This window comes from Bos mutus, chromosome 15 (genome assembly GCF_027580195.1).
Source record: "Bos mutus isolate GX-2022 chromosome 15, NWIPB_WYAK_1.1, whole genome shotgun sequence".
Lineage (NCBI taxonomy): Eukaryota > Metazoa > Chordata > Mammalia > Artiodactyla > Bovidae > Bos > Bos mutus.
In genome coordinates this window covers 51124917-51257578 of record NC_091631.1, presented here as the reverse complement: position 1 = coordinate 51257578, position 132662 = coordinate 51124917, and the positions used below count along the sequence as shown (strand labels likewise).

Sequence of the window (132662 nt, the reverse complement as noted above, 5' to 3'; positions counted from 1 at the left end):
GTAATGGGCCGTCATATTTTTAAATTTTCTTAAGTATCAATATGCTGTTTTGATAATAAAGTTTAAAGTATTAAATATGTACATGCTTGTTAGAACCTTTATTCTTTACAACTCAGAGTATTTTAAAAGGATGACTTTATTTGGATGTAAATAACTCTTTTCCTAGCTTCGTTTTTTCAGCTGCTTCAGATGTGTTTTTATCACAGCAGATGAAAAGTGTGAAGTCGTTGAAGGTGAAGCCCTGCAGGTCCCCAGATTAATCATGCTGCGTTTCGCCAACTGCCACCAAAAGATAGACATTTATATCGTTTCCCCAGTGAAAGGGAAACATTGTGCATTTTGAACTTTTGGCTTTTCTAATATGAATTATTTTTAAAAAGATACAAAGTTATCCAGACTTTAAATCTAGACAATGTGAGAAACTTTAGATATTTTTTGGGGGTATAGTTAATTTACAATATTGTGTTAGCTTCTGGTATATAGAAAATGAGGAAGTTTTATATATATGTGTATATATATACTTTTCCGATTTTTTCCATTATAGTTTATTACAAGATATTAAAAACAGTTCTCTGTGCTACACAGTAAATTTTCACTGTGTATCTATTACACATAGTAGTTTGTATCTGCTAACCCCAAACTCCTAATTTAACTATCCCCTCCCTTCCTTCCCCCTTTTGTAAACATAAATTTGTTATCTCTGTTTTTGAGGAACTTTAGATATTCAAGCACGCAACTATGTTATTCCTTTTCTCCAATAGGTTATTCAGAGTTTGGAAAGAAAGCATGAGCCTTTCTGCTTTTTCGGCTTTCAAAAGATTTCTCAGTTTAGATCAAATTAATCTATAGGAATATGAGTTTTTTCCTTTATGGATATTACTATAGATATTATTCCTCATGGATATTAACACATTAAAAACCACATTTGCAAAGCCCTTTCTCTTTGTTTACCTCCTCTAGCCCTTAGGACAGCACTCCTACATGGACGGGAGAGGTAACAATCTCAGGAAAGCCCAGAGGGTCTCTAGGTCCCCAGGCTGGTGGCTTGGCTGAGCCCGGCTTCAGCCAAAGTGCCTGCAAGACTGTGCACTTCACACTCATGCCCCTAATAACTGTGATCAACATAAAAGTTCATGAAGGCAAAACTTCCCTTGAAACTGTCTGTATATCCAACCCAGAACACTGCTTAGGGACAATATGCCTTGACCCAGGTCCAGCCCTGGCTCAGTTCCTTCCCCAGAAGTGGAAATTTGGCCAGATCACTCCACTTGAGTTCTGTCAGCTGTGACCTAGCAAAGATAAGGTCTTCTCTGCCTTCCCCTTTGAGATCAAGTAATAGTGTGAGATGGCTCATGGGAAACACTGAAGTAAACTTTTAGGGCATAAGACGTTATTCCCATCAGCTTGAAACTATGTATAAACACATCTGCCTACAATTTGTCTTCACTCAATGCTTTTGACTGCTAAAATGTGCCCAGAATTCAGTTCAGCCTTCCAAGTTTTATAAGTTCATATTGGGGTTTTCTTTTTAGCTTTAAATTTCCCACAATGAGGGAAAACTAAAGGGGTTTAGGGGTTTCTGATGGAGACCCTTGAAGCACTGAATGGTGAGCATTACACAGAGCAAGACCAGATTTCCAGCTAGTTTCCAAAATTCTCCCCCAAAACATCCAGATTCCATGGACCTCGGGTGCTGTGACTACCCTCTGAACCACCCGCTAGTAAGCAGTATCCAAAACTATTTGTAGCACCTTTTGGTTCCCTTTCTTGAGTCAGAGCAGAAGGCTCAGGACCCACTGCATTGAAGGTAATTGTTGCTGTTGTTGCTGTTCAGTTGCTACGTTGTGTCCTACTCTTTGCCACCCCATGGCCTACAGTATACCAGGCTTCCCTATCCTTCACAATCTCTCGGAGTTTGCTCAAACTCATGTCCATTGAATAGATGATGCCATCCAACCGTCTCATCCTCTGTTGCCCTCTTCTCCTCCTGATGTCAACCTTTCCCAGCATCAGGGTCTTTTTCAATGAGTTGGCTCTTCACATCAGGTGGCCAAAGTATTGGAACTTCAGCTTCAGCGTCAGTCCTTCCAATGAATATTCAGGGTTGATTTCCTTTAGGATGGCCTGGTTTGATCCCAGTGCCTGGATCATTTTGCTGAAATATGTTCCCTTCCATTTACCACTCAGCCCCCGAAATCTTGCTTAACTATTATACATCTGTAAACAATAATTTGCTGCGCACCTATCATGTACCAAATACTGCTCTGGCCACTAAAACAGCAGGAGCAGCCCAGCATGGTGTCTGTCCTCATGACACTTGCCCTTTCATGGAAGCCTCATTCTCTTCCATCCTCACACTCCGCATCTCAGGACTTTGCTGCCAGAAGAGTAGCTAATGTGTATTGAATCCTCTTTATGGGCAGTGTCTCAGTCAATTGCCACATCAAACTTATGAATGGATACTTTTACCCCCATTTTACAGACAAAGATGCAATCAAGGCTCAAAAAGGATAAGTAATTTGCCCAAGAACACATAGCTAGTAAGTGCTGGAAATGTGTCTGAAAACAACTGTGACTTGACAATTCTTTGTATAGAGAAGTTTCCAATTTTCTCTATGGTTGGTTTTCTGAGTGAGGCTACTATTTTATCTATAATGGTTAAGGATGTAAACCAGACTATGGCTTAAAATATATATACCCTAAAGTGAAATTCAGGTTATATTACTTATAAGTTTACTATCTGGATCTGTTTATCTATCTGCAAAAGAGAATAATGATACCCCATTACTATCCCATGGAGTTTCAAAGATTAAATGAGACAACACTCAATACAATGGTATTATATTATATCATACAACATTCCTCTTAAGCACAACTTTTTCAATAACCTTGAATATTGGAACTTTTCACCATCTTTAGAAAATCTAAAACAAATATTGAAAACTAGCTTCTCTCTAGTTGGGTTAAGGTGTTTGTGATGGGAAAAACTCGGTGTTCATCTTGTGTTTCCCCATTCCTACCTTACTCACAACACTGACACCAGAAGGTGGGTTTTTCCCCACACCAAGCAATTTGTGACATGAGATGAATGTGCTATGATTTAACTCAGTTCTGACACATCCCATGGGTTAAGGGCTCTGTCCCATGAGACTGCTCCCAACTTCAGATACCATTGCAGGTAATAAGGTCTTCGCTTACCTACAACTTTTGTTCAACTTAAACTGCAAACTGGAGGATCTCATGACCTCCTCCCCCTTGGATTCAGTTACTGACTAAAACAAGTCACCAAACTCAGGGAAATGTTTACTCACACTTACCTTTTATTAAAGGGTATGATAAAGGACACAGATGAGCAGCCGGATGAAGAGATAACACAGGTGAGGTCTGGAAGGGCAGGAGTTTCTCCACATTCACCCTCCCAGCGCTCACTAACCTGGAAGCTCCCTGTGCCCCAGACTATTGGGATTTTATGGTGGCTGTCTTAGATAGGCATGATCAATTGTCAACCCTGTTTCCAGCCTCTCTGCCCTTTCTAGGGAATGAGGGGGTGGGGCCGAAATGTCTAAGCTTCTCATCATGGCTCGGTCTTTCTGGTGGCCAGCCCCCATCCAGGAAGGCTCAAGTGTCCACCCAGAGTTGCCTCATTAGAACAAAAGACACTCGGATCACCCAGGAGATTAAAAGAACTTTAGGAACTCTGGGTCAAGAACCAGGGTCAAAGACTAAAACACTAAAACAAAAGATTCTCCTAACATTCTATTTACAAGGGATGCAGGAGCCCTGTGACAGGAACTGGAGGGAGCAGAGACCAATACATATATTTCTTCTTATTTCACAATATATTTTCTTGAATTTGGACACTATTACTTTTACCTGAATTAATTGCCAACATTAATAAACCCGTAGAAGTTTAGTCTCTCTTCCAAGACTGGACAATACTTTCCAGAAGAATACACACAATTAGTACTCACTAATTGACATGTAATTCTTTTGCATCCCCTCGCAATGTCTAGGATAAATCTAAGCAACCAGTCAGTCAACAAGTCTTTATTTTTTAAAGAAAACTTTTTATTTTGTATTGAGTGAGAGTCACTCAGTCGTGTCCGACTCTTTGTGACCCCATGGACCGGAGCCCGCCTGGCTCCTCTGTCCATGGAATTCTTCAGGCAAGAATACTGGAGTGGGTTGCCATTTCCTTCTCCAGATTTTGTATTGGGATATAGCTAATTAACAAACAATGTTGTGATAGTTTCAGGTGGACAGCGAAGGGACTCAGCCACCCATATACACGTATCCGTTCTCCCCCAAACTCCCTTCCCATCCAGACTGCCATGTAACATTGAGCAGAATTCCCCGTGCTAAACAGTAGATCCTTGATGGTTATGCATTTTAAATACAGCAATGTGTACATATCCATCCCAACCCCCTAACTCCCTTCCCCCTGTCCTTTCCCCCAGCAACCATAAGTTTGTTCTGGAAGTCTCAACAAGTCCTTATTGACTCTCTACTATGTGTCTATCAGGAGTTGCTTAATAACTAAATTTCCTCCACTGATCTCCCTATCACAAAGAAAAATTACTGTGACTAGGCTACACCTCATAGGGTTATGTGAAGATGAATGAAGACAGGACATACACAGCCACGGCACAGGCTAAGTGCTCAGTGGGTGTTCACAATCAGGCTTTCAGAATGTCCGAACTGAAAGAACCTCAGGGATCCTCTCTTCTGAATCATTCTCTTAAACTACTGCAGGGTAACTCTCTGACATCTTATGGCAGAGCTTTGAGAGGCCAGGATTCTAAAGACCTACTTCCTGTCCTTGACCTTTCTTCCCAGGCCTCTGCCCACATCTTGGAGCCTGAAGGCTGCCCAAGGCTTCTGTGGTTCAACACCAAACCATAGACCTTCCTATACTAAGTTCAATGCTTCAAGGCCAAATACAAGGCCAACCACCCAGCCATCCTCAGCTCTGGCCTGAGCCACCATGGCTCCACCCACTCTGGGTTCCAGTTTTGGGGTGAGGAGTGAGGAAGACCAGAGAGCCCTCTGTGCCACCACTGTCCCCTCTCCCTCTAAGTGCTGAGTGCCCTGGCTTTCCACTCACCCCGAGCACCTGGGAGAGCCAGTTCTCCCAGTCTTCACTGGGCCAAGACTGGTGTGATGCAACGTGGGCCAAGTCATCAGCCCCAAGTTTAGCGTAATCGTCCACATGTGTGGATGACACACACACAGAGGTTGAGGGGCAATTAACCCCGGGCGGGGTGACGGAGCCCAGTGACTAAGAGAATGCTTTGCTCTAGCACAGAGACCTGGAGAGAAAATTCCAGCAGTCTCACCTGGGCCTGGATCCTGTGCGGCCCTCCAGGATACCCTTTCCGGGAGGTCTCCCATAGCATCCAGGGATGCTCCATGGGGATGGAATCCCAGAGGGGAACGGGACATGTGTGTGCACATTTCTTGCATCACTGTGCGTTTCTAGAATAGAGCAGGGTAGACCAGCTCATGGGCTTCCCAGGTGGTGTGGGTAAAGAACCCACCTGCCGATGCAGGAGATATAAGAGACACGGGTTTGATTCCTGGGTCAGGAAGTTCCTCTGGAGGATGGACCACAACCCACTCCAGTATTCTTGCCTGGAGAATCCCATGGACAAAGGAGCCTAGTAGGCTACAGTCAATATGATTGCAAAAAGTCGGACATGACTGAAGTGACTTAGCACACATAGACCAGCTCTTGGCACACAGACCAGCTCATGGGGGCATGTCTTACTTGTCTCCCCTAAGACCTAGGAAGTGATCAGAAGAAGCAGATTCATGAATTCATCCCCCTGCCCCGCACCCCCCCCGCCACACACACACAAAATTGCAGCTTTGAGATAGAATTCACATCCCTAATAATTTGCCTGCTTACAGTGTATAGAGTTATGCAACTATCACCACAATGAATTCTAACACTCATCGCCCCTCATTAGCAGTCACTCTCTATTTCTCCTCAGCTTACCTCTTGCAACCCCATAGGCAACCACTAATATCCTTTCTGTCTCAACAGATTTGTCTGTTCTGGACTTTTCATATAAATGGATTCACAGAGCATGTGATCTTCTGTGACTGGCTCCTTTCATTCATCATAATATTTTCAAGGTTCATTCATGCTGTAGCTTGTATCAGTACTTCATTCCTTTTTCTTGTGAAATGATATTCAGTTGCAGGGCTTCCCCAGTGGCTCAGAGGCTAAGAATTCACCTGCAATGCAGGACCACAGGAGATGCAGATTCGATCCCTGGGTTGGGAAGAGCCCCTGGAGGAGGCATGGCAACCCACTCCAGTATTCTTATCTGGAGAATCCCATGGACAGAGGAGCCCGGTGGGCTATAATCCATAGGATTGCAAAGGGTTGGACATGACTGAAGCGACTTAGCATGCACACGTGCAATATTCTGTTGCATGTTTATTTCACCTTTCAATGATCCATTCATCAGTTGATGGGCTTTTGGGTTATTTTTATTTTGTGGCTATTATGAATAATGCTACCACAAACATTTATGTACAAGGTTTTGTGCGGACACATGTTTACAGTTCTCTCAGGTATATACGCAAGATTGGAATTGGTGAGTCATATGATAACTCTGTGTTTAACCTTTAAAAAAAAAACTTTTTCACAAATAATTTTGAGAGCTTCCTGTGTGTTAGGCCTGGGCTGGGTACTGAGGATTCTGAACAAATCTGGTGAAAAAATCTGAACAAATTCTAGTGAAGAAAACAAACGAGGTTCTTGTCCTTATGGAGCTCGAGTTCTAAAAAGGAAGACAAACAGTAAGCAAGAAAAAGTAAACAAGCACAACCGTTTCACGTAGCAATGGAAAGAAAATTGGTAAAATGGAGCAGAATGAAGGGGTTGCTTTGGGCGATGGAGTCAGGGAAGGTCCTGGATAATGAGAAAGAATCGGAGGCGGTACTCTAGGTAGAAGGAAGAGCTTCGTGGAAAGAGCAGCATCGTGGAAGCAGAAAGAACAAGGGAAAGAGTGGTCCTGGAGTCCCATAGGCCACAGTTCAGTTCAGTTCAGTCGCTCAGTCGTGTCCGACTCTTTGCGACCCCATGAATTGCAGCACGCCAGGCCTCCCACCAACTCCACCAACTCCCGGAGTCTACCCAAACCCCTGTCCATTGAGTTGGTGATGCCATCCAACCATTTCATCCTCTGTCGTCCCCTTCTCCTCCTGCCCTCAATCTTTCCCAGTATCAGGGTCTTTTCAAATGAGTCAACTCTTTGCATCAGATGGCCAAAGTATTAGATTTTCAGCTTCAAAATCAGTCCTACCAATGAACACCCAGGACTGATCTCCTTTAGGATGGACTGATTGGATCTCCTTGAAGTCCAAGAGACTCTCAAGAGTCTTCTCCAACAACACAGTTCAAAAGCATCAATTCTTTGGCTCTCAGCTTTCTTCACAGTCCAACTCTCATATCCATACATGACCTCTGGAAAAACCATAGCCTTGACTAGATGGACCTTTGTTGGCAAAGTAATGTCTCTGCTTTTTAATATGCTGTCTAGGTTGGTCATAACTTTCTTTCCAAGGAGTAAGCATCTTTTAATTTCATGGCTGCAGTCACCATCTGCAGTGATTTTGGAGCCTGGAAAAATAAAGTCAGCTACTGTTTCCACTGTTTCCCCATCTATTTGCCATGAAGTGATGGGACTGGATGCCATGATCTTAGTTTTCTGAATGTTGAGCTTTAAGCCAACATTTTCACTCTCCTCTTTCACTTTCATCAAGAGGCTCTTTAGTTCTTCTTCACTTTCTGCCTTAAGAGTGGTGTCATCTGCATATCTGAGGTTATTGATGTTTCTTCCTGCAATCTTGATTCCAGCTTGTGCTTCTTCCAGCCCAGTATTTCTCATGATGTACTCTGCATATAAGTTAAATAAGCAGGGTGACAATATACAGCCTTGACAGACTCCTTTTCCTACTTGGAACCAGTCTGTTGTTCCATGTCCAGTTCTAACTGTTGCTTCCTGACCTGCATACAGGTTTCTCAAGAGGCAGGTCACGTGGTCTGGTATTCCCATCTCTTTCAGAATTTTCCAGTTTATTGTGATCCACACAGTCAAAGACTGTGACATAGTCACTAAAGCAGAAATAGATGTTTTCTGGAACTCTCCTGTTTTTTCGATGTTGGCAATTTGATCTCCGGTTCCTCTGCCTTTTCTAAAACCAGCTGGAACATCTGAAAGTTCACGGTTCACATATTGCTGAAGCCTGGCTTGGAGAATTTTGAGCATTACTTTACTAGTGTGTGAGATGAGTGCAGTTGTGCGGTAGTTTGAGCATTCTTTGGCATTGCCTTTCTTTGGGATTGGAATGAAAACTGACCTTTTCCAGTCCTGTGGCCACTGCTGAGTTTTCCAAATTTGCTGGCATATAGAGTGGAGCACTTTCACAGCATCATCTTCCAGGATTTGAAGTAGCTCAACTGGAATTCCATCACCTCCACTAGCTTTGTTTGTAGTGATGCTTTCTAAGGCCCACTTGACTTCACATTCCAGAACGTCTGGGTCTAGGTGAGTGATCACACCATCGTGATTATCTGGGTTGTGAAAATCTCTTTTGTACAGTTCTTCTGTGTATTCTCATCACCTCTTCTTAATATCTTCTGCTTCTGTTAGGTCCATACCATTTCTGTCCTTTATTGAGCCCATCTTTGCATGAAATGTTCCCTTGGTATCTCTAATTATCTTGAAGAGATCTCTAGTCTTTCCCATTCTATTGTTTTCCTCTATTTCTCTCCATTGATCACTGAGGGAGGCTTTCTTATCTCTCCTTGCTATTCTTTGGAACTCTGCATTCAAATAGGTTTATCTTTCCTTTTCTCCTTTGCTTTTCGTTTCTCTTCTTTTCACACCTATTTGTAAGGCCTCCTCAGACAGCTATTTTGCTTTTTTGAATTTCTTTTTCTTGGGGATGGTCTTGATTCCTGTCTCCTGTACAATGTCACGAACCTCCATCCACAGTCCATCAGGCACTCTGTCTGTCAGATCTAGTCCAGACAGGGGTCTAAATTTTATTTGAAGAAGAATGAAAAGCCATCGTGTTCTTTTAAGTAAGTGGAGTGGGTAGGGGGAGTGTAGTGGCATGATCTGAGTCGTTTTTTTAAAAACAGATATCATGAAGTGTAATTTATGTACCGTAAACTTCAACTTTCTAAAGTTTGAAATTTGATGAGTTTGAAAAATATTACAGTTGCATAGCTGCTACTGCATTCAAAATAAACAATTATTTCCATCTTCCCAAAAGTTTCTCTTACGCTTTTTCTCAATCAGTCCTCTGTCCACACTCCCAGGCCCTGACAACCACGGATTCACTTTTTTGTGCCTTTTTAGAATGTCATATAAATTGTAATCATAAGTATGCACTCTTTAAATGTGTAACTTCTTTCAGTCAACATCATGTTTTGGCATATAGCAGTAGTCTGTTTTTTTTTTTTTTTTTTTTTTACTGCTGGTGCTATTCCATTATATGGATATACTGCAATCCATATAATTGCAATCCATATAACTTGGCCCTTTACGAGTTGGTTGACATTTGGATTGCTTCCAATTTGGAAATTATAAATAAAGCTTCTATGAATATTCACGTATATCTTTGTATGGACATGTTTTCATTTCTCTTGAGTATAAAACATTTAGGAGTGGAATTTCTGGGTCATATGGTAAGTTTATGCTTAGCTTTGTAAGAAAAACTAAATTGCTTTCCAAAGTGGTTGTACCATTTTTTGCATCCCCACCAGCAACATATGACAGTTCTAGCTGCTCTGTGTCCTCACTCATGCTTGCTATTGTTGGTCTTTTGAATTTCAGCTATTCTAATGAGTATGTAATAGTATTTCAACGTGGTTTCAGTGTGCATTTCTCTGATATCTAATGACATTGAGCATTCTTTCTTGTGCTAATTAAGATAAGGTAAGTAAGTGAAGTTGCTCAGTCGTGTCCAACTCTTTGCGACCCCATGGACTGTAGTCTGCCAGGATCCTCTGTCCATGGGGTTCTCCAGGCAAGAATACTGGAGTGGGCTGCCACTTCCTTCTCCAGGGGAACTTCCCAACCACGGATTGAACCCGGGTCTCCCACTATGCAGACTCTTTACCATCTGAGCCACCAGGGAAGCCCTTGTGCTTACTGGTCATTTCCATATTTTCCTTGGGTTTGCCTAGTAGCTCAGCTGGTAAAGAATCCACCTGCAATGCAGGAGACCCTGGTTAGATTCCTGGGTTGGGAAGATCTGCTGGAGAAGGGATAGGCTACCCACTCCAGTATTCTTGGGCTGAAGCTGAAGCTCCAGTACTTTGGCCACCTGATATGAACAACTGACCCATTGGAAAAGACCCTGATGCTGGGCAAGATTGAAGGCAGGAGAAGAGGACGATGGAGGATGAGATGGTTGGATGGCATTACTGACTTGAGGGACATGAGTTTGAGCAAGCTCTGGGAGTTGGTGATGGACAGCGAAGCCTGGCGTGCTGCAGTCCATGGGGTCGCAAAGAGTAGGACACCACTGAGCAACTGAACTGAACTGAACTAATATCTCCTTTACTTAAGTGTTTATTCAGATTTTTGTCCCCTCCCCTCTTTATCTAGTTGTTTCTCTCTTTATTATTGAGCTCTAGGAGTTCTCCTTATATTCTAAATATGTTTTGCACTCTCTGTATATATGTTTTCATATATTTTCTCCATTCTGCAGCTTATCTTTTTATCTTCTTAACAGTGTCTTTTAAAGAGAAGTTTTTATTTTTGATGGAATTCAACATATCAATTTTTTCCTTCATAGTTTGTGTTTCTCATAACTTATCTAAAAGTCATTTCTTGAGGAATTCCCTGGCAGTCAAGTGGTTAGAACTTGGCACTTTCGTGACCAGGCCCTGATTCAATTCCTTGTTGTGAGCCAAGATCCCACAAGCCACAATGTGGCCAGAAAAATTTTTTTCTTAATAAAAAAGTAGATAGAAATTATTTCTGAACCCAAGGGATTTTTCTCCTATTTTTCTCTATAATTTTTATGGTTTCAGCTTTTACATTTGGATCTATAATCCTTTTAAAGTTAAAATTTTTGTGTGTTGCGAGGTAGAGGTCAAGATCCATTTTTTTTTTTCATTTTGAACATCCAGTTATCCCAGTACCCTTTATTGACAAATCTAACTTTTCCTTATTGAGTTATCTTGGTATCTTTGCCAAAAATTCAGCTGACTATATGTTTGTCTATTTCTGTACCCACAGAGCACATTGGTGTCTGAAGCAGGGAGCTACGTATCAGTCTCTGACCCCAGAGTAGGAATGAAATTAGGGTCACTGGGCAGCCACATGACCCCTGGGCCGAGGGATGCCCAGGACCCACCTGGGAGGAGGCACACACAGGGATTGTTCTCCACTGTGAAGACGAAAAGGGAAAGACTCCCAGGGCACGGTGCCTGGCTCTGGTCCCAACAGAGGGGTCATCTGAACTTAGAGATCTCTTCAGCTTCTCTAGTGAGGCGTGAGCGAGGCTAGGGAAGGGGAAGGCCAAGACAGAGGATGGACAGTAGGAGGGATGTTGTTGATTGGTCTAGGCCTAGTGGGCATAGCTGGGTAGAATTAGCATCCAAGAAAGACCACGAGAGCCACAAAGGGAGATGGAGAAGTTGGGGAGGGGGAAGGAACACCAGTGGCCACATGGGCCAGCACTTGAGCCTGGGGATGAATTTCTGCATCACTGACGCCTGGGCCTCACCCCAGTCAAAGCTGTGGAAGAGAAGCTGGCCACTTGTATTTTTGAGACGCTTCCCTAGTAATTATAATGAGCAGCCAGGGCTGAGAACCCCTGTTCTCATCCAGCTGCTTTATCTTACAGAAGAGGAAACCAAGAGGCAGAGTTGAGTGAAGGCTTGCACTAGAATAACTAACCATCTTGGTTTGCCCAGGACTCTGGGGTTCCCAGGATGTGGTGCTCTCAGCTCTAAAAGCAGGACAATCCCAGAACATGGGACTTTCAGTGCCCAAACTGGGTAAGCCCCCGGTTAACCAGGATGAGTTGATCATCTGAACTAAAAAGTGTACCTCCCTATTTTCAGTAGCTCTTTCCACTTAAAATGATAGATTAGATGATCAGTGAATCCTGACAACCTACTGGGTGTCTTGTTGTTTGATCAAACCCCTAATGTGGCAGAGTTTTAGTTTCTAGCTGCCCCTCAGAACATGACATCCCTGAAATTCAAATACAAAGCAGCCAATTCGCCTCTGAGAGGACAGAAGTCAGGTGATCTCAGTAGAAGCCACATCTAGCTTTGCTCAGACGTGTTACCATGCTGGTTTCCTGCCTGTGGGTGACAGAGGGGTTCCTTTCCTGGCTAAATTCTCCTAAAACAAGCTTTCATTTCACCATGAACCTCTCCTCTGTATCAGTGTGTGGGCGTGTGCTTATCACAGTAGTCATTCTGTATTTGTGTGATAATTGGATGGACCTCTGTCAAGATTTTAAGTTCATTGAGGACAGGGCCCATGTCTGTTTCAGCTCACTATTGCGTCTCAGCATCTAGTGCAGCATCTGGCACATAGTAGGTGCTCAAGAAATGAGTAAATGCAGGCACAGGTGAATGAATGAATCATGAATATCACTACCTATAATTGTGCCCAGGGAGTAACACTGCCCCACATCTTTCTATCACTGGGAGGTTTCAAACCAGTAGGAGCTAAGGGTTAAGTGCTTGCCTAGTGGGTCCTACGCTATTATGATAAATGTAATTCATCATCAGCTGAAATATTCTGGGTGATAATGAAGGGTGTGCTATCTTTGCTATCTGCTTCCTGAGATATGACTACTTCCGAAAGCAGAGGTGCTGGTTATCCTCAAATCCAAACCACGCACCACCCTGCCTCAGTAACCTTTGACATCTTTATTAGTATCTGTGACATTCAGGGCTTGCTTCAGCAGGGCCTCTGTAGCATTCCTAGTACGTTAATACAGATGGCCCATGGATTTATCATCAACATCATCACCATTATCATTATTATCATATCTTTATTGAACATCCATCCCTATGTTCTAGCCACTGTACTGAATACTGGCAAAGAGGTAGCTGGGGTGGGAGTTCCTAAGATAGTATTAATGAATGAGACATAATTCCTGACCTAGCATCTTTTTCCATTCAGCTGGTTGGAGAGATAAGATACGTACTTAGAAAAAACTTATCAGACTCTAGGGCAGTTTGCACTAAATGCCAGAGACGTAGTAGAGTCAAGAAGTGCGCAGTTTCAAAGGAGAGAGAGTGCAAGAAAGAACCACGGGTTGGGCTGGGCTGGGGTGCTCTCCACTTTGCCATCCACACCCCCCATTTTCCATGTTCAGACACCAGTCTTTGGCTTTCACTCCCCCATCCTCCACTCCACTTCCCAAACTCAAAAGAAAGCAGGACAGAGGTATCTTGTGGAAATGCTTGCCGTGTCCCTCTAGACCAGGCACTAATTAGAATGTTGATGAATGTTGAATGAATAAGTCAAGAAGGGAACCTCCAGCTGCACCCTCACCTCAGATATAACAAAGTGATGCAGTCCTCCTGGGTTTCACCCCACTGAACCTGGTAGATGAACAGCCCACTGATGAAGTCATCCTGGAGAGTCATTTCCCAGCAAAGGGCCTGAAGAACCACCTCCCACTTTGCTCGCGGAGCCTTACAGGACACACTTGGCTTAGGGCGCCGCCTGCTGACACTTCTAGGAAAGGCTCTCCAGTTCACCACCGCCTTACCCACCTGGGCCAGCCTCAGAGTCCTCCAGGCTGGGAACTCAGGACACCAAAAGAACAGTATCAACTTTTTCAAAACTCCTCCTATAATCCTCTTGTGTGGCCTTGGTTTTGATCATCTTCTTAAGGGAAAATGTCCCCAGTATATCGGTTTTTTATATGTCCCTAACACATTTCAGTTGTCTGAAGATTTTACCCTCTGTTCCCCAGCCCAAACTTGTGGGGAGCCAGGGTCACTCCCACACCTCCAAGGATGACGGAGTGGGACTCCTGTCTCCCAGAGTTCCCTTTATATCTGCATTCTTTCTTCTGCTGGTGCTGGAACTTTTGCTCACTGCTCTGGGTTTTACATCCTATTCACATGCTCCTCTTTTTCTGCACCAAATACCCTAACCCTAACCTTATTGCGGGAAGAGAGTCTCCAAGATAGCTCAGGTCAGTTCTGGACAGGAGTTCTGCGTGAGCAGATGATGGCCCTGCCCTCATGAAGCTTACACCTTGTGGAGAGAGATGGGCAAAAAGCAGCGGGACTAGTAAATGACTAGATGACTTCCATAGTAGTAAGTGTTACAAAGAAAACAAGGTGATAAGGAGTGATTGGTGGGAAAGAAGAGAGGGAGCTGCATAAAAATGATGTCAGGGATGACTTCTCTAAGAAGGTGAGAGGTGAGCTAAGATCTGAATGGTGAGGAGATGAAGCAAGGGGGAGGGGGGAGCAAACTGTGAGGAAGAGAGGGAGAAAGGAGTCAGAGTAATAGCCTTTCACCTTTGAGCTGAAGGGTCAGAAAGGGACCCCCAAAGCTAGGTAATCAATTTGAATTTAAAGGACAGGAATTTCAACACACAAATTCAAAATTCTGCATTCATTGACAGGTACAGTGTGGTCACCCATTTTCAGTAAACTGATGATACTCATGGATTTTTTTTTTTTTTTTTTTGCAAGGGAGTTTTTACTTTTGTTTCTGTTTTGGTTTTGATGGAAATCAAGGGAAGAAGTGCAATCGTCACCACGGAACAGAAGAGAAAACATGATGTGGAAACAGAAACACACAGAAAAGACAAGCGTGAGCTCACGGGTCACCCGGGAATTCCTCTTGTGCAGGCTTCAGAGCACAGCCAGTCTGGGACTTGGAGCTCAAACCCACCTTAGATCCCAAGGAGCAGGGAGAGAATTTGCAATGCTTATTGCATCGTTGCACTTTTCCCGACATCTCATTTTAGCCTTGCTCCTAGGTACGTCAAGGTAAGAGAGGTTAAGTAACTTGCTGAAGATGACATAACTCCTAAGTGGAGGATTAGAATTCAATTCTGACTCTAATCTTGTGCCCTGAGTCAGACTCTATAGATGGCATCGTCATTGCTTATTCACTAAGTCATGTCCCATTCTTTGCGACCCCATGGACATAGCGCACCAGACTCCTCTGTCCATGGAATTCTCCAGGCAAGAATACTGGAGTGGGTTGCCATTCCCTTCTCCAGGGATCTGCCTGACTCAGGGATCAAACCCAAGTCTCTTGCTTTGGCAGGCAGATTCTTTACCACTGGGGAAGCCCACGGATGGCAAACACAGATGGAATTTTTAATGAATATTTCTCCTTCCCTCTCACCCCAACACTCAAACAGCCACACACATGATCAATTCCTCACTCCTTTGACTCACCCTAAGTAGCTGGCCTGTTGAAATTTGAAAGAGGCCTAGACTGTGCAGAGCCGTGGTTCTCACCCAGGGACATTTGTCCTTGTCTGGAGACATTTTTGGTTGTTTTTGGTGGTGGCGTGCACCTAGTGGGTAGAGGCCATGATGCTGCTAAACGCCTTGCAAAGCATTGGACCCACAACAAAGCAGTATTCAGACCAAAATGTCACTCATACTGAGGTTGAGAGGCTCTGATGTGGAAGATGTCATCAAAGAAAGCCACTAGCCGGTCAACTCGACATTATCTTGATGACTTAATCTCAGTCAGGGGCTGTTTCTCAGCTAGCAGAACCCAGAACCTAGGCTTTCTGAATTCTCTGAGATGATAAAGTCCTCACGAAATGATTCATCTCAAGCCAAACGGACTTGTGGACACAGAGGGGGAAGGAAAGGGTGGGATGCACAGAGAAAGTAGCCTTGACATCTAGACACTGCTGCTGCTGCTGGTGGCTGGTGGTTCCGTCACTCAGTCGTGTGTGATTCTATTACCCATGGATGGTAGGCTGCCAGTCTCCTCTGCCCATGGGCTTCCCAGGCAAGAATACTGGAGTGGATTGGTGTTTCCTTCTCCAATATGTACACTACTGTGCGTAAGACAGATAGCTGGTGAGAAGCTGCTGTACAACACAGGGAGCCCAGCCTGGTGCTCTGTGATGACCTAGAGGGGTGGAGTCAAGAAAGCTCAAGATGGAAGTGATATACGTACAGTTATGGCTGATTTGCATTGTTGTTCAGCAGAAAGCAACATAACATTGTAAAGCAATTTTCCTCCAGTTAAAAAATAAATTAAAAACAATAAATTTTTGAAGGTGGACCCCCCAAACCAAACTAAAACAAGAACTCTCCCCCCTATTCATAGATGCTATTGCACTAAACCCTAGAAAAACCAAAAAAGTGAAAGAAAGCCTCAAGTTCATTAAAGTCCTGGGGTATCAGACCTCTTTCCCCAGCAGGTAGGGCAGGAAGAGCCCAGGGCACTTACCCACAGCTGGGTACCACTCATCCAGGGCTGCTCCACTGGCACTTGGGAACAGACGCCAGAAGCAGCCCTTCTAGAAAGATCCAGACTTGGAGATAGTCTGAGATCCACAGGTACAAAGCCAAAGGGAGGACTAACCCCACCCCAAGGAGACCAGCGCGTTCCCCAAAGCTGATCACAGAGAAACAAGGGTCTAAACAAGTCTAGAATTTTTTCATAGGCACAGAAATAAATTCTCCCCAGAAGCAAACCCTCAGAAAGCCAACTGCTCATTCAATTTGGAGAGAGTTCCCAGAGGAATGAACTTGATAGTCTCCTTTGAAAGTGCCTTCCTCACCCCAGGACTGATCAAGCCAGACCCTTCCAAAAAGATTCTAGTCCTGAGTACAGATGACCTTCAAGCTTCTCAGTCCTAGGGAGACCTGGGTTCCTCTGCCAACCTCCCTTCTCACGCACACATCTTTTCCTGCAGACATGTTGTCTAGGTCATAGTGAGTCTTTCTTAGCCAGTAGCGAACAGGTCTCTTGATTTGATGTGGGATGTGTTGATTTTCTAGCTCAGCACTCAAAAGGCTCTCTCGTGTCCCTCGTTCACCAGTGCCAACTCACAGGGGCCCCTGTGCCCTGCGCTGCTGCTCTATGCTGGCTGCCCTGTTACTTCCTGCACTGTAACAGTCCCCTGGGTATGTATATTACCTCCCAACCCCTAGTCTGCGGTTGGCAAGGCAAGTTCAACAGTGCAAACTCTCAATGTGGGCAAAGTCGAGACTGAGTCCCAGATGCAGCCCACTCTGACTGTGTGACCCTGGACGACGGTTTTAACTTTGCCAAATCTCAGTCCTCTCATCTGTAAATTGGGGTTACAAAGGGCAATCTCATGGGGAGGTGTGAGGACTAAATGAAGGGATAGGGATGAAGTGCCTGGCACAGTGCCTGGCAAAGGGACTCAAGGAACATCAGCAATCATCGTAGCTGCCACTTTGTACAGAATCCAGCGAGGGTAGTGGCACCATGCTTCTCACGCAACCTGTGCCCAGCATGTGTTTGTGACTCGGGGAATCTGGTGGGACTCCTTGTCCATTACTGATTTCAGGCATACATGATTGTCTGATCAGCATGGATTATAGACTCTGGGAAGACAGAGAGGAAAGCAGTGCCGTGCAGCAGGCAAGGTGGAGCCCAAGGCCTGGATGTCAATCCTGCCTCCTCCTGGATCATCCCGGTGGCTCCTTAACACCTCAGTTTCTTTGTCTGGAAAATGAGGCAATGGCAACACACAGCTCCCTTCAGACCAGCACTAGCCAAGCGAAATAAAAGATGAGCCCAAAATGCAACCACTCAGATGCAATTTTTAAAAAGTTAATACCTATAGATAAAGAGAATCTCCAATACTTTGACCACCTGATGTGAAGAGTTGCTGCTGCTGCTAAGTCACTTCAGTTGTGTCTGACTCTGTGCAACGAGATTGAGGGCAGGAGGAGAAGGGGACGACAGAGGACGAGATGGTTGGAGGGCATCACTGACTCAATAGACATGAATTTGAGCAAACTCTGGGAGATGGTGAAGGACAGGGAAGCCTGGTGTGCTGCAGTCCATGTGGTCACCAAGAGTCAGACACGACTTAGTGACTTAACAACAACCACCTATATGATATAGAGTAAAAGGAAACAGACAAAATTGATCTTCACATATTTTATTTAACCCAGTTAATTTTTTTAATGTTAAATCTTTGAAATCTAACATGTATTTTATATCCACAGCACATCTCAATTAAGACTAACCAGATTTCAGGTACCCAGTGGTCTCACATAAAGGGGTAGCTGCCACGGAGAAGGCAATGACACCCCACTCCAGTACTCTTGCCTGGAAAATCCCATGGACGGAGGAGCCTGGTAGGCTGCAGTCCATGGGGTCAAGAAAAGTCAGATACAACTGAACGACTTCACTTTCACTTTTCACTTTCCTACATTGGAGAAGGAAATGGCAACCCACTCCAGTGTTCTTGCCTGGAGAATCCCAGGGACGGCGGAGCCTGGTGGGCTGCTGTCTATGGGGTCTCACAGAGTCGGACACGACTGAAGCAACTTAGCAGCAGTAGCAGCAGCAGCCACACTGGGCAGTGCAGTTCTAGGAAGTTCTAAAAAATTGAACGAGTTGATGGAAATAAATTAGTCAGTCCCAAGTAAGTGCGGGGTAAATATTGGTGTTGTTACTTTACCGCTTGAAATGGACAGCACACAAGGAGCCTCTGAATACTTTTGTGTCAAGATCTTTTTTAATGCCCACCTTCTTATGTTATAAACACAGCGTGCAGGAGAGAATAGCAGCTAAACCCATAGTATCTGAAGTCAAATTGCCTTGGTTCGATCCTCCCCCTGCCGCTTACCAGCTGTGAAGCTCTGGGTAAGTTACTTAACATCTCTGGGCCTCAATTTACTCATCTGTAGGAGGGGAGTAAAAATAGGCCCTCCACCATGGGCTAGTTGTGAGGATGAAATGAGATAACCCCTGTAAGTGCTTAGAACAGAGTCTGGCACGTAGTTTCATAATAGTAGGTATTATTGTTCCATGTTTGTTAGAGAAAATCTAAAAATACAGAAAGATTGGAAGAAATTAACCCCAGAGTCTTTTCTACCCAGAACAACCACAGATGATATTTTTCTGCAGTGGTTTCTCAATAAAACTTGAGGCCCCACCTAGTTCCTCTCTTTATGTTCTAAAATGCCTCTCCCGGCTCCACACCCGCATTGGCCTTTGAAGTCTCTGGCCCCTGAAGAGAAGCAAAGGGTAGGTCAAAGAACATTCCTAAGAAAACGAAGAAAAAGCTAAAAAACAGACTTATGCTTCAAGGCAATAGTGCTCTGGTCCGCTATCCAGCGACAGTCTGGTCAGTAATCAACATGACATCTTACTTCCATCAAATGTCAGTTGAGATGGGACCGTTGATTTGGTCATATCACAGCTCCGTGTGTCAGAGACGTGACACCCCCACACGGGACAAGCCCGGGGCCTTCTCTCAGGCATGCTGGCAGTCGCAGTGTGCCTTGGCCACTCAAATTTGAACAAGAGAATGCTTGTCCCTTATGACGACCCCTCCTGCCAGGCCTGCAGCTCCAACTGTGGACACTTCTTTCTAAGGCTGCTGTTGCTGCTACTAAGTCGCTTCAGTCGTGTCCGACTCTGTGTGACCCCATAGATGGCAGCCCATCAGGCTTCCCTGTCCCTGGGATTCTCCAGGCAAGAACACTGGAGTGGGTTGCTATTTCCTTCTCCAATGCGTGAAAGTGAAAAGTGAAAGTGAAGTCACTCAGTCGAGTCCGACTCATAGTGACCTCATGGACTGCAGCCCACCAGGCTCCTCCATCCATGGGATATTCTAGGCAAGAGTACTGGAGTGGGGTGCCATTGCCTTCTCTGCTTTCTAAGGCAGTGGTTCTCAAACTTGAGGGTGTGCTTATGAGATTCACCCGCTGAAATGGTTACACTGCAGATTTGACTGGGTTTGACTCTGAACGTCTGATTGAATAGCTGTGAAGACACCCAGGAATCTGCGTGCCACAGGAGATTCTGATGCCCTATGGTCTGTAGCCCACTCTGAGAAATCCTATTAATGTGAGGGTGGCAATTCTCTTTGCAGTTCACTGATATCTACAGACGCAAAGCTAGAGACAGTGATGGTGAGAGTGAGGGAGCTAAGGGGAGACAGCCTTTCTGCTCTCTGAGTCTCTGACCCACGGTCCTCTCCTTGGAAGCTCAGTGTCAGCCTTCAACCTGAGCACAGACAACACCCTTCACAGTTACTTTAAAATGCTGTGAGACTTCCCTGGTGGTCCAGTGGTTGAGAATCCTCCTTCCAATGCAGGAGACACAGGTTTGATCTCTAGTGGGGGAACCAAGAGCCCACATACCATGGGGCAAGATCCCACAGACTGCAGAGCAACCAAGCCCACCCACTGCAACTAGAGAAGCCTGCCTGCCACAGTTAGAGAAGACCCCCTGTACCGCAACGAAGACCCAGTGTAGCCAGAATAAAAATAAATAACTTAAAAATGGTCCACATTGAAAATATCTTTTAAAAAATAAAAACAGTGTGACTCACATATTACATTCCAAAGACAGTGGAAAGAAATACCATGTCTGGAGTCAAATCTGTTAACTTTGAGACTTATTAGCTGTGTGATTTCAGGCAAGTTTTCTTCCTCTTTGAGCAATTTACTCATCTATAAATAGAGACAAAGAAGCCAATCTGTTGAGATCCATTAAATTGGATGCTGTTACAATGCTACTTTATCAATAGAAACATATATATTACCACATGTAAAATAGCTAGCTAGTGGGAAGTTGCTATATAACACAGGGAGCTCAGTCTGGTGCTCTGTGACAACCTAGAGGGGTGGGATGGGGTGGGAGGTGGGAGGGAGGTTCAGGAGGGAGGGGACATATGTATACTTATGGTTGATTCATGTTGTTACATGGCAGAAACCAACACAACATTGTAAAGAAATCATTTTCCAATTAAAAATAAGCTTTTAGAAGAAAACATAAATAAAATAAAAATTTTAAAAATAAATAAAAATAAAGCAAATTTTGATACTGTAAATGAACCAAACAGAGCAGAACCTCCTTCATAGTGGGACTAACTTTGTTTATTTAACCACTATTTATCAGAAACCAGTTTCAACCAGGTGGGCTTCCCTGGTGGTTCAGCTGATAAAGAATCTGCCTGCAATGTGGGAGACCTGGGTTTGATCCCTGGGTTGGAAAGATCCCCTGGAGAAGGGAGCAGCTACCTTCTCCAGGGAAGTACTCCAGTATTCTGGCCTAGAGAATTCCACGGACTATACAGTCCATGGGGTCACAAAGAGTCAGACATGACCGAGCAGCTTTCATTTTCAGTGTGAACCAGGCTCTGTGTTAGCTTTGGAGGCATGAAGATGAATTCAGGGAGCTGCCTTTCTACAAGACGTCCTCCAGTCGCGGGAGCAGGCAGGTAACAGCTCACTACAAGACAGAAGAAAAACCAGAGAGGCAAGGTGGCTTCCTAGAAATATGAGTACCTTCCCTTCCCCACATAATCTTTTCCTACACATTCAGAGGTTGGGGAGTGGCCCACTGAGACCCATTCATCCCATCACAGGGTTGGCCATGGAAAAGACATGGGCCAAGGAAAGCTAACCTCCAGCAAAACTCAAATTCACTAGGTGAGCTAGGGAGTGAAAGCTGATCAGGGTGCAAAACTCTTGCCTGAATGCACATCAAAGACCTTTGGTATATTTATGCCCTAATAATCCCAGTTCTTGACATTTCCTCTAAGGAAATGATTTTAAAATGAGAAAACCCTTACACGCAAAAATGATATATCAAAAGATGTTTTAAAAAAAAGTCCGTGCCCTTTAATCTAGTAATTTCACTTCCAGAAATCTATTCTAAGGAAATAATAATAGAGTCACACGAAGAGTGTGAGGTGTACAGTTTGTTCACTGCAGTGTGTTAAGGAAAATTTTTTAGTCTAATGTCACACAAGAGAGGAATTGGCTAGGTAGGAAATAATAGCCAAAACCTTAAACTACCAGTACAAATAAGGGTCCTGAAGGCCCCTAGTATGCCAGGCTTCTAGTTGCCAGACTGTGCAAAGACTGGGGAGGGGAATCCAGGGCAGCCTGGAAGGGAAGACAGGGCAGGGTACCATTGGCTAGCCTCTTACTTACCAAGCTAAAAATTCAAATTAGATTCAGGAGAGTTATGAAGTCATTAAAAATGATTGTGGGAACTTCCCTGGTGGTCCAGGGGCTGAGACTCCAAGTTCCCAAAGCAGGGGGCCCAGGTTCGATCCCTGGTTGGGGAACTAGATCCCACATGTCACAACTAACCGTTCTCATGCCATGACTAAAGGATCCTGCATGCTGCAACAGAGATCTAAGATCCCACGTGCTGCAACTAAGACGTGGCACAGCCAAGCAAATAAAGAGAATTTTTTAAAAGATTGTGATTACACGTATATACATTTGTCAAGACTCCCAAGTTTATACACTTAAGATCTGTGGATTTTACTGCATGTAATTATATCACACTTTTAAAAAAGTATTATGGGATAGGGTAGTGGTTAAAACTCTGTATTCTGGCCTCAAATGGATCTGGGTTGGAAATACCAATTTCACCAATTCCTTTCCTAAGTCTCAACTACCTATCTATAAAGTGAGGATACTGATAGTTTTTACCTCATAGTATTGTTGTGAGATTAAGCAAGACGATTAATGAAAAAACATCAACACAATGCTCAAAACTTTGTAACTGCTCAATAAATGTTAATATGAAAAATATGTATGATATATCATAACACATATGATATACATATGCATCATATACATAGACATAATCATGTACAAACATGTCATACATATATCATATATACACATGATACAACAAGAAATAGAAAAGCCAAATATAAAACTATATCTGCAATATGATTAAAACCATATATATTTTTAAATTTAATTAATATAATCAATATAATTTTATTATATGATTGTATATTATATATAAATTATTTTTATTTTATTTAATATAAATTATTATATTTATATATAAATTATATGTGATTTTATAATTAATAAAATTAATATAATTTTAATATATTTTAACCTTTGCATTATACAGAGAAAAGGATGGAGCGATGTCACCAAAATGATGACATAGGTCATTGACTTCACCCCACTTCACAAGAGCAATGAACAACTATTCGTGGACAAGACATCACCGTAAAAATCCAAAAGCATGGAGGTGAGGCTGAAACATCTCCTGTACCACAGAGACCCAGCAGACTGTATAAGGGGGTTATGAAGAACAGCTACACGCTGACCACATTGCCCCTCCCCTAGACTGGCACAGCCCCACACCGAGCAGTTGTCCCTGAGACGATGGTGCCTCCAGAGGGAAAAAGGAGCCCAATGTGGACGTCCAGCTCCCCCAGTATCTTGGGAGTCCTACTCCAGTCTTGCCTCAGGGGGATCACAGGGGAATCTGCAGAGCTTGACCACTGGGAATCAAACTGGATGGAGAAGAGAGGAGGGCTCATAGAAACCAGAGCTTGGATTTTGGCAGGCCAAGTTCCTATACCTGTACTTAAGTGGTAGCCTCAATCAGGAACTTTGCTCATCTGTAGAGCAAAGATGTTGGTGCAATCTGATCAGGGAACAAGGCAGGGTACAGGCCTACCCAATTTGGAAGCTTAAACAAAAGGCCTTGTCAGTCCTAGAGCCTGGTTTGGCCCTCACACGGACTGGGAAGCCAACTCACAACCCTAAATACTGCTAGCCAGGAAACCCAAAAGGAGCTCCTGGGAATCTCAGTAACCCATCCCACAGCCCTGATTACAGTGGCACTTGACTGGAGAACCCAGCCAGTGGCTCTGAATCTGCAGAGCCCACTCAGTGACCATGTCTGTCCAGGGAGCTTAGCATGCAGGTCTGTCTGATTTGATCACCCAAGAAAGAACCTTGCCAGCCCCGGTGCCCATTCTGCAGCCCCAACTGGCAGGGAAACTAATTTATACCACTGCCCAAAGCTGAACACAGACCCTGGGCTGACCTGAAGAAGAAACCTAATCAGAGCTATCTTGTAAATCTGGTTAGAGCAGCACTTGAATGAAGAACCTGGCCAGTAGCCCTACCCATCTGCAGAACTATGATGGTGGCCCATCAGGCTAGCGAAGTTTGATCCCTAAATAATAGCTTTGCAGGACCTACCCTAACAGGAAATCTAACTCAGAGCCCCACCCACTGCTGAATACAGTCTTCAGCCTGTCCAGCCAGGGAACCTAACCAAAGCAAACAGGAAGCTGTGTAGCCCATCCTATAACCCTCCTTCCAGTGGCATTCAGAGAGCATATCCTATAGCTTTTCCTGTCTGCAGTGCAAAACCAGTTCACCCATCTTCCAGGAAAGTCAGTGCACTTTCTTGTCTGATTTGGGTCCCCAAACAAGTCATGCAGGCCCTGCTAGTGCAAGGAAGCTAATTCATATCCCCATCTACTGCTGAGTATGGTACCCAGTACCAACAATCTAGGAAGCCTGATCATTGAACCCAGATAACCCAGAGAACCCATCCTATAGCCTTGCATGCGCAGGGAACCAAGCCAGCAGTCCTATCTAATTGTCCTCAGACACTGGAGTTCCTCAGTGTCAGAGCTTGGGCAGTGGACTCATCCAAAAATAGATCCCATAGTAAATTTCACCTGTCCAAGGATGTTACCAGCTGACACATCTAGATCTCCTACCTGAGAAGTCTAGTGAACCAGTGTCTTTGACAAAATGAACCTATAAAGCGTGGAAAAGAAGACTGCTTACTGAAATGTGTGAATACCAAAGTAAGGGAAGCAAAGATTGTGGAAATCAAGTACACATAATACTACCAAAGGAACGAATAAAGCTCCAATAACCGACCCTAGGGAAATGGAAATCTGAATAATCCTCTTAAAGAAGTTCAGAAGCTACAAGAACACACAAATAGAGAACAAAATGAAATTAGCAAAACAATATATGAACAAAATGAAAAGTTCCACAACAAATACATCACACACAAAAAGAAAAAAACAGAAATCCTAGAGCTGACAAACAAAACGACTAAACTGATTGAACTGAATAATTCAACAGTGAACCCCAACAGCAGATTCAACCATGTGGAAGAAAGAATCAGCGACCTTGAAGGCAGGACATTTGAAATTATCCAATCAGAGGAGCAAAAAGAGAAACCAATGAAAAAGAATTAATAAAACCTATAGGACTGAACTGAACTGAACTGAACTGATAGGACTTACGGGACACTATCAAAACAATATTTGCATTATGGGAATCCCAGTAGAAGAGAAAGAAAAAAGGCACAAAGTATATTTAAAGCAATAATGGCAGAAGACTTCCCAAAACTGGGAGAAATGAATATCAGATCCATGAGGCCTAAAGAACTCCCAGTAAGCTGAACCCAAGTAGGGTGACACCAAGACACATTATAATTAAATTGTCAAAAGTCAAAGACAAAGAAAGAATTTGGAAGGTAGCAAGAAAAAAAGACAGTAAGTCACATACAAAGGATCCCCCACAGGATAATTGGCAGATTTCTCAACAGAAACTTTTTAGGCCAGGAGAGCTGGGATGATATATTCAAAACATTGAAAGAAAAGAACTGTCAGCCACAAATACTATACTTGGCAAAGCTATCCTTCAGAAATAAAGGCAAGATAAAGATGTTCCCAAATAAATAAAAGCTGAGGGTGTTCATCACCACTAAACCTGCTTTACAAGAAATGGTAAAGGAAGTTCTTTGAATGGAAGTAAAAGGACGCTAATTAACATCATAAAAACATATGAAAGTCGTGTAAAAATCACTGGTAATGGTAAATACATAGTCAAAGTCAGTTTTCTATTGTGGTAATGGTGGTCTGTAATTTACTTATTAATATAACTCTAGTTTTAAAGTTTAAAAGTAAATGTATTGAAAAATAACTGTAACTACAATAATCTGTTACTGGATATACAATATTAGAAGTCTGTTAACACAGGGACAGAGCCTGGTGCTCTGTGATGACCCAGAGGAGTGGAATGGGGGAGTGGAGGGAGGGAGACTCAAGAGGGAAAGGATATAGGCATCGTTATGGCTGATTTGCTCTGTTGTACGGCAGAAACCAATACAACACTGTAAAGCAATTTTCCTCCAATTAAAAAATAAATTAAAAAATTTTGTAAACTGTACTATCAATAACATAAAATGCGACAAGGAAGAGAAATAAAAATGCAAAGTTTAGGAATGCTATTGAAGTTAAGATATCAGTTTAAAACAGGATGTTAAAATTTTAAGATATTTTATGTAAGCCTTGGGCTTCCCTGGTGGCTCAGACAGTAAAGAATCTGCCTACAATGCAGGGCACCTGGGTTCAATGCCTGGGTCAGGAAGATCCCCTGCAGAAGGAAATGGCTCCACTCCAGTATTCTTGCCTGGACGGAGGAGCCTGGTGGGCTACAGTCCATGGCATCACAAAGAGTTGGACTTGACTGAGCAACTGATCATGTACACACGTATATAAGCCTCATGGCAACCACAGGTTTCCCAGGCGGCACAGTGGTAAAGAATCTGCCTGCCAATGCAGGAGACGCAAGAAACATGGGTTTGATCTCTGGGTTGGGAAGATTCCCCAAGCAGAGTAGGAAATGGCAACCCAATCCAGCACTCTTGCCTGGAAAACACAGACAGAGGCGCCTGGCAGGCTATAGTCCATGAGGTCTCAGAGTCAGACACGAGTGAGCGACTGTGGATGCATACACGTGGTAACCACAGGGGAAAACATGTACCAGTTACACAAAAGAACATAATAAAGATGTCAGAGCACTCTGATACCACGAGACATCAAATCACAAAAGAAGGTAAGAGGATAAAAAACAAGGAACTGTGGATCTATAAAACAGTCAGAAAACAATAAACGAAATGGCATAGGTAGTTAACCTATCGATAATTACTTTAAATGTAAACAAATTAAATTCTCCAATCAAAAGACATAGAATGGCTGAATAGATTTAAAAAAGAGAGAGAAAACAAGATCCAACAATATGCTGTCTACAAAAGACTAGCTTTAATAAAGACACATGTAGACTGAGAATGAAGTGATGGAAAAAGATACTATAAGCAAACGGTAACAAAACCAAAAAAAAAAAAAAGGAGTAGTAGAAGGTAGCTATACTTAGATCAGAAAAAACAGACTTTAAAAATGGTAAAAGGAGACCAAAAAAAAGGTCATTATATAATGATAAAGGGGTCAATTCATCAAGAAGATATAATGAGTATAAATATTTATGCACCAAACATAAGAGCACCTAAATATACAAAGCAAATACTAACAGAACTAAAAGGAGAAATAAACAGCAATACAATAATAGTTGGAGACTTTAAATATCCCACTCTCAACAAATGGATAGATTATCCAGAGAATCAATAATGAAACAGCAGATTTGAGGAATGCTCTAGACCTAATGTACCTAATAGTCACATACAGTGCATTCTATCTAACAAGAGCAGAATATATATTCTTCTTAAGTACAGATGAAACATTTTCTAGGATATACCACATGTATGACCACAAAACAAGTCTTAGCAAATTCAAGATTGAAATCATACCAAATATCTTCTCTGACTATAGTGGTATGAAACTAGAAATCAATAACAGGAGAAAGACTGGAAAAATAAAAAATATATGGAAATTAAACAGCACTCTCCTGAACAACCAAAGGATGAAAGAAGAGACTAAAGTCGAAATAGAAAAATATCTTGGGACAAATGAAAACAGAAACACAACATGCCAAAACTTATGTGATACAACAAAAACAATTCTATGAAGGAAGTTTATAGTTATAAATGCATACATTAAGAAAATGGAAAGATCTCAGATAAACAACCCAATCATTTTACACCTTAGGAAACTAAAAAAGAACAAACTAATCCCAAAATTGGCAGAAAGAAGGAAATAATAAAGATTAGAGCAGAAATAAATGAAATAGAGAATAGGAAAACAGTAGAAAAAATTAACAATGTTGAGAGTTGGTTCTTTGAAAAGACAAACAAAACTGACAAAACTTTAGCTTAACTAACCAAGGAAAAAAAGAGGGAAGACTCAAATCAACAAAATTGTTAATGAAAGAGGAGACATTGTAACTGATACCCCAGAAACACAAAGGATTAAAGTAAGCTTCTATTAACAACTATATATTAACAAACTGGACAACCTAGAAGAAACAGATAAATATTTGGAAACATACAACCTACCAAGACTGAACCATGAAGAAATTGAAAGTCTGAACAGTTCAATTCCTATGAAGGAGATTGATTCAGTAATCAAATATCTCCCAACAAAGAAAAGCCCACATCCAGATGGCCTCACTGGTGAATTTTACCAAATATTTAAATAAGAATTAATGCTGACCCTTCTCAAATTCTTCCAAAAATCAAAGCGGAGGGAATACTCCCAAACTCATTTGATGAAGCCAGCCAAAAATCAAAGCCCGACATGGACACTGAAAGAAAAGAAAATACGAGCCAATATCCCTGATGAATGTAAGTGCAAAAATTCTCAGTAAAATAGTAGCAACTGAATTCAGCATCACACTAAAAAGATTATTTACCATGATCAAGTGGGATTTATCCCTGGGATGCAAGAATAGTTCAACATATGCAAATCAATAAATGCCATATATATAGCACTAATAGAATAAAATAAATCACATGATCATCTTGATAGCAGAAAAAGTATCAACAAAATTCAACATCTGTTCATTACAAAAACTGTCAACAAATTAGATATGGGAGGAACATACCTCGCCACAAATAAAGGCCATATACACTAAGCCCACAGCTAACATCATACTCAGTGTTAAAAGTCTGAAAGCTTTTCCTCTAAGATCAGAAACAAGGTTGCCCACACTCACCACCCCTGTTCAACATAGTACTGGAAGTCCTAGCCAGGGCAGTCAGGCAAGAAAAAGAAATAAACAACATTCAAATTGGAAAGGAAGAGGTAAAATTGTCTCTATTTGCAGGTGACATGATTTTCTATATAGAAAATCCTAAAGACTCCAGACACACACCCACAAACACACCACCAAATATTACATCTAATAGATGAATTCAGTAAGTTGTAGGACATAAAATTAATATACAAAAATCAGTAGTGTTTCTATACACTATCAATAAATTATCTGAAAAATGAAGACAACAATCTTACAACAACATCAAAAACAATAGAATATCTAGGAATAAATTTAACCAAGGAGATGAAAATTTCCTACACTGAAATCTGTAAGACACTGATGAAAGAAATCAAATAAGACACAAATAAATGGAAAGTTATCCTGTTTTCATGGACTGGAGGAATTAATGTTATTAAAATGAATGTACTACTCAAAGCCACATATAGATTCAATGTAATTCCTGTCAGGATTCCAATGGCATATTTTATAGAAGTAGAAAAGTCAATCCTAATATTTATATGACACCACAAAAGATCCTGACTAGCCAAAGCATTCTTTGCTGAGAAAGAACAAAGTGGAAGGGATCACATTTCCTGATATCATGCTACATTATAAAGCTTTAATAATCAAAACAGTATGGCTGTGTCATAAAAACAGACACAGTGACCAACAGAGCAGATCCAAGAGCCCAGAAATAAAGCCATGGCTATACAGTCAACTAACATTTGACAAGAAAGCCAAGAATACCCAATGAAGAAAAGACAGTCTCTTCAATAAAGGATCCTGGAAAAATTGGATGTTCACATGTAGAAAAATAAAACTAGATCTCTATCTCACACTACTCACAAAAATTGACTAAAATTGTATTGTAGATTTAAGACCTGAAATCATAAAACTCCTAAAAGAAATCAGAGGGAAAAAATGATTTGAAATGGGCCTTGACCACAATTTTTTGATATGACACCCAAAGCAAAGGCAACAAATTAAATATATAGGGCTATATATATTTAGCCCTATAAATAAATAGGGCTATATCCTACTAAAAAGCTTCTACACAGCCAAAGAAGCAATCAACAAAATGAAAAGGTAACCTACAGAATGGGAGAAAATATTTTCAAGTCACACATCTGATAAGGGATTAATATCCAAAGTATATAAATAATGTACTCATTAGCAGGAAAACAAATAATCCAATTTAAAAATGGGCAAAGGACTTGAATAGACATTTTCCCAAAGAAGACATTCAAATGGCCAACAGGTGCCTGAAAAGATGCTCAACATCACTGACTACTAGAGAAATGCAAATCAAAACCACAGTTTTGCAGAATGGCTATTATTTTTTAAAAAATAAGAGACAAATACTGGCAAGGGTATGGAGTAAAGGGACCCTTCCTTGTGCATTGCTGTGAGAATGTAAATTGGTATAGTCACTATGGAAAGCAGTTTGGTGGTCTCTAAAAAAATTCAAAACAGAACTACTATCTATCAATTCCACTTTGGGTATATATCCAAAGAAAACAAAATCACTATGTTGAAGAGATATCTGCACCCTCATAGTCACTGCACAATTATTTACAATATTCAAAAATGAAAATAATAACCTAAATGTCCAACAATGAATGAAGAAATTGTGCTATATATATATATACATAATATATGTATATTATATGCACCATTGCACCATGCACTGTACTAAACATTTTTTATGTATCTAATTCATTTAATCCTTGCAAAAGCCTAATGCAATAACTACTATTATCCCCATTTCATTGAGAAAGAAACTGAGACTCAGAGTTACTCTACTTGCAAACTCCATGTTTGCAAGGTGTGCATGGCTATGCTTTGCACACCACACCCTAAAAATTGGAGTGAATTTCCATAGATTCTTTGTCCACCCAGATTTTGTGCTGCTGGGTAGACTCTGCTCTGAGCTCTCTCCTTCACACATTTCTCAGCCTATCTTTGAGACTGCCTATCCTCCCGTCCTTGCTGGGCCTGGCTGTGTAGCAACTAGGCTGGCTCTGCAGCTTGCCCCAGAACCCACCCTAGAATCCAGTTCCAAGTTTCCCATGGGTTCCTGGACTCTCGGGTCAGACCCTGGCTACCACAGTAGCCCCAGGGTATGAGGGGTCACAGCCCCATGCCTCTGCTCACATGGAAAATGCCCTCCCCGCCAAAGGACAAAAACAACTCCTCACACCTCTGAAGACCTGAATGATCTAGAAGACTGTTTCACACTCTAAACAAAATCCCCCACCTAGACGTTAAATGGTGAGAGAGCAGGGAGGGAGAAGAAGACGCAAAAGCCACTATGGTTGGAAAAGAAACCCAACGAGAAAATTTCTAGGCAGTAAGCCACCTGCCCCCACAACAGCCCTTGGAGGAGTAATCATGAATATCAGTGAACAAAAAGGCTCAGCCAGGTTTAGAGAGTTCAACCACTTGCTGCTCAAGGTTTTGCTCTTCTTCACCCCACCCTAAACCTTATCTTGGGGACCACAATGGAGTGAAAACAAGACACAGGGGCAGGATATCACTTAATATTCACAGAATTGGAGGCTTAAAGACATAAAGCCATTGGCCAGACTCAGTTGTTGTTATTATTCTGTTGCTAAGTCATGTCTGACTCTTTTGTGACCCCATGGACTGTAGCCCGCCAGGCTCCTCTGTTCATGGGGTTCTCCAGGCAAGAATACTGGAGTGGGTTGCCATTTTTCTCTCCAGGTGTCTTCCCAGACCAGGGATCGAACCTGTGTCTGAAACATTGGCTTTACCACTGAGCCATCAGAGTAGCCAAACTCAGTAGAGTTGGCAGGTTGTCTGACCCCGTATCGGCCTTTCCACACAGATGGTTTGATGGAAAGGACTAGGGCCAGTGTCATTACCAAAAATTCAAGCAGAGGCATCTGGTCATCGTGGCCGAAAAACAAAGATGTAGATGAAAATCCTTGGCCAGAAGAGTACTCTGCAAAGTTGGGGGTCATTAGAATGACTAGTGTTCATCAAGGAGGGTTCTCTGTAGACAGTATCCAATATTCTGCAGAACGAGGGAAGGGGAGGCAGAAAGGTGGCTCCACACTCCTAGAACACTCACTCTCCTCGGCCCGGTCATCGTGGGCCATATCTCCTGGAGCACTATGCCTGGGAATAGTGTGGGCAAAGTAGCCACTATGCCAGTTGGTGAGATCTTCCCTGGAAACCTATTTGGATCAAGCACTGCAGGCAGCAGAACCAGAGCTGAAGTTCCAGAAAAGGAAGCAATCAGCCCCAGTGTTCTGCTCCCAGTCAGACAGGTCTCTGAAGGTTGACAGCCCTTGGCCTACCGCCTACAGCAGAGTGGGGCCACATTAATTGTTGGTTGGCTTAAGTGCTCCTTAAAGGGACTGAGGCACAGAGAGGTAAAGTCAGTATCCTAAGACCACACAGCAGTAAGTAGCAGGAATGAGATTCAATGCAGGACAACAGCCTGTTCAGCATTCAACCCTCTTGCTTTCCCCTCCACCCTACAGTCTCTTTCCTCGAGGGCCAGAAAAATGTCACTTTCTTGTCTTAATTTCTGTAACTCCTGACACAGTGTCTGCCATGCAGTAGGCACTTTTTAAATTTTTAAATTTTTGTTGATCAAACCTTAGAGGTCTGCCCTTAACACTGCACATGGGGGTTTCCTTGCTAAACCACATACACACTGGGCAGGAAGTGAAAGGATGAGGCCTAAGGGAGGAACAGGGAGGAAAGGTCCCAGGACATGAGGCAGCAGCCACTAGTTAGGATTAGGGGTAAAGGATGGGGAGGAGGCACAACAGACCGACCCCCACAGAGTCCCTGAAACCCACACCCCCTCCCTAGGGGTCCACAACAAGCCCTGCATATCCTGCTGGCGCTGGTCATGCCCTGGTTCTGCCCTCTGTTCCCTCTTCCTGCAACACTCTTCCCTCCCCTCTTAAGCTGGTGACCCCAACTTGTGCCCCAGATTACCAAAGCTGCACCTCCTCATGGAAGCTCTCTTGGGGCTTTCTCACCAGGTCAAGTCTCAATCACAGACTCTCAGAGCTCTTATCATGGCTGCAATTTTGCATATTATTTGGGTGATTATTTGATTAACGCCCATCTCTCCTTCTAAACAATAAGCTTGGGATTTCCTTGGTAGTCTGGTGATTAACAGTTTGCCTTCCAATACAAGGGGAGCAGGATCAATCCCTAGTTGGGGGGCTGAGATCCCACATGCCTCTCTGCCAAAAACCAGAATATAGCAATCCTGTAACAAATTCAATACTTTTAAACATGTGTTCATAAATAAATAAATAAATAAACTCTAAACTCCGACAGAGTTCTGATTTGCTTACCATGTCCTCCAGTGTCCTGCAGGGTCCAGTATTGAGTAAATGCTCAATATTATACATATACTAAGTTGCTTCAGTTGTGTCTGACTCTGCGACCTATGGACTGTACAGTCTCCTCTGTCTACAGGATTCTCCAGGCAAGAATGCTGGAGTGGATGCTGTGCCCTCCTCCAGGAGATCTTCCTGATCCAGGGATCGAACCCATGTCTCTTATGTCTCCTCCATTGGCTGGCAGTTTCTTCCCACTAGCACCACCTGGGAAGACCTATATATATGGTGAAAGTGAAAGTCGCTCAGTCACGTCGGACTATTTGTGACCCCAAGGACTATACAGTTCATGGAATTCTCCAGGCCAGAATACTGGAGTGGGTAGCCTTTCCCTTCTCCAGGGGATCTTCCCAACCCAGGGATCAAACCCAGGTCTCCCTCATTGCAGGCAGATTCTTTACCAGCTGAGCCACAAGGGAAGCCGCATATATAAGATGAAGGACACCGTATATATATAGTAAAGGATGGTGAAAGACAGGGAAGCCTGGCATGCTGCAGTCTATGAGGTCGCAAAGAGTTGGACATGACTGAACGACTGAAAAACAACAATATATATATTTATATATAATCCAGGTATGATTGAATGAATATGGAAATGAACGTTGAAACGCATCACTCTGGTATGATGAAAATGGCTCCCCAGAAGTTATCCATGTCCTGATCCCTGGAAGCTATGAATGGTCTCTCATATGGAAACAGAGTCTTTGCAGATGTAATTAAATTAAGGGTCATCAGAATGAGTCCTACATGCATTCATATTTAGGTTCCTGAGAAATGTTTGTAAATAGACAGGGAGCTTTGACATACACACCTCACCCTGACTGCCTTGGGTCCTGGGTCTCTCACAGTTGTACCCAAACGCCTACAGCAGACCTCAGCCTAGTTCTTTGTCTGGCAGCCTCCCAACTGGCCTACGGCTGGAATGTCCCATCTGCTGCCTTTTGTGTGTGGCTGGTGGGAATAGGCATGAAGAAGAGGAACACGGGGGTGTAGTCAGACAGACCTGGACTGAACCATTTTCTGAGCAACCTTGGGAAAGTCATATAACCTCTCAGCTTCCTTGTCTGTAAAATAAGGAAAGAATATCTCAAATAGGATAAGTTGAAGTAATAATAGCACATTTTTTGGTTGTTTAGTTGCTAAGTCACGTCTGACTCTTTGAGACCCCATGAACTGCATGAAGCATGCCAGCCTCTTCTGCCCATGGAATTTCCCAGGCAAGAATACTGCAATGGGTTGCCATTTCCTTCTCCACACGGTGTTACCTACCCAGGGATCAAATCCACGTCTCCTGAATTGGCAGGCGGATTTTTGACACGGTGTTACCTACCCAGGGATCAAATCCACGTCTCCTGAATTGGCAGGCGGATTTTTGACCACTGAGCCACCAGGGAAGCCCAATGATAGCACATTACCCAGCACAGTAATCAATGCTAGGTTTCCAAAAATTTCCCCTTGCTTTTAAACTAAACATCCTCCAAGGCAAACACAGTCTCCTTTTCATTAGTCTCCTGGTGCTAATCACAGTGGCTGATACGGGGCAATTCAGTTCAGTTCACTCGCTCAGTCATGTCCGACTCTTTGTGACCCCATGGACTGCAGCACGCCAGGCCTCTCTGTCCATCACCAACTCCTGAATTTTACTCAAACTCATGTCTATTGAGTAAGTGATGCCATCCAACCATCTCATCTTCCGTCGTCCCCTTCTCCTCCCGCCTTCAATCTTTCCCAACATTGGGGTCTTTTCAAATGAGTCAGCTCTTCACATCAAGTGGCCAAAGTATTGGAGTTTCAGCTTCAGCATCAGTCCTTCCAATGAATATTCAGGACTGATTTCCTTTAGGATGGACTGGTTGGATCTCTTTGCTGTCCAAATGACTCTCAAGAGTTTGGGAGTCAAAACTCTCAACTATAAAGAGTTTCTTTATAGTCCAACTCTCATATCCACACATGACCACTGGAAAAACCATAGCCTTGACTAGATGGACCTTTGTTGGCAAAGTAATGCCTCTGCTTTTTAATATGCTGTCTAGGTTGGTCATAACTTTTCTTCCAAGGAGCAAGTGTCTTTTAATTTCATGGCTGCAGTCACCATCTGCAGTGATTTTGGAGCCCAAAAAATTAAAGTATGTCACTGTTTCTACTGTTTCCCCATATATTTTCCATGAAGTGATGGGACTGGATGCCATGATCTTAGTTTTCTGAATGTTGGGTTTTAAGCCAACTTTTTCACTCTCCTCTTTCACTTTCATCAACAGGCTCTTTAGTTCTTCTTCAATTTCTGCCTTAAGGGTGGTGTCATCTGCATATCTGAGGTTATTGATATTTCTCCCGGCAACCTTGATTCCAGCTTGTGTTCATCCAGTCCAGCGTTTCTCATGATGTACTCTGCATATAAGTTAAACAAGTAGGGTGACAATATACAGCCTTGACATACTCCTTTCCTGATTTGGAACCAATCTGTTGTTCTATGCCCAGTTCTAACTGTTGCTTCTTGACCTGCATACAGATTTCTCAGGAGGCAGGTCAGGTGGTCTGGTATTTCCATCTCTTTCAGAATTTTCCACAGTTTGTTGTGATCCACAAAGTCAAAGGCTTTGGCATAGTCAATAAAGCAGAAGTAGATGTTTTTCTGGAACTCTCTTGCTTTTTCTATAGCCCAACAGATGTTGGCAATTTGATCTCTGGTTTCTCTTCCTTTTCTAAAACCAGCTTGAACATCTGGAAGTTCATGGTTCACATACTGTTGAAGCCTGGCCTGGAGAATTTTGAGCATTACTTTGCTAGTGTGTGAGATGAATGCAATTGCTCAATGAATATTAGCAGTTTTGAGTTGTTGACCTAAGAGGGAGAAGGGTCATGAGGAAGATGTGGCAATATGGACTTTGTCATCAAAGCAGATCCTCAGAGGAGCTGAGTTACTCACTTATGCTTTAGTATGTGATGACCAGAGTTGGTGTCATCACAACTCTGGTGGGGAGGAAAACTAAATGGAGAAGGGAAAAGAATTGAGTCCAGAACTCAAGAATATATGTGTAATAAATATATTCTCAAGAAAATATGTGTAATAAACAGAGGAGCCAGAAAAAAAAATTTCATATATGGTTGTACAGGGAGCATCTCCTGGGAGCAATGGATGGGCAAGCATCTCGTGGAAACTCTCTTGTTAATTTATAACTGTGGACACAAGTCATGACCACTTATGAGAATTTCATAAATATCAGAGAATCTATTAATATTTACTTCAGCTTTCTGAAATTAGGCTTAAAATTTCTACAGTTGGTCACAAGGGGCTCAGTGGTAAAGAATTCGCCTGCAATTCAGGAGACTAGGGTTGGATGATCCCTGGACTGGGAAGATCCCCTGGAGGAGGGCATGGCAACCCATTCCAGTAGTCTTGCCTAGAGAATCCCATGGACAGAGGAGCCTGGAGGGCTACAGTCCATTGGGTTGCAAAAAGACACAACAGAAGCGACTTAGTACACACACACACGACATTAAATATAAGTCACCTATTTGGGGCTTCATACCATGCATCAAGGGCTTCTCTGGTGGCTCAGAGGTAAAGAATCCACCTGCCAATGCAGGAGATCCCCTGGAGAAGGAAATGGCGACCCACTCAAATATTCTTGCCTGAAAAATCCCATGGACACAGGAGCCTGGTGGGCTATAGTCCACAGGGTCTCAAGAGAGTCAGACACAACTGGGAGACTAAATAATAACAACCGTGCATCAAAGTGTGGATAGAAAGTGACGTGAAAGTTGCTCAGTCGTGTCTGACTCTTTGTGACCCCATGGACTACACAGTCCATGGAATTCTCCAGGCCAGAATACTGGAGTGGGTAGCCTTTCCCTTCTCCAAGAGATCTTTCCAACCCAGGGATCAAACCCAGGTCTCCTACATTGCAGGCGGATTCTTTACCAGCTGAGCCACCAGGGAAGCCCAAAGAGTTGATAAATGGTATATATTTCTGAACACTTATTACTTAATCAAAGAATTTTTAGGTGTTAAAAAATGTATTTACCAAATTTGTGGGGGTTTTGTTTTGTTTTGTTTTTGGTGGTCCTGTGTGGCATTCAGGATCCCAGTTCCCTCACCAGAAACAAACTGCGCCCCCTGTAGGGGAAGCCCTGGACCACCAGGGAAGTCCCAAACCAAAGTTTTAAGAAGTGTAAAAAAAAAAAATCTCACCGTATGCAGTAACTCTAAAAAGCTTCAGGAAAAAATGCTCATTTTTCTCTCACACAGCCTGAGAATTTTACACTTGGATTATTTTGGTGTCCTGGGAAGAGGGGCTGGGGGAGGAGATAAGGGTAAGTTAGTACAGGCAGAAAGGAGGGGCTACCGGCCACCAGAGAAACCAGCAGGACTTCCCAGTATCAGTCACCCAGCCACTGGCTTGTGAAAAAGAGTTTGGAAGAAGGTGAGAAGGGCAACAACTCACTCGTTATTTTGTCCCCAAAGGTCAGATGGCCACAGAATGAATCTGGGGGTGAGGTGTGAACTTGCCTTTATCTAAGTCCTCTTCTCTGACTTTCATTTTCCTATAAATTATATTCAGCTGCACCCTTGAACTGTAGCGCTTCCCTCTTCTCTGTCCCCCTCCCACGCACCCATCCGCTGGGCACATGTGCGTGCTTTCTGTACACCATGCCCAGCTGGCGTCCAGTTATCATTTCCTGTACTTGCCATTAATTCTGTGAAAGAGGAAAGGCCTTATTTCCAATATGTCCTGGGGAAAGTGCTAGAAGAGAATCGGGCACAGATAAATCGAGCTTCACATAAGGACTCCAGGATTTCACGGGATGGCAAGATCTTCTGGAGCCAAAAGTGGTGGGGCATACAGGTTGGGGTTGTGACCTGGGCAAGATATGCTTGGCCTGGCATTGACCAGGAAGGAGACCCAACCCATAGGAAAATTACCAGCAGTACTAATACCCTTGTTGTTTAGTTGCAGTCATGTCTGACTGTTTGTTCCCCATGGATTGTAGCCCGCCAGGCTTCTCTGTCCATGAGATTTTCCAGGCAAGAATACTAGAGTGGGTTACCATTTCCTTCTCCAGCGGATCTTCCCAATCCAGGGATCAAACCCATGTCTCCTTCCTAACAGGCAGATTACCACTGAGCCACCAGGGAAGCCCTGCATATGTATTATATCTTAGGATTTACAAAACACTTTACACCTAAGCTGGTCCTTCTGATAAGTTGTTTATTAAAGTAAGCATGTACTGAAAGTACATGTTCCTGATCAGGCCAGTGTCTGACTAATTTTTGTATCCCACATTATCTAGTTAAGTGTACTTAACAATTGTTTGCTTACGATAAACCTCTTGACAACTCTAATAGGATGCAAGAAGAGGTATCGTCTTTATTTTATAGCTAAGAAACCTGAGACCTGGGGAATTTGTGATCTGTCCAAAGTCACAGATGGCAACTGACAACCGGGGGCTGGAACCCCAGTCTTAGGTCTTCCACCCGGCACTCCAGCTGCCACTGGAGGTACAGCAGAATGGAAACCTTTAAACTCTTGAAACTGAAAAATTATAATTCAAAGGGTTACAAGCAATTTCTACATCAGAGAGTAGTACTTAGGATTTGTCTTTAGGTGGGAACCTCCCTCTGTCTTGGGCGAACCTTCTTACTCATGTCAATAGAAAGTAAGCACATGCCCATTATTTTGGGCAAGGCCCTGGACCTCAGTGGTGGACCCCAGGTAGGTGCCTCAGACCAAGGTCTAGAGGTTTTGTTCCACAATGTCAACTGAGCATCTCCTTAGCAGATCTCCTGGAGAAGTAAGAGAAATGTTTCCCCCAGTCTGAATTTAGGCTGTCACATCCCACACCTGAAAATCACTGTTCTTTGTCCTGGTCTTTCTCATAGAAGACCAGGAACCCAGATACATGCAGGAGGAGCAGGCAGACCTGGTCTCTTCCCCTCCATGGAGGAATGGCTGTGCAAGCCCTGGATTGGGCTTGACATGCCAATGTCTGGGCCACACAGCAGCTGTTCCACCTGCCCTGTTATCTAACACCAAGGCAGACTTAAGGAAACTTGCCAGAAACTAGCCATTTTGTGGGCCAATGGAGCCAGGCTATACCTTGGAGGCAGGACTAGGAATTTCCCTTGAAGGATACTGAGGTGCTTCCTGTGAATCATCTTCAAGCAAAAAAGAAGAAGTGGGCTTTGAGCAGCAAAAAGGAGTCCTCTCCTCTCTCTGGGGGCAAGAAGGTTGTTCAGAAAGGCCTGGAAATTTCCATGGGAAAGCTAGGTGATGGGAAGCTAACTGATTTCTTCTGCCACAATGACTGCCGGAAGCCTAAGGAAAGTTGGTGGGAGCTCTGAGTGGCTAAGTCTAGAATTAGTTGAAAATTATTTCTTTGGTACTTCTGCTATTTGCAAGCCTCCAACAGAAAGTCAAAATGTAATAGACCCTGTGTCCACCCTTGAAGTGAGCAGCTAGCTGCAGCCCAGAGACCCTAGGAGGTGAGGTATGAGGCTGCCAGGACAGCCCTGGGCATGGGAGTCTTCTCGGAGCACCCCACAAGTCCTCTGGGGATGGAAACCCAAGAGCAGATGAATTTCCACCATTTATAGGATGGAAGTTCAGACTGCTGCTAAGTTTAGAATTAAAGGGAAATAAAATCCCTAAAAACTGGAGAAATCAAAGTCATCAAGACTCCAGAAGGAAAACACATCTGTTTCTTGAAATGAAGGCGATATTTTTGTCAATGTTCTCAACATCTCAAATCCAGGTTCATGAGAGTAATGCCAATAAACTAGGTCCTCACCCTTCCTGATAAGATGGTTGGAAGTGGGGAGGAGTCCAAGTATGGTCAAAGGCCCCACTCTTACTGGGGTGGGCGGGGCTCAGAATGAATACAGTCAGGAGAAAGGACAAGTGAATGAGGACAATGAGAAAGGGCACTGGCTCCCTCTAGCCAATATGAGGCCTTTCTGCTGAACATTTCTACTAGCCATTTATTTGGGAAGCCTTTCTCAGTTGTCAGAACACTTCTGCATCTGGCTTGACAAGAGCCCAGGAAGGTTACAGTTCTTCCAACCTTGTCATCAGCTAATAGAGGTAAAGAGACTGGTCCAAGGGCATACACCTGGCAGTGTCCACTTAAGTGAGAATAAGGTATCTGTTTCTGAGGCCCACAGGTTCCTCCCAGCAGCCTTGTGAGTCTTGACCACTGATCTAGAATGATATCCCCAGGGTAGACTGCAGACTTGACACAGCTCTTGGCCCCAGCTCTGCTGATTCAAGGGAATTAGCAGGGGAGGTCCCTAACCTGGGATACCAGTATTTCTTCCTCTTGTCTCTTTGTCAACAGGCACAAGACATGAGACTCACATGGTCTTCATAGTTCCACAAGCTTAGTTGGTGGGGCATGTCAGGCAAAGAGCTGAACTTCAATCAGGAGACCAGGGTTTTGACTCTGCCACTAACAAGCTGAGTCACCTTAGTTCGTTATCTCTGGGCTCTGGGTTTCCTCTTCTAATTAAAATGCAAATCTGGCATGTATCTCTCCTGCCCAAAACCCTTTCAGTTCAGTTGAGTCACTCAGTCAGGTCCTACTCTTTGCAACCCCATGAATCGCAGCATGCCAGGCCTCCCTGTCCATCACCAACTCCCGGAGTTCACTCAAACGCATGTCCATCGAGTTGGTGATGCCATCCAGCCATCTCATCCTCTGTCATCCCCTTTTCCTCCTGTGCCCAATCCCTCCCAACATCAGAGTCTTTTCCAATGAGTCAACTCTTCACATGAGGTGGCCAAAGTACTGGAGTTTCAGCTTTAGCATCATTCCTTCCAAAGAAATCCCAGGGCTGATCTTCTTTAGAATGGACTGGTTGGATCTCTTTTCAGTCCAAGGGACTCTCAAGAGTCTTCTCCAACACCACAGTTCAAAAGCATCAATTCTTCGGCGCTCAGCTTTCTTCACAGTCCAACTCTCACATCCATACATGACCACTGGAAAAACCATAGCCTTGACTAGATGGACCTTTGTTGGCAAAGTAATGTCTCTGCTTTTGAATATGCTATCTAGGTTGGTCATAACTTTCCTTCCAAGGAGTAAGTGTCTTTTAATTTCATGGCTGTAGTCACCATCTGCAGTGATTTTGGAGCCCCCAAAAATAAAGTCCGACACTGTTTCCACTGTTTCCCTATCTATTTCCCATGAAGTGATGGGACCAGATGCCATAATCTTTGTTTTCTGAATGTTGAGCTTTAAGCCAACCTTTTCACTCTCCTCTTTCACTTTCATCAACAGGCTTTTTAGTTCCTCTTCACTTTCTGCCATAAGGGTGGTGTCATCTGCATATCTGAGGTTAATGATATTTCTCCCGGCAATCTTGATTCCAGCTTGTGCTTCTTCCAGCCCAGTATTTCTCATGATGTACTCTGCATAGAAGTTAAATAAACAGGGTGACAGTATACAGCCTTGACAGACTCCTTTTCCTATTTGGAACCAGTCTGTTGTTCCATGTCCAGTTCTAACTGTTGCTTCCTGACCTGCATATAGCTTTCTCAAGAGGCAGGTCAGGTGGTCTGGTATTCCCATCTCTTTCAGAATTTTCCACAGTTTATTGTGATCCACACAGTCAAAGGCTTTGGCATAGTTGATAAAGCAGAAAGAGATGTTTTTCTGGAACTCTCTTGCTTTTTCGATGATCCAGCGGATGTTAGCAATTTTATCTCTGGTTCCTCTGCCTTTTCTAAAACCAGCTGGAACATCAGGAAGTTCACGGTTCACGTATTGCTGAAGCCTGGCTTGGAGAATTTTGAGCATGACTTTCCTAGCGTGTGAGATGAATGCAATTGTGCGGTAGTTTGAGCATTCCTTGGCATTGCCTTTCTTTAGGATTGGAATGAAAACTAACCTTTTCCAGTCCTGTGGCCACTGCTGAGTTTTCCAAATTTGCTGGCATATTGAGTGGAGCACTTTCACAGCATTGTCTTTCAGGATTTGAAATAGCTCAACTGGAATTCCATCACCTCCACTAGCTTTGTTTGTAGTGATGCTTTCTAAGGCCCACTTGACTTCACATTCCAGGATGTCTGGCTCTAGGTGAGTGATCATACCATCGTGATTATCTTGGTCATGAAGATCTTTTTTGTATAGTTCTTCTGTGTATTCTTGCCACCTCTTCTTAATATCTTCTGCTTCTGTTAGGTCCATACCATTTCTGTCCTTTATCGAGCCCATCTTTGCATGAAATATTCCCTTGGTATCTCTAATTTTCTCGAAGAGATCTCTGCCGCTGCTGCTGCCAAGTCGCTTCAGTCGTATCCGACTCTGTGCGACCCCATAGACAGCAGCCCAACAGGCTCCCCTGTCCCTGGGATTCTCCAGGCACGAACACTGGAGTGGGTTGCCATCTTTCCCATTTTGTTGTTTTCCTCTATTTCTTTGCATTGATCGTGAGGAAGGCTTTCTTATCTCTTCTTGCTATTCTTTGGAACTCTGCATTCAAATGCTTATATCTTTCCTTTTTTCTTTTGCTTTTCACTTCTCTTCTTTTCACAGCTATTTGTAAGGCCTCCCCAGACAGCCATTTTGCTTTTTGCATTTCTTTTCCATGGGGATGGTCTTGATCCCTGTCTCCTGTACAATGTCACGAACCTCTGTCCATAGTTCATCAGGGACTCTATCTATCAAATCTAGTCCCTTAAATCTATTTCTCACTTCCACTGTATAATTGTAAGGGATTTGATTTAGGTCATACCTGAATGGTCTAGTGGTTTTCCCTACTTTCTTCAATTTAAGTCTGAATCTGGCAATAAGGAACTCATGATCTGAGCCACAGTCAGCTTCCGGTCTTGTTTTTGCTGATTGTATAGAGCTTCTCCATCTTTGGCTGCAAAGAATATAATCAATCTGATTTTGGTATTGACCATCTGGTGATGTCCATGTGTAGAGTCTTCTCTTGTGTCGTTTAAGGAGGACTATCACCCATCCAACTAAAATTCAAGCAACTCCCCATTCAGGTCTGAGCCACCATCTGAACAGAAGAGAGAAGGACAATCAAAAGGGGGTTCTGTCCCTTCTTATCTGTTCTATTCTCAGCCAGAAGAGTTGAGCAGACGGTGAAGGAATATACCCGTTAATTAGGTTTTGTAACCAACAGCAAGAAGGCTTCTCCCGGGGCTGGGCTGGCCCTTGGTGGTCCCTTCCCCCTCACATCTGTCATTCTACTTGACCCAAGGACTACCAAGTATCCCCAGGCAGCTTCCTTTTCTTTGATTTATTCTCAGGGTTGGTTCTTTTGAGATCTCTCTCCCTGTTATGTGTAGCTCTGACACAGTGATCTTCCCTAATCACCAGCCCAGGGACAGAAAGTGGGAGTTGTGTCTGTTACCACACTCAAGCTGGACTTACTACTGCTCAGATGCCCACCCTGCTGAAACAGTTCACCTCTGGTTGGAACCTGCACCCTTGTTTTAGGACTCGAACCCACATGGCCAGGACACAACCCCGGCCAAAACCCCATGGTCTTCCAACTGAGGTCACACATCTGGTTTCAGGACTTAAAGAAGCTTAGGTTCTTGATGTCTTGTCTCAGAAAGAATTCATTGAGAGACAAAGTGACAGGATTTAGAGAGAAACACACTCCACAGACAAGTGTGGGCCCTCTCAGAAGGTGAGAGTGGCCTCAACACATGGTACGGTTAGCTTTTATAGGCTGGGTAATTTCATAGGCTAATGATGGGAAGATTACTCCAACTATTTTGGGGAAGGGGCGGAGATGTCCAGGAATTGGGCCACCGCCTACTTTTTGGTCTTTGATGGTCAGCCTTGGAACTGTCCTGGCACCTGTCCTGGCACCTGTGGGTATGTCATTTTGCTTGCTGTCGTGTTATTGTGCAGTCGCTCCATCATGCCCAACTCTCTGAGACCCCAGGAGCACGCCAGGCCTCACTATCCTTCACTATCTTCCAGAGCTTATACTCAAAGTTATTTCCATTCAGTCTGTGATGCCATTCAACCATCTCATCCTCTGTCATCCCCTTTTCCTCCTGCCCTCAATCTTTCCCAGAATAAGGGTCTTTTCTAATGAGTTGGCTCTTTCCATCAGGTGGCCAAAGTATTAGAGCTTCAGCTTCAGCATCAGTCCTCCCAATGAATACTCAGGACTGATTTCCTTTAGGATGGACTGGTTGGACCACCTTGCAGTCCAAGAGACTCTCAAGAGTCTTCTCCAACCCCACAGTTCAAAAGCATCAGTTCTTTGATGGTCGGCCTTCTTTATGGTCTGACTTTCATATCCATACATGACTACTGGAAAAACCATAGCTTTGACTAGGCGGACATTTGTTGGCAAAGTAATGTCTCTGCTTTTTAATATGCTGTCTAGGTTGGTCATAGTTTTTCTAACAAGGAGCTGCTGCTGCTGCTAAGTCACTTCAGTCATGTCCGACTCTGTGCAACCCCACAGACGGCAGCCCACCAGGCTCCCCCATCCCTGGGATTCTCCAGGCAAGAACACTGGAGTGGGTTGCCATTTCCTTCTCCAATGCATGAAAGTGAAAAGTGAGAGTGAAGTCGCTCAGTTGTGTCCGACTCTTAGCAACCCCATGGACTGCAGCCCACCAGGCTCCCCCGTCCATGGGATTTTCCAGGCAAGAGTACTGGAGTGGGGTGCCATTGCCTTCTCCATAACAAGGAGCAAACATCTTTTAATTTCATGGTTGCAGTCACCAACTGCAGTGATTTTGGAGCCCAAGAAAATAAAGTCTCTCACTGTTTTCAGTGTTTCCCCCCATCTATTTACCATGAAGTGATGGGACCTGATACCATGATCTTAGTTTTCTGAATGTTGAGTTTTAAGGCAACTTTTTCACTCTGCTCTTTCATTTTCATAAAAAGGCTCTTTAGTTCCTCTTTGCTTTCTGCCATAAGGGTGGTGTCATCTGCATATCTGAGGTTATTGCTATTTCTCTCAGCAATCTTGATTCCAGCTTGTGTTTCATCCAGCCTGGCATTTTGCGTGATGTACTCTGCATATAAGTTAAACAAGCAGGATGACAATACACAGCCTTGACATACTCCTTTCCCAGTTTGGAACCAGTCTGTTGTTCCATATCTGGTTCTAACTGTTGCTTCTTGACCTGCATACAGATTTCTCAGGAGGCAGGTCAGGTGGTCTGGTATTCCTATCTCTTTAAGAATTTTCCACAGTTTGTCGTGATCCACACAGTCAAAGGCTTTAGAATAGTCAACGAAGCAGAAGTAAATGTTTTTGTGGAATTCTCATGTTTTTTCTATGGTCCAACAGATGTTGGCAATTTGATCTCTGGCTCCTCTGCCTTTTCTAAACCCAGCTTGAACATCTGGAAGTTCTCAGTTCACATACTGTTGAAGCTTTGCTAGCATGTAAAACGGGTACAATTGTACAGCACCTTGAGCATTCTTTGGCATTGCCTTTCTTTGGGATTGGAATGAAAACTGACCTTTTCCAGTCCTGTAGCCACTGCTGAGTTTTCCAAATTTGCTGGCATATTGAGTGCACCACATTCACAGCATCATCTTTTAGGATTTGACATAACTCAACTGGAATTCCATCACCTCTGCTAGTTTTGTTCATAGTCATGCTTCCTAAGGCCCACTTGACTTCGCACTCCAAGATGTCTGGCTTGAGGTGAGTGATCACACCATCATGGTTATCTGGGTCATGAAGATCTTTTTCGTATAGTTCTTCTGTGTATTCTTGCCACCTCTTCTTAATATCTTCTGCTTCTGTTAGGTCTATACCATTTCTGTCCTTTATTGTGCCCATTTTGCATGAAAAGTTCCCTTGGTATCTCTAATTTTCTTGAAGAGATCTCTAGTCCCTCCCATTCCATTGTTTTCCTCTATTTCTTTGCATTGATCACTGAGGAAGGCTTTCTTATCTCTCCTTGCTATTCTTTGGAACTCTGCATTCAGACGGGTATATCTTTCCTTTCCTCCTTTGCCTTTTGCTTCTCTTCTTTCCACAGCAATTTGTAAGGCCTCCTCAGACAACCATTTCACCTTTTTGCATTTGTTTTTCTTGGAGATGGTTTTGATCACCGCCTCCTGTACAGTGTTACGAACCTCCGTCCATAGTACTTCAGGCAGTCTGTCTGTCAGATCTAATCCCTTGAATGTATTTGTCACTTCCACTGTATAATCATAAGGGATTTGATTTAGGTTGTACCTGAATGGTCTAGTGGTTTTACCTACTTTCTTCAATTTAAGTCTGAATTTGGCAATAAGGAGTTCATGATCTGAGACACAGTCAGCTCCCAGTCTTGTTTCTGCTGACTGTATAGAGCTTCTCCATCTTTGGCTGCAAAGAATATAATCAATCTGATTTCGGTGTTGACCATCTGGTGATGTCCATGTGTAGAGTCTTCTCTTGTGTTGTTGGCAGAGTTTTCTCTTGTTGGTTTGCTATGACCAGTGCATTCTCTTGGCAAAACTGCGTTAGCCTTTGCCCTGCTTCATTTTGTACTCCAAGCCAAATTTGCCTGTTATTCCAGGTATCTCTTGACTTCCTCCTTTTGCATTCCAGTCCCCTATAATTAAAAGGACATATTTTTGGGGGTGTTAGTTCTAGAAGGTCTTGTAGGTCTTCATAGAACCGTTCAACTTCAGCTTCTTCAGCATTAATGCTCAGGGCATAGACTTGGATTACTGTGATATTGAATAGTTTGCCTTGGAAATGAACAGAGACCATTCTGTTGTTTTTGAGATTGCACCCATGTACCGCATTTTGGACTCTTTTGTTGACTATGAGGGCTACTCCATTTCTTCTAAGGGATTCTTGCCCACAGTAGTAGATATAATGGTCATCTGAGTTAAATTCATCCATGCCAGTCCATTTTAGTTCACTGATTCCTAAAATGTTGATGGTCATTCTTGCCATCTCTTGTTTGACCACTTCCAATTTACCTTGACTTATGAACCTAACATGCCAGGTTCGTATGCAATACTGACTCTTAGAGGGCACAACAAAACCTTGTGCACACAAGGACCTAGGAGAAAGGAGCAGTGACCCCACAAAATCCTGACCCAGACTTTCCTGTGAGTGTGCTGGAGTCAGGCCAATCTACAGGGAGGGAACACAGCCCCACCCACCAGCAGAAAATTGGATTAAAGACTTATTGAGCATGGCCTTGCTTGCCAGAGCAAGACCCAGTTTCCCCCACAGCCAGTCCCTCCCACCAGGAAGCTTCCACAAGCCTCTTATCCTCATCCATCAGAGGGCAGACAGAATGAAACCACAATCACAGAAAACTAACCAAACTGATCACATGGATCGCAGCCTGGTCTAACTCAAGGAAACTATGAGCCATGCCATGTAGGGCCACCCAAGATGGATGGGTCATGATGCAGAGTTCTGACAAAACGTGGTCCGCCAGAGAAGGGAATGGCAAACGCCTTCAGTATTCTTACCTTGAGAACCCCATGAAAGTTATGCTGATGTGTTACAATGAGTATATAATGAAGCACAAGGTCTAGTGGAAGTCAGCTTGCCCGCCATCTTGTACTCTTTGGTTCTAGTCTGTTTATGTCGTGTCCTTGGGCTATGTCATTCTTCCAAAGGTTGTGCCCTACCCCCTTCCCTCCTGTTTCACTGCCCTGCAGCGGTGCCCATGAAGAAGCACCAACTGGAAGATCAAGATGAAGCAGAGTAAAAATGAGACAACAGAACCATCCAGAGACCAAAACTTGTCCTAAAATTTTCCCTGTGTGACTATGGGGGCAAGGTCTCTACCCAGCTCTGCCCACATGTTCTCTGGGGCTCCTCACATTCCCTCTCCCCATCACACTTGGCCCTGAGCTCTTCTTCCTCCCTCACACTCACCCTCTCTTCTCTCTCTCTCTCAACTCACTAGACACTTGTCTTTTCCAAGAACTCTTCCAAAATTAGGAAGGGCATTGTTTATATAGTGGTGAAAGCATAACCGCTGAAGTCAAACAGACCTGGGCTGTAATCTTAGCTCTGCCACTCGCTGGCTTAGTGATGCAGACAAGGGATGCATCCTTCCCCACCTGTAAAACATTAATAATTATGTCAACCTGGCAGGGTAGTAATCAGGATCAAATGAGACAATATTTGAGCCTCAATCAGGGTAGTTAACGTTAGCTGCTATAACAAAAATTCCAAAACCTGTGGCTAGATACAGTAAGAGGTCACTACTCACTCAAGTCACAGGCTGAGGTAGATTGGGTGTCTTTCCTGTATAGCTCCTCTCCAAGAGGTGAGGTGATTCAAGGACCCCAGTTCCTTCCATTCTCTTGAAGTCCTCCAATCAGCCCCCTCCACTGGCTGACAGAATAGCAAAGACAGAGTTAAGAGGCCAGGCCAGGAAATAGCTCCCATCAATTCGACTCTACATTGGTTAAAACCCAGTTACATGTTCCACCTAATTGCAAGGCAAGCTAGGAGATTTAGTTGTCATGTGTATCCAGGAAGAGGAAATGGGATTGCTAACCATCTAGCCAGTCTCTGATACAATATATTAAGTATTTAGCAGAAGGACTGATACACAGTAAGACCTCCGTACATAAAAGATACTATTATAATTACTTTCTATTGGTACTGATATGAATACCAGAAATCACTGAACCTTAGCTGGACTGTTCACAACATTGAGATTGAAAACTGAATACAAACCAGAATAAACACTGAATTTCTTAAAAGAAAACTATATTGCAATCATACATCTGGCACAATTCCTGTTCTAGGTGCTTTCTTTGAGGCACCAGGATACACTGGAATAGTCTAAACATTTAACTGCTGACTCTGCCCCAAACAAAACATTAAACTATGTCAGTCATGGTGGTTTCCTCTTTTTGAATTAGGAATGCTAATTTACTCACTTTACAGGATGCTTTTTTAAAATGCCACATTCCCTCTTATCTAAGCAAATACTTCCCTCTGTCTGATAACTCTCCCTGTCTCTTCTTCACCCAGCCACCTTCTACTGATTCCTCGGGTCTCAGCATAGATGTCACCTCCTCCAGGAAGCCTTCCTTATCCTCAACCACAGTCGTGGTAGAATGTCTGTTTCCTGTGTCCCCACGTGAGTCTGTACTTCCCTTCCCAGAACACTTACCACAGCATTTTAAAAATCTCTGTTTACTTTCTGTCTCTAGCTGAGTGTTCATTTCTTGGGGGAAGGGACCTTGTTTTCATCACCATTTTATCCTCAGCCTCAACAATGTGCAGGCACATAATATCCCCAAGCACATAATGATTTGAAGTAAATGTATTTCATAAGAATGTATTAAGAAAAAAAAGAATGAATTAAGAATCCTGATCCTTCTTAAAATGCTGAGGGGAGTATAGACTTGTAAACTTTTACAACCTAACACAAAACTAAAAGTAAAGACAAGTTTAGAAAGACACTGTGTGGCATATGCCTCCTTATAAAGGTCAAAGGGAACTAACAAGTCATTTCAGACAGTAGCCACACCCTTGGGTCATGCCTTGGTACTTGTGAGCAACCAGCCATCTTTCAATCTCTCAGTTGAGCAGCGGAGGGTGCAAAAAATATCCTCATGCGTTAAAAATCCTGGGACTCTTTTCCTCTGTGCTGATGTGAAAGTGTGACAAGAGCTGTCCACTTAAGGTGACCTTGACTGACCATATGTCCTGCTGGGCTTGCATATACCACTCTCCACTATCTATGTGGCTGGTGCATCCCTGACCTTCAATGACCACTATCAAAAAATGATGTCTTTCTAGTCCCAAGATAGACCCTTAGATGCAGGACTGGACTTCCATGCCCGCCCCACCTTCACCCGTCTCTCACACACACACACACACACACACACACACAGAGTCTGAACCAGAGAGGTGAAGCAGACATTTGTCCCCCATACTCTGCTATCTTCTATGCACCTAGAGCAAAGTCTCAGATGAGCCAATTGACAGAGATATGAGTGACTGACGATGTTTACCCAGTTCTCCCAGAGCACTATTCTTCAGTCACCAAGTCGTGCCTGACTCTTTGTGACCCCATGGACTGCAGCATGCTAGGCTTCTCTGTCCTTCACTATCTCCAGGAGTTTGCTGAAATTCATGCCCATTAAGTCAGTTATGCTATCGAACCAGGTTCTTGTCCTCTGCTGCCCCCTTCTCCTTTGGCCTTCAATCTCTCCCAGCATCAGGGTCTTTTCCAATGAATCAGCTCTTCATATCAGGTGGCCAAAATATCGGAGCTTCAGCTTCACCATCAGTCCTTCCAATGAATATTCAGGGTTGATTTCCTTTAGGATTGACTGGTTTGATCTTGCTGTCCAAGGGACTCTCAAGAGTCTTCTCCAGCACCAAAGTTTGAAAGCATCAATTCTTCCATGCTTTGCCTTCGTTATGATCCAACTCTCACATCTGCACATGACTACTGGAAAAACCACAGCTTTGAGTATATAGACCTTTGTTAGCAAAATGATGTATCTGCTTTTTAATACACTGTCTAGTGTATTTAATACACTGTCTAGCTTTCCTTCCAAGGAGCAAGCGTCTTTTTAATTTCATGGCTGCAGTCACCATCTGCAGTGACTTTGGAGTGTGTGTGTGTGTGTGTGTGTGTGTGTGTGGTGGGGGGGGCGGGTAACACGAGATTTCAGGCAGGTGAGGGAAACCAAAAAAGTCTGGAAGACGTCATGAGCACACCTTCGAAACATTAAGCAGGTAGGAGACTGCCTATTTTACTCTAAGTTTAGCTCAGAGCCCTACACCAAGGTCCCTGGCAATGCCAAGGCTCACACTCGTACCCTTCCTCTTACACATTCCCTGAGCACAATCTCCCTCCCCAACTCGTACCTCCGTACAATTTGCTCTGACACCCTCACCCCACCTTCCGCGCCCACGAGGCAAGACTGCCCCTCGCGTTGCCTCTGTGGGCAATCTCCCCGGTTCCCCGAACCTGTGCCCGAAAACACAAACACACACACACACACACACACACACACACACCCCTCCAGGCTACCCAGACTGTTTTCACTCGATCGCACTGGAGGCCCCGGGAGGTAAGGAAGGTGAGAGCTGACCAATCCCGGCGGGACACCAAGCCACCGCCCAGGCGCTCCCCAGCTTCCTGTCCACGAGCTTGGGCAGTCCGCGCAACCGGCGGCGGGCTCGACTTCCTGACGCAACGGCGTGTGGGCGGGGCGCCTCGAGGCCCCGCCCTTCTGGCGTCAGCCTCGCCGGGCGTGAGCGGACTCGTCAGGCTGAGGTTTCAGTCGCAGCCGAGTAGAGCCGCTGCCGGAGGCGAGCTTCTCGGCTCCGGCTTTGGCCCCGGCACGGGAGAATGCGGTGCGCCCAGGATGCTGTCGCACCAGATAGTGAAGCTGGTGGCGCTCCTCAGCCTGCTCCTCGGCTCTCGCGCGCACGGTAAGGATCTGGGTCTAGCCTCGCCCTCTCCGCGCCCATCCTGCTCCCTCTCCCACTGGTTGTCAACTGTGCATTAAAGTTCTGCCTCCCACGGAGAACCCCGTCTGACTGACCGGCCCTCTGTGGAAAGAGGCACCCATCATCTCCCCCCTTCCCGAATCTCCCGCATTCTGGCAAGCCTGAATCTCAGTCTCACGCGTTGTAGACGTCTAACAGGCTGAGATTGACTGGGGTAGTGGGGAAGTGTGGATAGAGAAGTTAAATGACCACCCCCCGTTCAACTCACTGCCCACCCACGTCCCGGTGAGTCATAAATTCAGCCCTGACTCTTTTGTTGTTCTAGTTCAAATTATGGGACTGGTGGTCCCTCTGGGAAATTACTTTGATCTCAGTCTGACTCTACTTTCCCTTAGCTCTCCAATTAACCTGTTTCTTCCCCCGTGCCATGTCACCCCTCAACTCTTTTCCTCCACCATCACCTGTCACCCCCATCATATCATCCGTTCTCCTCCTTTAGCCCCCAAAGCATTCCCACTGCCACCTGCCTCTTCTTTCCTACTGTTACCCTTTAGCTCTCCTAACCCAGCCAGATGTCCTGGAAAGTTTCTGCAATTGAAAAGCTAAATCCTGAAGGGAGAGAATGAAAGGGCGGGGAGTCCCAGGAACAGAGGCAGAGAGAGCAGGGAGAGAACCAGAATATGAAGTAAAACATGAGGTCACCATTCACATGATCGAGAGCTGAGCTGGGGATGTGCAGCCCAAACACCACAGAGACCCACTGTACTTTTCACTTTCCATGTACTCTTCTGAAATAGAGAAACAGACTTGAGGATCAAAGACAGTATGAGAAAGCAAGCAAGATGTGCTTTCTAAGTGAGAATGACCGTCAGGAAAAAAAAAAAAAGGCATTATCAGAGAGATGATTAGAAGTTGGAGAACTAGGGCAGCCTAGGAGTCAGTGTCAGATGCAGAGATATTAAGGGACTGGGGAGAGAAGAACTGGATGTTGGCATTGGCCTTGATATGCTTCATTGCACTTAATGGGCAAATCTTCATTGCAAGACTCTTAAAGTAGGTGTATTTATTGCATTCTTACAAATGAGAAGATTTCTGCTAGGTTAAATGATTTGCCCTTGATGAATGGTGTGTGGAGGAGGGAGGGGAAGACAGGAGGTGGAGAGAGGCTTTGGTATTTAGTATCTTCCCTGGTGGCTCAGGTGGTAAAGAATCTGCCTGCAGTGCAGATGAGGGTTCGATCCATGGGTCGGGAAGATCCCCTGGAGGAGGAAATGGCAACCCACTCCAGTATTCTTGCCTGGAGAATTCCATGGACAGAGGAACCTGGCAAGCTACAGTCTATGGGGTCTCAAAAAGTCCAACATGGCTGAGGGACTAACACACACACATCTCACCTTGGAGCCAAGGGTGCCAGTTTTTTGTGGAAATGTCCTCAGCCCAGTCTAGGACCAGGACTATTTGTTGTACTCAGGCTGAGCCTGGATATCTGGCTGTAGTAAAGCTCTCCTGGAAGCTGGGGAATGGGGCAACCACTCAACTTGGGCTTCTGTGAAGAGAAACAGGTAGATGCCAATGAGGAGGATATCTGTGTACCAAAGAACTCCAGAGAGGGGGGCCTTGGGTTAAGGCCAGAACTGGGGCCAGAGTGGGAACCAGATGTGGGGATGGGAAGCAGACCTTGGGATAGGGCTGGAGCAGGCACAGGGATTGGGCACAGCCAGGGACCAGCTCATCTGAGAGCTCATTATGGGCACAGATTAACCCTCTTCCCCTGCCTTCTTGCCTGGAATGCATCACACCCAGCTTGTCTCTTCTCACTTCTGCTTCTGATCCCAGATAGCACAGGATGGTGATTTAAGGACACATTAGCTCTGGGATAAGATCCATCTGGATTCAAGGGCCCATTCTACCCCTTACTATCCCCACTGACCTTGGGCAAGTCACTTAAAATCTCTGAACCTTCATTGCTTCTCTAGTAAACTTGGGGTAATAGATGCCTACCTTGTATGACTACCGTGGTAATTAAATGAGACACAGTATATGTAAAGTACTTAGCTGAGTGCTCAATAAATAGGCTTCCCTGGGGGCTCAGCAGTAAAGAATCCGCCTGCAATGCAGGAGACTTAAGAGACATGGGTTCAATCCCTGGGTCAGGAAGATCCCCTGGAGGAGGGCATGGCAACCCACCCCAGTATTCTTGCCTGGAGAATCCCATGGACAGAGGAGCCTGGCAGGATACAGCCCATAGAGTCCCAGAGAGTCGGACACGACTGAAGCGACTTAGCAGGCAGGCAGAATGCTTGCAGCCATCTGCAGTAGCATCTCTTCCCCGGGGTGGGTGGTGGGAGGCTCTGCTACCTCTGGTACTGACACTCTCCTTTCTTCTGATAGAACTGCCCAGACCTCCATCTGCGTGGTTTGAAGCAGAGTTTTTCCACCACGTCCTCTACTGGACACCCATTCCAAATCAGTCTGAAAGTACCTATTATGAAGTGGAACTCCTGAGGTAAGCAAAAAGGAGGGTGGAGAAAGGAGGGAGATGAGTGAGCAAGTGGGAGAGTGCAGCCCCTTCTACCCACCCCTGGCATGGGAAGATACCTGCCTTGTTACTGAAATGACACCAGGAGGGACCCTGGCACATATCTATCAGTTGACAAGTACCGATCAAGTCTCATGTGCACTGAGCAGTATGCTGGGAGCTTGGGATGAGAAAGCCAAGCCTTTACCGTCAAGACTTGTCCATCTTATTGTAAAAATAGGAAAAGCATCCATAAGACAGTTGGAGAACAAGGAAGCCCTAAGGACTGCAGATGAAATTGGGAGGAGGAAGAAAGTGAGCTGTGTTGCAGAGAGTAGTAGGAAGTCTTCCTGGAGGAGTTGGCATTTGAGCTACTCATATTCCAATCTGAGAGTCTTCTGGACCACAGAGAAACTGGCTCAGAGCCCCAGAACCAAGGGAGATCCCCTTGCAACTGGATGCCCACACTAGAGGGAATACCCTGAGGGCTGTATTGTCGTGTGAGCTCTCCCCTGGCCCCTTGCTTCCCTCCTAAAGGAGGTAGGGTGAAGCATAAGTTCCTCTCCCCATGCCTACCCTGCTGTCTCGCAGGTATGGAGTAGAGCCCACCTCCTGGAAGTCCATCCAGAGGTGTAGCCAGATGCTGATGATGTCCTGTGATGTCACTGTGGAGACCCTGGACCTGTATCGCAGCAATGGTTACCGGGCCAGAGTCCGGGCAGTGGACGGAAGCCAGCGTTCCAACTGGACCTCTCCTAACACCCGCTTCTCCATGGATGAAGGTGCTTCTCCTCCCCTGGGCCTAGAGCACGGCTTTCAGGCTCCTTTCCCGCCAGAAGCTCTTGTCTAGACTTTTGCTCTCTGTTCCCATGGCTTGCCACATCCACCTGGCTTTCTAGTCAGGGATTTAGTTGCTCAAAGAAACCTGAGTCAGGACTTTGGAGAAAGTTTAGATGAAAATAGCCAAGTTGTTCAAGATTTAAAAGGGAACTGGAGTTGTTTATCCTACAGAAGAGAAGTCTTGGGGTGAGCTGGAACAGCTGAGTCATGAGGGCCAGATTGGTATACTTGTAGGGTTCTGGGAGAGGAAGTGAATCCATAAATACTCAGCATCGGGCCACAAGCAACAGGCAGAATTTGAATCTGGTCCTGCTGCCTTTAGGGAAGAATTCCCTGAGATCAGGGTGTGGGGCTTTGAAGCAGTGAAAGTGAAAGTGAAGTGAAGTCGCTCATTCACATCCAACTCTTTGTGACCCCATGGACACCAGGCTCCTCCGTCCATGGGATTTTCAAGAGTACTGGAGTGGGTTGCCGTTTCTTTCTCCAGGGAATCTTCCTGACTCAGGGATTGAACTCAGGTCTCCCGTATTGTAGACAGACGCTTTACTGTCTGAGCCACCAGGGCAGTCCATTTGAAGCAGTGAACTGCTACTGAAATCAAGTTGGGAGTTTCTCTCTGCAGAGAGCAGTGAAAAGGATGATAAGCCCCAAATGTGATAGGATTCTTTCATTCTTCAGATTGGGATTGACTGTGCTCTTATGTGTATGGCAAGCCTGCTCTGCAGAAGTCAGAATGATACTCTTGGAGGTCATTGTCTCCCAAATGCCTGTTCACAGGCCAGTACTTCACTAGCTGCAGAAATATGACTGAGGAGTATGTTTAAAATAGATGTTGCCAGGGCCCCGCTTCCAAAATTCAGATTCACTGTGTCTTGGGTGGGTCCAGGCATCTGTTTTTAGCCCTCTACCCCAGAAATTCCTTATGTGCTGCCAGGTTGGGAGACCTGTAATACAGGTTTTAGAGTGGGAAGAACTTGACCTTGGAGGCCAGGGATGGGGTGCCCAGGCCCTCCCCGGCCCAGCGGCCTCATGGTTCTGTCTCCCCACCCAGTGACTCTGACGGTTGCCAGCGTGAAGCTCGAGGTGCACAACGGTAACATCGTTGGGGCCATCCAGCTCCCCAGGCCCGAGGTGGCCCCTGAAGGCGACACGTATGAAAACATCTTCCACAATTTCCGGGAGTACCAGATTGAGGTTCGCAAGGCACCAGGACACTATGAGGTATGGGGTTCTCCACGGTCAGACTCACCTGTCTCCTGGGGCCGGAAGTGCCTTTTGTCCTCCCCTTGGGAACTTTACCTGCAGAGTCAGGGAGGTTGTGAGGTGGATGGGGGTGGAGAGGGAGGGTTGAGATGGCCTCAGTCCTCAAGTATGTGCTTCTGCCAGATGGCAGGGAAGGCAGTGCCTGCTAGGTGTCTGCAGGACATTGTATAACTACAGGGGACATTGTATAGCTATGGTTTCCAATCCTCTTGTAGGCGGAGACTTTATTTTGTTTTATAGCTGGGGAAATGAGGCTCCAGGAGGCCCTGTAAGCACACGCCCATAAATGAGGGACCTGGAACCACAAAATCCATCTTCTTTCCTATCCACCATGGGCTTCCCAGGTGGTGCCCAGTCATAAAGAACCCTCCTGCCAATGAGGAGATATAAGAGACACGGGTTCAATCCCTGAGTCGGGACGATCCCCTGGAGGAGGGCATGGCAAACCACTCCAGTCTCCTTGCCTGGAGAATCCCATGAACAGAGGAGTCTGGTGGGCTATAGTCCATGGCGTCACAAAGAGTCGGACATGACTAAATCAACTTAGCATGCATGCATGCATCCCTTTCCACCACAGTTGACTCCAGCCCCTTCTGGGAAGGTCCTCAGTATCTATAAAACACTTCCTTTTCTCTTTTAGTACAAAATAAATCATGGTAATCACAGAGACCTTGGGCTGCATTGATAAAGCAGGGTTTGTCACCTTAGAAAAAAGAACACTGAAGAAGGTTGACTTGCAGTGCTTTAGAGTATCTCTAACTGCCCCTCTGGCTCTCATGTGCCATGGAACAAGGATATCGTGTTTATTGCTCTGGTTGTTTTCATTTCAGTCCCATGGCAAGGTCAAAAACGAAAGCTTCAAACTCCCAATCCCGAGAGGGGTGGGAGAGTTCTGCATCAGGGTGAAACCGTCTGTGGGCTCCCGAGTAAACAAGGAGGTCTGGTCCAAGGAGGAGTGCATCCTGCTCACCTCGCAGTGTGAGTTGGTTGGGGCTGCTGTCCGGGCAGGAGGGAGGCAGGAGGGAAGGAAGCAGGGCTGCCGCTGAGGGGCACTGTGCTGGCCCCCCACCCGCCAGCACAGCCCTCCATCCTAACCCAGCCCCTGTGAAAGAGCTCCTGTTGTCCCGATTTTAGAGAGATGGGAACTGAGGCTCAGTACCTATAAGTGACTTCCAGGCTGTGGCCACAGTGCCAGGTCTCCCACCAGAGCCCAGCTAAGCTCCCAGGAGCCCTTCCCAGCCCCGCTTAGTCAGCTGTGATGGTTCCTGTTTGTCACATTCCTCGGCTGAATGGAGCTAGGGACCCCAAGGGCATCTCAGAACTTTCCCTCCTCCCCCTCAGAGGAAGCAGAACTGAGCTAGCTCTTCTCCGCAGCTGCAAAAGTCAGCAGACACTGTGCCAGGCTCCCAACCAAGTGCTGGGGGTGTGGAGGGTGGGTGGCAGGCAAGGGAACGTGTGAAGGGTGTGAAGTTCGTGGTTCTGCCCACAAGGATCCTATGGTCTGCCTGGGAAGACAGGGCATGGCAAGAGGAGGCTGCATCTAGCTACTTGGGATAGTAGATGTTGAATGCCTAGCGGGTGATGTCAACAGTCAGTGGGCTGGGAGAGTGCCTGGTCCAGTGGGGGCAGCATCCAGCAGTGACCAGAAGGACTCCTTGCTTTTCTATACACATTTCAATTTATGACAGACACTTAGAAGCTGGTTGTTATTTAAGCCCCACTCTCACTGAAGCAGAGCAAGGCACCATCTCTGTGCCACGTGGCCTTACACACTTTTTCAACATCCACTCACTAATACAGAAATAGTTTTGTGTATAGGTCTGGGTTCAAATCTCAGCCTCACCACTTAGGAAATATATCACTTTGGGCAACTTAATCTCTGCGGACCTCAGGATGCTAGTCTATAAAAATAGGGACGGTAATAGTATTTACCTCTTAAGAGTAAGAATCAGATAACATAAGTATCGTAGTCCCCCCTTATTCCCAGGGCATACGTTCCAAGACCCCCAGTGGTGGCCCTGAAATCATGGATGTATACTAATTTTTCCTGTACATACATGCATATGACAGAGTTTAATTTATCAATTAAATCGAAGATAATTTTAAGTTAAAAGAATGTCCAAATTGCCAGCATCATTACTCTTGCACTTTGGGGCCATGATTGAGTAAAATAAGGGTTTCTTAGACAAAAGCACTGAATACCACAACCGCCCATCTGATAACTGAGGCAGTCCCTAAGTGACACAGGCAGGATCTTCTGGACAGAGGGAGGATTCATGTCCCAGGTGGGACAGAGTGATAGAGTGGGACAGCATGAGATTTCAAGTTACTCAGAATGGCACATGATTTAATTTATCAATTATTTATTTCTGGAAATCGTCCATGTAATGTTTTTGGACCACAGGTCACTGAAACCACAGATTGGGGCGGGGGGTGCTGTTTTCAAGGGCTTGGAACTTCACAGCCACCTGTGAGGGAGGCACTCTTATTGTGCCATTTATAGATGGTGAAACTAAGGCTCAGGGAGACTGAGTAATTTGTCCACGGCCTCACAGCTAGTAAGTGATAGACCTGGGATCGGAACCCAGGTCTGGCCGCTCCCAGAGCCCCCCTTCTTACCTGTTGCACCATCCTGCGCCTCAGCTCTGTGTGCCATCGTGTGAGTTCTCTGCAAAGACTGGCGGCAGGGTCCATGTGTTTAGTGAGGGATCCTTCAGCGTGGAGGGTGGAAAGCCAGGCAGGGATTCCCAAGAATCCAGGGACCACTCCCAGTGCAGGGGGCCTAGGTTCAGTCCGTGGTCAGGAAACTAGGTTCTGCATGCCACAGTGAAAACAAGAATGTAGCTGTGGCCTCGGGAGCTGTGGCCTAGAGGTAGCCTGAGGGGCCGGAGGGGTGGTTACTCGGCCACTCACCGAGAGGCCCCTGAGAGGGGCCACGGGGACGCCCCTCCACATCCCACGGCCTACAAACCCATCTCTCTGGACCCCACAGATTTCACAGTGACCAACATCAGCATCTTTCTCACCTTCGTCCTGCTGCTCTATGGAGCCCTGGCCTTCTGTCTGACCTTCCAGCTGTATGTGCGGCGCCGGGGGAAGCTGCCTGCTGTCCTGGTGAGTCTTGCACAGAGGCTACCGCCCCATCCTTCCTTCCCAGCCCTACCAGGACTCCTAGAGGCAGGGCACACCCTCCCAGGCAGTCCGTAACCTCAGTCCTGATGTTATCAGAGGCACCTTCATCAAGCACCATGGGGTGGGAGGGAGAACTTGAATGCCAAGCCCAGTACAGAGAATGTTGCCTTATCGTGGCCCAGAAAAAACACAGTAATGCCAACCCACCTCACGCCGTTTTGTTACTATTTGCTAATGACTGGCTGCAGACCAGCCCCTGGGCATTAGTACCTTGGAGACAGGCAGTTATAAGCCTGACTTTACAACTGAGGGAACTGAGGCAGAAAGAGATCGTTACGTGCAGAGAGCCCCACAGCCAGCAAGAGTCAAGGCCAGAGCCCAGCCTTGCCCATCCCTAGAGGCTGTGCTGAGTGCTCTGGAAGAGGAAGACAAGGGGCTGTGGTCAGGGTGGAGAGAGCAGCCTGGAGAGGATGCTGAGAGGAGGGCTTCCTGGAGGAAGCAGCATCTCCAGCCCTTCCTGGGAGGGGCGGGGGCGGGGGCGGGGCAGGTCTCCTCTGACTACACAGTGCTGACAGATGCTGGTTTGTAGTCAGTCAGCCTCTGAAATTCAACTTGTCCCATTGAGCAGCATCTCCAGACCTCAGCCCATCTCTGGCCTGGGATTCAGACTGGACCAAAGATGGTCCCCAAAACTGACATTATTGGGATGATCAAGGACTCAGCTATAAGGATGGGCTCTGTCAGGGAGACAGGAGCCCGGGGAAGCTCACAGATGGAAGGGGACCTTCTGCAGGGTTCCCAGGATCTCTAGGGAAGATAAGGCAAGTGGCAAAGGCCCTCTGAAATGATCTTGAGTAAGAATTCCGGGATGGGCATGGAGTGGGGAGAAGGGGAGTGAAGCTGCCTGGTGAGCGCACCGTGGGGCCTGCCCTCAAGGATGGGTAACTAGAAAGCAGAGCAGTGGGAGAGGACCACTGGATAGAAGTGTCTTAGTTGAGCTTGAGGAAAGACTTCCAGTAAGAGGGAGTGGGCAGTGGAGCTACAGTTACCAAGCATCCACAACATGCTAAGTGTTGTACGGAAAGCAACTGAGTAAGTGGGCCCAAGAGGCTTGATTAGGTCTGGAGGGACAGCCAATGAATCAACTATTAACTTTAATGCAAACCAGTGAAATAGACATAGATGTAGATGCAAAAATGCCAAAGGAGATGACAAGCAATCTGTAGTTTTTTGTTCCTTCTGAACATTTGGATCAGAGACTTAAATCAGCTATTAACTTTAATACAAACCTTGGCCTAAATGACACAGCTGATAAGAGGCAAAGCTGGAATTTGAACCTGGAAAGTCTGGCTCCAGAATATACATCCTTAGTCATATGATATTAATAGGGATCCAGCCAATAAGAGTTGAATTAGAGTCATCACATACAAAGGGATCTAGATGTGCAACCGTGAGTCAGTAAGTCAGTCTATAAACCTTAGGAGTGCCTACTATGTGCCAGCTCAGTTTAAGCAGCTCTGGGAATAGAGTGGCCAATAAGAACAGACAACTTCCACCCTCAGGAGCTTGTGAACATTTTGTTGGGTATAGGGAGTGAGCGTATCTGTGTATATGCATGTGGGAGCACAGAAAACAAGAATTAACTCCAGAAACTAAGTGCTAAGAATAAATAAACAAGGTTGATAGGAAGAGGGGAGATTGGAAAAGTCTCTCTGAGGAGATGACCTCTGAGCCAAGACCTGAATGATAAGAAGGATACAGTCATACAAAATGTTTGGGGAAGAGTATTCCGAGCAGGAGTAGCCAAAGGCCCTGAGGCAGCACTGTCTGGAGCAGAAGGAACCCCAGTGCAACTGGGGCAGAAGAGCTAGGGGGAGAAGGGTTAAGTGACTTCCTGGGACTATTAGCAATTAATGGGGACTAAGCGACTTCACTTTCACTTTTCACTTTCATGCATTGGAGAGGAAAATGGCAACCCACTCCAGTGTTCCTGCCTGGAGAATCCTGGGGATGGGGGAGCCTGGTGGCCTGCCGTCTGTGGGGTCGCACAGAGTCTGACACAACTGAAGCGACTTAGCAGCAGCAGCAGCAGCAGCAGAGCCTCCTCAGCTCCTAGTTCTGTGCCTGTTCACTGACCCACACTGAAGCCAGGCTGTGTTTATGAGAGTCACACTCGGAGTGGAGAAATGATCTTGGTATCTCACCTCCAGCATTTTAAAAGATGAAACAAATAGCATGGAATAGGACGGGACAGAATACAATAGATCACGATGCACAGGCAGTAACAATAAGTATTATTTTGTGAAACTGATTTCAGTTGTATATGAATACTATATTTGTGTGCCCCGTCTGTTGGAGCAGTGTCTCCTGAACCCCTCACCTCTCCTGGCTGCACTGGGGTGGGTTCCTGCTGGTGACTCTCCCGCCCCTCTCACTCTGCGTTCTCCTCCCCAGGTCTTCAAGAAGCCCAGTCCCTTCAACCTCATCAGCCAGTTTTCCCACCCAGAGACCCAAGATACCGTCCACACCCTGGACGAGGAGGCCTTCCCCAAGGTGACTCCGGAGCTGAGGAACTCAGACATGCACGGCAGCACCGACAGTGGCTTCGGCAGTGCCAAGCCGTCACTGCAGACCGAGGAGCCCCAGTTCCTCCTCCCTGCCTCCGACCCCCAGGCCGGGGGGACTCTGGAAAAGGGGATGCCCCAGGAGTTGGAGAACAGCTGTGGTAGTGCAGGTAGTAGCAACAGTGCAGACAGCGGGATCTGCTTGCCAGATCCCCGCCTGTGTCCCGGCACGGAGCCCAGCTGGGAGCCACAGGTGGGGAGCGACAGCCGGGACCGGGAGGACAGTGGCATTGGCCTGGTCCAGAACTCTAGGGGACAGCCTGAGGATGCTCAGGGTGGCTCAGCTTCAGGCCATGTGAGTCCCCTGGGACCTGAGGAGCCTGTGGAAGAAGACTCAGTGGCAGGGGCCTTCCAGGGCTACCTGAAGCAGACCCAGTGCCCAGAGGAGAAGGCAGCCCAGGCAGGCGGCCTGGAAGAAGAGTCTTCCTCAACAGAGGACCTTGACCCCCAATTCAGGACGTGCCTGGATACTGAGGCGGGCTGGCCTCTACCAGCCCTGGCCAAGGGCTATGTGCAACAGGACCCCCCAGAAATGATTCTTGCTCCTTTGCAGACCCCTGAAGAACAGTGGGACCGACCAACTGAGGACTGGTCATTTCTGGGCTTGACCAGCTGTGGCGACCTTGGCACATCTGACTGGAGCTTTGCCCATGACCTTGCCCCTCTGGATTGTGTGCCGGCCCCGGGCGGTCTCCTGGGCAGTTTTGACTCAGACCTGGTCACCCTGCCACTGATCACCAGCCTGCAGTCAAATGAGTGAGGCAGGCTAAGGGCTTGCTTTTGATTTCAGCTGCACGCTGCCTGGACCCAGAGGATCCAGGGGCCAGAAGTGAAGCACAATGCCAGTCTGAGCACTTTGCTGCAGGCCCAGTAGGTGTCCAGGAGGAAGCTAGACTAACACAGGATACATAGGTGGCATCGGCCTGCTCTGCAGACAGGGCCCTGCAGACTCTGGCAGAGCTGAGAAGAGCAGGGTAGAGACCTCCCCTCTCCTCAGGACACGTCCTGTGCTTTAAAGGACTCTTTGCTCAGGGGGATCATGAAGCCACCAGGCTAAAGGCAGCTCAGTGAGCCAGGCCTCCCCACTTAGGCCGTCCATGTGTCAGGAGAGCCTCCAGTAGGATGGAGGGCTGGGAGGATAGAGGCGTCAGGGCTGCCAATACAGGGGCCACTTCCAGGGGAGGAAGGAGGAAACAGGAGCCAAAGGGAGCTGAGATCCAAAAGGGGGCTTCTGACTCAGAACCCTGGGGATGTTGCGTCCATCTGCAGACAGTGCCCTCTTTCGAGCAAATAGAGCAGTAGCCCCCTGGGGCACTCGGAGTGGCCATGTCACACACTGCCCTCATCCTGCTGCTCCCACCACCTTGCTGACAGAACCAGAGAAACCATGGGTGTTTGTCCTGGTCCAAACACAGCCCTTCAGTGGCTCTCTGGGCTTGGACATCACCTTATCTGCCCAGGAAGGTCAGGGTTAGGACCTGTACTTGTGTTGCTGCTGATGTCCAGCTATAGGACAGGGCACTGGGCTGAGACCTCTGTCCTCTCAGTGATCAGATGTGGTGAGCTTGGACCAGCAGCCACTTCTCAGAAGTGGATGTCGCTCAGTTGTGTCCGACTCTGTGCGACCCCATGGAGACTGTAACCTGCCAGGCTCCTCTGTCCATGGGATTCTCCAAGCAAGAATATTGGACAGGCTAGTCATTCCCTTCTCCAGGGGATCTTCCTGACTCAGGGATCGAACCTGTGTCTCCTGCATGACAGGCAGATTCTTTACCATCTGAGCCACTTATCAAAGGGCCGTGGTTATTCCATTTGTAAAATAAAGACTCAGTCTCATGCTGGGATGTTGGCCAGCCTGGCTTCTGGGGTGACACCTCCAACCCCACATGATGCTGGGCTGGGAGGAAGCCGTGTCCACACAGAGCTGAGGGCCGAGGGACAGCCCCACGCTGAGGGCTCATCCACGTAGCAGGAGTGGATGGGATTGTGCTGAGACAATGACCAGACCCTGGGCCCAGGGAGGGGGCAGGTGTAGGCTCTGCTTCCCCACAGTCAGTTTGGGATCTGTCTGCACCTGTGAGCAGGGAAGCTGTATGCCCCCCGGGTCATCCTTGGCCCTGCCTTCTCCGTGCCACTCTTGGAATAAGCATCAGGCCCAGTGAATCCAGCCAGAGCTCCTCCACTCCGCCAGAAAGCTCATAGATGCCAGTCCGATAATAATTCCCTCTAGAAACAGGTCTGAGGGAGGGTTTCTCAGCATTTCCTTGGAGGGTTTATTTATTTAGTTTATTTATTGAAAAGGCAGCATGGTACAGGGAAAGAGTTCTGGGCATTTCAAGAGCCTAGTAGTTCTCATTCTGACTTCACTGTTCCTAGCCATGTGACCTTGGGAAAGTCACCTTTCCTGATCTGTGAAACCAGAAAATGTTGCCTGACTTGTTTTGTTTATAAGGTTCCACTGAAAACATGAGTGCGAATGTGGCTTGAAACACAAGGCTCTGTTAATGAGTTGATGTATGTTTTTTCTTCCAATAAATTATTGGGATCACAGGAATCTCAGAAAACCAGTCAGATGTCTGATGACACAGTGGCTGGTAGAGGCATGAGGTTATTGATGATCAAGGATGATAATGAATAGGATGTGTGACATCAGTCAGATATCGATGACACAGTGGCTGGTAGAAGTGTCAAGTTATTGATGATCAAGGATGAAAATGAATAAGATGTGTGATGTCGCTTTAAGGCACCAAGACTGAGAACTCAACGCTCAAATCAGGTCTAGTTCCTCATGTTACCGTTTGTTGCCTGTGACCTTGGGCAAATTCCTTACTAAGTCCCCGTTTCCTCATCTATAAAATGGGAATAATAATTCCTCGTGGGGATGTTGGGAGGTTTAAACGAGATCATACATAAACAGTTTAACGTACCAGGTGTATGGTATTCCAGGCATAGGTAGCTGACATTGACTTTGTTTTTTTAAATTTTTAATTGGAGGATAATTGCTTTACAGTGTTGTGTTGGCTTCAGCTGTATGTTGTTGACTTGTAAAGCTGTAAAGGGAAATGAACAGTTTTTCCTGGAAACTGGTGAAAATGAAAGAGATCTTTAAAAATGTATATTAAATATATGACAAAATTGTTGAAAGAGAAGGTAAGCAAAGATAATGAAGGAATTCCCTGGCAGTCCAGTGGTTAGGACCCTGAGCTTTCAGTGACAAGGGCCCGAGTTCGATCCCTGGTCCGGGAACCAAGATCCCATAAGTCATGGGGTGCCACCAAAAAAAAAAAAAGAATGATAATGTAAAAATTATGTAATATAATGAGAGATACTGAAAATGGATATAAATGAAAGAGTATGCAGAGGTTCTTTGTTGTTGTAATTGTCCAGTCACTAAGTCGTGTCCAACTCTGCGACCCAATGAACTGCAGCACCCCAGGCTTCCCTGTCCTTCACTGTCTCCCAGAGTTTGCTCAAACTCAAGTCATTGAGTCGGTGATGCCTTCCAACCATCTCATCCTCTGCCATCCCCTTCTCCTCCTGCCCTCAATCGTGCCCAGCATCAGGGTCTTTTCCAGTGAGTTGGTTCTTTAGGAAGACTGAAAAGGAAACCATGGGACAGAGAACACTGTGTTTTGGATGTGAATTCTGACAACTTGAAAGGAGACCCCGATGGCCCCTCCCTTCCAGGAAGACAGCAAACCAGGTGTCCCTGGAACCCACCAACTGCTACCCCCAACCTGGAAGTGTGTCCCAGAGGTACTTCTCATAAGGGCGGAAGCCATCTGCATTCAATTCTAAAAGCAGCCTCCTCCTTCCACGAAAAGCCACATGTGGGTTTGAGGCTCTCCCCAAGCTCAGCCCAGCGGGTGGAGCAGACCCAGGGCTCGAGGCCTGAGTCTGGGTACACTTTGCTCTCTGTCACATCCTGGATCCTCCAGGAGGTGCCCAGGGACACCGCATCTCTGTTCCACTATGTTGTCTCCAACCACACCTCTCCCCTCTTAATCTGAGAAACTAACCAGTTCCGGGGAAGCCCTGATCCTATCACCTTCACAGAACTTGACGTATCTCACACTGTTTGGGACCTGCTCAGACTTTTCCCCAAAGGTCTTCTTGTCAGATTGGTAAGAAGTGTGAGATTGGTCACTTTCTCCTGGAACTGAGTGTTGGAAATGGAAAGGCCCCTGGGGCAGGTTGGATGAGGGCTGGCCAAGATGTTGAATATGAAGATTCAAGAGAGAGGGGGTCTGAGGATGTGGAATGGGTGCGAGTTTGGGCTGGGTCTCCTCCCCTTTTCAGCTCAGACTGCCCAGCACCAGGGCCATGGGAGAAACTGAGAGAGTTCCTCCAAACAGTGGTGAGATGCCACCAGACTTCTCAGGAATTTGGAATAAAGTCCCCAAGAGACATCCCTGTCTGTTCCTACACTGAGAAACCTCCTGTGAGGGCTTTTCCAAGCTGAGGAATGGGTGACTCTGCGTTTCTATGAGCTAATGGAACTTCCTCTTTAAGGAGAGGGGAAATGGGTCAGCTCCGCTGAAGAGGAAATTCTATTGAACTGTGCTTTCCTGAGTTTGTAAATAGCCATGGTCAACGGGTCTCCCTTGTCTTCCCTGATCTCCATTTCTTTCCACCCCATTCCCAATGCACACAGGGTCGCACAGGTCGGGTCGTGACTCCTGAGATAGTCCCACCCATTTCACCGAATGGAGCCCACATGGCAGCGTGGGTTGAGGGCGGTGGTCTCTGAGCCCCACCTGCGAACAGCAGAGAAGGGGACACTAACATGATGCCCACCTGGGACAGTACACTGGTAACCAAGCGAGGTAGTTCTAGCAGTTAGGGCTGATTTTATCAAGCCCCAATCTAGAGGACACTAGATACTTGGAACGCATGACTCATCCATTTCCTGTGGTACTCGTGGGCTTGGGGGTTTCTTTTAAAGCAAATCCACAATTTAAAAATTTGTATTAATCACTTATGATCATTTTTATTACTGATCCACCACACCTTTCCTCACTATCAGCTTGATCTTAACTTTGTTATCACGCCCATAAACATTCAGAAAGGGTGCTGGTAAACACTGACAGGGTCCAGTAAGCACTGACAAAAGAAGGGTTGAGTGCAGTGAAATTCGTGTTTCAGAAAGATAACCCTGGTCAGCCCCCCAGGCGTGAGTCAGAAGGGACCAGGAAGAAAGCTGAGAGAACTGGTCGGAGGCATTCTTTATCAGCATTTCATTTCTTGAAGGAGTATATTAGTAACCTCTTGCTACGCGCCCAACGTGGTACTCAGCCCTGGGTCAAGAATGGTGAACGAAAGACGCACAGCTTCATGGAGGGCCCCTTCTGGTTATGAAGGTAAGCACCAAGCTGCTCAACAACAAGTATATATGACTATAATCACTGAGAAGTGTCATGAAAGACACTGCTATCCACACAACAGACGAAGGCAAGAGGCAGAGAAATGGAACGGGAGATGTATTGGCTCAAGCTGCTATAACAAAATACTGTAGGCTGCGTGGCTTCAACAGCACAAAATTATTTTTCATTGTGCTGGAGGCTGGGACATCCAAGACCAAACTGTTGGCAGATTCATTTCTTAGTGAGGGCTCTCTTCCTGACTTGCAGATGAGGCTAAAGATTCACGATGGGTGCTTCTCCTTCTCCTTACTGAGCGGGGTGGGATGGAGGAGGGGTGGCAGAGAGCTCTGGTTTCTCTTCCTCTTCTTATAAGGACCCTTTTTTCCATTGCGAGGGCTCCATTCTCACAACCTCATCTAACCCTAAGCACATGCCAAAGGCTCCGCCTCCTAATACCAGCACTTCAGGGGTTAGGGCGTCAACAGATGAACGGTGGGACCACAAACATCCATTCCACACCAGAGGCTTAAATGATAATCCAATCAAATGAGCAGGGACAGTGGGAATGGAAAGGAAGTGACAGATTCCAAAGACATTTTCGAAGGGAGAATTGGCAAGACTTGATGATTGGCTGGAGTGAGAGAAACAGGAACCAGAGGTATTGATACTAATCATACTTCAGTGTGGGCTTCCCTGGTGGCTCAGACGGTAAAAAATCTGCCTGCAATGTGGGAGACCTGGGTTTGATCCCTGGGTTGGGAAGATCCCCTGGAGGAGGGCATGGCAACCCACTCCAGTATTCTTGCCTGGAGAATCCCACGGACAGAGGAACCTGGAGGGCTACAGTCCTTGAGGTCACAAAGAGTCAGACAGGACTGAGCAACTAAGCACACACATACTTGAATGTGGATGATAAGAAAAGTGAAATATGGCCATGGAAGGGAGATATATGGGCAGGGGATAGAGGGGAGATGGTAAGTTCTGGAGTCAATATGACAAGTCAGCCAAGGGAAAGTTCCTCCAGCAGTTGGCAAGGCAGACCTGGCGCTGGATGAGGGCTTGGAGCTGAGGCTCGGAGTTTTCAGATGTGAAAACTTTAGTACTGTGATACACTTAGTTTGAGTCCACATCCAAAGGTGTGGAGATGCCCATCAAGCCCCGCTGCAGTTAGAATACTCATCTGATGGTCACTCGCCTTGAGGAAAACTGGGCTGCCATTCCTCTGCTCTTAGTGACACCTGTGCTGGGCACCTGTCTTGCAGATCCCAGTGTCATTGGTACCATGTTGTTCCTTGGACAGTGACAGCCCATCCATCACAGGGGTGAAGTCAAGGGTTTTTCATAAGTCAGCTGCTCTGTAGGGCTGGTTAGTTCTGGGGTAGGAGGGGTGCCTGGCAAAGACTGGTCCATGACTGCCAGAGGACAGTCTGGGTGCCACACGGTATACCTCTCCGTACATGGAAGGAGGGGCTGGTGGAGGGTAAGGCCTCATGACAGCCCTGGAGAGAACAGAAACATTCTTTAGGATCCTGCTATCTAGTCACCCCAACGCTAGCACTATTCTTGTCCTCCCCTTCCCACCCTCTACCTATCCCCCAGAACAGTTTCTCAAAGTATAACCTACATTTAAACCATCTGGGGCTACTTGTCTTCCTAAGCTTCTCTCCAAGGCTCAGAATTTCTAAGGCTAGTGCCCAGGGACCTGCTTAGTCAGTAAGTTACAAATAATCAAGTTTCAGGCGATTCACGTACACATCAAAGTCTGAGAGTCACTCCTTTGGAGGACAACTTGATGACTTGCTGCTTGTTCTGTTAAACTCAACCCTTCTCTCCTCACTACTCCTAGAGGATATCTCCCAGTCCATACATTTAAATGCTATCTGGATGCTGATGACTTCCAAAAGTCTGAGCAGGACTTCTGAATTCTAATGCCCCCTGAGCAGCTCCATTTAGATGTCTAGCACGCATCTCAAAAATACGCCTAAAACAGAACTCTTGACTCCCTCACACACTCATTCCTCCCCAAGTCTTCCCCTCCAAATGGCACCGTCATTTACCTAGTTGTTCATAACAAAAAATCAGGAGTCATTCTTCCACAACCCACATCTGATCCACCAGGTAGGTCCTAATCAGCTCTACCTTCCAAATAGGTGAATCCAATCACTTATCACCACCCCCACAGTATTATCCTGGTCAAATCCATTGTCTTGTCTTGTCTCACCTGGACCACTGTTCATCCCCTTCCTGCCCCTCCGCTTCCACTCCTGCTCCCTTAATCTAATCCAGTGTGATTTGTACAGTATACTTAATCTAGTACAGTAACCTACATGATCTTCATAACATATGACTCAGGTCATGTTATTCCTCTGCTGGAAGCCCTCTCCTTTGATCTTGGTAAAGTCCAGATGAGCTGGTATCTGCCCACTCTCCTGACATACCTCCTGCAATCTCCCCCTGCCCACTCTGCTTCAGTCTAATGTCTATCTCAGGTCATTAGCCCTTGTTCCTCCCAGGTCTTCTCCTGAATGCCCTCCTCATTTGATTCAAGTGTCTCCTCAAATGGAGCCTCCTTGGAGAAGTCTTCACTGACCACCCTATCCAAGTATCCTCCCCAACTCTGTTCTATCCCTCCATCTCCAGCTTTTTGCCTTCAGAGCACTTATCATTATCTAAAATGATATGATCTATTTATATGTTTATTTGCTCATAGCCTGTCACTCCCAAGAAAATATAAGATATGTGAAAGCAGGGACTTTATCTCTTTCATTTACTCCTACATTCCCAAACCTAGAATGTAGACGCTCAGTTTGTATTTGGGGATGGAATGAATGAGCGAGCAAGTACATAAATGAATACAGACAGGTTTGCAATATAAGGAAGTCATTGCTGGCAGCCTAAACTTCTCCATTCAGAAGCAGAGCCTGATTCAAGGACTTGTGGGAAGGTAGTTTATTTAGAAGTTAAGCACAGGGAACAAGAGCAAGGGACCAGGAGAAGGAAAAGCCAAAACAAGAATAGTTTATCAAACTGGTCATGCTGGGAGCAATTGATCCCACCGGAATGTTAATTGGAGCATACAGAGAGTCCTCCTCCAAACATCCCCTGAGAACAGAAGTCCTGATCCATCAGTTCCTGAATTCCCCTGCTTGAGGTTCCTGCAGAGATGTTGACTCCTCTGCATTCTCAGGGTCCTGTGCAAGGTGCTGTGTGGGCTTTGCCGGAACAGGAGGAGCCAGGGCAGGAAGCAAGTGATGTGCAGTGGGCACTGGAGAAGAGACTTATCAGCACAAAGTCAGTTGGAGCCCACTCAGAACTGGCCAGAACTAGGTGTGGAGCCAAGAAGATGTACGGGGTCATAAGAGGCATCAGCTGAACCTGCTGTGATGGAGACATGCATGGGGGTCACGGCAGGAGCATTTGGTCCAGCTAGAATGTTCAATGCACATTTGTTGGACTGAATTGAAAGGAGTAAAATACACAGTTTATTAGATGATGCTAAGTGAGGTTGGGAGACTCTCCCAAAACTTGAAATATTGTAAGATCTGAGCCCACAATTCAAACAGGGGACAAAGAGACCACACGTGTAGCAGAACAAGTGCTGCAGCATGCTGTAACAGAGTGAAGAAAGCAAGACACTCACATGGCACAAGTGTCCATCTGTCCACTCAGGCTGCATGGACAGGCTTCCAAGGCAAGGTGGTTGGTCTAGAGATGCCCCAAGGGTAAAAGGGAAGAGGTGACAAACCCAGGGAGTGTAAAGAGTGCTTAGGAATGGAACAGATCTCAGGAGACCTGAGTTCTACCCTCACCTGAAACTGAAAGTTAAGTCGTTCAGTCACGTTTGACTCTTTGCGACCCCATGGACTGTAGCCTTCCAGGCTTCTCTATCCATGGGATTTTCCAGGCAAGAATACTGGAGCGGGTTGCTGTTTCCTTCTCCAGGGGATCTTCCTGACCCAGGAATCAAACCTGGGTCTCCCGCACTGCAAGCAGACACTTTACCATCTGAGCCACCAGGGAAGCCCTAGCTTAATCTTATCTTGTCAACTCTGGGCCCCAGTCTTCTCATCTGCCAAATGGAGAGAATATTCTCAATGACTCTGCTCCTGAATTCGCTGGGCAACTGCTGTCATTGTGCCTACAACATGCAGTACTCATTTCAACCTGAGCTCTTGGAGACAGAGACTCCTCTTGGTTTATCTCTGTATCCTTCATGCTAAACCAGTGGCTAATATATAGCCTAGGTGCTCAACACATTTTTGATGAATAAGTGAATGCCTGAACAAACGGATTTCTTCACAGAGAAATGCATGTGAAATATGTCGAAGAAATAATATCCAACATGAGATAGCAATGATGGTAACAGTAGCCTGGGGCTGAATGGATACTTGGCAGACATTAGCACCAAAAGAAAGCAGGTAGTACATAAATTTGATTTTGTTTTCAGGCTTATCATCTTGATTTAGTCACATTATACCATGATTATTCCCTTCCCTGCTATTTTCACCCTATAGCTCTTAGGTACTGAAGGTACTCAGGGCTACAGACTAAACAGGAAGCCTAGAGCAAGGGGATGTGGTCAGGAAGCAAGGTAGGGGACCATGAAAACATTGAGCAGGCAGCCATTCACCCCTTCAGCAAACATTCATTGAACACTAGTCATGGGCAGGCCCTCTGGGAATACAGCAGGCAACAAGACATCCCTGTCTTCCTTGGCTCACCTCTGCAGCACACACACACACACACAAAGCACACATATGCAACACATTCAGGTGTCTCTGCCTACCTCGTCTCCTGCCCCCCTCCCCCAGCCCCATGGAACTGAAGTCACCCACACTCTGAAACAGCCTTGCAGCTGGAGGGGACCTCAGAATCCTCAAGTCCAGCGGCAACCTTATTACAAACAAGGCACCTGGGGCCCACCAGCTACTGGGGCTAGACCTGAAGATGAGGCTTCTTACATTTTCCACCCCTCTCCCTCCCCATGGCCCCCTGCCTGTGTATGAGAAACCTCCTCCTAGGCATTGGAGAAGGGGAGATAGCCCCCAAGGCTCTGCAGGGACAACCCAGAAGACAGGGAGTCTGGCAGGGCCTCCAGCACCACCCCACCTGTTGTTTTGTTGACCTGCTGCTGCTCTGGGCAGGCAGAACATTTTCACTTCTGGTCCCCAAGTGTGAGAATTCACCAGGCCACTGGCTTCCTGTTTTGTACTAGAACTGCTTAAATATCACTGCTTCTAGATGGTTTTTTGATCACTAAGCACTTTTAAAAATACTGTAAGGAAAGACCCATCTGCTCCCACTTTGAGGTTCTCAGAACCCTGGGCCAGAGAGAGGAGCAGGAAGACACTGGCATGGGGCAAGGTCCTTAAAACTGGAAAGGGAGCTACAGAAGTTCAGAGCCCCCTCCTCACCTGCCCAGCTTCTTCATGGGTTTGGCCATCCCTTAGTTTAACCCTCAAATAGAAAAACTCAAATAGAAGATCTGCACCTTCTCCAGATTTATGTCGCTGGATGATCAAAGGGTTGAGGTTGGGAAGACAGAATCAAAAGTTCCGGTTTTTCAGAGCACCCAGGATTGGTCCAGGGATGAAGCAACAACCAAGATTCCCCGAAGAGACTGAAGATTCCTACAACATAATTTCCTGAGGAGTCACTGGCTATGGTCAGAGCTGTACAAGGCACCATAAAGAACTTAGAATAGGTGTAAGTTCTGAATTTTGCCAGCAAGAAGTACCCATCAAGTAGGGGAGAGTGAGGTTACTCTCAAGAGGGAATGTATTCCCTCATAGTGCCTAGCACAGTTCTTGACCTGTTAAAGAAACTGTAAGAATGAATGAATACAAGGGAATGATCAATAATTAGGTTACAGGAGAGTATCTGGAATTAAGGACTAAAAGACAAGGAGGTCCATAGGTCTTGAAGGAGTTCCTCTGGAGAAGTGAAAATTGAGCTGACATAAAGAATGGGCAGAATTGGGCTTCCCTGGTGGCTCAGTGGTAAAGACACTGCCTGCCAATGCAGGAGATGTGGGTTCCATTCCTGGTCTGGGAAGATCCCACATGGCACGGAGCAGCTAAGTCCATGAGCCACAACTATTAAGCCTGTGCTCTAGAATTCATGAGCCACAATAACTGTAGCCCATGCTCCCCCAGAGCCTGTCCTCCACAATGAGAGAAGCCACCACTGAGAAGCCCATGCACCACAACTACAGATTAGCCTCCTCTCCCCAAAACTAGAGAAAAGCCCACACAGCAACAAAGACCCAAGAATTAATAAATTATATATTTTTAAAATCTTGCTTTAAAATTTAAAAAAATAAGCAGAATTTGATGATTTGGAGGTGAAAGGGAGTATAAAAAGTAAAAGAAAGATTGAAGAATGGGTCGATGAGAAACTCACAGCTGAGGACAGGGCCTGGAGAGCCCTGGCTTCTGAGAAGTCCTTCTCAGCACACCAGGGGGCTGGAAAAGAGATGAGAGACCAGAGGGAGGGGCCTGCTTCCTTGGGGGCCAGGGATCTCGGAGAGCTGCTAGTTTGGGCAGAGGCTAAAAGTGAGGAAGAGTTACAAAGAAAATACAGTCTTACCTGGCCTTAAGCAAATCTTTTCTCCAGACCCTGAGCCTCTGTTCCCTAGCCTGGGAGACGGGGAGGATGAAATGAGACAGTGCATTTGAAGTCCCTGTCTTGCACTAATCCGAGGTGTGTGTTAGTGTTTCACCTTCCTGCTCAAGAAGGGATAGGTTGGAAATGGTCCAGTCTTCAGTACTCATCGGTCTTAGCCAGGGTCAAAAAAAAGACAAAGTCATATTTAGGATCCTAAACTATCAGGGTCAAAGGGAACTGCAGCCATCACCTTTCAGCTGCCACCTCCTGTGTTAGAGAGTTATCACTACACTTTATACGTGCCTCTTTTGTGTATGAAATGCACTGAACTGTGGTGGTTTAGTTGCTAAGTCATATTCAACTCTTTATGACCCCATGGACTGTAGCTCGCCAGGTTCCTCTGTCCATGGGATTCTCCAGGCAAGAATACTGGAGTGGGTAGCCATTTCCTTCTCCAGGGATCTTCCCGACTCACGTCTCCTGCATTGCAGGTGGGTTCTTCTACTATTGAGCCACCAGAGAAGCAGGAATATAATTTTCCGTGACTCTGCACATGCTATATAAGGAAACACTCATTTAGCTGGAAGCACAGTTTACGACAATGTGGATGATTTTCCATCTTTTTCCTTTTTCAAAGTTCACAACGGATCCCGATGCCTGAACACCTGAAGAAGCTCTTGTTGGTGAGAAGCTGGGTGTGAAACGAGCCTGCAGGGCATTTTTGGTCAGTGGCCATGAAATATAGTACTGCCCAGGCTCCTCAGATACAGGAAGTCAGAATCCACTAAGGAGAGTGCAAAAGCTCACCTCTGGAGAATCCAGCCTGGATGGGAATGGCCACACACCAGGGCCACACACAACTGGCTCTTCTGGCAGAGTGCTCCAAAAGATAAGCAACGCTCAGCAGATCACAGAGAAGTGGGATTAAACGGGGAAAGCAGCACTGTCACTCACAGAGAAGACAACAGAGTGCCCTAGGGAGTTTTCTCTTCTCTTTTCTGCTATAGGCAGCCACTCAAATTATGGTATGCCTACTAAGTGCCAGCTCTGTGGCACTAAACACAGAGTTGTTATTCAGTCGCCTAGTCACATCTGACTCTTCATGACCCCATGGACTGCACCACTCCAGGCCTTCCTTGCTCTCACCATCTCCCAGAGTTTGCCCAAGTTCATGTTCATTGCATCAGTGATGCCATCCAGCCATCTCATCTTCTGTTGTCCCCTTCTCCTCCTGCCCTCAGTCTTTCCCAGCATCAGGGTCTTTTCCTATGAGTCACTCTTCGAATCAAGTGACCAAAGTATTGGAGCTTCAGCTTCAGCCTCAGTCCTTCCAATGAATATTCAGGGTTTCCTTTAAGATAGACTGGTATGATCTCCTTGCTGTCCAAGGAACTCTCAAGAGTTTTCTTCAGCACCACAGTTTGAAGGCATCAGTTCTTCGGCATTCTGCTTTCTTTATGGCCCAATTCTCAGAGAGCCCAGAGATTTGGAAAAGAAAAAAAAAAGATAGGACTCTTTTTCTGCTTCAAGTAACAGAGAGGGGTCTTGAGGAAGTAGTCCCTTAAGTGTCAGATGCTGCAATTTAATCCCAGGATGGTGAAGTGACTGCCCGTGACCACAGAGCATGGCAGGACAGGTTCTACCCCAGACCCTGTTCTACAGTGCTCCTCCCTCCAAGCCCAGAGGTCGGGCTGTATCCATGAGGCCTTGCCTCTGTCAGTTGCTGGCTGTGCAGCCTTAGGCAAAGAATACCAACTCTCTGAGCATCAATCTCTCTATATGTAAAATGAGACTGATAGTCATCTCCACATCACAAGGTTGCCACCAGGCTCAAGACACAGTGGTGTGTGTGGAAGTGCACTGCACTCTGCAGACTCTGCACTGTATAAGCAGTTTCTTCTCTTCCTCATGTCACCTGGGCATCTTTCTCTAGCACCAGGCAGGCTTCTGTGGCCACAGTGGGTGTTTCCTTCCACTCAGCTGGCATTTATTAAGCACCTCCTATTGACTCCACTTTTAATGGTTACTAAAAACCTGTGGGACTTAACCCTGCCTGCTTGGGTGGCATCAAGTCTAGAGTCCAAGGGAAGCCACAGGAAAGATGAGACTTGAGCCAACCATGGAGATTAGATGTGGCCGGGGGTGGGGGTTGGGGGGAGAAGGCATTCTAGGCAGGAGAACAGCCTTGGCAAAGACTCCAAAGAGGAACAGGGTGTCAGTCAGTGGCCTGGGAACAGCCAGTCCACAGAACTGCGGGCTGTCCATGACTGCCTCCTGGCTCCTGGGGCCAGGGAGGTGAAGAAAAGTTACGAGGAAGGGGAGGGCCTGGGTGGCGGGGGCGGTGCTGGCATCGCCATGGGTCAAGGTGCCCAGCAAATAACCAGACTTGGAGCCAGATTTCTAGACATCTGCTCCCTCGCCATTTCTGAATGAGCTGGAATCTGCCCCCAACAGAAAGATGTAGAGTCCAGGGTAAAGAAAGCTGCATTAGCCAGTCAGACACCGGAAGTGAGGAAAACGAGGGGGAGGCAGAGAGGACAGGGAACACGTCAGAGGACCCAAAAAGAGGAAGTGGCGGGGTCTCAGTTCCGCTCCCCAGGATAGGAAATACCCTCCATTCTCCCAGCCTAGGGCAGCTGTCCCTGTCTCCCTACCTGCAGCCATCAAACCTGGGGCCAAGACCACCTGGGCCCAGGACCCTAGCCTTTGAGGTTTCCCCAGGTCACTTTCAGGGGTTAGGGAGGCCCTGCCAGGGCTGCAGACCCAGGATCCACACTGAGCAGGGCGCAGCTGAGCGTTTACTGATACTGGACACCCCCTTGGGTTAAGCAATGGTGCTCAGCCCTCAGAACTGAAATGCAAGGAGGAAGGGCACCAGGTCAGCCCTTAGCCCCTCCCCACACCTCTCCCAATGGGCCTTCAAGGAAGGGAGGGGTCCAGAGTCTAGGGGGCCCCTCCCCACCTCCACCTACCCAGGAATAGAGGAGTTGGGGCCCAGCCAAAGACCTCCAAAGGCAGAGACTTGGCTTATTAAGTTGTAACCTGGCTCTGTCGGGAGAATGGCCCCCAGGCCCTGGCGAGTCAATCTGTTAAAATCCAAAACAAGAAAGAAACCAGGCTTCAGAAAAGAGAGGACAGGAGGACAAATGTGACTTTTCTCTTCACCTATTATGGTCTTGGGCCTCTGTATATTATTGGCCTTGTTCTGGGACATCATCAGGGAGACCAGTGGCTGGTAGCTCTAACTGCTGTTTTCACCAATGGCAGGACCTCCATTAGACCCTGCTCCATCCACAGCTGCCTCAGGAATTCAGTCCCTCTGGACTGAACAATGCTGCATAAAGTACCTACTAAAGTGACATCCCGGGGCTTCCCAGGAGGCGCTAGTGGTAAAGAACCCGTCTGCCAATGCAGAAGACACAGGTTCAATCCCTGGCTTGGGAAGACCCCCCGGAGAAGGAAACAGCAACCCACTCCAGTATTCTTGCCTGGAGAATCCCGTGAACAGGAGCCTGGCAGGCTACAGTCCATGGATCGCACAGAGTCAGACACAACTGAAGCAGCTTAGCATGCAAGCTGACATCCCAGTTTGGGCCCCACCTCAGGTCCAGTAAGGTATAGACTGGAGGAAGGAGTCATGACTCATGAACTAACTGTTCTGTCCACTAAGCTATACTTGGTTGTTGATTTCCCATGTGCATTATCTGGTTTATTTCAGGCTAATCTAGGTTCCTCTTCCCCCATTCTCACCATTTCTGGTCCACTTTCCACATTACAAGGCAGGCCTTGCACAGGAAACGGAGTACATGGGAGAGACAGCTATCTACACCAGGCCCTCCCCATCACAGGAACCTAAAAATAAGAATTTGTCTCTAGACTGTTCTCAGTACTGCCCTCAAAATTGTCTGGGAGGCACAGACGCTGGTCAGTAGCAAGGGAAACAGACACAGGTGGTGGACAGATGTGTGGGAGGGCATGAGGGGTTGGGTAGTGAGGTGGGGGGACTTGCGGAAAGTGCCAGAACCCAGGGCAGAGGGGGGCAGGGCAGAGTCAAGGCCTAAGCTCAGTATACAGCTCTCAGGAGAAGTTGGCTTCTGGTAGGAAGGTTTAAAAGCATCTGGAATGACCCTTCCTCCCACATGACTTTGCCTGTGGAGGCTATGACAGGTTTTCTGGCCCTGGTGTCAGTCCCCCAGGGGAAGTGGCTGGGGATGCCCAATGGAGAGCTCCCCTCCGGAATCTCCAAGCCCCACCCACGCCGCCCAGCTGGGAGGGCTCTGCTCTCCAGGGCACCTGGAACCTGTGGCCACAGGCTCAGGAGCCCCCCAGGAACCAGCCCCTCCTCCTCAGGAAATGGCCTTCTCTTGGTTTCTGTGAGAAAGCCGCTGTGACATCACAGAGTTTGTTCCCAGAGGTCTGACTCTCCCGGGGACTCTCATGCTGCAGGCTGGGGTGTCCCAAGAGAAGACTCCTCAATGTTCACAAGAGGGGCCAGGCCAGGCCTTGAAGACCCAGGGGTTGAAGGCAGGGGAAGCCCAAGAGGGGTGGATTCTGAGCCAGGAGCCTCCTCCTGCAGAAAAAGATAAGGGGACATGACAAAGAAATGAGTCTTGGAAAGGATTCCTCTAAACCAGGGCTCCTCAACTTCCGGGATCTAAAGCCGGATGATCTGAGGTGGAACTGATGTACTAATCATAGAGATAAATTGCACAATAAATGAAAATGCTTGAATCATCTCGAAACCACCCCCCATGCCCATCTGTGGAAAAATTGTCTTCCACAAAACTGGTTCCTGATGTCAAAAAGATTGGGGACTGCTGCTCTGAACCATCACATATGGGCAGAGGGAGAAACATATAGAGGAGCTGAGTGTGGGGTCCTATGTGGAGATGGGAGAGAAATCAAACTGAGGGTCCATGAGGGACTGCTGGAAGGGAAAAGTGTTTAGATGGGAGAAAGCAACTGTGATGCAAAGAGGGATGGGCTTAAAGGCAGGCAAGGAAAGGTGTGATCATGGGGTTCACCAGCCGGGAAGCAAGAACGGCTCCTGGGCTTAGAAAGTTCAACAAGTTCAGAAGTTCTACAGTGATGCTTCTTGGAGAGGGTGGCCATCTGGAGCCTTCATCTCAGAGCAAAGGGTTGAGATAGAAAGCTCCATTCTAAAAACTTCCATCTGATTAGAAAGGAAAGAAAGGCACGGATCAGGTGGACAGGAGTAAAAGGAGCGACCCAGTGGAGCAAGAGGCAGGGACAGCATGATCCCAGGTCTTTGCTCTCAAGATCATCTCCTACAGCACTCACTCCCCGGAGGATGAACCACATTATCTGTGGGTTCCAAGCCATCTTTGGTGCTAGGCTTGGGTGCCTGAACCACCTGAGGACCACACTGGGACATCAGGTTCACTCAGGAGCTCACCAATGTTCCACTCACCTCTCTGGGGCTCCAGAAAGTTGACACTCCCCTCATCAGACCAGGCTGTCTGAGAACTTCATGTAGCCTCCATCTGAACTGCTAATGTGGCCACTGATGGTGAAGGGAGGACCCATCTCCAGATCCTTCAGGTTCCTGAGAGAGACCATCCAATCAAGTTACTGGGGCTGAGAACCTGGCCTCTCTCTGGGACCAGAGCATGGGAAAAACTTCCAGCAGTGACTCACTGACTTATTTTCTGGAATGAGAGTTACCCAACCCTTGGGCCAGATGAGAAGCAGGCCTGCTGTGTGGCAGAGACCAGATGAAACGACTTATCACAGGAGGACTTTCTGAATCTTCTTGCAATAACCCAGGACACTCCTTGAATCCCCAATTGTCTTCATTTGCTCCTCTCTTTGGACAGCATGTTATGTCTGAGATTATATCTGTAACCAGGCATGTGTCCACCACGGGCAGCTTAAAGACAGATACTATGCCAAGTTATCTTTGTACCCTTAGAAACTAAGGCCACAATACTTACTGCAATAGAATCTTTACTGAATAAATGATGGGTGAGTGAATATATGAATGGATGGATGAACAGATGATGCCCACCCAGGGGTGAATGCTAAGTAGATCACTGTCATTAGGATCTTCCATGTCCTGTCTGTGTTAAAGTTTTCTTTCATGGAACTTTCTACGTGGAACCTGCTCCACCCTTTTCTCTTGCTTGCTCCTCCATGGGGAGGAGACAGGGAAGGGAAGTAATAAGTTTGAGCTCCATCTTTGATTCTTTCTCAAGCATACATAGCCTTCCCCCACCCATCCCACTCCGATCTGTCCTGAATCTACTCACCGGATTTGGTACAAGTTGAAGACAAAATTAGGCCCTAGAAAGACAATAAGAAAAGAAAGGGTTGGTACCTCCAGGGAGAGTGACCCACCACTCTTCTGGGAGCATATATTCCACCCTCATGCCTGTCTGGGAGGTGTGGATGGCTAGGCTGGGCCTCAGGATGTCATGGGAGGTTCCCAGGCTCCTTCAGTGTCTTCTTCCTGCTCCAAACTCTTGGGTACATTCCCTTCTTTCTAGACAGAAACACCAGCTCTTTGAGGATAGATCCTGCCACTGGGGATCTCTCCATTAAGGGCACTAATGACTCTGGGAAGGAGGCTGGAATCCAGACTCCACCACTTTCCAACTCTGTGACTCTAGCCTCATATCTTTGTTAAAAAAAAAAAAAAAAAACACAGAGACTAAAAATTTCATCTTCACATGGAATTTTTTTTTAAATCATATTAGGCACAAGTACGTTGGCACATAGTAGGTGCTCAACAAACATCCGTGGAAGCTGTTGAATTTAACTGCAGGTCCAGGAAATGTTCTCTGCTTCTAGTGCATGCTAAGTGACTTCGTGTCCAACTCTTTTCGACCCTATGGACTGTAGCCCACCAGGCTCCTCTGTCCACAGGATTCTCCAGGCAAAAATGCTGGAGTTGGTCACCATGCCCTCCTCCAGGGATCTTCCCAATCCAGGGATGGAACCCACGTCTCTTATGTCTCCTGCACTGGCAGGTAGGTTCTTTACCACTAGCACCACCTGGTAAGCCCCCAGGACTCTAGTACACCCTCCCAGATCTCCTGGGTTCTATGGGAAATGAAGATGTGAATCAGAGTTGGGGGCACCCCCAGCAAATTCCAGGAGATGCCCAGTGGGACTGAAGCATCAGCAAGCTCAGGAGAAGGCCCCGAGACAAACAGGCAGGAGAAGAGAGGACAAGGAGCCAGGGGTAGAAAAGACATCTGGAGCTTAGGCAGTCTAGCCCATCACCCTTGGCCTTGGGGCCCACACAGGCCTGGGAGTGGACTCCTGTGAGTTCTGAGGGAGGAGGAAGCCAACTGCTTGCTGGGTGTGGGAAAAACCCCCCATTCAATAAAGGCCCCAGAACCCTACCCCCGCCAACTCAAGGGCTCAGCCACCCCAAGGGCTCAGCCACCCCACCCAAGTCTTCGACCACTGCTGCCACCGCAGGAAATATTTTTGCATGACACCATTCTAAAGAGTTTGCTGCCCCATCTGGCCTGGCCAAATACCATGGAAGAGGAGGGGCTGGGCTGGGCTGGGGTGACAAGGTCCGCGCTCACTCACCCTCCCAGCAGTACCCCCGCTGGTACCACTTGGCCAGGCTGTAGCCCAGGATGGACACGAGCAGCAGCGACAGCCCCACGCAGAGGATCAGGCCCAAGGTGCTGATGGAGGCGTCACCTGCAGAGACACACAGCCTTCGCCCAGCTGCCCAGAGCCCTCTCGCAGCCCCGGACTCAACTGATTGCACCCTGTTCCAAGTTTCCTCTCCTCCCACCTCACTGCCATCAAAATGACTGTCCCCTAAGAATCTGGATCTTGGGAACTTCCCTGGTGGTCCCGTGGTTAGGACATTGCCTTCCAATGCAGGGGTGCGGGTTCGATCCCTGGTTAGGGAGCTAAGATTCCCATGTGCCTCATGGCCAGAAAACAAGAACATAAACAAATGAAGCGATATTCTAACAATTTCAACAAAGACTGTGCAAATGGTCTACATCCAAAAAATCTTCAAAAAAGGAAAAAAAAACCAAAACAGTGCTGCTTTGCACATTGAGGTGCTTGTATCTTTAAAAAAAAATAAAATAAAAGACTCTGGATCTGGGCTAGCTGGTTAACCTCAGCTATACTAAGATGTCAATGGCTGATATTTGATTTTTTTTTTTTAAGAGTTAGCTTGTTGTTCCAAAGTAGCAGTCCTCTGACAGTAGAAATAATTTGGAGTTGGGACACCTTCCAGAAGCTGCAGCTTTCTACTTGTTGATAAAGACGCTGCTCTTCGGGGAGGAGCCCAGGACATCTCTTCAGGAAGCAGCAAAGGCAGCCTGAATGCCCCCAAGAGCAAAGACACACAGATCCTCAGTCCTCTCCCCACAAGACCTTCATGTGTGGTAGCAGGGTGTTAACCCCCTGGGTTCTGTTAGCTGCTTATACTCATCACTTCTTCCCTTTTTGTGGTATAAGCTCTCAGCTAAATTTATATTTTATTTGTTAAGCCACACTGAGAAAAAGAGACAAAGAGAAGGAAGAAGAGAGAGAGATTGGAAACCTACTGAAGCAGAAGCAAAGTAGGAAGCCCAATTTGCAGGGAGAGGCTGACCATGGGGACAAACGGCGATGATTCAGCCCTTCCCAGGGCACGGCAGGAAGAGGAGGGACAGCCCACTCTTGCTGGGTGAGGGGCCGGGAGTGTGGAAAAATGGAATAATTTCCCATCTACAGGGCCTGGTATCCTCAGGCTCTAGAGGAGTTCCATGAGGCCAGGAAGTACAGCCTTTGGTGTACACCAGGCTTGTGTCTGAAGCCCACACCCATCATTTGTAAAATGTGGGACCTGAGTAAATCCCTCTCCCTCACTAGACTTCAATTTGCTCTTATGAAAAATTACTATAATAATAAATACACATGGAGTTGTGGTGATGATTAATGGAGATGCTGTATACAGAGCACTTGGGAGCAGACCTGACATACAGGAAGTGCTCAATTAATGTTGTGTGTGTGCTCAGCGGAGAAGGCAGTGGCACCCCACTCCAGTACTCTTGCCTGGAAAAGCCCATGGACGGAGGAGCCTGGTGGGCTGCCGTCTATGGGGTTGCACAGAGTCGGACACGATTAAAGCGACTTAGCAGCAGCAGGGTGTGCTCAGTCGTGTCTGACTCTTTGTGACCCCCTGGACTGTAGCCCACCAGACTTCTCTGTCCAAGGAATTTTCCAGGCAAGAATACTGGAGTGGGTTGCCAAATCCTTTTCCAGGGGATCTTTCTGACACAGGGATCAAACTCATGTCTCTTATGTCTTCTGCATTGGCAGGCGATTCTTTACCACTAGCGCCACCATCATTATCATTGTTGTCATTACTATCATCAAGTGATGAGACTGTTTTCTTTTTTTCTAAATTTTATTTTTATTTTTTTAATGCCAAAACATTTTGTATTGAGGTACAACCAATTAACAATGTTGTGATAGTTTCAGGTGAGCAGTGAAGGGACTCAGCCATGCATATAATGTATTCATTCTCCCCCAAACACCCTTCCCATTAAGGCTGGCACATAACATTGAGCAGAGTTCCATGTGCTATATGATAGGTTTCTGTTGGTTATCCATTTTAAATACAGCAGTGTGTACATGATCTTCCCAAAGTCCTTAACTATCCCTTCACCCTCGCCCGGCAACCATAAATTCATTTTCTAAGTCTGTGAGTCTCTTTCTGTTTTGTAAGTAAGTTCATTTATTTTTAGATTCCACATATAATATATTATATAATATAATATTATATAATATATATATATTATTATATAATTATATATATAATAAATTATATAATATATATAATTTATATAAATAATATAAATATTTATATAAATATTTATATAAATATTTATATTTATATAATTTATAAAATATAATATATATAAAATATATAATATATAAAATTTATAAAATATATATAATATATTTTATAAATTTTATAAATTTTATTAAAAATATATATCATATATAATATATTTTATAAAAATTTATAAAATATATAATATATAAAAATTTATATAAATAAATATAAATATAAATAAAAATATATAAAATTATATAATAAATATATATAATTATATATAATATATTATATATATAATATTATATAATTATATATATAATATATATAATATTTCTCCTTCTCTGACTTACTTCACTCAGTATGAAACTCTCTAGGTCCATCCATGTGGCTTCGAATAGCCTTATTTCATTCTTTTAATGGCTGAGTAATATTCCACTGTGTATATATACCACATCTTCTATAAATATTTCACAATTTCCCCCACCCAAGCCTTTCTCTCTCTCTTTCCCTCTCCCATGCTCCTGACCCTTCTTCTGTTACAGCAGCCAAGTTATCCTCTGAGAGTTTGACACCCAAATGCAGAGAGATAATGTTTCTCCTCCTATTTTTAGATTCCAAAAGCCCAGGCCCTTAGAAAAATGGATTCACAATACAGATGAGAGATGAACAGAAGCAAGATTAGCGTTCTTGTTATACTATGGAAAAATTTCCAGCTTGGGGGAGGAGAAGAGAGAAAGTGAAGTACGGTGAGAGATGGGGGGTGGGGGTGGGGAACATTGAAAAGATATCGGTGGACTCTACATAGAGAAAGTCCTTATTCCCTGATCTGAAGTGGAGCCCAGAAAGGCAACAGAATTCTTAGATAGAGTTGTGGGATCTGAGAGCTGGGCTGAGTCCCAGAAAGACAGAAAGAGCCCAGTAAGGAGAGTGCCAGCAAGCTCCTGGGCAGACGGAGCCTTGGACAGCCTTGGAGAGTTACGGTGCCTTCTTATGCTTTTGTTACTGTTGTTCAGTCGCTCACTTGTGTCCGACTCTTTGCAACCCCATGGACTGCAGCAATCAGGCTTCTCTGTCCTCCATTATCTCTCAGAGTTTTCTCAAATTCATGTCTACTGAGTCAGTGATGCTATCTAACCATCTCATCCTCTGCCACCTCCTTCTTTTGCATTCATGCATGGAAGCAATCAAATGATTTCTGGGTCCCTACAAGAGGCAGGAAAGTCAGAGAGGGGCTCTCCAGACCTGAAGGAGCTAAACACCTGGGACCTAGGAACACCTCTGCAGCACTCTGCCTAGCTGATGCTCAAAGCCCAGTCTAAGGGATTGCTGTCACAAGTGTGCCAGGTGAACAGCTGGTACAAGGGGCTATACCCCTCTCCCTCACTCCTTAAGTCTCTGAGTAAAGGAGGAAACAGATCCTCAAAGCCACTGATGGCAATCTCCTTGCCAGGCACTTGTCTAGGTGCTTGTATTACAGCAGTAAATAAAACACAAAAATCCCTGTTTTCATGAAGATTATATTCCAGTGTAGGGAGACAGACAATAAAAAAAATTAAGAAATAAATGTTATAGTATATTGGAGGACCACACATACCAGGGAGAAAGAGATAAGCAGAGGAAGAAATGGAATGCATCATGAAAATGAGAGTAGCTTTAAATAAAGGGATTGGAAAGAGCTATAAAATGTGACAATTGAGAAAACCACACTTTTGGTGAGAGAAAGAACAAGCCAGGTAGATAATCAGGTAAAAAGTTTCTAAGAGGGAGCAGCAGGTACAATTGAGGCAGGAGCACACCAAGCAGGTGCTAGACGCATCAGGGAGCCCCGAGTGATGAGTAGGGACAGGGAGTGGGGGAGAGCAGTGCGAGATGGGGTGGAAGGAGCCAGATCACTGCAGTTCTTTGAAGGCAATAGGGGAATTTGGTTTTTCCTCTGAGCAAGACAGAGAATTTTGAGCAGAGAAGTGACATGCTCCGAGGTTTTCAGAGGACCACTCCATCAGCTACCATATTAAGGGTAGATGCAGCAGGGAATAATGATGAAGGGAAACAAGTCAGAAGGCTATTGCAAAGATCCAAGCAAGAGATGATCATTGAAGAGAAGTAGCGCCAAGATACTGAGAGGCCAAAGTCAGACATAGATCATCTATGTGGTTAAGAGAGAGCACAACAGTGACCCAAGAGCTCAAGTCCAGAGGCAGGTCAACAGATAACTCAACAAGACATGGTGGTAACATTGTGGTGTTTATGGAAGCTGGGGTTATGAAGGGTTCCATCAAAGAGAAATATCAATAACCTCAGATACACAGATGATACCACACTTATGGCAGAAAGTGAAGAGCTAAAGAGCCTCTTGATGAAAGTGAAAGAGGAGAGTGAAAAAGTTGGCTTAAAACTCAACATTCAGAAAACTAAGATCATGGCATCTGGTCCCATTACTTCATGGCAAATAGATGGGGAAACAGTGGAAACAGTGTCAGACTTTATCTTTTTGGGCTCCAAAATCACTGGAGATGGTGACTGCAGCCATGAAATTAAAAGACACTTGCTCCTTGGAAGAAAAGCTATGACCAACCTAGACAGCATATTAAAAAGCAGAGACATTACTTTGCCAACAAAGTCAAAGCTATGGTTTTTCCAGTAGTCATATATGGATGTGAGAGTTGGACTACAAAGAAAGCTGAGCGCCAAAGAATTGATGCTTTTGAAGTGTGGTGTTAGAGAAGACTCTTGAGAGTCTTGAGAACTGCAAGGAGATCCAACAAGTCTATCCTAAAGGAAATCAGTCCTGAATAACCATTGGAAGGACTGATGTTATAGCTGAAACTCCAATATTTGGCCACCTGATGCGAAGAACTGGCTCATTGGAAAAAGACCCTGATGCTGGGAAAGATTGAAAGCAGGAGGAGAAGGAGACAACAGAGGATGAGATGGTTAGATGGCATCACTAAGACGATGAAGATGAGTTTGAGTAGGCTCCAAGAGTTGGTGATGGACAGTAAAGCCTGGCGTGATACAGTCCATGGGGTCACAAAGAGTTGGACACAACTGATCAAAGAATTCTGCCCAGGAGTAGAAAGTACTCATAGGAAAGCACCAACAGGTAAATCACAGCCTGCCGAGACCTGGCTGGTGAGAGAAGAAGATGTATTATTTCTGTTTGCTACCACTTGGTCCCCACGCCCAACAGTGCCATCTGGCTTAGATGTGGCTTACAGACACATTTAATTACTATCCTATTTTACCTCTTTATCTTTCCAGAATACTCCTTTAACTAATACTCTTTACTTATTCTCCCTTTTGCATACCTCTACATTTTTATTATAAAATATTTCATGCACACAAGAAGTATATAGAAAAACATGGTGAATATCCCTGTGCCTACTACTAATCTTCAAAGAACTCTAAAATTTTACCATTCTTGCTCATTATCTCAATTTCAGGGTAGTTTTCTGCTATCTCTCCCTCTAAGTAACTTTTCTCCTAAATTTGGTGTTCAGCTTCCCTATGCATGGTTTTTATACTATTAGCTCATTTCCCCCAAACTATGTCTATATGAATACATATTTATTTATGTATAGAAAGGGGGGGATATATATGTGGCATTGTTTTGCATGTTTTCAAACTTTATAAAAATGCAGATTACTTCTACTTTCAGCTGCCATGGAATAAAGGAGGCCAGATTTGCTCTCTCATCTTAAATAACTAGAAACCCAAAGAAATACGTAAAACAGCAGAGAATGGTAGTGCAGTGCATGATAGTGCTGTCTGAAAGAAGGAAATGAATTGAAGTGCGATCCATGATTGTTGAGCTTATGGCATGGGGTGAGTTTCCAACTCACAGTACGGGGGGGACCCAAAGAGAGTCTTGGGTCTTGCCAAAGGAGTAATAAAGACCATAAAGAAGACAAAGCACCAAGAATTGATGCTTTTGAACTGTGCTGCTGGAGAAGACTCTTGAGAGTCCCTTGGACTGCAAGGAGATCAAACCCTGAATATTCACTGGAAAGACTGATGCTGAAGCTGAAGCTCCAACTTTGGCCACCTGATGTGAAGAGCCGACTCATTGAAAAGACCCGGATGCTCAGAAAGCCTGAAGGCAGGAGGAGAAGGAGATGACAGAGGATGAGCTGGTTGGATAGCACCACTGATTCAATGAACATGAGTTTGAGGAAACTCTGGGAGATTGTGAAGGACAGGGAAGCTTGGCATGCTAGTTCATGGGGTCACAAAGAGCTGGACATGACTGAGCGACTGAACAACAACAACATTAAATGCTCTAAATTTATTTCTAAGTACCACTTCAGCTTCATACTGTTATATTTGATACGTAACATTTTTACCTATGTCTGATCCAGATGTTCTGTCATTTCAAGTGGAATTTTTCTCTTTAATCCAGGAATTCTTTGGCAGTGCCTTTTTAGTTTCTAAATATATGGAATAAGGTCTTTGTCTTTTTACTGTTTATTTTGATAGATGTTGGTTATAACATTATGGCTGATATTCTATAAGAAATTAATTTAATTTAAATTAATTAAAATTAAATTAATTTCAAAAATGGCTCAATATTTCCATCTAATTCATGAGGTCAAAGTAAAGCTTTTAGAAGTTCATTTTGTATAAGGTAAAATGCCTGAGATCATTGTGAATGTTATTGAAAATTTAGTTTGAGTTTAATGTTAATGATAAAGTTGTTTTTGCATTTTTCATACTTTTTTCATTCTGTGCTTCAGTCTTGGATATTTTTTCTCACCTATTTTGTACTTGACTAATTCTCTCTTAAGTGAAAGAAAGTGAAAGTGAAGTCTCTCAGTTCCAACTCTTTGTGACCCCATGGACTGTAGCCTACCAGGCTCCTCCGTCCATGGGATTTTCCAGGCAAGAGTGCTGGAGTGGATTGCCATTTCCTTCTTCAGGGGATCTTCCCGACCCAGGAATCGAACCCGGGTCTCCCGCATTGCAGGCAGACGCTTTACCGTCTGAGCCACCAGGGAAGCTTTCAATTCTCTCTTAAGCTGCATCTAACTTGTTATTAAACCATCCTTTGTGTTCCTAATTTCAGTTTGTACTTTCCATCTCCAAAATTTTGACTTATTTTTTTTGGATTTATTTTTATAATTTTTAATTATTTGTCAATTTTTCCATCAAGTCATTTATTTGCTATACCACTTTCATTTATTTTTTATTGGTTGTCCTAAGGCTTATAATAGGAAGTCAGGATGGCTGAGCAGTCTAAGGCGCTGCGTTCAGGTCGCAGTTTCCCCTGGAGGCGTGAGTTTGAATCCCATGAAATTAAAAGACGCTTACTCCTTGGAAGGAAAGTTATGACCAACCTAGATAGCATATTCAAAAGCAGAGACATTACTTTGCCAACAAAGGTCCATCTAGTCCAGGCTATGGTTTTTCTAGTGGTCATGTATGGATGTGAGAGTTGGACTGTGAAGAAGGCTGAGCGCTGAAGAATTGATGCTTTTGAACGGTGGTGTTGGAGAAGACTCTTGAGAGTCCCTTGGACTGCAAGGAGATCCAACCAGTCCATTCTAAAGGAGATCAGTCCTGGATGTTCATTGGAAGGAATGATGCTAAAGCTGAAACTCCAGTACTTTGGCCACCTCATGTGAAGAGCTGACTCATTGGAAAAGACCCTGATGCTGGGAGGGATTGGGGGCAGGAGGAGAAGGGGACAACAGAAGATGAGATGGCTGGATGGCATCACCAACTCGATGGACGTGAGTTTGAGTGAACTCTGGGAGTTGGTGATGGACAGGGAGGCCTGGCGTGCTGCTATTCATGGGATTGCAAAGAGTTGGACACGACTGAGCTACAGAACTGAACTGAACTGAAGGCTTATAATATGAATCTTTAACTGATCACAGCCACATATAAGTTTAAAGTAAATGATAAAGATATATCATACAAAAAATACTCAAAAGAAAGCTGAAGAAGGATAAAAGAAGACATTTCATAATGATACAAAGACTGATTCATCAAAATGGAGCCCTAAATGCGCATGCATCTCTATTATACAGTTTTAAAACACAAGAGGAAAAAATGGACAACTAAAAGAAAAACTAGACAAATCCTTAATTGTCATTAAAGAACCTAACTCTTCTCTCTCAGTAATTAATGGAACATGAAATCAGTAAGTGTATTGAAGACACAAACAACACTACCAGCCAACTTGATCCAGTAGACATTTATAGAACACGCCATCCAAAATCTGTTAGAATACATTTTTTTCAAGTAATACATGAAACATTCATCAAAATGGATCATTTACCAAACTATAAAACAGTTTAAATAAATTCTAAAAGATTAAAATCATATGGAGTATATTCACAGACCATAGAATTGTATGGAGATGAAAGTCTAAAATAAAACCTGGAAAATTCCTCAATATTTGGAAATTAAACAACACACATCTACATAGCTCATGGGTAAAAGAAGATATCACAAGACAAGACCGAAAATACTTAGAACTAAATAGGAGTGAAAACACAACATATCAAAAATTGTGGATGGAAGAGACAATCTAGAACGATCAAGACAGTGGAGTTCACAGGATGAAGGTAAGAGCTACACAAAAAGAGAACCCAGGGATATTCACAGGATCCCCCTAAAGTATTCACTAAGGCATGGATCAATCATGTGTGTGAACAAACTACCTGAAGCTGGAGAGAGAGTCATCGAAGAAGAATAGCAGGAACAGTATTCAGCATTCAAATGGGGCTGATATTAACAGCTGTGTCTGTTCCCATAACCTAGACTGGCAAAACTCATAATTCACAGGGCATTGACTAGAGAACTCAGGAAGGTCTTACCTCAGTAATGGGAAATAATTAGCCCCATACTGTTCTGGACTCACCTAACACGTCACCACAGGAAGACCAGAAGGGACCAAATTTCTTCCAAGAAACTTAACTGCTTCCCAGAATATTTATAGAAAAACAAAACTATCTGCATTCAGCAGGGTAAAATGCATAATGTCTGGAACCCAATCAAAGATTACCAGACTTACAGAGGAGCAGAGAAACCTGACTCATAATGAAGAAGGTAAGTAATCAGTTGAAACCCACTCAGAACCGACAGGAATGTTAGAATTGGCAAACAAAGACATTATAACTATATTTCACTTGTTCAAAATATAGGCAGAGTCATTCAAGATATTAAAATACCAAAGATATTTGGTATGCAAATATGAAATGTGATTAACAGCAGATCAGTTATTAGAAAGGAAAAAACAATGCACTTGAAGACATAGCAACAGAAACTAGGAAAAATGAAGCACGGGTATAAAAAGAATAAAACAAATGAAAACAGCACCAGTGAGATATAGGACAACTTTGAGCAACCTCATGCATGTGTAATTAGAGTCCTCAAAGGCAAAAAGGAGAACTGAAAAAATATTTGAAGAGATATGACCAAAAATTTTCCAAGCTTGAAAAGCCCTTCAAATTATTTATTCAAATGATACACTTTCTTCCCTAAAAGGAGTTATGGTACCCATGGTTGATATCATAATCAATTTTCTTTTTCATTATATTAAGGAAAGCCTAAACTATGGTAAAGCCTAAACTGTGCTGTGTCTAAGGGTCTCCTGCAGAGGTACAGATCAGCAGTGGACTGCCGCAGGGGCAGGGGCTCTGGGTGCAATAGGCCTGGGATGGCATAAGACCTCCTGGAGGAAGTCGTCATTAACCCCACTATAGAGCCACCAAAACTTACACAGGACTGAGGAAACAGACCCTTGGAGGGCACAAACAAAAGCTTATGCACACCAGGATCCAAGAAAAAGGAGCAGTGACCTCACAAGAGACTGACCCAGACTTGCCCGTGAGTGTCCAGGAGTCTCCGGTAGAGGCGTGGGTCCGTGGTGGCCTGATGCAGGGTTAGTGGCACTGAGTGTAGCAGTGCGTGCATGGGACCTTTTGAAGGAGGTGACCATTATCTTCATTACCTCCACCATAGTTCAGCCTCAGGTCAAACAATAGGGAGGGAACACAGGCCAGCAACAGAAAATTGGATTAAAGATTTACTGAGCATGGCCCCGTCCTTCAGAACAAGACCCAGTTTTCCCCTCAGTCAGTCTCTCCCATCAGGAAGCTTCCATAAGCCTCTTATTCTTTTCCATCAGGGGGCTGCTGCTGCTGCTAAGTCGTTTCAGTTGTGTCCGACTCTGTGAGACCCCATAGATGGCAGCCACCAGGCTCCCCCACCCCTAGGATTCTCCAGGCAAGAACACTGGAGTGGGTTGCCATTTCCTTCTCCAATGCTGGAAAGTGAAAGTGAAGTAGCTCAGTCGTGTCCGACTCTTCTCGACCCCCTGGACTGCAGCCCATCAGGCTCCTCCGTCCATGGGATTTTCCAGGCAAGAGTACTGGAGTGGGGTGCCATTGCCTTCTTTGCCATCAGAAGGCAGACAGAATGAAAACCACAACCACAGGAAACTAACCAATCTGATCCCATGGACCACAGCCTTGTCTAACTCAATGAAACTATGAGCCATGCTGTGTAGGGCCACCCAAGACGGACGGGTCATGGTGGAGAGTTCTGACAAAACGTGGTCCACTGGAGAAGGGAATGGAAAACACTTCAGTATTCTTGCCTTGAGAATCCCATGAACAGTATGAAAAAGTGAAAAGATAGGACACTGAAAGATGAACTTCCCAGGTCAGTGAAGAAGAAGTGAAGTTGCTCAGTCATGTCCAACTCTTTGCAACCCCATGGACTCTAGCCTACCAGGGTCCTCCCTCCATGGGATTCTCCAGGCAAGAGTATTGGAGTGCGTTGCCATTTTCCTTCTCCAGGGGATCTTCCTGACCCAGGGACCGAACCCCAGTCTCCCGCATTCCAGGCAGATGCTTTAACCTTTGAGCCACCAGGGAAGCCCTTCCCAGATCAGTAGGTGCCCAATATGCTACTGGGGATCAATGGAGAAATAACTTCAGAAAGAATGAAGAGACAGAGCTAAAGCAAAAACAACATCCAGTTGTGTATGTGACTGGTGATGGAAATAAAGTCCAATGCTGTAAAGAGCAGTATTGGATAGGAACCTGGAATGATAGGCCCATGAATCAAGGCAAATTGAAAGTGGTCAAACAGGAGATGGCAAGAGTGAACATCGACATTTTAGGAATCAGTGAACTAAAATGGACTGGAATGGGTGAATTTAACTCAGATGACCATTATATCTACTACTGTGAGCAAGAATCCCTTAGAAGAAATGGAGTAGCCATCATGGTCAACAAAAGGGTCCAAAATGCAGTACTTGGATGCAATCTCAAAAATGACAGAATGATCTCTGTTCATTTCCAAGGCAAACTATTCAATATCACAGTAATCCAAGTCTGTGCCCTGAGCAGTAATGCTGAAAAAGTTGAAGTTGAATGGTTCTATGAAGGTCTACAAGACCTTCTAGAACTAACACCCAAAAAAGATGTCCTTTTCATTATGGGGGACTGGAATCCAAAAGTAGGAAGTCAAGAGATGCCTGGAGTAACAGGCAAATTTGGCCTTGGAGTACAAAATGAAGCAGGGCAAAGGCTAATGCAGTTTTGCCAAGAGAATGCACTGGTCATAGCAAACACCCTCTTCCAACAACACAGGAGAAGACTCTACACATGGACGTCACCAGATGGTCAATACCAAAATCAGATTGATTGTATTCTTTGTAGCCAAAGATGGGGAAGCTCTATACAGTCAGCAAAAACAAGACCAGGAGCTGACTGTGACTCAGATCATGAACTCCTTATTGCCAAATTCATACTTAAATTGAACAAAAAGCAGGGAAAACCACTAGACCACTCAGGTATGACCTAAATCAAATCCCTTATGACTATACAGTTCAGTTCAGTCACTCTGCTGCTGCTGCTGCTGCTGCTGCTAAGTCACTTTAGTCGTGTCCGATTCTGTGTGACCCCATAGACGGCAGCCCACCAGGCTCCCCCATCCCTGGGATTCTCCAGGCAAGAACACTGGAGTGGGTTGTCATTTCCTTCTCCAATGCATGAAAGCGAAAAGTGAAAGTGAAGTAGCTCAGTCATGTCCAACTCTTTTCGACCCCATGGACTGCAGCATGCTAGGCCTCCCTGTCCATCACCATCTTCCAGAGTTTACTCAAACTCATGGCCGTTGAGTTGGTGCTGCCATCCAACCATCTCATCATCTGTCATCCCCTTCTCTTGCCTTCAATCTTTCCCAGCATCAGGGTCTTTTCAAATGAGTCAGTTCTTTGCATCAGGTAGCCAAAGTATTGGAGTTTCGGCTTCAGCATCAGTCCTTCTAATGAATATTCAGGACTGGTTTCCTTTAGGATGGACTGGTTGGATCTCCTTGCAGTCCAAGGGACTCTCAAGAGTCTTCTCCAACACCACCGTTCAAAAGCATCAATTCTTCGGCGCTCAGCCTTCTTCACAGTCCAACTCTCACATCCATACATACTACTGGAAAAACCATAGCTTTGACTAGACAGACCTTTGTTGGCAAAGTAATGTCTCTGCTTTTTAATAGGCTGTCTAGGTTGGTCATAATTTTTCTTCCAAGGAGTAAGTGTCTTTTAATTTCAAGGCTGCAGTCACCATCTGCAGTGATTTTGGAGCCCCCCAAAATAAAGTCTGTCACTGTTTTCACTATTTCCCCATCTATTTGCCATGAAGTGATGGGGCTGGATGCCATGATCTTAGTTTTCTGAATGTTGAGCTTTAAGCCAACTTTTTTACTCTCCTCTTTCACTTTCATCAAGAGGCTCTTTAGTTCTTCTTTGCTTTTTGCCTTATGGAAGGTGTCATCTGCATATCTGAGGTTATTGATATTTCTCCCGCAATCTTGATTCCAGTTTGTGCTTCTTCCAGTCCAGCGTTTCTCATGATGTACTCTGCATAGAAGTTAAATAAGCAGGGTGACAATATACAGCCTTGACAGACTCCTTGCCCTATTTAGAACCAGTCTGTTGTTCCATGTCCAGTTCTAACTGTTGCTTCCTGACCTGCATACAGATTTCTCAAGAGGCAGATCAGGTGGTCTGGTATTCCCATCCTTTTAAGAATTTCCCACAGTTTTGTGGTGATCCACAGAGTCAAGGGCTTTGGCATAGCCAATAAACCAGAAATAGATGTTTTTCTGGATGATTATACAGTGGAACAGTTAGAACTGGACATGGAACAACAGACTGGTTCCAAATAGGAAAAGGAGTTCGTCAAGGCTGTATATTGTCACCCTGTTTATTTAACTTCTATGCAGAGTACATCATGAGAAACGCTGGACTGGAAGAAACACAAGCTGGAATCAAGATTGCCGGGAGAAATATCAATAACCTCAGATATGCAGATGACACCACCCTTATGGCAGAAAGTGAAGAGGAACTCAAAAGCCTTTGGGAGAATAGCATTGAAACATGTATAATATCATGTATGAAATGAGTCTCCAGTCCAGGTTCGATGCACGGTACTGGATGCTTGGGGCTGGTGCACTGGGACGACCCAGAAGGAGGGTAGGGGAGGGAGGAGGGAGGAGGGTTCAGGATGGGGAACGCGGGTATACCTGTGGTGGATTCATTTCGATATTTGGCAAAACTAATACAATATTGTAAAGTTTAAAAATAAAATAAAATTAAAAAAAAAAAGAAAGTAGAGAGTGAAAAAGTTGGCTTAATGCTCAACATTCAGAAAACTAAGATCATGGCATCCAGTCCCATCACTTCATGGGAAATAGATGGGGAAACAGTGGAAACAGTGTCAGACTTTATTTTTCTGGGCTCCAAAATCACTGCAGATGATGACTGCAGCCATGAAATTAAAAGACGCTTACTCCTTGGAAGGAAAGTTGTGACCAACCTAGATAGCATATTCAAAAGCAGAGACATTACTTTGCCAACAAAGGTCCGTCTAGTCAAGGCTATGGTTTTTCCTGTGGTCATGTATGGATGTGAGAATTGGACTGTGAAGAAGGCTGAGCGCCGAAGAATTGATGCTTTTGAACTGTGGTGTTGGAGAAGACTTCTGAGAGTCCCTTGGACTGCAAGGAGATCCAACCAGTCCATTCTGGTTGGATCCATCTGGGATCCAACCAATCCCAGATCAGCCCTGGGATTTCTTTGGAAGGAATGATGCTAAGGCTGAAACTCCAGTGCTTTGGCCACCTCATGCAAAGAGTTGACTCATTGGAAAAGACTCTGATGCTGGGACGGATTGGGGGCAAGAGGAGAAGGGGATGACAGAGGATGAGATGGCTGGATGGCATCACTGACTCGATGGACGTGAGTCTGAGTGAGCTCTGGGCGTTGGTGATGGACAGGGAGGCCTGGCGTGCTGCGATTCATGGGGTCGCAAAGATCTGAATGAGTGAGCGACTGATCTGATCTGATCTGATCTGATACAGTGGAAGTGACAAAGAGATTCAAGGGATTAGATCTGATAGACAGAGTGCCTGAAGAATTATGAATGGAGGTTTGTGACATTGTACAGGAGGAAGTGATGAAGACCATCCCCAAGAAAAAGAAATGCAAAAAGGCAAAATGTTTGTCTGAGGAGGGCTTACAAATACCTGAGAAAAGAAGAGAAGCTAAAGGAAAAGGAGAAAAGGAAAGATATACCCATTTGAATGTGGAGTTCCAAAGAATAGCAAGAATAGATAAGAAAACCTGCTTCAGCGATCCATGCAAAGAAATAGAGGAGAAAAATAGAATGGGAAAGACTAGAGATCTCTTCCAGAAAATCAGAGATACCATGGGAACATTTCATGCAAAGATGGGCACAATAAAGGACAGAAACAGCATGGACCTAACAGAAGCAGAAGATATTAAGAAGAGGTGGCAAGAATACACAGAAGAACTATACAGAAAAGATCTTCTTCCAAGTTTAAGTTATTAGTTCAAAACTGAATAAATGCAAATGACATCTCCAAAACTATATCACCTTTGAAATAGTTTATATTAAGTTTCTTTATATCAGTAGTTAAACAGAATTAACTGATTATTTAAACTAACCCTAACTCAATACACCCATTAGCATCAGCTTGCAAGAGGACTCATACCTCCACTATCTACAGCAGGGAGGTATGCATCCATATCCAAAAGCGGTTTGAGATCACGAGGATGTTTGTTTAAAATGAGATTATTCAAAATGGGAGTCCCAGTTTGTACTCCTCCTAGTCGTTATTTGATAGGGGGTGGGGCATATCTCTTAACCTCCACTGTTACTGTTAAGATGCAAATCTAATTAGAAGTCAGTAGCCATGTAGTCAAAGGTTAAAATAAAAGTACAATTGTGATCCTTTATGAGTCCTGGTTCCACAAAGGACCATCAGGCTCTAGGAGAAGAGATGCATTGAGGACAACCCTTCCCTCCCCTTTCCCCTCCTGCTTTACTAGCATCCCTGAGCCATGCTGATTGGCCCAAGTTCGCTAGCCAACTAGTGAGTCATAGTTGTGACACTTTCCATTCTACTTCCTCTCTCTAGACATCTGGAGGGGTAGGCATCCAATCTAGCCATCATGCTTTTCTCATTCATGCCCACATACTCTCATTATGACAGTTTCCTGCCCTTGCATGCCAGAGCTGGTAAGTTTCAGCATTTGGATTGGGACTAAGAAAGATATAAGCATCTGAATTCAGAGTTCCAAAAAATAGCAAGGAGAGATAAGAAAGCCTTCCTCAGTGATCAATTTAAAGAAATAGAGGGAAACAACAGAATGGGAAAGACTAGAGATCTCTTCAAGAAAATTAGAGATACCAAGGGAACATTTCATGCAAAGAGGGGCTCGATAAAGGGCAGAAATGGTATGGACCTCACAGAAGCAGAAGATATTAAGAAGAGGTGGCAAGGATACACAGAAGAACTGTACAAAAAAGAGCTTCATGACCCAGATAATCACGATGGTGTGATCACTCACCTAGAGCCAGACATCCTGGAATGGGAAGTCAAGTGGGCCTTAGGAAGCATGACTACAAACAAAGCTAGTGGAGGTGATGGAATTCCAGTGGAGCTATTTCAAATCCTGAAAGATGATGCTGTGAAAGTGCTCCACTCAATATGCCAGCAATTTGGAAAACTCACCAGTGGCCACAGGACTGGAAAAGGTCAGTTTTCATTCCAATCCCAAAGAAAGGCAATGCCAAGGAATGCTCAAACTACCGCACAATTGCACTCATCTCACACGCTAGTAAAGTCATGCTCAAAATTCTCCAAGCCAGGCTTCAGCAATACGTGAACCATGAACTTGCATTTGTTCAAGCTGGTTTTAGAAAAGGCAGAGGAACCAGAGATAAAATTGTTAACATCCTCTGGATCATGGAAAAAGCAAGAGAGTTCCAGAAAAACATCTATTTCTGCTTTATTGACTATGCCAAAGCCTTTGACTGTGTGGATCACAATAAACTGTGGAAAATTCTGAAAGAGATGGGAATACCAGACCACCAGACCTGCCTCTTGAGAAAGCTATATGCAGGTCAGGAAGCAACAGTTAGAACTGGACATGGAACAACAGACTGGTTCCAAATAGGAAAAGGAGTCTGTCAAGGCTGTATATTGTCACCCTGCTTATTTAACTTCTATGCAGAGTACATCATGAGAAACTCTGGGCTGGAAGAAGCACAAGCTGGAATCAAGATTGCAGGGAGAAATATCAATAACCTCAGATATGCAGATGACATCACCCTTATGGCAGAAAGTGAAGAGGAACTAAAAAGCCTCTTGATGAAAGTGAAAAAGGAGAATGAAAAAGTTGGCTTAAAGCTCAACATTCAGAAAACGAAGATCATGGCATCTGGTCCCATCATTTCATGGGAAATAGATGGGGAAACAGTGGAAACAGTGTCAGACTTTATTTTTGGGGTCTCCAAAATCACTGTAGATGGTGATTGCAGCCATGAAATTAAAAGACGCTTACTCCTTGGAAGGAAAGTTATGACCAACCTAGATAGCATATTCAAAAGCAGAGATGTTACTTTGCCAACAAAGGTCCATCTAGTCAAGGCTATGGTTTTTCTAGTGGTCATGTATGGATGTGAGAGTTGGACTGTGAAGAAAGCTGAGAGCCGAAGAATTGATGCTTTTGAACTATGGTGTTGGAGAAGACTCTTGAGAGTCTCTTGGACTGCAAGGAGATCCAATCAGTCCATCCTAAAGGAGATCAGTCCTGGGTGTTCATTGGAAGGACTGATGCTAAAGCTGAAACTCCAGTACTTTGGCCACCTCATGCAAAGAGTTGACTCATTTGAAAAGACCCTGATGCTGGGAGGGATTGAGGGGAGGAGGAGAAGGAAACGACAGAGGATGAGATGGCTGGATGGCATTACCGACTCGATGGACATTAGTTTGAGTGAACTCCAGGAGTTGGTGATGGACAGGGAGGCCTGGCGTGCTGCGATTCATGGGGTTGCAAAGAGTAGGACATAACTGAGCAACTGAACTGAACTGAAGAAGGAGAAAAAAATGGCCCAAGGGTCTTCAGCCTTGCTGTTTGCTTCATCCAAGTTTGCAAGACATGTCTGTGTGAACTTGAGGCACAAGATCTCTGCTATAATGTTACTTTATTTTTAACATTGATTTGTCTCTTTTTTTGTATGTCTGTATCTAGATGGATAGATAGATAGTTAATCTCCTCCAGAGATTTTCTATAGAATTTCAGCATTCCTGGAGACAACCAAAATATCATCTTAATTCCATCAATACCCCCTTTTTAAAAAACCTGTACATACTGATTTTACAAAGAACCCTTAGCTTGTCCTTATGTAAAATATTAACCGAGGAAACTCAGGTTTGTAGTTTGTAAAGAAGAAATTGGCATGAAGTTTACTTAGAATAATGAAGAAGAAAAGAGGATATGATGAAAAAGGAAAAGAAGACTGAGAACAAAGTAGGGCAAAAAAAGTAAAACTAGGAGGTGGGGAAAGAGAAGGAAGAGGAGGGAATTGAGAGGAGAAGAAAAACTAATTAGTTAACATGTAGTTTGGGGTGAAAATAGTAACTTCCCTTTTTGAAAACAGAATCAAAATGCAGAAGAATATGGCCAATCAATATGTCAAATAGAATATAAATGGCATAGCAACCACATAACTAAATGGCATAGCAACCAAAGTGTAGCATGAGTATATAAATAAAACCATATGCAAAAGAGAGGCAAAGACCTCTGCCTAGAACACAGTATTACTCAGAGAATACAAGAAAATTCTTCAAAATCACTTCATTCCCTAGAGCCACTTGCTTAAAGCATGCATTAAAATAAAGGAAGTTTACAGGAAGCGAAAGATTAAGGAAACAAATTGAAGAGCACATAATACCATTATGGAGATAATAGATCCAACAGAAATAGAAAGTAATAAAACAGAGGTCATTAAAAACTAAATTACTAACAGAGGGAAAGCTTGAGAAAAGCACAGAGAATGGGGAGGAAAATACAAAATATTAAATAAATTAGAGAAAAAGCTAATACCTATGGAAGATCAAGCTAATCCAACAAAAAAAAGTTGACAAGGCTGAGGTAGAAAATCCAATAAATTAAATAGAAAATATTTTCAAAGATACAATACAAGAGAATTTCCCTGAATAAGGCAGGATGGTCTAGAGAATGGCATCTGCAGTTTAAGTATAATACACACTGGGTTCTATTAATGAGTGAAGTCGCTCAGTCGTGTCCGACTCTTTGTGATCCCATGGACTGTAGTCTACCAAGCTTCTCTGTCCATGGGATTTTCCAGGCAAGAGTACTGGAGTGGGTTGCCATTTCCTTCTCCAGGGGATCTTCCTGACCAGGGATCGAACCCAGGTCTCCTGCATTGCAGGCAGACTCTTTACCCTCTGAGCCACATTAGAGTTAAAGTTTTGTTCCAGTTATTAAGCTATTGTTTCTCAGCTTCAAGCCCAGCGTCTATACTCAGGTTTCTGAAGCTGCTGCTGGGACTCTGTAGACCATACTTCTTCTTGGCCAGCTGGGAGGTTCTGCCAATAGCAGATGATAGAAGGAGACTGAAGGACTCGAGGATAAAGACGGGACTTGCTCTGTTCTGCCTGCTTCCCATCGTCTTCCTGCAGATGTCCTAGTCCTATCAGTAACACCCTTTGCTTCTTTCTCACCCCAGAAGTTTTTTCTACAAGTAGTTGGGTACGGTTTTCAGTTTTTCCAGGTTCATAAAACCAGTATCATTATTTCCTACACTCCACTGCAGAAGTATGAGTGCTCAATTGCTCAGTCATGTCTGACTCTTTGCGACCCCATGGACAGTAGACTGCCAGGCTCCTCTGTCCATGGAATTTTCCAAGCAAGAATACTGAAGCAGGTTGCCATTTCCTACTCCAAGGGATCTTCCCAATCCAGGGATCAAACCCACGTCCCTTGTGTCTCCTGCATTGGCAGGTGGATTCTTTACCACTTCACCACCTGGGAGAAGTATGAGCACCAGATGGCCAAAGACCCCGAGGTCTGAGGTTCTCCTCCAAGCTCCATATCTTAATACTTTCAGATTCTTTCTTTTGCTTTCCCAGTCCTAGCGGTAGTAGCTCTTCCTGCAATTGCTACTTCGATGATACCTATCTGCCTTTTCAGTTATCTAGTTAGCAAGTCTCTATAATAAATATACCTAGTAATAGCACTTGTGTTTGTTTTTGTTAAGCTTGTGAGCAAAGGCTTATAGACAGGTGCGAAAATAAACCCTCTTTTGCAACCCAGAACTCATTGTTTAGTATGAGTTTTGATACAGGTAAGAAGGAACATGATAACTAAAACAGATTCAAATGATAGGGCTGTATTGATGAACTTAAAGATTGCTTCCAGGGCTATAGTTTTTGTTGTTCAGTCACTAAGTGGTGTGTGTCTCTTTTTGACCCCATGGACTTCAGTATGCCAGGCTTCCCTGTCCTTCATCTCCCAGAGTTAGCTCAAACTCATGTCCATTGAGTCAGTGATGCCATCCAACCATTTCATCCTCTGTCATCCCCTTTTCCTCCTGCCCTCAGTCTTTCCCAGCATCAGGGTCTTTCCCAGTGAGTAGGCTCTTAACATTGGGTGCCAAAGTATTAGAATTTCAACTTCAGCATCACTCCTTCCAATGAATATTTAGGATTGGTTTCCTTTAGGATTGACTGGTTTGATCTCCTTATTGTCCAAGGGACTCTCAAGAGTCTTCTACAGAACTACAGTTCAAAAGCAACAATTCTTCTGCACTCAGCTTTCTTTATAGTCAAACTCTCACATCCATTCATGACTACTGGAAAAACCATAGCCTTGACTAGATGGACCTTCTCTTCTTGCCTTCAATCTTTCCCAGTATGGAGCTCTTTTCCAGTGAATCAGCTCTTTGCATCATGTGGCCGAAGTATCAGAGTTTCAGCTTCAGCATCAGTTCTTCCAATGGATATTCAGGACTGATTTCCTTTAGGATTGACTGGTTTGATCTCCTTGCAGTCCAAGGGACTCTCAAGAGTCTTCTCCAATACCCCAGTTTGAAAGCATCACTGGGAGGACAAGGCTGCAGCACTCAGCCTTCTTTATGGTCCAACTCTCACATCCATACATGACTACTGGAAAAACCATGCAGTTTAGTGCTCAGTCATGTCCGACTCTTTGTGACCCCGTGATCTGTCCATGGAATTCTCTAGGCAAGAATCCTGGAGTGGGTTGCCATTCCCTTCTCCAGAGTATCTTCCCAACTGGGATCAAATCCTGGTCTCCTGCATTGCAGGCAGATTCTTTACCATCTACACTAATAAGGAAGCCATAGGAAGCACTAGGAAAAACCATAGCTTTGACTATAAGGACTTTTGTTGGCAAAGTGATGTCTCTGCTTTTTAATACGTTGTCTAGGTTTGTCATAGCTTTTCTTCCAAAAGCAAGCATCTTTTAATTTGGGGGCTACAATCACCACCTGCAGTGATTTTGGAGACCAAGAAAATAAAATCTACCACTGTTTCCACTTTTTCCCCATCTATTTGCCATGAAGTGATGGGACCAGATGCCATGATCTTCATTTTTTGAAAGTTTGTTGAGTTTTAAGCCAGCTTTTTCACTCTCCTCTTTCATGCTCAACACGACGTTCTTTAGTTCCTCTTCACTCTCAGCCATTAGAGTGTATCATCTGCACGTCTGAGTTTGTTGATATTTCTCCCAGCAATCTAGATTCCAGCTTGTGATTCATCCAGCCCAGCATTTTGTATGAGGTACTCTGCATGTAAGTAAGCAGGGTGACAATATGTAGCCTTGATGTTCTCCTTTCCCAATTTTGAACCAGTCCATTGTTCCATGTCTGGTTCTAACTGTTGCTTCTTGACCTGCATACAGGTTTCTCAGGAGACAAGTAAGGTGGTCTGGTATTCATTTCTTTAAGAATTTTCCAGAGTTTGTGTGATCCAAACAGTCAAAGTCTTTAGCATGAAGACAAACACGAATGGTGTGCCTCTTGCTAGGATGCCATATGAAGAACACAGAATCACTTCTGTGACGAGTTTGCCAAAGATACAAGACCCGAGTCCAAGCATGAAGAGACATTATACAAGCCCAAACTGAGGCCATTTTAGGAAATAGCTGACCTTCAGTCTTCCAGTGTAAAGGTCAAAAAAAAAAAAAAATCAAAAGAAGATTGAGGAAATGTTCCATACAGAAGCAGGCTAGAAAGACCAGAGAACTAAATGCAAATTTTGATTCTAAACTGGATTCTTTTGCTATAAAAGCCATTACTGGGGCAATTGACAAAACTTGAATAATAAAACACTGAGATAGAAGTAATACATTTGGTTTAATTTTCTGATTTTGATCATCGCATTGTGGCTATGCAGGGAATTGTCTTTGTAGGCAACAGACTCTAGAGTATTCAGGTGTAATGGGGCATTAGGTCAAAAACTTACAATTAAATCATTCAGGGAGAAAAAGTTTTGGTTTACTTTTTTTAAGATATAGTTCCAAATTTTCTGTAAATTTTTAATCATTTCAAAATAAAATTTGATAATTTTTATATGCAGTTGGTCTCTATTACTGATTTACAAATCTCCAAGACATTTTATAAATGAAAAAGCAAAGTTTAAGTGGATACAGTATGTCTTTTGGTATACTTTTCAAATATATGTATTTATATTTCATCATATGTATATATATATAATTTTTTGAAAAAATGAAGAAGAAAGATTTTGTGATGATCTGGGAGGGGGTGGTAGTGGGAAGGAGCTTTCATTTTTCATTTTATATCTTCCTGCATGATTTGGATTTTTACTACAGGTACCAGGTACATTACCAGGTACAGAACTGACTCATTGAAAAAGTTCCTGATGCTAGGAAAGATTGAAAGCAGGAAGAGAAAGGATGAGATGGTTAGATGCCATCACCAACTCAATGGACGTGAGTTTGAGCAAACTCCGGCAGATAATGAAGGACAAGGAAGCCTGGCGTGCGCAGTCCATGAGGTCACAAAGAGTCAGACACAGCTGAGCGACTGAACAACAACAACCAGATACATGTATTAGTCTAATTAAAGAAAAAAAAAAAAAAAACAGGAGTTTTCTGGAAGATGAGATTATGTTCCATTTTTGTTTTTCTTTATATTCTTACAAAATCAAAACTTAATAAATATTATATAAACATTTGGATGTACACACATTATAAATTCTTTTCTGTTTATAATTAGGGTAAAAGGTTAACAAGGATCAGATAGCATCATCAGTTAAGCCATTCTGAATAATTTTGATGGCAGAAAGTCTTTACCTGGAGTTTTATTTACTTAGGCTTTTTAACTTAAAGATCTGTATGAAGAATTGTCCTTGGCTACTGAATAGCAAGGATCATATTTTTCATTGAAGTACAGTTGATTTACAATGTTATGTTAGTTTTTGGTGTATAGTAAAGTGATTCAGTTATACAGATATACATATTCTTTTATATTTTTTCCATTGTGGTTTATTATAGGATATTGACAATAGTTTCCTGTGCTATAAGTAAGACCTTGCTTTAACTATTTGATATATAGTAGGTCCTACTTTGGAGAAGGCAATGGCACCCCACTCCAGTACTCTTGCCTGGAAAATCCCATGGACTGAGGAGCCTGGTAGGCTGCAGTCCATGGGGTCGCTAAGAGTCGGACATGACTGAGCGACTTCACTTTCACTCTTCACTCTCATGCATTGGAGAAGGAAATGGCAACCCACTCTAGTGTTCTTGCCTGGAGAATCCCAGGGAAGGGGGAGCCTGGTGGGCTGCCGTCTATGGGGTCGCACAGAGTTGGACACGACTGAAGCGACTTAGCAGCAGCAGCAGCAGTTCCTACTTGCTAACCCCAAACTCCTAATTTGTCTCTCCACCAACCTCTTCTCCTCTGGTAAACATAAGTTTGTTTTCTGTATCTGGGAGTCTATCTCTGTTTCACAAGTAAGTTCATTTTTGTCTTATTTCAGATTTCATGCATGTAACATCACACAGTCTTTGTCCTTCTCGCTCTGACTTACTTCAGTCAGTGTGACGCTTGCTAAGGCCATCCATGTTGCCGCATATGGCATTATTTCTTTCCTTTTTATGACTGAATGGATTCCCTTGTGTGTCTCCCACTGTGTCTTCTTCATCTGCTCACCTGTCAATGGACGTTTAGGTTGTTTCCATATCTTAGCTACCCAGTTAGCAAGGATTCTAGAACACATAGACTTCAAGGCAGTTATCTCAGAACTGTAAGAAAAGCATTTTCCCACTTATTAATTTAGATCCATACCTCCAATTACTTCACTCACCAAAACCTCACTCTGTGGGATATGTTTTAAAACCTACTCTCTTGCTTGACAAGCACACTCCAGTGATTTGGGAGGTAATAAGTTTAAATAGGGTTTAGATTTGATAAACTCCTGTGTGTTTTCATCCATATCCCTTTATGTGCTGCCTTATTACCACAGTCAAGGGGCTTTTCCCATTACTGTTATTGTCACTGCTGTTTTGATTTCCTGATAATGTCCATGTAAAATCAAGAAACTCTGGAGCAAGACTCACATTTACTCAAACATGGAATGGTTAAAACAGATTTTAGCTTTTGGTGATCCTTTGATAAGAGATGAAGTGAGAAGCCTCCCTCTCTCAAGCCACTTAAAGATGAAAGTTTTCAAAAGGCACCTCAGAGGAAAGTTTACATGAAGTTTCAGAAGACTGTCAGCAAGAAATCACTTGCAGAATTCTAGAATCACTTTGCAATATCAAACAGAGATTAGAAGAGAAAGACAAATGCCATATAAAGCACTTATATGTAGAATCTAAAACATGCACAAATGAACCTATCTATAAAACAGAACCAGACTCACAGATGTAGAGAACACACTTGTGGTTGCCAAGGGGGTCAGGGGAAGGACAGCCTGGGAGTCTGGGGTTAACAGATGCAAACTATTACATTTAGGATGGATAGACAACAAGATCCTACTGCATATCACAGGGAATTATATTCAATATCCTGTAATAAATCATGAGGGAAAAGAATATGAAAAAGAATGTATATATATACATATATATGAAAAAAGTAAGGAAGGTGCTACTTGCTCAGTTGTGTCCAACTCTTTGCAACCCCATGGACTGTATGTAGCCTGCCAGGCTTCTCTGTCCATGGGATTCTCTAAGTAAGACTAGTGGAGTGGGCTACCCCATTTCAGTATATATAGAGATATTCTGGCGGCTTAGATGGTAAAGCATCTGTCTGCAATAGAGGAGACCTGGATTTGATTCCTGGGTTGGGAAGATCCCCTGGAGAAGGTGGCTACCCATTCCAGTATTCTTGCTTGGAGAATTCCATGAACAGAGAAACCTGGCAGGCCACTGTCCATGGGGATTGCAAAGAGTCAGATACAACCGAGCAACTAACACTTTCACTACTTTTTTTCAGGACATACATATATATATCCATTCTTTTTCATACTCTTTTCCCTTATGGTTTATCAGAGAACACTGAATATAGTTTCATGTGCTATACAGTAGAGACTTGTTGTTTAATCTGTTCTAAATGTAATAGTTACCATCTGTTAACACCAAACTCCCAGGCCGTCCCTCCCCCGCCCCACCTTGGCAGCCACAAGTATATTCTCTACACCTGTGAGTCTGTACTTCAATTTAAAAAAAAGAACAGAGATCAAGAGTTTGGGCGCTGGTGCCAAAAACACATGAGTTTGAGTCTCAGCTTAATATTTACAATGTGTCTTTGAGCAAGGAACTTAATCTTTGCAAAACTCAGTTTATTTATCTAGAAAATGGAAATAAAATTATCTACTCTATGAAATTATTATGGAATTTTTTGGAAATAATATAATCTACCACAAAGAAAACACTTAATCAGTACTAACAGTAGTAAGTATTGTTGTTGTTGTTGATTACTTTTAAAAAATAATTGCTTTCTCAGTCTATATTCTCAATATCATGAGCTCGTATATGGATTAAAACAGACTCGCAGACCACAGTGTCAAGAGTAAAAAGCTATTTTTCATATGTGTCATGACATTCATCACAAGAATCTTAAGAAAGAGGGGCCAGCCACATTATTACAACACTAGCCCAAGGATAGAGATGTTAGTGAAACTTCCTTTGGAATAAGTGTCCACCAGTCTGCTCATCACTAAGATTGGGTTTTATAAATATAAATATAAGTGGGGAGGAGTTTTCTTTTTAAATTTACAACTTTTCCTCTGGTTCCATATCAGGTGTAAGTAGACCCCCCAGGGATCACCCTCACAACTCTGGCATTCAGTGCTCTAAAGAACATTGTTCCCACACTCAGCAAGTGTCTGTGGAGTCCCTACTCTGTGTCAGGTCCTATGCTAAACACTGGGTCAAGGCAGAGAGAAACCCTGCCTTCATAAGCTAGTATGCTATGGGGAAATGGAAAGTCTGACTCTTTGCAACCTCATGAACTGTAGCCGCCAGGCTCCTCTGTCCACAGAATCCTCCAGGCAAGAATACTGGAGTGGGTAGCCATTCCCTTCTCCAGGGGATCTTCCCAACCCAGAGATTGAACCAGTTCTTCTGCATTGCAGGCAGATTCTTTACCATCTCGGCCACCAGGGAAGCCCATACTATAAGGAGGGGTTTGCTAAACAGATAATCATCCTATGAATCAGTTGATCAAAAACACACATTCTAGGGACTTCCCTGGCAGTCCAGGATTAAGAGCCCACACTTCCGCTGCAGGGGGTCTAGGAACTAGACCTCACATGCCACAAGTAAGATCCGGTGCAGCCAAATAAATAAACATTAAAAAAAAAACATTCTGTGAAGAAGTAGAAGGTGTCAGGGTGTTATTAGAATAGGAATACCTGAACTATTCTGGGAGGTTAGGGGAAGTTTCCTAGAGGAGGTGACATTTAGGTAAGATCTGAATCAGGAAAGAACAGCACGTAAGGCAGAGAACATGTGTAGTGGGCATGAAATAGGAGAGAGTATGTTAAATGCACAATAAAAATTTGCAAGACTAGTGTGAGACTAGAGAACATGTTGGTGAAAGGCAGAGGGGTGGGGTGGAACAGGAAGTGGGGCTCAGAGTGACTGAGACACGAGAAGAAGTGAAAGAGAAAAATGGGGTCTTGGAGATCATGTTAAGGACTTTTGTACTTTATTGTAAGAACAATGGAAAATCACTCAAGCAGCTAAGTGGTATTATATTATGACAAAATGAGCTCTTTCTAAAAATCACTCACTCTGACTGCCATGTGCAGAATAAATTAGAGAGCAAAAACAGAATCCAGGTTGACCAGTTGGGTAGCAAGAAAACTTAGGTAATTATTATCTCTGCCTAGCAACACATAGAATAAGTAATCTAAACATCCAGACATCTGAACAGGTAGCTTTGGTGGAAATACTATTGGGGTCACAATCAGTTAATTAAGAAACTAGGTTGGATCAAAGCATGATTTTATTGCCTTAGTCCAGGAGCTACAGGGCAACCTCTTTAGGTTTCCTCAAGAATAAAGGAGCCAGAGAGGTAAAATTCTAGCACAAGATCTACTGACCCACACCCATTGCAACTAGTGAAAAATATTTTGAATAAACAATCATTTAAAACTCTCTAAGGTCTTCCCTGATTGTCCAATGGTTAAGAATCTGCCTGCCAATGTAGGGGACACAGGTTTGACCCCTGGTCCGGGAAGATCCCACATGCCAAGGGACAACTAAGCCCGTGACCAGGGCTACTGAAACCCAAGCTCTAAAGCTTGTGATCTGCAAAAAGGAAACCCACCACAATGAGAAGCGTGTGCGCTGCAACTAGAGAAAGCCCGTGCACAGCAGTGAAGACCCAGCACAGCCAAATATGAATATAAGAATAATTTTTTACAAGAACTCTGTAAGCAGTTCTAAGGCTTCAATTACTGTTTAGTGTGTGAAGAAACATCCATTCGAGGAAATCTATGAAAATTTGGTAAGAAAAGCAAGAAGTTGTGGTATCTGAACCAAGGCCTTGGCCTCCCTCCTTTCATTCAGCTCAGCAAGACAGAAACTCCACTCCAGGCTGTTGCTTTCATGAACACAGGACTTCCTCTCCCCATGACAACCAATTAGAGGACTTTCTTCTTAGGAGGACATTTCTCATTTGAGGACATTTGGCATTTTTCATCCCGTCCCCAGCTACTATTGCTAAGGCTAAGTCGCAGGCAAGTCCAGTTGAGAAGTGGTGGGTCTCCCCCTTCCACCCACTCCCGTCTCGTGAGATGGAGGCTCTAGCTTGGGTATGGCATGCTGAGACTATTGGAGCCTCGACTGCCCTTGATTTAACTCATGAGACAATGGCTTCACATGAGGAGAGGCCAGCCCACAGAATCTCAGACTGCTTGCCCTCACCTACTGATTATTCAGTTCCTCAGAGAGAGATTTGCCATTGTTTCCATCCCCAGCTGCACAGCTCCAAAGATTTTTCTGAGGGGAAAGCAGACCATAAAACAGATAGCTCATCAGGTCTTCTCAAAAGAACTGACTTTCTTTGCAAAAGAGCATGGAAAAGTTCAAACCTAATGTTTGCTCTCAAGACAGTGGAGGTTATAGAGGAAAGAAAATAGAGAGATTTAATGGATTTAATGAAGATATAACCCAGAATACAGGCTGGATAGTTTGTAGGAGATAATCAGGAAATAAAACAGCTAAGAGGAACCCACTGAGGTCAGAACAAATCTCAAATACATACTTCAAAAACTATTCCTTCAAAAGAGTCACAGTTTGATTGGATTCATTTATAGAGCAGTTTGCGCTGCAGAGCACTATTGAAAACATTAGAGCTATTAACCAGCAGTTAGTGGAATTTAACAGCTGGGTATAGTCAAGATAAGCAAGAAAGTTCTACAAATACCATCATTCAGGGAACTGTGGGCACACTCAAAGCTACATCTCCCCAAGGAACAGCATCAAAGGCCAAACACTGATGCAGAAAAATAGACTTCACTAAAACCATCACTTCACTAAAACCAGGTAATTAAGAATCCACCTTCCAACGCAGGGGATATGGGTTCAATCCCTGGTCAGGGAACTAAGATCCCCCATGCTGTAGGGCATCTAAGCCCACCTGCCACAACTACAGAGCCCATTTGCTCTGGAGCCCATACTCTGCAACAGGAAAGGCCCAGGCACCACAATAAATGATCCTGCGTGTGCCGAAACTAAGACCTGACGCAGCCAAAAATAAATAAAGAAAAAGTTTTTTAAAAGAAGGAATATTCAGAGAACTAAAGAAAAGCATGTTAAAGAAGTAAAGAAAGATATGATAACAATGTCTCAGCAAATGACGGATATCAATAAACCAATGAAAATTGTTTTTTTAAAAAAAAACAAATTGAAATTCTGGAGTTGAGAAATACAGTGAATGAAATACAAAATTCTTTAGAAGGGTTCAACATATTTGAACTGGCAAAAATAATTAAAGGACTTGACTCACTAGAGCAATAGAGATTGTTGCTGTTCAGTTGCCAACCCCATGGACTGCAGCACGCCAGGCTTCCCTGTCCTTCACTACTTCCTGGAGTTTGCTCAAAATCACATCTATTGAGTCAGTGTTGCCATCCAACCATTTCATCCTCTGTCATCCCCTTCTCCTCCTGCCCTCAATCTTTCCCAGCATCAGGGTCTTTCCCAGTGAGTAGGCTCTTCACATCAGGTGCCCAAAGTACTGGAAGTTCAACTTCAGCATCAGTCCTTCCAATGAATATTCAGGACTGATTTCCTTTAGGATTGACTGGTTTGATCCCCTTACTGTCCAAGGGACTTTCAAGAGTCTTCCCCAGCACCACAGTTTGAGAGCATCAATTCTTCCACGCTCAGCCTTCTTTATGGTCCAACTCTCACATCTGCACATGACTAGTGGAAAAACCAAAGCTTTGACTAGACAGACCTTTGTAGGCAACATGATATCTCTGCTTTTTAATATGTTGTCTAGGTTGGTCATAGCTTTTCTTCCAAGGAGCAACTGTCTTTTAATTTCATGGCTGCAGTCACCATCTGCAGTGATTTTGGATACCAAGAAAACAAAGTCTCTCACTGTTTCCGTTTTTCCCCATCTATTTGCCATGAAGTGATGGGACTAGATGCCATGATCTTAGTCTTTTGAATGTTGAGTTTTTAAGAAAGCTTTTTCACTCTCCTCTTTCACCTTCACCAAGACACTCTTTAGTTCCTCTTCATTTTCTGCCATTAGAGTGGTGTCATCTGTATAGCTGAGGTTATTGATATTTCTCTGGGCAATCTTGATTCCAGCTTGCGCTTCATCCAGCCGGCATTTGGCATAATGTACTCTGCATTTAAATTAAATGATCAGGGTGACAATATACATCTCAATAGATGCAGAAAAAGCATCTGACAAAATCTAACACCCTTTCATGATAAAAACACTCAACAAACTAGGAAGAAACTTCCCCAAACTTGATAAAAGGCCTTTATGAGAAACCCGCAGCTAATACCAGGTGTAATGGTAAAAACACTGGATGATTTCCTCCTGAGATTAAGAATAAAACAAAGATGCCCATTCTTGCCACTCCTATTCAACATTGTACTGGAGGTTCTAGCCAGGGCAATTAAGGTAGTAAAAAGAAGTAAGTGGCATTCACATTGGAAGGGAAGAAATGAAGCTGTTTCTAGCCACAGATTATATCTTATACATAAAAAAACTAAGAAATCCACTAAAACCCATTAAAACTAATAAGCAAATTCAACAAGATTGCAGGATAGAAGATCAATATACAAGACTGCTGTCGTCACATACACTTGCAATGAAAAATTCAAAAATGAAATTAAGAAAATATTAATTCACAATATCATCAAAAAATAAAATGCTTAGAAATAAATTTAATGAAATAAGTGTAAAACTTAGACTCTGAATATTACAAGTCATTGTTGGGAAAAAGATAAAAATCTAAATAAAAGGGAAAACATCCCTTGTTCATGAATCAGAACGCTTAACATTAAGATGGCAGTACTCCTCAAAGTGACCTACGGATTCAGCGCATCCAATCAGAATCCCAAAGACTTCCTTAAAGAAATCGACAAGCTGACTCTAAAATCTGCACAGAATTGCAAGGGACTTGGAATGGTTAAAGCAGACCTGAAAAATAAGAGAAAAGTAGAGGGATTCAAACCTCCCAATTTTAAAACTTACTACAAACCAGTGGTAATCAAGACAGTGTGGTCCTACACAGGGATAAACACATAAATCTGTGGAATAGAATTGAGAATCCAGGAATAAACCTGTGCACATATAATCAATTGATTTTTTTTTTTTTTTTACAAAAATGCCAAAGCTATTTAATGGAGAAAGAATGGTCTTTTCAACAATGACGCTGAGACAACTGGATGGCCACATGAGAAAGAGTGAAGCTTAGCTCACACCGTATACAAAAATTAACTCAAATGGGTCAAAGACCTAAATGTAAGAACTAAAACTATAAAACTCTTAGAACAAAATAGAGGAAAAATTTTATTACCTTGAATTTGGCAAATAATTCTTAGATAAGACACCCAAAGCATAAGCAGTGAGAGAAAAATAGATAAATTGAACTTCATTAAAATTCAAAACTTTGGTGCTTCAAAAGACAGCATGAATAAAGTGAAAGATGCCCCACACAGACTGGGAGAAAATATTTGCAAATTATGTATCTGATAATAACTCTTATGACTTAATAATAAAAAAACAATTTTAAAAGGAGCAAAGGATCTGAATAGATGTTTCTATGTGCTTAGCAGGTGGTATTAGTGGTAAAGAACCTGCTTGCCAGTGCAGGAGATGCACAAGACAGAGTTTCAATCCCTAGGTCGGGAAGATCCCCTAGAGGAGGAAAATGGCAACCCACTCCAGTATTCTAGCCTGAAAAATTCCATGGACAGAGGAGCCTTGCAGGCTACAGTCCATGGGGTCATAAATAGTCGGACACAACTGAGCGAATGAGCATGCATACATGCATAAGGAAGATATATTCATGGCCAATGAGCACATGAAAAGATACTTTCAACACTATTAGTCATTAGGGAAATGCAAACAAGAACCACAGTGAGATACCGTGTCACATCCACTAGGATGGCTAGACTCCAAAAGTCAGATAGTTAGTGTAGATGAGAATGTAGAGAATCAGAACCCTCATAGAGAGCTGTTGGGAATGTGAAACGGTGCAGCCGATTTGGAAAATATCTGGCCATTTCTCAAACATCGCGTCATCACATGTTCCAGCAATTCCACTCCTGGATATACACCACAAAGAAATGAAAGCTACACCCACACAAAAACTCAGATATGATGTTTTTAGGAGCATCATTCATCCTAACTGAAAAGTAGGAAAACCCCAATATCAATCAACAGACAAATGGATAAACAAAATGTGGTATGTCCATACAAGAAAATGTTATTTGGTCAAAAAAAAAAAAAAAATGAAGGACTAATACATGCTACAGCTTGGATGAACCTTGAAAACCTTATGCTAAGTGAAAGAAGACAGTCACATATTATATGATTCCATTCATTTGGAAGTCTTAAGTAGGAAAATCTATAGAAACAGAAAGTAGATTGTTGCTTGCTTTAGGGTGGGAAGTTGAAGGGAAGGGGGTTTATAGCTAAAGCGTTTTTTGGGGGAGGGGTTCTAAAATCAACTTTATGTCCCAAATTGTGTGAGAGTGAGGCAGTTCAGTTCAGTTCAGTTGCTCAGTCATGTCCAACTCTTTGCAGCCCCATGGACTGCAGCACACCAAGCTTCCCTGTCCATCACCAACTCCTGGAGCTTACTCAAACTCATGTCCATTGAGTCGGTGATGCCATCCAACCATCTCATTCTCTACCATCCCCTTCTCCTGCCTTCAATCTTTCTCAGCATCAGGGTCTTTTCCAAAGAGTCAGTTCTCCGCGTCAGTTGGCCAAAGTATTGGAGTTTCAGCTTCAGCATCAGTCCTTCCAATGAATATTCAGGACTAATTTCCTTTAGGATGGACTGGTTGGATCTCCTTGCCATCCAAGGGACTCTCAAGGGTCTTCTCCAACCCCACAGTTCAAAAGCATCAATTCTTCAGCACTCAGCTTTCTTTATAGTCCAACTCTCACATCCATACATGACTACTGGAAAAACCAGAGCATTTTTGGGGCAGTGAAAATATGCTGTATGACCCTATAATATTGAATCCATGTCATTTATATATCTATCTAATATCTATAGATATAGATATCTATATATCTATCAAAATGTACAACACCCAAAGTGAGCCCTAATGTAGATTGTAGACCTTGGGTAATATTGATGTGTCAACATAAGTTCATCAGTTACAGGAAGTGTCCCCTTCTGGTGGGTGATGTTGATAATGAGGGAGGCTATACATTATGGAGTCAGGGGGAATATAGGGAATTTCTGTACCTTCCCTTCAATTTTGCTGTAAACCTAAACTTCTCTAAAAGTAAATTCTCAATTAAAAATAAACTAGACTGGTTTGCTTACTGCCCTCCCCTCACAAATTTTAACCTCATTTCCCCCCATCATTCAATCCAATTTCATGAATGACCAGACAGAGAATTTCAGGCAGATCTTCCTAACTCTTCTTGGCCAAAAGACTGCTGGCTTTAGTGGTATGAGATCATGGAATGAGACTTGGAGTTGAGCCATCTAAGGGGTGAAATTTTTTTACTTTGGGCAAGATCAAGTTTCCATCCTCATCTTTGTCAACATGGAGATAAAAATTTTACCTTTGCATGGTTCAGTTCAGTTCAGTTCAGTCACTCAGTCGTGTCTGACTTTTTGCGACCCCGTGAATCACAGCATGCCAGGCCTCCCTGTCCATCACCAACTCCCAGAGTTCACTCAGACTCATGTCCACTGAGTCAGTGATCCCATCCAGCCATCTCATCCTCTGTCGTCCCCTTCTCCTCCTGCCCCCAATCCCTCCCAGCATCAGAGTCTTTTCCAACGAGTCAACTCTTCACATGAGGTGGCCAAAGTACTGGAGTTTCAGCTTTAGCATCAGTCCTTCCAAAGAAATGCCAGGGCTGATCTCCTTCAGAATGGACTGGTTGGATCTCCTTGCAGTCTAAGGGACTCTCAAGAGTCTTCTCCAACACCACAGTTCAAAAGCATCAGTTCTTCGGCGCTCAGCCTTCTTAACAGTCCAACTCTCACATCCATACATGACCACAGGAAAAACCATAGCCTTGACTAGACGGACCTTTGTTGGCAAAGTAATGTCTCTGTTTTTCAATATGCTGTCTAGGTTGGTCATAACTTTCCTTCCAAGGAGTAAGCGTCTTTTAATTTCATGGCTGTAGTCACCATCTGCAGTGATTTTGGTTACTGTGAAGAAAAAGTGAGATGTGTGTGCAAAGAGGGGAGTAGTACAGTTTCTGACACAGTATACACTCCATGTTACTTTCATTCTCTGAAGATGGATATTTCTAGGACAGCATTAGAGTGTTGGTAGCTTTGCATCTCAGAGAAGGCAATGGCACCCCACTCCAGTACTCTTGCCTGGAAAATCCATGGATGGAGGAGCCTGGTGGGCTGCAGTCCATGGGGTCGCTGGGAGTCGGGAACGACTGAGCGACTTCACTTTCACTTTTCACTTTCATGCATTGGAGAAGGAAATGGCAACCCACTCCAGTACTCTCGCCTGGAAAATCCCATGGATGGAGGAGCATGGTGGGCTGCAGTCCTCGGGGTCGCTAAGAGTCGGACATGACTGAGTGACTTCACTTTCACTTTTCACTTTCACTTTCATGAATTGGAGAAGGAAATGGCAACCCACTCCAGTGTTCTTGCCTGGAGAATCCCAGGGACGGGGAAGCCTGGTGGGCTGCTGTCTCTGGGGTCGCACAGAGTCAGACACAACTGAAGCGACTTAGCAGCAGCAGCAGCAGCTTTGCATCTGTTTAACAACTACTGCCTCTGACCCCCAGAACAGAAATCAGCTGACACCAAGCCATGTGATCCACACAGATCGCCACCTACTGAAGTTGCTCAAAAGTCTACTTTTGAACCCTAACACAGGAATGAAGGTGGGCAGAAACGGTCTCCTGAGAGATCACCATCTCCATCAATGCCAAATGGGGCTGAGTGCTGGGCCCCTTTCTCTTTAAGTGATGTGACATGACCAGATATTACTTTTAGATTAGATGGCTGTGTGGTGTCTGTTGAGGCACACAGGAAGATAAACATCACCTTCTGTACCGAGAGTAGAGCATATGAAGAATCAGGAGGTTACCTCGAGAAATTCTAAGTGCTGGTTCCCGCCCATGCAGAAGAGCAGTTTAAAGTCAAGTGGTTCTCTGCCTACGCAGCCCTGAGCCTCAATGCACCCCTGTGTATCTTGGATCTCAGCTGGAGATGGAGTCAAGTTTCCCCCACGATTTAGACAAGTCGAGGAAGGTACAGAGCAGGTGTTCCCAAATGCTTAAGGATCCACCAAGGATCTTTCAGAGTGGAGCTACTCCAGATCTGTCCAGTCCACCTCTGCAGAGACAGAGCCCAGGAATCTGTCATTTTCAGTCAGTTCCCCCAGAGGATTCTCTTGAAGCCAGGCTGCCACTATTTGGATCTGAAAATCAGGGGACTGGATCTGTCAGCGTCTATCGTAGGAGAGTCAGTATAGGGAGTTTCCCAAAGAAAATAGTTCTGATTATCTCACATTGAAGAGGAAGAAGGTGAGAGTCATATTGAATATACTTAAGGTTAGACACAAAGATATTTGGGTTTGGAAATGTATTGTTTTGAGTAAGAGTTTAAGATAAATAAACACTTTAGATTTCTTGGTAGATGCCAGTCCCAAGAACACTTGGTTTTAGTACTTTCTGAGCAAGATAAAGTCAATGAGGGACTTCCCTGGTGGTCCAGTGGCAAAGAGTCCGTGCTCCTAATGCAGGGGCCCAGGTTCAAACCCTGCTTAATGAACCAGATCCCACATACCATAACTAAGAGGTCCCATACCACAACTCAAGATCCTGCATGCCTCAAAAGACCAGGCCACAGCTTAACTAATTAATACTTTTTTTTAAAGATACAGTCAATGAGAAAAGTAGAAGTCAGCCTCATTTCTAATAACTGAGCCTTGGGAGTAAATGGACAGCTGAAGGTCAGCCCCCACTCCTAACACGGTGATCAGAGAAAAATGATCCAACAGGTGTCTGACAACAGAGAGAAAGAGACATAATGCATCCCTTTGGTAACCAACAATACGTTTATTAACTCCAAAAAGTGTTCTTTCACTAAACTTCCCATGCAACAGTGCAAGCACGAGCTGTAGCAGCAACAGGAAATGGCCCTTCCATGCCGAGCACAGGCCCTGGACATCAGACAGCTGCAGGCAGGAGGGCCCTTCACCAGTTTCAGTAGAGCAGCCACGGCCATGACTCTGGCAGCAACAGGGGGCAATGGCACCATGAGCCGGCAGAGGGGAATAGCTCTGCCAAGAGGTGGCCAAGGGTGCTGGGGTCCAAATGGTGAATCTTGTATTTATTTTTTATTAGAGTATAATTGCTTTACAATGTTGAGTTAGTTTCTGCTGTACAACAAAGTGAGTAAGTTATAAGTATACATATATCCCCTCCCTCTTGAACCACCCTCCCACCAACTTCCCTCCCACCCACCTAGGGCATCACAGAGCACCGAGCTGAGCTCCCTGTGCTCTACAGCAGCTTCCCACTAGCTATCTATTTCACAGAGGGTAGTGTATATATAATGCAACTCCCCCAATTTGTCTCACCCTCCCTTTCCCCCAACTTCATGTCTACAAGTCCATTCTCTATGTCTGGAAGCTGTAATTCTCACATGTGTTTCTCCTTTTTTCTTATTTTTAATTATATTTTATAATGCTCATATATACTAGAGTGGGCTTCCCTGATGGCTCAGTTGTTAAACCATCTACCTGCAATGCAGGAGACCCGGATTCGATCCCTGGGTCCAGAAGATCCCCTTAGAGAAGAAAACTGCAGCCCACTCCAGTATTTTTGCCTGAGAAATCCCATGGGCAGAGGAGCCTGGCAGGCTGCAGTCCATGGGGTCACAAGAGTCAGACACAACTTAGTGACTAAACCACCACCATATACCAGAGTATAAGTACAAATACAATTTGTAAAGACCCTCGTAAACACTGACAATTGTTTATGTCTAGGAGGCAGGAGTTATGACCAACCTAGACAGCATATTAAAAAGCAGAGACATTACTTTGCTAACAAAGGTCTGTCTAGTCAAGGCTATGGTTTTTCCAGTAGTCATGTATGGATGTGAGAGTTGGACTGTAAAGAAAGCTGAGCGCCGAAGAATTGATGCTTTTGAACTGTGGTGTCAGAGAAGACTCTTGAGAGTCCCTTGTGCCAAGGCCCCTTGCCAAGGCAAGGAGATCCAACCAGTCCATCCTAAAGGAGATCAGTCCTGAGTGTTCATTGGAAGGACTGATGCTGAAGCTGAAACTCTAACACTTTGGCCACCTGATGCAAAGACCTGACTCATTTGAAAAGACCCTGATGCTGGGAAAGATTGAAGGTGGGAGGAGAAGGGGACGACAGAGGATGAGATGATTGGCATTACTGACTCAATGGACATGAGTTTGAGTAAACTCTGGGAGTTGGTGATGGACAGGGAGGCCTGTTGTGCTGCAGTCCATGGGGTCGCAAAGAGTCGGACATGACTGAGCGACTGAACTGAACTGAACTGAGGAGGCAGGATCCAAAAGTTTGGCTACTTTATACTCCTACTTTACTCACTAAGTGTTAATTGCTGTCAACACTTCCTCTATGTAAACTGTACATCCTCCACTAGGTGCTGAGGGAGGAGGTTTGGGGAGTTTTTAGTGGGGGGACCTGTGCCACTGAGTTCAAACCAGCTTATGCTGTAGAGGCATCTCTGGGGCCTGGAGGGTTCCCTGGGGCCCAGACTCCTTAGGAGGAGCAGGAATGGGAAAGGCTCTGTAAAACTGAGAGTCCTGGAAAGAGCACAGGGTTTGCCTTCAGAGAGACCCTCCAGGGAGCAGCCCCAAGCCCTAGCACACACCAGCTGTGCCATCTTGGGTGACCACTCTCAACTTCAAGCTTGTCTTCTGTGAAATGAAGAACTCATGAGTGGTATGCACCTCACACCATCTATGCAAGGCTCACATGAGGCTTTGGGGAATCACAGAGCATCTTCCTTCTCCCAAGGAGTATCCCAGAGGTTCCCAAGCTCCAAAGCCTGTCAGGAAGGGGTGCTGCCAGGTCAGCAAGGGGAGCTTGTGCCAAGGCCCCTGCCCAAACAAAGCCAGGTCTCTGCTCAGATGAGCCAGAAGTCACACACGGCCCAGGTGACCCAGCACCCAGCCGCCCACACCAACCATCAGCCACCCCTGCTGTCTCCGGGCTCCTGCAGCTGCTGGGAAATTTCAAGGTCAAGCTGGTTGTTACATTTTGAGTCTTTGTGTTGATCTCTGCCAGACCTTTGCAGGGAGGAGAGGAGACAGCTAACATGCACACAATGGCAGGAACTCATTCTGAGCACCCAGGGGTCCTTCTGCCTCAGAGCCCCCAAACCCTCTCTCCCTCTGTTTCCTGGTCACAACCACAAGTGGATTCATGCAGGTTGCAGAAAATAGGATAAACCAGAGCTGGTTTGTGTGGTTATAAGTTCAGAGGCTTTGGGGTTTTTCTGGATCTGGCCTGGAAGCATCTAGAAACATCTGACCACTTGGATGACTCCCACCTCTCTTTTCCTCTGATGGGTACTGAACTGAACCCCAGACAAGAGCTTCCCAATCCTTCCTGCACCATTCGGAGGAAATCGTTTCACTGACTTCTCCAGTTCATTCCCACTTCCTCTAAATCCCTGCAAAAGCACTTCCCTGGGAGCAGGAACATGCCTTTGACCCATTCCATTCTCCCATTTCTGACTCTTGCATTTTGGAAAGCAGGAGCTTGGGTTCTGCTATGCACTTTGAAGGAGATGCTTAAAGGAGGTAGAAGCCGGCTTATCAATGCCACATCCAGGGCCAAGAAAAAAAATCAGTTGAGGTCAAGGCACTGCCTCCCACTCCAGCTTGGAGTACAAAAGCAGAGAAAGTATCCTTCCCAGTTTTGAACAGACTATGTTCTGCCTTTTACCATTCTCTGCTGAGACCCTGAATTGGACTGTGAGCTTCCCATGCCCAGGTTCACAGCTGTTCATCCATCTCCATGTCTCCCCACCCAGCTCAGTACCTGGCACAGGTAGATGCTGAAGGGAGCCATGTGGACAAGGGCATGGCTGACTTGGCTCTATCCTACTGGGGCTAGCACCATGTCTAACACAGCGGATGCTCAGCACAGCTTGATTAAAGCTACTGGAATAAGCAGGCATCTCTCTCCCCTACCTGCCCCGGCTGGGACTTAAACACGGGCTTCGGACCCCTCGGCAAATCAGTGTTGACTCTCAGAGATCCACGGCCTGGGTGGAGCCTTGAGATCAAGGTTTTACCCAGGTGTGAGCTCTCCCAACAGCCCAGGAAGGGGGTGAAGGTGAGAACCCTCTCTCACCACAGTACAGATAGGGTGAAGGAAAAAAGCTGTCAGCTCCACCCTACCTGTGCCTGCCCTTACCACCAGAGCCGATGCAGGAAGGGGTGGGGGACTACCAAAGCCAGCCGAGTCACTTGTGGTTTCACTACTATGGTGAATCAGTTCTCTGTACAGGGGGCCAAGAGGGCAAGCTTGGGTTTAAATATTGTTGAACCAGTAGTGAAAGGGAAGCACCGAGGGCAAGTAGGGTGTGAGGTCCCAACCTGCGGGGGTTCAGCCAGGTGTCCTTAGGCCCAGTCGTGAGCCTTGGTGGAGGGAGCTGTTTACCTGCCTCACCAGGATGGGGTGAGAACGACACAAAGATGAAAGCGTCTGGCCAACGCGAAAAGCCTCCATACCTGTGCATTGTTGTTGTTATTGTTAAGTCACTCAGTCGTGTCCAGCTCTTTTGCAACCCCATGGACTGTAGCCCACCAGGCTCTTCTGTCCATGGGATTCTCCAGGCAAGAATACTGAAGCAGGTTGCCATTTCCTTCCCCAGGGGATCTTCCCCACCCAGGGCTTGAACCCGGTCTCCTGCATTGGCAGGCAGATTCTTTACCGCTGAGCCACCAGGGAAGCCCCACCTGTGCATTACTTAAAACATTAACAGGAGTTATGGTCAGATTCAAGGCCACCCCTTGGAACAATTTCAGGGCACTATTTGCATAGACTCAGTATAAAAAGTCACCCCCACTGACCTCCTCTTACCCTGACAGAGCAGCTCGGCCTCCAGAGGAGACCACAGACTCGGGTTTCCTGAATCCAGTCTTGACTAGCTGCTCAGGGGTCCAGGGCTCCCCAGAGGAAGAGAGAAAGGAAAGAGAGCAAAAGCAGTTTGCTGCCAGGTTTGTACACAAAGCTAAACAGTGGCAGACTTTATTTTCTGGGCTCCAAAATCACTGCAGATGGTGACTGCAGCCATGAAATTAAAAGACGCTTACTCCTTGGAAGGAAAGTTATGACCAACCTAGATAGCATGTTCAAAAGCAGAGACATTACTTTGCCAACAAAGGTCCGTCTAGTCAAGGCTATGGTTTTTCCTGTGGTCATGTATGGATGTGAGAGTTGGACTGTGAAAAAGGCTGAGCGCCGAAGAATTGATGCTTTTGAACTGTGGTGTTGGAGAAGACTTCTGAGAGTCCCTTGGACTGCAAGGAGATCCAACCAGTCCATTCTAAAGGAGACCAGCCCTGGCATTTCTTTGGAAGGACTGATGCTAAAGCTGAAACTCCAGTACTTTGGCCACCTCATGTGAAGAGTTGACTCATTGGAAAAGACTCTGATGCTGGGAGGGATTGGGGGCAGGAGTAGAAGGGGATGACAGAGGATGAGATGGCTGGATGGCATCACCAACTCAATGGACGTGAGTTTGAGTAAACTCTGGGAGTTGGTGATGGACAGGGAGGCCTGGCGTGCTGTGATTCATGGGGTCGCAAAGAGTCGGACACAACTGAGCGACTGAACTGAACTGAACTGAATAAGTTAAATGTCAGGTCCCTTACCTGCAAGGACCTCACCAAACCACTCTATCTAATTTTGGATTTATTTCTGTATTCTTGCTTTAAGAAAGGCTGCAAAACCATTGAAACTTCAGGCCCCCAGGAAACGTGGGTCTGCTCTGGCTCCCAAATAGGACTCTTTGCTCATCAGAGAGAGGCAAACACCCATCATTCCCCAGCCTGGTAGCCTCCACCAGCTGGCCTCCTCCCTTGATGTCCACCTGTCTAGCCAACTCAGACAGGCCTCCATGATTTGGCATTCTCCAGCCAGGACTACATTTTCCCTAACATTTCAGCCCGTTGCACTGTTGCCTAGTCCCCCAGCAAACACTACCAACAGTAGGAAGCTTTCTCCCAAGTCTCAGGCAAGTTCACCCCGCCCTCCTAGTCGTCCCCACTGCCTTCAGTGGGTCCCTCTGTCACAGCACAAATCCATCCCAGGGAGGCTTCAGTTTTGAGGGTCCACCTCTCTGCCAGGGTCCAAGCAAGTTTATCTGATTCGGGTCTCCAGAGCCCACCAGCTCAGAACTGGCCCCTCCCAGGTGCTGGGCAAATGTTTCTTGAATAAATGAATTGAGTAATGCTAGTGCTGGGGACAATAACAGAGTGATTTTAAAAGGTCAAGTTCAGTGCTGGGACCCAGCTGCAGTCTTTGCTCTCACGCTCTGGCCACCCCCTCCTGATGATACCTTATCACTCTCCACCAGGCAAGCTGAACAAGGAGAAATCATTCCTGGAGCCTGTTTGCCCCCTGGTGGCTGAATAGAGGCAGCAAGTGAAGTAGGAAAGTAAAAGTCCCATGTCTGACTGCAAACCCAGGGACTATACAGTCCATGAAATTCTCCCAGCCAGAATGCTGGAGTGGATAGCCATTCTCCAGGGGATCTTCCCAACCCAGGGATTGAACCCAGGTCTCCTGCATTGCAGGTGGATTCTTTACCATCTGAGACATCTGAGCCACCAGGGAAGCCCAGGTGGAGCCCAATCCTTGGACGACCTGCACAGATGCTTGACACACCCCACCTCCACCCTCAAGAGCAATATGTTCACAACGGTCTTACTCAAGTGGAGGCTCACGTCCTACAATTTCTGTAATTCCTTGGTCTATAAGGGGCTATAAGGACTCCTCTCACCTGTGGTCCCCAAAACCCCACCCTGGACCCAGTTCCCTTGAGTCATGGTGGTCTCCATACCTGTCCAAGAGATCTCAGAAAAAAGGAAAGCCATCCTGCTTCCTGTGTCTCTGATCTTACATTCTTGCCTGTGCCTTCCAAGGCCCTCCAAGACAGCTGGAATGTGTGCCAGAGCCAGGCTGAGCTGTGGGCCATCCCGCAGAGTCAGCATGGCAAAGTCACGCCCTACTTCCTGGCTTCCAAAGAAACTCACCAGCTACGTTATTGCTACAGGTTTCCCCACTCTGGACCACACAGTCTCACCGCCCCTCCAGTCTGGCGCCTGGAGCCATGGGCGGCGGCTACTGTGCCTTGTGCAGCCTGTGCGGTATTGTGTTCATGGTGGAATGTGAAGACTTTCAACGGGACATGCCTTCTGCTGGTGTCTCCTGCCCTCTGTTAAACAGAGGTACAGATCTTCCTCGACAGTGAGGTTATGTCCTGATAAGCTCTTCCTAAGTTGAAAATATAATAAGTCAAAAATGCATGTACGTAAGAATGCATTTAATATACCTAGCCTACTGTTAAACATTTCTTTGGACAACATGAGAGTTGCAAGTTAAGTTTTATTTGGGGCCAAACAAGGAATGCAGCCCAGGAGACAGCATTTCAGATAGTTCTGAGAAACTGCTCTGAGGAGGTGAGGGGAAGAGCTAGAACATACAGGAGTTTTGTGACAAAGGTCAGGTAGTTGGGAACATCAAAAGATTTTTGTTAATTAAAGAAAACAGATATCTCAAGTTAAGGACTTTAGTGCTTTTCTACGCAGAGGAAGATGCAAGAGTCTGGGCTCACTAAAATCATTCCTTTGATACATACCTCAGCTGTGTGGGGCCAATATCCTGTGTTTTCACATCCTAAGTTCCTCAGGGCTCATCTTAGGGAGTGGCTGCAGTCTGATGGCTGCTAGATGGCAGGTATTCTTTCCTTCCTGAGTTCCCTCAGGGCTCACCAGCTCACCATCCACGGTGGCTGCAATTGCTGGTGACTATAGCATTGGCAACCCACTCCAGTACTCTTGCCTGGAAAATCCCATGGACGGAGGAGCCTGGTAGGCTGCAGTCCATGGGGTCGCTAAGAGTCGGACACGACTGAGCAACTTCACTTTCACTTTTCACTTTCATGCACTGGAGAAGGAAATGGCAACCCACTCCAGTCTTCTTGCCTGGAGAATCCCAGGGGTGGGGAGCCTGGTGGGCTGCCATCTATGGGGTCACATGGAGTCACACACTACTGAAGCAATGCAGCACCAGCAGCAGCAGCATAGCATCCTTATTTACTAGTATGGCAGGAAATATTGCATTTCTCACTACCAAACGTCATAGCTTAGCCTAATCTATCTAAAACATGCTCACAACACTTAAATTAGCCTATAGCTGGGCAGAATTACCTAACACAAAGCCTAGCCTATAGCTAGGCAGAATCATCTAACACAAAGCCTAGCATATAATGAAGTGTTGAATATACCATGTAACCTACTAAATACTATACTGAAAGGGAAGAATACATGGTTATTTGGGTACAGAGTGGTTATAAGTGTACTAGTTGTTTACTTTCAGATCTCGTGGCTGACTGGGAGCTGTGGTTGCCACAACTGTCCAACATCATAAGAGAGTATTGTGGTACAGCTCATCACTAGCCAGGAAAAAGTCAAAATTCAAAGCTTCTACTGAATAAGCATTGTTTCTGCACCATCATAAAGTTGAAACATCTTAAGTTGAACCATTGTAAGTTAGGGACCATCTGCCGTCATTCCTCCCAGTTTCTCTTAGTCCTGAAGGATCTAAGTTAGAGACTCCCGCTCATACAGTTCATTCACAGCCTCCTTTCCACACCATTTCCTGTCTACCTACAAAATGTACTTAAAAATTGCCTCTTCTAGGAAGTCCTCTTTGACCTATCTGTTCAATAATTATTGTTTTGACAAACAGTCTGAGTATATGGAAATAAGATTTACAGCCCAAGACCAGGAGGGTAGAAGAGCTGTATTACTAGTAAGTGCTTTGGGAGGATATGCCACATGTAATCACACACGCACACACACACACACACACACACAATACTAAATCTGCTTGATACCAACCTCTCCCCACCTCCTTCTCTCCCAGAAGTCTGAGGGGGTGCTATCGTTAAGATGATTAATAATAATAGGAAAAGGTAATGAGCATTCACTGCAACCAAGCACAGGACAAAGGCTCACACCTGACTTGTACGTGCCCCCCAGCACAGAGAGCTGTGGGATCCACATCTTAAAGGCAAGGCCTACGAGAGTAGGAAAACATCAGCGTGGAAACCATAAGCATGGAAACCAATGACCCACTGGAAGGGGTCCACCTGCGGAACACGAGTCAAGTAGAAGCAGACCCAACGCCATGCTTCTTTTCCTTTTCCCAAGTAGTCCCCCATAATGTCTGCTGCGTGGTGCAATTTTTGTGGGATTAAATGTGAACGGCTTAAAAATAAATCATTACATTTCCATCCTCAGTTGATCTAAGCCTATAATTTGACACCTGGCCACAAGAGCAAAGTAACAACAGGCAAGGGATTAAATGACCTTGTGGCATAGCTGGGAGTTGATCCTCCCTAATTAGAACAATTTTGTAATCGTTTTACAAAAATATCTCAGGCACCCACACCATTAACAGGCCACCCCATTACAGGGGGCTATTATGCCAGAGGCTAGGAGAGCAGTGTCCCTGAAACAGGGAGGTACCCCTCCTGGGCTTACTCGCTTTGGCAGCTAAGTCCCCCTCAGGAGTTTCCTGCAGCCCCCAGGTGGTCCACTGTCCCTGATTCCTTGGTCTACCCCTCCTTCCTTTGAGTTTTCTCTCCTCCAAGCCCAGTCTCAAGTTCAGGATTCATGCCAGGGCCAGGCTAGCAGAGGAGGACTGGAGCTGGAAATGGACCCAAGGAGAGGGAGGGGCAGGCCTGGGCCGCTGGGACAGCTGTGGACAGGGGTCTGACAGGCAGCCATGGCCTGGGTACCAGGAGAAATGATGGACGTGGGGATGGAGGCCCAACAGGAGGGTGAGAGGCAAGTGCCAGGGGTCAGGGCAACCTGAGTGCAGAATTCTGGAACAAGGGCTTGGTTAGGGACCAAACCAGAAACCCACTTGTAAGAACTAAAGAAAATACAGAACATGAGGAAACTCTGGGGTGGGTACCTCTGCATTAAAAGAAGTTGGGGAGCCAAGAGTCAGTAGAGCCCTTAATTGGGGCTACCCATTACTCGAATCCTGGAATACTGAGTGTCTTGCCTCTAAATTCTCCAGAATTTGACCATGACCTCAACTTCAGGGACCTGGGGAAGAAATGGGGGAAGGGGTCCTTCTGCAGAGGAGGCGGCAGCAGGTTCCGAGCATCCCCACACACACACTTTTCCTGGCCCTAAAACAGAGCACTGTGCTTCTGAGGTTTTGCTGGAAACTAAAGGGAGAAGGCAATGGCATCCCACTCCAGTACTCTTGCCTGGAAAATCCCATGGACGGAGAAACCTGGTAGGCTGCAGTCCATGGGGTCGCTAAAAGTTAGGCACGACTGAGTGACTTCACTTTCACTTTTCACTCTCATGCATTGGAGAAGGAAATAGCGACCCACTCCAGTGTTCTTGCCTGGAGAATCCCAGGGACAGAGGAGCCTAGTGGGCTGCCGTCTATGGGGTCACACAGAGTCGGACACGACTGAAGCGACTTAGCAGCAGCAGCAAAGGGAACCAGGAGAGAGGTCAAGTTAGGACAAATCACAAGTTAGGGCAAGTCACAAGTTGAGCAGAAATGTCACCAGAGCCCCAGCATAGCTGGGGTGAGGCCTCACTCCTGGCCCGGGGCCTCTACCCACCTCTCTCACAGGGTGGGGCTCTTATCTGGAGAAGTGGGGCCCTCGGGGCTCCCCAACACTGGGTCCATCCCAAGCCGGTGTTTCTGGGCACCAGCTGGGGCACTGAAACCTCTGGGAGACCCTGGCCATTCGGTAAAGGTGTGAGAAACCAAGAGGGCCCCTGGACGCTTTCAACGTCAGTGCCCCCCATCACACGGAGACCATGTGAGGAGTGAGGGGGACATGAACATGAAGCCCTGTCGCCTGTGAAGCCCAGGACAGGAGCGCGGTGGGCCTCGGTCTGGGGAGGGGAGTGATGTTTTCTATCAAAGGTGCTGGAGGGGGCTTCCCTGGTGGTCCAGTGGTTAAAAATTCACCTGCCTATTCAGGGGACACATGTTCAATCCCTGGTCAGGAAAGATCCCACATACCACAGGGCAACTAAGCCTGTGCGGCATAACTACTGAGGCTTCATGCTCTAGAGCCTGTGTCCCTCAACATGAGAAGCCACCCCAATGAGAAGCCCATGCACCTCAACTAGAGCGCAGCTCCTGCTCGACACAGCTAGAGAAAGCCCACACGCAGCAATAAAGACCCGGTGCAGCCCAAAATCAATAAATTTTTTTTTTTTTAATTTTAAAAGCCTTCTTTAAAAAAAAAAAAATATGTTTGAGGAAGTGAAACATCCCCAGAGTGGTACCCTCAGACCCATTCGGGTCCCACCCCATCCACTTACTAAGGGGTCACCTCCCTGTTTTGAAACAATGAGCAGCCCTGTAGGAGCTATCTCCTGGATTGCCTTAAGATGTAAATGAGAAAATGTGTGAAAGAATGTTTGCCACCTTTGTTGAAAATACAAAAATGCATCATGCGCGCTCCACTACCAAGAAGAGCAAACTGACGCAAGTTTGGGGTGCACTGGAGCCCCCTGGCCCCCCGGCCCTCTGGGTGAATCTCCATTCCTTTGCTGCTCCCCCTGCGGCAGCATTCAGGGCTCCCCCACACTCTGCCTCGCTCTGGGCCTAGAAGCCTTGGAGGATCGTTAGGAATGCCCAGATCTGGGGTACAGGTTCTCAGCTTCTGCAGGGTAAGCTGGAATAAAACTGTGGTTCCACCCAGAGCATCGAGGCGCTGCTGGGGTTTGCGGCCCCCTACTCCTTCTGTGACAGGGACAATGGAAGGAGAATTCTCACTGAACCAAGACAAGCTAAGAACCTGCGGGCACAGAGTCGTTTTACAATTTGTTGTTATTGCTGTTTAGTCGCTCAGTCATGTCTGTGTCCGACTCTTACAACCCCATGGACTATAGCCTGCCAGGCTCTTCTGTCCATGGGATTTTTCCCGGCAAGGTTCCTGGAGTATGATAGCCAAAGCAAACTTGAGGGTCGAGAAGAGTTCCATTAGCATTTTATCTCTTCACCCTGAGCTTGGGAGCCTGTCAGGAGAAGTGGAGGCAGCCCTGCCCTGGCAGACAAACCTGCAGACCCACCTTGACTGGGAGGCAGCCAGGGCCCCTAGCCACCAACCCAATTCCCATGCTCCAGGGCTCTCCCAGTTTACCTCCCCTCTCACGCCTCACCCCCGGGAAGCCTGCCTGGAGCCTCCACCCAGAGCCCAGACAACCCAACTCACACCCTTCCTGGTCATCAGGGACGTGGAGAAAGGCTGAGGGCTTCCTCCACCAACGGGAGTTCCAGGCTTTTCCATCTCTGAATGTTAACATCCCCTCTCACCACCCTCCACCCGCAACAGCCCTCTTGTGATGAACTCTCAGTGCTGATGAAAGAGCTGGGAAATCCTAAAATAAGATCTTCTGGCTTTGGAAAACATGAGTCAGACTTTTGTTACAGCTCTGTTTTGCTGCGGCAAATGTTATAACCAATCTGCTGTCCCCAGCTGGCAGAGGAGGGTGGACGGGGGTGCAGGCAGCCCTGGGAAGCTTTCGTGGTGGAAAGCCAGAGGTGGCTGACCTGCTTCCCTAAGGGATTATCCTTGACCTCCTTTCCCTTCCAAGCATGGGCTCCTGTGAGCCTTTGGGTCGCAGGTGGGGAGAAAACAGCTGCCATTGGTTGGCTTGAGTCCCCTGAACAGAGCTGGAACTTAGAGGGATTCCTCTTTCCTTTACCCCTAGTGATCGCCTTCTCCCTTCTCTTCCTCTAGTTCCCTGCCAGCTCCAAGTGGGCTGGAATGTGACTCCATTCTGGCCTGCAAATCTCTTTTTGGCCCTGAGGACAGACACATAGCCTCCCAGGCAGACATCCACACTGGCCTACCTTTATTTTCCCTTTATTGATCCAAGAGGGAGCAACAGAGAAAGTGCCTCCGCGATGCTCTTCCAGTTCTGTGACCTCCCATCAGAATAGTCCTGGTTACAGGTTTGGGGGGCTCCAATGCAGAGACCCTAGGGCCAGCAGAGCCTCCCAGAGCCACCACTTCTGCTGAGTCACTCATTCACATACTCGCTTGTCCAGAGATGGGACTGCCTGCATCACCAGCTCAATGACAGACTCGCCTGCCCACCGCACCCCACCCCTAGCTCAGTGCGGATGACAGAGGGGCTGGAGAGGGCCAGAGCTCTGAGCCTGCATCACCCTCATCCCCAGCTCCTCCAAGGAAGAAGAGGTCAAGAGACTAGACTTTGGTCTCTGGGAGGTGGCTGTAAACCTCAGATTTAGACCCATTTTCCCATCTATATGATGGAAGCAATGATGCTCACTTCTCACCATTAATGGCAGCATAGAGTCTTTATGTGATAGAGTCACATAAAGCATTCAGCAGAGCCTGGTAAGTGCGTGCTCAATAAGAGGCATTTCTTGCAGTAGCCAATGATGCCAATGAATGATATATTTTTATAATTAGCAAATGATTTCAGGGACTTGTGTGGTGAGACCCCACCCCTCAGGTTATCTTCTTACTGGCATCGAAGTCCCAGGGAAGCAGAAACAGTAACTATCAGATGAACACGATCAAATCAAAGGAAGTGGGAAAGTGGGGGTGGGGGTGGGAGGGACTTTCACCTGTGCTCTGGGAAGGCCCCACAAGCACCAGTAGCCTCCACAGAGGATTCCCCTCTGTAAGTAGAACTTGCTAGTGCCTGCTCACTCCCAGGCCCCGTCCCCCAACCTGGGCTGGCTAGGACCCTCCATACCCCAGGAGTCACCTCTGTACCTTGGGCCACCGAGATGGTGTTTCTCTTCTCGTTATGAGTTGATTTCACAAAAGCAGCCCTCACTGCTCAGGGACTTCCCTCCTTCACAGCCCACAGGCTGGCTGATGGTGCGCAAGTAACAATGCCATAGGGCATGACTGTCACCAACTGCTTCTGCCCTACGCACTATCTGGGCTAAGCTTCCTACAACTCAGTCTCTGTTCTCAACAATTTCATCACATGGACGTATAAATCTGTTCCATCACAAAGAAAAAGCAAGTCTGGGGAAGCACCCAGAGCTGAAACATCAAATCGGACGTCTCCTTCCCCAGGTCAGCCCCTGCTGGAGGGCCCCAGCCCAGCAGAAGCAAAGGTGACAGCTGCCTCTCACTCTTCCTGCAGTGCAGCTGGGTGTCAGGAGTAGAAACAGCCATTCACAGGGGCTCTGGCTCTTTTGATTTTGTGATTGAGAAGCAGGCAGATGGGTAGGGAAGAAAGGAAGGTGGAGGACCAGGGCTTCATCCAAGCAGGACTCTCTCTCTCTCTCTCTCTCTCCATCCCTCCTTCCACATGCCTGACCCCTGCCCTCCGTGTCTCTTGACCCTTGTCTCCTCCATGTCTTTGAGTTTTCTGCCACATCAACCTCCATTTGTGTCCTTGTTCGTCTCCCTCACTTTCTTGTCTTCCCTCTGTCTTTTTTTTTTTTTTTTTTAGCATTTTTTACTTATATTTATTTATTTCGCTGCATTGGGTCTTAGTTGTGGCACACAGGATCTTTGATCTTTGTTGTGGCATGTGAGATCTTTACTTGTGGCACGTGGGATCTTCAGTTGCAGCATGCAGACTCTTAGTTGAAGCATGTGGGATCTAGTTCCCTGACCAGGGATTGAACCCTGGCGCCCTGAGACCACAGGGAGCACTGGGAGTACAGGTGCCTTCTGAGCACTGGAAGCAGGAGTCTTAGCTTATGGATCATCGGGGATGTTCTATCTTAATCCTACTCTTCTTTCTCTTCTTCCAGCTGGTAATCTTCTATATACCTTTCTGCTCTCCTTTCTGTTTTGTCTCTCCTGTCTCTCTCTCATCTCTCATCTTCACTGTTAATTACTCAGTCTTTTTGTTATCTAGATCTCCCTACTTTTCCCTTCCAAAGAAAAATACTGATGTGGGAGATAAGATACTCACCTACCTTCCATCGATGACACACCCACCCCACCCCCACATACCCAGACCCCAAGATCCTGCCAACAGCTCAGGCTGGTAGTTCTGGGGCCCCATCATCACTGATAAAACTGTTAACCTTCTTCACATTGAGCCCCAGGAGGACTGTCGGGCAAGCCCATTAAATTGGGGCAGCCCTGATATACCAGTTCAGGAATGATCAGACCAGGACAGAATGAAATACATCTATTCTAAAACGTGATCCCCACAGTGGGTCCCTTCTCAGCAGTCCCACACCTGTCCTGCCTGGGCAACCGCAGGGCATCCACACCCTACCCTGCCTCACCCAGCTGCAGCCCTGCCCTCTATTTTGCTTATCTTAGCACCTGAAGATGATAGCAAGGACACGCCCAGCCTAATCAGCCTTTCCCAATAACTGGCCTGGAGTTCGATGGGTAGTAGCCTGCTCACTACCTAAGATGGCTCAGAGGAGGAGGAAAACCAGGGTACCTACAATTTGGGTGGTTCCCAGAAGTGAAATATGAGGAGTGGTCTAGGTGTGATCCCTGGGACATGGAGCCCAGTGGCCAGACTAAAATCTGGAAGAGTGGACAGAAGTCACCACTACTGCCCGACTGACCCTTTTCGTGACCTTTGAGTGCTACCATCACCATCACTCACCTGGGCCATGCCTCGGGAAGGGGTGTCTGCAGCCCAGAGACCTCCAGAAGCCTGACCAAGCGGGCCAGCTCCAGCCAGCCTTCTCTCTGGCGTGTATGATTTAACCTGCTCAGATTCTTTATCTTCCTCCCTAACCCACTCCTCGCTTGTGTTTGCACCCTCCGTGTATGGTGCCTCCATTTGCCCAATCACCCGGAGAACTGAGACTCTCCTTACTCCCTCCACCTGCCTTGTTCTCCAAATCTAATTAGTCATCAACTCCCATCACACCTAAAACTTCTCTCTGCTCTTCCGGTTCCATCCTCCCACTGGGACTTCTGCCAGCAAGTCCCTACAAGTGTCTCCAGCCGT

The 132662-nt window shown here is 45.3% G+C and overlaps 2 protein-coding genes and 1 non-coding gene across 3 annotated transcripts; 2 read left to right on the top strand and 1 right to left on the bottom strand.

Moving 5' to 3' along the window:
- The first annotated feature begins 51545 nt into the window (after nucleotides 1–51545).
- On the top strand, nucleotides 51546–65402 carry IL10RA (interleukin 10 receptor subunit alpha). The gene is made up of 7 exons (XM_014478651.2): nucleotides 51546–51715; nucleotides 54125–54239; nucleotides 54843–55033; nucleotides 56143–56312; nucleotides 57185–57332; nucleotides 59347–59468; nucleotides 61941–65402. The coding sequence occupies exons 1-7, from the start codon at nucleotides 51649–51651 to the stop codon at nucleotides 62868–62870; spliced, it is 1743 nt and encodes a 580-aa protein (XP_014334137.1). The 5' UTR covers nucleotides 51546–51648; the 3' UTR covers nucleotides 62871–65402.
- Nucleotides 65403–79510: 14108 nt separating this feature from the next.
- SMIM35 (small integral membrane protein 35) lies at nucleotides 79511–129046 on the bottom strand. The gene is made up of 4 exons (XM_070384149.1): nucleotides 128956–129046; nucleotides 81643–81759; nucleotides 80349–80382; nucleotides 79511–79645 (listed from the first exon to the last, which is right to left on the bottom strand). Exons 1-4 carry the CDS (start codon nucleotides 129026–129028, stop codon nucleotides 79546–79548), a joined length of 324 nt encoding a protein of 107 aa, XP_070240250.1. The 5' UTR covers nucleotides 129029–129046; the 3' UTR covers nucleotides 79511–79545.
- LOC138991073 (small nucleolar RNA SNORA40) lies at nucleotides 101490–101616 on the top strand. The gene has a single exon (XR_011467118.1). It is a non-coding gene; the product is annotated as a small nucleolar RNA SNORA40 (small nucleolar RNA).
- Nucleotides 129047–132662: the final 3616 nt, after the last annotated feature.

Excerpts from the sequence above, each read along its gene's own strand:
- IL10RA (XM_014478651.2), top strand. The coding sequence starts at position 51,649 with ATGCTGTCGCACCAGATAGTGAAGCTGGTGGCGCTCCTCAGCCTGCTC. Across the intron at positions 51,716-54,124 it reads CCTCGGCTCTCGCGCGCACG|AACTGCCCAGACCTCCATCT; the intron begins GTAAGGATCTGG and ends TTCTTCTGATAG. Across the intron at positions 57,333-59,346 it reads CATCCTGCTCACCTCGCAGT|ATTTCACAGTGACCAACATC; the intron begins GTGAGTTGGTTG and ends TGGACCCCACAG.
- SMIM35 (XM_070384149.1), bottom strand. The coding sequence starts at position 129,028 with ATGGAAAAGCCTGGAACTCCCGTTGGTGGAGGAAGCCCTCAGCCTTTC. Across the intron at positions 81,760-128,955 it reads GTCCCTGATGACCAGGAAGG|GTGACGCCTCCATCAGCACC; the intron begins GTGTGAGTTGGG and ends GTGTCTCTGCAG. Across the intron at positions 80,383-81,642 it reads GCGGGGGTACTGCTGGGAGG|GGCCTAATTTTGTCTTCAAC; the intron begins GTGAGTGAGCGC and ends TTGTCTTTCTAG.